Source organism: Hyla sarda, assembly GCF_029499605.1.
Source record: "Hyla sarda isolate aHylSar1 chromosome 1 unlocalized genomic scaffold, aHylSar1.hap1 SUPER_1_unloc_2, whole genome shotgun sequence".
In the NCBI taxonomy this organism is placed as follows: Eukaryota; Metazoa; Chordata; class Amphibia; order Anura; family Hylidae; genus Hyla; species Hyla sarda.
In genome coordinates this window covers 53,366-175,261 of record NW_026607581.1, presented here as the reverse complement: position 1 = coordinate 175,261, position 121,896 = coordinate 53,366, and the positions used below count along the sequence as shown (strand labels likewise).

The 121,896-nt window shown below is 46.4% G+C and overlaps 2 protein-coding genes across 2 annotated transcripts; one reads left to right on the top strand and one right to left on the bottom strand.

Moving 5' to 3' along the window:
- Window positions 1–229: 229 nt before the first annotated feature.
- On the bottom strand, window positions 230–34,934 carry LOC130298057 (oocyte zinc finger protein XlCOF22-like). The gene is made up of 6 exons (XM_056550948.1): window positions 34,793–34,934; window positions 34,189–34,368; window positions 30,941–31,067; window positions 30,793–30,857; window positions 30,452–30,626; window positions 230–1,720 (listed from the first exon to the last, which is right to left on the bottom strand). The coding sequence occupies exons 1-6, from the start codon at window positions 34,868–34,870 to the stop codon at window positions 474–476; spliced, it is 1,872 nt and encodes a 623-aa protein (XP_056406923.1). The 5' UTR covers window positions 34,871–34,934; the 3' UTR covers window positions 230–473.
- Window positions 34,935–38,304: 3,370 nt separating this feature from the next.
- On the top strand, window positions 38,305–108,539 carry LOC130298071 (oocyte zinc finger protein XlCOF7.1-like). Its single transcript, XM_056550967.1, has 7 exons — window positions 38,305–38,379; window positions 38,655–38,834; window positions 40,493–40,619; window positions 40,703–40,767; window positions 40,907–41,288; window positions 55,935–57,161; window positions 105,705–108,539. Exons 1-7 carry the CDS (start codon window positions 38,323–38,325, stop codon window positions 107,066–107,068), a joined length of 3,402 nt encoding a protein of 1,133 aa, XP_056406942.1. The 5' UTR covers window positions 38,305–38,322; the 3' UTR covers window positions 107,069–108,539.
- Window positions 108,540–121,896: the final 13,357 nt, after the last annotated feature.

Genomic DNA, 121,896 nt, shown 5'->3' with positions numbered 1-121,896 from the left:
CCCGGGGGACGCTGAGATATTGACGACTTCTCATATAAAAAAATGGATTTTATGATCTGAGACCGAAAATAGACGTCAAGACGGGAAACGCTCGTCTACGGTTTGTGATAAATAAAAGTATCTGCAGCGTCTTATGTTCAGAAGAGACGATCTTCAAGGGAGACGCGCGGATCCTGTCTGATGCCTTGAATTAAAGTCTCTATAATCATAATGAGAAGGGGGCGGGGACAACACTGACGCGTTACATTCCCTATATACAACGTCAGGGACAATATTACATTTATTATAAGTCCAGTGTGCGGAGATGAATATAAGAATAATAAATAATATAAAGAAAGAAAACGTTTATTGACAATTGGTGACAAGTTTGGAGATGCAGTATATGATATATGTATAAATGTCAGATATCCTATGTACATGGTGAATATATAGATGTGTTATCTGCATCATTTACTGCTCTGAATTGACTTCTCTCATGTGTGAGTTATTTTATGTCTAACAAGACTTGATTTCTGAGTAAAACATTTCCCACATTCTGCACATGGAAATGGCTTCTCCCCTGTGTGAGTTCGTTTATGTTCACCAAGAATGGATTTCTTAGCAAAACATTTTCCACACTCTGCACATGAGAATGGCTTCTCTCCAGTGTGAGTTCTTTGATGTTGAATAAAATGTGATCGCTGAGTAAAAGATTTCCCACATTCTAAGCATGAAAATGGCTTCTCTTCTGTGTGAGTTCTTTGATGTTGAACAAGATGTGATTGCTGAGTAAAACATTTCTCACATTCTAAGCATGAAAATGGCTTCTCTTCTGTGTGAGTTCTTTGATGTTGAATAAGGTGTGATTGCTGAGTAAAACATTTCACACATTCTGAACATGAAAATGGCTTGTCTCCTGTGTGAGCTCTTTGATGTTGAACAAGATTTGATTTTGCAGGAAAACATTTCCCACATTCTGAACATGAAAATGGCTTCTCTCCTGTGTGAGTTCTTTGATGTTGAATAAGATGTGATTTCCGAGTAAAACATTTCCTACATTCGGAGCATGAAAATGGCTTCTCTTCTGTGTGAGTTCTTTGATGTTGAATAAGATGTGATTTCTGAGTAAAACATTTCCCACATTCTGAGCATGAAAATGGTTTCTCTTCTGTGTGAGTTCTTTGATGTTGAATAAGATGTGATTTCCGAGAAAAACATTTCCCACATTCTGAGCATGAAATTGGCTTCTCTCCTGTGTGAGTTCTTTGATGTACAACAAGATCTGATTTAAAATTAAAAAATTTCCCACATTCTGAACATGAATATGGCTTATCCCCTGTGTGAGTTCTTTGATGTACAACAAGTTCTGATTTCTGAGTAAAACATTTCCCACATACTAAACATGAAAATGGCTTCTCTCCTGTGTGAGTTCTTTGATGTACAACAAGACGTGATTTATAAGGAAAACATTTCCCACATTCTGAGCATGAATATGGTTTCTTTCCTGTATGAGCTCGTTGATGTCCAACACCCCTTCTGTGACCTTTTTTTTGCTGAACATCCTGTGATGACTGAGAAGACAGGACCTGTATATAAGGATGAGATGACAGATCTTGGCTGTGAAGGGCTGAGGGTGTATCTGGGATAATGGAATGTTCTTCATATGTATCTTGTGTGATATCATCATCTGCTTTATAATCTGAAGATATAAGATTCTCCTCTGATCTCCTGGTACAAGAATCTGCAGAGAATAACACAAATTTTATTATCAGTATTAACCCTTAACATCCCAGGACATTTAAGCTTTTGTGTTTTCTTTTTCCCCCTCCTCTCCTCATAGCCATAACTCTTTTATTTTTCCATCTACACTGGGTTTAAGAGCTTGTTTTTTGTAGGACCGATCTTATATTGTATTAACTGTGCATTAAAATATCAGTCAGGTCCATACAATCACAGCGATATCTAATTTGCATAGTTTTGGTTACACTTTACTACTTTTTAAAAACAATTACAACAAAAAAGTAAAAATTATTGGACGGGTTTAAGGGGTTCTCCACCATAAGGTGATTTAGTACGTACCTGGCAGTAAGTAATAGACATGCTTAGGAAGGATCTGCGCTTGTCTTGGGGATAAATGGCTATGTTGTGAGATTACCATAACACTGTGGTTAGCTTTTTGTGAACTGGTATTTCCTGTTTGACTTTTCTTTTTTTGACTACAAATCCCACAATTCTATTTTCCTCCCTCCCACACATCAGCCATCCCACTCATTGAAACATAAATGAGCTGCATCCATTCCAAAGGCCTGTGGTTTTCAATCAGGGTGCCTAAAGCTGTGGCATTAGTTGCAGATTGATCTCTCTCCCACCAAGCGATCGCTCCACCCATTGAAGCAGACAGGCTCCCTGTCATCAGCTGACTAGTGAGTCAGGTCTCGGCCTCATTGCAACAGTAATTTTGTATGCTGTTAAAAATAAATATTGGGGTGAAAATCACAGAAGAATTGTAAGAAAACCGTCACACACAGGTACAGACACTATATTATGAACTACACTAACTTTACAGCCCCTGTAGCATAATCAAATAAAAAAGAATTCCTGGAATACACTTTTAATTTACATTTTTTTAAAACATCTTTTGAATTTTATTTTTATTATTTTTTATTTATATAATTATATATTATATTTATTTATAATTTTATTTTTAGTTTTTTTTTTTTAAATCAGATATTTTTTATTAATAGTTTAACTACTTTTAAACATACAACAACATTTCCCCAACAATAAACCCCCCACCCCCCGTACATACAAACAATCCGTCACTTCCCTCTGCAGGAGCAGGAATATACACAAGCAGTAAACTATAGGTTTCAATATACTCATATTCCACTAGGGAGACTCCCCCAATCCCAGCGCACACGACTCCAGCATGCAGCACCCCCAGGCAATCCAACACAGCCACCAGAAGAGGAGAAAAAGAAAAGGGCAGACAAGGAAGAGAGTGAAGTCACATACAGAGAGTCCCCAGACCATAAGCCAATCCCAAGATATACACAGGCCGAGGGGTCACAAGCAATTACGAACCAGTCCTCAGGGGGTCAAAATGGTGTACCCAGGGTCCCCAAATATTAGTAAATTTCCGTTCAACGTTACGTTTAATATATATCCCTTTCTCCAAGCGTACTATCTGCCATATTCTGTTAATAAGATCAGCTACACCCGGAGGAGCCGGTCTAATCCAATACTGCGCAATGAGTTTCCTGGCTTGGTACAGCACACGTAAGATCCCCACCTCTCTCATGGAAGGTTCCCTATCACATCCAATAAGACCAAGTAAGCATACCTTAGGTTCTCTAAGCAGAGTAACCCCATAAACATCCCTGACAAGGCGTAACACATCAGCCCAATAAGCATCTAAAACGGGGCACTCCCACATCATGTGAAGCAAGTGAGCCTCCAACTCCCCACACCTAGGGCAGGCAGAGTCGGACCGTACACCAACCTTATATAAGAACAGAGGGGTCTTATACACCCTATGTAGAAAGAACAGCTATGACAGCCTGTTAGCCTCCGACAGAGACAACGACGGGGTAAGCGACAAGACTATACACCATTCCTCATCACTCAGCCCACCAAGGTCTCTCTCCCACTTATGTCGGACCGTCAAAGGGAACTGTTCATGGTAAAAACTCAATAGCTCACCGTACAGCCAAGAAATAACTCCAGCAGATTCCCGTTTCACAATAATCGAGTCGAGGACCCTGTTAGTTTGCACCTCCATCAGCCGCAGACGATTTTGAGTTTCGTACACGTGACGGAGTTGCAGGTACCGATAAAACGAGGAGCACGGTAAAGCAAACTCCTCCTGCAATTCCACAAAAGATCGGTCTACCCCCTGTACAGCCAACTGCCCCACTTCACACAGTCCCTTCCTTTCCCAATAACCAGCATCCCCAAAAGAGTAGAAAACTGGCAAGCCCGGGTTACGCCACAGCGGTGTACACGATATGAAACTTGTAAGACCCAGTAATTTACGCGCGTGGCCCCAAAGCTTGCAAAGGAGTTGGGTAGTGGGAGAGGAATCCGGAGGCCTGGTCAAGGCTCCAATCTCCAGAATATGCAATGGCACCCTCCCTCCATGTCTGGCCATAAACAAACGACCCGTAGGACCTAGGAGAGGTAACTTCGCCCACCCTCTAATCTGATGTATCTGTGAGGCAAGGAAATACAGCCAGGGATTAGGTAATGCTAGCCCACCCAAAGTTTTTCCCCTTTGTAGCGTCTCAAGTTTGATCCTAGCAGTCGCCCCCCCCCCCACACCTACTGTCTGAAAAGCCGTTGTATCCTATGAAAGTAAGTCATGGCTATCCACACTGGCGAGTTCTGTATCACATATAATAATTGCGGCATGAGCACCATTTTTGTTAGATTAGTCCGGCCAACCACTGAAATCGGTAATTTACACCAGACAGCTACCTTCTGAGAACTCTTGTCCAGCAGGGGCGTCAGATTCCGGGGTATAAAATCGTGTAAAAAGGGTGTGATAATAATACCTAAGTATTTAAATTCCTTAACCACCTGAATATTGGAGACGGCTATCTGAGGGATACGGGGCAAGGGATCCAGGGGCATCAACACCGACTTATCCCAATTAATAAGCAGGCCGGAGTAGGTACCAAACTCGGTAATGATAGACATGGCAGGGGTCAGAGACCTAGTGGTATCACCCAAAAACAGCAACATATCATCTGCGTAGAGCGCCACTCTCTCATCAAGGGAGCCATAACGGAATCCAATGATATCAGGTGAGGACCTCAGGAGGCAAGCCAGTGGTTCTATAGCCAATGCAAAGAGTAAAGGCGACAGGGGGCACCCCTGCCGCGTACCTCTCCTCAACTCAAATGCTGGGGAAAGCCGCCCATTAACCCGAATACGGGCAGTCGGGCAATGATAAAGGAGTTTGACATAAGAAAGAAACCTAGGCCCGAACCCCATAGCCCCCAACACTCCCCACAGATAGTTCCATTCGACGCTATCAAATGCCTTGGCAGCGTCCAGTGAAAAAATCGATCTAGCCCCCGCACCCTCTTGTGTCATCTGTAAATTAAGATACACTCTTCTAATGTTATCCACCGTAGATTTACCTGGCATAAAGCCAGTCTGATCCCCATGAACTAGAGATAATACAACATTAACCAGTCTGTTAGCGAGTACCCGGGCCAACAACTTAACATCAGCACACAGTAATGAGATCGGTCTGTAAGAACCAGGGCACAGAGGGTCCTTGCCCGGTTTAGGTATAAGTACTACGATGGCCTCCATCATGGATCGAGGCAAAGCGCCCTCCAAAGCCGCCGAGTCGACCACTCGCAACAGCTGGGGCAGGAGGATCCCTGAGAATTTTTTGTATACCTCACTCGGAAGCCCATCTGGGCCCAGGGCCTTTTCATTAGCAGCATCTTTCAGAGCCAGTTCCAATTCCTCCAGAGAGATGGGCGAGTCCAGCTCGTCCCTCTGCTCCGGAGAAAGGGAAGGAAGTGATGCCCTGCTCACATACGCTCCCAAGGCCTCCCCAGTACAAGAAGTCTTAGTAGAGTAAGCCTCCTTATAAAAGTCTACCATCACACCTAAGATCTCCTCCTCCTCCGTGACCTCATTCCCCCGATCATCCTTCAAACAGCCAATATATGCAACCCCCTGCTGAGCCCGAGCAATAGAAGCCAGCAGTTTGCCCGTTCCCTCACCACACTCAAAGTAGCGCTGCTCACTAAAAAACCTCTTATGTTCGGCCGTCTCCTCTAAGTATTTAGTATAATCATCCTGCACCCTCAACCACTCCTCCCTCGATCCAGGGGTAGGGTGCAAAACATATCTAGCTTCAGCTTCTGTGACCAATAGTGTCAACTTTTCCCCCCTCTCTCTGGTGAAGGACTTGTGGACACTTATGTCCCGAATAAACAGACCGCAGAGGAATGCCTTTAGAGAGTCCCATACCACGGAGACCGAAGCCGAACCGTCATTAAGGGCAAGGAAGTCCCGGAGTTCCGCACCAACTAGTTCAGTAGTAGTCAGCAAATGTAACCAGAAGGGGTTCAGTCTCCACAGAGGGCGCACTCCACCAGCCCCCCCCCCCCCCCCCCGATAAATCAAGTCGTACACGGATCGATCCGATAACCCTCTGGCCATATACGTAATTTCACCAAGTAGTCCAGCCATGGCCCCATCCCCAACCGCCATGTCTATCCTAGATAAAGTGCCATGCGTGGCCGAGTAACAGGAGAACTGTCTAACACTAGGATTACGGAGGCGCCACAGATCGAATAGGTCTATTTCGGTCAACAGCTTGGCAAGACCAGTAGGCCTAGAAGGGGGAGGGGCCTGAGTACCCCAAAACTTATCTTTAGAAGCATCCAAGACCTGATTAAAATCGCCACACATAAGCACAGGGGCCACCGGGAATCCAGATACTATTGTTAGGATACGCCGTACTACATCACCACTATAAGGAGGAGGGATATATACACCAACTATAATAATCAGTCGATGAGACACCTCACACAATACACACACAAATCTACCATCCGGGTCAATGCTAGAGGAGACAGCCTTAAACGGAATAGATTTGTGGACCAGCAGACTAACCCCTCTAGCATGTGAGGAAAAGGTAGAATGGTAAGAATGACCGACCCATGCCCTATGAAGGGCCGAGGTGGTTTCAGCTGTCAGATGAGTTTCAGTGAGGCAGAGTATGGCAGGGTGAAACTGTCTCACCGAGTTAAATATTGCATAGCGTTTCGCCACATCTCCCAACCCCCTAACATTCCATCCTATAAAATTAAAGACCGCCATCAGAGACAACGGAGCAGAAAATGGCTATTATAACAACACTGAAATCAGGGGAGCCCACCCGTACATTCCCAGGAAACCTACAAATAGTACACATAGCAGCCCAAGAAGAGACGGAAAACATAACAAACAAACACCCCAAAACAAGGTACAAATACAACCACACAAATCGCCGCGTCACTCGGCACTCAGGGGCGCTAGTATACCCACACCACTCATAGTCAGTCGTACCAAGGAAACACTTCAGGAGAAAGTCAGTATAGTGAGAGCATACAGCAGGCATACAATCAGCCAACCGAACACAGGCGAGTATGCATGCGTACAGCTCCAGAAACGAAAACAAGGTATAGATATCTCATATAATAAGCATTAGTGCGCCACCCCCTCCAGAATCCAACCCCCTCCCCCCCCTTCAAAGGAAAAGTAGGAGAGGAGACCAGTCAGACATGAAGGCAACACTGAGGCCCCACACATGGAACTAAGAACAGAATAGAGAAAATAATCAAAAGGGGCCACAAACAGTAATGTGCAACATGTCTCACACGGTAACCTAAGCCACAATATGCAAAGAATTACAGGAGTCAATAACTTCAGGAAATCGCAAATATCAACATGACAATATCAGCATGAGCACAGAGAGGAACAGTTCAGTCCGGGTCTGGCCCCGGGGAGCCTCCACGGGCCCTCCGGCGCAGCTGGGACTCATGAGAATCCAACCATCTCACTGCAGCATCCACTCCTTCAAGAAAGTGGGTGGTACCCAAGGCAGCCACCCTCAACCTGGCAGGATACAGCATGGAGTATTGTATATCCAAGGCCCGCAGTCTCTTTTTGACATCCATGAAGGAGGCACGTTTCTTTTGCACCTCCGCCGAGAAATCAGGGAAGAAAGAGATGACGTGATTGTCCACAGTCACTGGTTGTTGCTCCCTTGCCAGCCGAAGTATCAGATCCCTGTCCCGGTAGTGAAGAAGTTTCACCAGCATAGAGCGGGGTGGGCCACCAGGGGGAAGCGGCCTCGTAGGGACACGGTGAGCTCTTTCCACTGCAAATAGAGGAGTCAGTTTATCTGCCCCAAATACATCCTTAAGCCATGTTTCCATATATTCCGTCGGAGAGCGTCCCTCACATTTTTCAGGCAGTCCCACTATGCGCACATTATTACGGCGCAGACGATTTTCCAGGTCATCTGCTTTAGCTTTAAGTAGGGCAATATCATGGCTGTGTCTAGTAGAGTCCCGAACCAATGGAACAACTGTATCCTCAATGTCGCTGATCCGGCCCTCCGCTGCAGAGGTACGGTCGGTCACCTTCTGTAGGTCGTGACGTATAAGTGAAATATCAGATTGTACAGTGCCCACCTGCATGGTCAGTTGAGTGAGAGTCACATTGCATCTTTGTATTTCCGCGAAAACAGCAGCCAAGGTAGGTTCCACCTGGGGTTTAGAAGTAACAACAGCAGCCGCTGCAGCAAGCTCAGGAGGAGTACTAGGTAGGGAGATACGTGGATCCTCATTAGAAGCCTCAAAAATGTCCTCACAGTCCCCCAAGGGGCCCACAGGGGGGGGCCATGTCAGCCATCGGAAGAGGGGCCACCACCTGGTCAGGCGAGTCAGGGGGTGAGTGCCTCAAAGCAAACCTCTCCAATTTGGCCGCCACCTCCTGTTGTAGTGTCAATGTATTTCTACCAGCGGACGACACACTTGTTCGCTGTTGAGAGGTGCCGGCCCCCTCTTTGTTTCTGCGCACCATAGCAAAGTGCAAATAATGTAGTAGGGAGACCGCTCAGGCAACACAGTAGAAGCTGCAACAACTGTAAGCACTCCGTCTCGCCACCAGCTACAGCTATCAGGGCACCCCTTAAAGGTGTAGTATCTTTCAGCACTCAGTTCAGCCAGCAGTAGCAAGAGCAAGAGTCAGAGTACCCCTATATATTATATTAGGGTACAACTCGCAGGTCATCCATCAGCAGGAACAGACAGGGTACCCCTTTAAGTTGCAGCCGTATTCAGCACTCAGTCCAGCCAGCAGTAGCAGGAGTCAGGGCACCCCCTTAAGTTGCAGCAACTGTCAGCACTCAGTCCAGCCAGCAGTAGCAGGAGTCAGGGCACCCCTTTAAGGTGCAGCAGCTGTCAGCACTCAGTCCAGCCAGCAGTAGTATGAATCAAGGCACCCCTTTAAGTTGCAGCAGCTGTCAGCACTCCGTCCAGCCAGCAGTATTATGAATCAGGGCACCCCTTTAAGTTGCAGCAGCTGTCAGCACTCAGTCCAGCCAGCAGTAGTAGGAGTCAGGGCACCCCTTCAAGATGCAGCAACTGTCAGCACTCAGTCCAGCCAGCAGTAGTAGGAGTCAGGGCACCCCTTTAAGTCACAGCAGCTGTCAGCACTCAGTCCAGCCAGCAGTAGTATGAATCAGGGTACCCCTTTAAGTTGCAGCAGCCGTCAGCACTCAGTCCAGCCAGCAGTAGTATGAGTCAGGGCACCCCTTTAAGTTACAGCAACTGTCAGCACTCAGTCCAGCCAGCAGTAGTAGTGGTCGGGGCACCTCTTTAAGTTGCAGCAACTGTCAGTACTCAGTCCAGCCAGCAGTAGTAGGGGTCGGGGCACCTCTTTAAGCTGCAGCAGCTGTCAGCACCCAGTTCAGGCAGCAGGAGGAGACAGAGTGCCCCCCTAAACTGTAGATATTTGCAGCACACAGTCCAGCCAACAAAAATATTAATCAGGGTTCCCCTTTAAGTTGCAGCAACCATCAGCGCTCAATCCAGCCAGCAGGCTATCACACAGTCCCAAGTATGATGCAAAGGGCAGAGGGGACCCCCAAGTCACAGCCGGCCCCCCCTTCAGCAATGCTCCCACAACCAGCAGCCCAGGGGACCTCCAGCTGTTGAGACTCCAAGTAAATTGGGCGCTCCTCTCACACAGGACACTGTCCACTGACAACCCACAGAAGGGCCGGGTACTCACTGAGGAGAATGCAGGGACCCCGGCAAGAGGCCCTGCAGGCTTGCAAGATGGCGGCCGGCACCGCTCGAGGCCGCTCTCCCTCCCGCACCACGAGAGTGTCCCTCCACTCCTTCAAGGTCCTCGCCGCTCTCCACAGCCCTCAAGGATGTCGGGGGGCCCAACAGACAGCGCAGGTCAGGGGTGTGGAAATTTTATAAAAAACTACTTGTCCACGGGACTAAAATGGAGCAAAATCTACTTGTCCCTCATGACGATCCACTTGTCCGGGCCAATTTTCGCTTTTACGCTCTGATTTTTTCCTCCTCGCCCTATAATAGCCATAACTACCTACTATAATGATACCTTTTAATTTTTCAATAACGTATTCTCTGAACCAAAAAATATATAAATATATATTAAGGGAAGTGAAATTGAAATAGTAAAAGATAATTTTGCAGATTCGGTGGTTTTCTTTTCTGCGCCATTTACCTTGTGGTTGAGGTAACATGTTAGTTTTTTACTTTAGGCGCCTGATTACAGCGATACCAGATTTGTATCGTTTACGTCATGTTTTACTAATTCTGAACTTTTTCTAATTTTTTTAATTGCCATTTTTTAACCCCTGTAGCATTATTTTTTTTTCGCATACCAGGCTGTATGAGGGCTCATTTTTTGCGCCATAATCTGTTTTTTGTATCGGTACCATTTTGGCATTGATCTGACTTTTTAATCGCTTTTTAACTTTTTTTTTCTGGGATATTATAAAAATTGCAAATCTGTGGTTTGGTATTTTATTACATTTACCGTACGGGATACATAATGTTATATTTTCATAGGTTGCACAATTACACACGAAGCGATACCAAATATGTTTATTTTTATTATTTTTGCATGTTTTTATATAGGAAAAGGGGGTGATTTGAACTTTTAACATGGAAGGGGTTAATGCAGCGGTCTTCAAACTGTGGCCCTCCAGATGTTGCAAAACTACAACTCCCAGCATGCCCGGACAGCCAACGGCTGTCCGGGCATGCTGGGAATTGTAGTTTTGTAACATCTGGAGGGGCACCGTTTGAAGACCACTGGGTGTCTTTCAAACTTTTATTAAAACTTTTTTTTTTTCTTTTACACTTTATTAGACTTATGAGGAATCATTCGATTCCTCAGACAGATGAATAGATTCTATTGAACTCTATTAATCTGTGAGCTCTGTGATCCATTGATAGAGCCTGGACCAGCCAGGATCTATCAATGACAGAACCGGGACAGCAGGGAACAGAGGTAAGTTCTCCGGCTACCTCCATAGTGGATCGCCCCCCTGCAATCGCGCTGCGGGGGGGAGGGGTGATCCACCCCCCTAGCCCACCAGGGAGCATTCACATGTCCCTTTAGACCAGTGGTTCTCAACCTTTTCGGTGACCGTACCCCCCAAGGCCTAAAAGTATGTCCACGGGTACCCCCGGGTACCCCCTCACTCGGAACTTGCGAGCGAGGGGTACCCGCAGACAAAAGGCGTGTTCTTACCTTTATACTAATGCATCCCATCTCCATCTTAATCCCCTTGTGCTATTATTCCCCCTCCGTCTTAGTCCCCCTGTCCCACAATTCCCACCTCCCTCTGATTCCCTTTTACCATTATTCCCCCTCCATCTTTATCCCCTTGTGTCATTATTATCCAATATGGAAAAAGGGGATTAAGATGGAGGAGGGGGAATAATGATACAGGGGGATTAATATGGAGGGGGGGGGGGGGGTTTGATAATTCCCCCCTCCCTCTGATCCCCTTTTGCCATATCGGATAATAATAGCACAAGGGGATTAAGATGGAGGGGGGGGGGGGGGGGGGGATAATCAACCCCCCCCCCCTCCTCCATATTAATCCCCTTGTGTCATTACTCCCCCCCTCCCTCTGATCCCCTTTTGCCATATCGGATAATAATAGCACAAGGGGATTAAGATGGAGGGGGGGGATAATCAACCCCCCCCCCCCTCCTCCATATTAATCCCCTTGTGTCATTATTCCCCCCTCCCTCTGATCCCCTTTTGTCATTTTCCCCCCTCCATATTAATCCCCTTGTGCCATTATTATCGCATATGGCAAAATGGGGATCAGAGGAAGGGGGGACTGGTGCAAGGGGATTAAGATGGAAGGGGAGAGGGGAGTAATAAAGCACAAGACATAAAATTTCAATGCCTTGTGCTTAATTACTCCCCCCCCTCCGCCATTATCCCTCTCCCCCTCCATCTTAATGTCCTGTGGTCCCGTTGCCTGCTGCTTCACGGGATGTTCCACAGGGCCGCAATGACGTGTGATGTCCCCCTGCGCTGTGCGGCAACTCCGCGCAACGTCAGGGGAGGCCACACGTCTCCCTGGCAACCACGCAGCTCACTTACAGTAGCCCCGGCCGCATCTCTGGCCGCGCTACTGTACAGTGAGCTGCCGCGGCGATGCGCTGACAAATACTGGCCAATGCATGGCCGGTATTTGTCAGCGTTTTCGCGTACCCCAGGTTGAGAACCCAGGCTTTAGACGCCGCTGTCAGCTTTGACAGCGGCGATCTAAAGGGTTAATAGCCAGCCGCGGTGATCGCCGCATGCTGGCTATTAGCGGCGGCCCCCGGCTACTGAGAACAGCCGGGGGCCGCAGAGTATGAAGCGGGCAGGAATCCCGAGCCCGCTCCATACATACTGCAGAGCGCCGCAAGCATCTCCCCGTGCAGACGTGCCTTCTCCCCTCAGCTCTCCGAAGCTACAGCTGGGGGGAGTGAAGCCAGAGGACGCAGGTCTGCACGGGGAGCAAGAAGCCACGCCCCCTCATCTACCCCCGCACGTCTGCAGAGCAGGGGAGAGAGAGACATACACAGCTTCTCATCTCCCCTACTCTGCTTCGGATCTGCAGTCTGTATGGAGCGGGCTCCCGACTCCTGCCCGCTCCATACAGACTGCAGATCCGCCGCACTTGTCAGGTCCGGCCCTGCTTGCCCGAAGCCGGGCTAAGGGCTGGACAAATTCACCTGCCCGGCGCCCAAAACTGCTAGTCCGGGGCGTCGGGCGATATAAACTCCACATCCCTGCAGGTATCCGAAGGCACCAGCGCCCACCTCCGCTCACCTCCGCTCAGGAGCCAGCAGCCGGAGACAAAGGGCCAGAAGGAGTCTCACAAGATGGCGCCCAGGATCCCACCGCGGCCCAGGAGAGGATCTCCGCCAGTGTCCACCGCAGGTCACCCGCTGCTCCCGCGCTCCGGTCCCCGGTCTCGTCCGCAAGGAGCCACCAGACCCGGTAAGAGGCCTCTCCAGCTCCCCAGGGAGCGCAGCGTCACCCAGATGACGGTCAAGAGGGGCAGCAGAGGCCGCAGGCCTTAGGGCCTAGATCGGCTCCCCTCAGCTGGGCTCCTTCTCTATGCCCCCTCTTCTCCAAATAGCTCCTCCACAAGGATCCCCCAGCAGCAGGGATCCTACAGGGCAAGGCAGCACACAGATAGAAGCAGGATGGGTGAGATATCTGCAGGATGAGTTACAGGATAACAGGAGCTCCCCTCACACACGTCTGCTCAGGCAGCCATCCAAGCCACGCCCCCCCCTTATTTTTAGTTTTTACACTTTGTGGTCTCTTTTGGACTTGTATGAGCAGTCATTGGATTGCTCATACAGATCAGTGCAGTATTTATTGCATTGATCCACTAGAGCCGACCATAGACAATCTGTATCAATAGCAAGGTCCCAGCAGTGACAGAGTCCTAGCATAGGCCTGAGGCTGCCATGACGATGGATGGGCCCTCATGTTTGCTTCGTGGGAAGCCAATCCTGACCACTGCACTACCAATGATTCTCACTAAGGCTGTATAAATGCTGATGTCAGTTTTGACTGTAGCATCTAAGTGGTTAATATCCAGCATCAGAGATTGCTCTGTGTCAGCTATTAGCAGCGGCCCTAACTGAAGAATGTGGCCAAGATCCGCCAGGTATAGAGGGGGCCCTCCCCATACACCCTTAACTGCCCCATGAGGTAAATAAAAATCATAAGTCATTAAGGGGTTAAAATTTTCATATATTTTTGTTAAATCTTGTCCAGAATATGCAGAACAATCATCATCCTACCTTGTGTTAATGATCACTGTGTATAGTCTCCTGTAATGTCTCCATGATAATCTTCTCCTCGCTGTGTATAGTCTCCTGTAATGTCTCCATGATAATCTTCTCCTCGCTGTGTATAGTCTCCTGTAATGTCTCCATGATAATCTTCTCCTCGCTGTGTATAGTCCCTGTAATGTCTCCATGATAATCTTCTCCTCGCTGTGTATAGTCTCCTGTAATGTCTCCATGATAATCTTCTCCTCGCTGTGTATAGTCTCCTGTAATGTCTCCATGATAATCTTCTCCTCGCTGTGTATAGTCCCTGTAATGTCTCCATGATAATCTTCTCCTCGCTGTGTATAGTCTCCTGTAATGTCTCCATGATAATCTTCTCCTCGCTGTGTATAGTCTCCTGTAATGTCTCCATGATAATCTTCTCCTCGCTGTGTATAGTCTCCTGTAATGTCTCCATGATAATCTTCTCCTCGCTGTGTATAGTCTCCTGTAATGTCTCCATGATAATCTTCTCCTCGCTGTGTATAGTCTCCTGTAATGTCTCCATGATAATCTTCTCCTCGCTGTGTATAGTCTCCTGTAATGTCTCCATGATAATCTTCTCCTCGCTGTGTATAGTCTCCTGTAATGTGTCCATGATAATCTTCTCCTCGCTGTGTATAGTCTCCTGTAATGTCTCCATGATAATCTTCTCCTCGCTGTGTATAGTCTCCTGTAATGTCTCCATGATAATCTTCTCCTCGCTGTGTATAGTCTCCTGTAATGTCTCCATGATAATCTTCTCCTTGCTGTGTATAGTCTCCTGTAATGTCTCCATGATAATCTTCTCCTTGCTGTGTATAGTCTCCTGTAATGTCTCCATGATAATCTTCTCCTCGCTGTGTATAGTCTCCTGTAATGTGTCCATGATAATCTTCTCCTCGCTGTGTATAATCCCTGTAATGTCTCCATGATAATCTTCTCCTCGCTGTGTATAATCCCTGTAATGTCTCCATGATAATCTTCTCCTCGCTGTGTATAGTCTCCTGTAATGTCTCCATGATAATCTTCTCCTCGCTGTGTATAGTCTCCTGTAATGTCTCCATGATAATCTTCCCCTCGCTGTGTATAGTCTCCTGTAATGTCTCCATGATAATCTTCTCCTCGCTGTGTATAGTCTCCTGTAATGTCTCCATGATAATCTTCTCCTCGCTGTGTATAGTCTCCTGTAATGTCTCCATGATAATCTTCTCCTCGCTGTGTATAGTCTCCTGTAATGTCTCCATGATAATCTTCTCCTCGCTGTGTATAGTCTCCTGTAATGTCTCCATGATAATCTTCTCCTCGCTGTGTATAGTCCCTGTAATGTCTCCATGATAATCTTCTCCTCGCTGTGTATAGTCTCCTGTAATGTCTCCATGATAATCTTCTCCTCGCTGTGTAAAGTCTCCTGTAATGTCTCCATGATAATCTTCTCCTCGATGTGTATAGTCTCCTGTAATGTCTCCATGATAATCTTCTCCTCGCTGTGTATAGTCTCCTGTAATGTCTCCATGATAATCTTCTCCTCGCTGTGTATAGTCCCTGTAATGTCTCCATGATAATCTTCTCCTCGCTGTGTATAGTCTCCTGTAATGTCTCCATGATAATCTTCTCCTCGCTGTGTATAGTCTCCTGTAATGTCTCCATGATAATCTTCTACTCTCTGTATATAGTCTCCTGTAATGTCTCCATGATAATCTTCTCCTCGCTGTGTATAGTCTCCTGTAATGTCTCCATGATAATCTTCTCCTCGCTGTGTATAGTCTCCTGTAATGTCTCCATGATAATCTTCTCCTCGCTGTGTATAGTCTCCTGTAATGTCTCCATGATAATCTTCTCCTCGCTGTGTATAGTCTCCTGTAATGTCTCCATGATAATCTTCTCCTCGCTGTGTATAGTCTCCTGTAATGTCTCCATGATAATCTTCTCCTCGCTGTGTATAGTCTCCTGTAATGTCTCCATGATAATCTTCTCCTCGCTGTGTATAGTCTCCTGTAATGTCTCCATGATAATCTTCTCCTCGCTGTGTATAGTCTCCTGTAATATCTCCATGATAATCTTCTCCTCGCTGTGTATAGTCTCCTGTAATGTCTCCATGATAATCTTCTCCTCGCTGTGTATAGTCTCCTGTAATGTCTCCATGATAATCTTCTCCTCGCTGTGTATAGTCTCCTGTAATGTCTCCATGATAATCTTCTCCTCGCTGTGTATAGTCTCCTGTAATGTCTCCATGATAATCTTCTCCTCGCTGTGTATAGTCTCCTGTAATGTCTCCATGATAATCATCTCCTCGCTGTGTATAGTCTCCTGTAATGTCTCCATGATAATCATCTCCTCGCTGTGTATAGTCTCCTGTAATGTCTCCATGATAATCTTCCCCTCGCTGTGTATAGTCTCCTGTAATGTCTCCATGATAATCTTCTCCTCGCTGTGTATAGTCTCCTGTAATGTCTCCATGATAATCTTCTCCTCGCTGTGTATAGTCCCTGTAATGTCTCCATGATAATCTTCTCCTCGCTGTGTATAGTCTCCTGTAATGTCTCCATGATAATCTTCTCCTCGCTGTGTATAGTCCTGTAATGTCTCCATGATAATCTTCTCCTCGCTGTGTATAGTCTCCTGTAATGTCTCCATGATAATCTTCTCCTCGCTGTGTATAGTCTCCTGTAATGTCCTCCATGATAATCTTCTCCTCGCTGTGTATAGTCTCCTGTAATGTCTCCATGATAATCTTCTCCTCGCTGTGTATAGTCTCCTGTAATGTCTCCATGATAATCTTCTCCTCGCTGTGTATAGTCTCCTGTAATGTCTCCATGATAATCTTCTCCTCGCTGTGTATAGTCTCCTGTAATGTCTCCATGATAATCTTCTCCTCGCTGTGTATAATCCCTGTAATGTCTCCATGATAATCTTCTCCTCGCTGTGTATAGTCTCCTGTAATGTGTCCATGATAATCTTCTCCTCGCTGTGTATAATCCCTGTAATGTCTCCATGATAATCTTCTCCTCGCTGTGTATAATCCCTGTAATGTCTCCATGATAATCTTCTCCTCGCTGTGTATAGTCTCCTGTAATGTCTCCATGATAATCTTCTCCTCGCTGTGTATAGTCTCCTGTAATGTCTCCATGATAATCTTCCCCTCGCTGTGTATAGTCTCCTGTAATGTCTCCATGATAATCTTCTCCTCGCTGTGTATAGGTCTCCTGTAATGTCTCCATGATAATCTTCTCCTCGCTGTGTATAGTCTCCTGTAATGTCTCCATGATAATCTTCTCCTCGCTGTGTATAGTCTCCTGTAATGTCTCCATGATAATCTTCTCCTCGCTGTGTATAGTCTCCTGTAATGTCTCCATGATAATCTTCTCCTCGCTGTGTATAGTCTCCTGTAATGTCTCCATGATAATCTTCTCCTCGCTGTGTATAGTCTCCTGTAATGTCTCCATGATAATCTTCTCCTCGCTGTGTATAGTCTCCTGTAATGTCTCCATGATAATCTTCTCCTTGCTGTGTATAGTCTCCTGTAATGTCTCCATGATAATCTTCTACTCGCTGTGTATAGTCTCCTGTAATGTCTCCATGATAATCTTCTCCTCGCTGTGTATAGTCTCCTGTAATGTCTCCATGATAATCTTCTCCTCGCTGTGTATAGTCCTGTAATGTCTCCATGATAATCTTCTCCTCGCTGTGTATAGTCTCCTGTAATGTCTCCATGATAATCTTCTCCTCGCTGTGTATAGTCTCCTGTAATGTCTCCATGATAATCTTCTCCTCGCTGTGTATAGTCTCCTGTAATGTCTCCATGATAATCTTCTCCTCGCTGTGTATAGTCTCCTGTAATGTCTCCATGATAATCTTCTCCTCGCTGTGTATAGTCTCCTGTAATGTCTCCATGATAATCTTCTCCTCGCTGTGTATAGTCCTGTAATGTCTCCATGATAATCTTCTCCTCGCTGTGTATAGTCTCCTGTAACGTCTCCATGATAATCTTCTCCTCGCTGTGTATAGTCTCCTGTAATGTCTCCATTATAATCTTCTCCTCGCTGTGTATAGTCTCCTGTAATGTCTCCATGATAATCTTCTCCTCGCTGTGTATAGTCTCCTGTAATGTCTCCATGATAATCTTCTCCTCGCTGTGTATATTCTCCTGTAATGTCTCCATGATAATCTTCTCCTCGCTGTGTATAGTCCAGTAATGTCTCCATGATAATCTTCCCCTCGCTGTGTATAGTCCTGTAATGTCTCCATGATAATCTTCTCCTCGCTGTGTATAGTCCTGTAATGTCTCCATGATAATCTTCTCCTCGCTGTGTATAGTCTCCTGTAATGTGTCCATGATAATCTTCTCCTCGCTGTGTATAGTCTCCTGTAATGTCTCCATGATAATCTTCTCCTCGCTGTGTATAGTCTCCTGTAATGTCTCCATGATAATCTTCCCCTCGCTGTGTATAGTCTCCTGTAATGTCTCCATGATAATCTTCTCCTCGCTGTGTATAGTCCCTGTAATGTCTCCATGATAATCTTCTCCTCGCTGTGTATAGTCTCCTGTAATGTCTCCATGATAATCTTCTCCTCGCTGTGTATAGTCCCTGTAATGTCTCCATGATAATCTTCTCCTCGCTGTGTATAGTCTCCTGTAATGTCTCCATGATAATCTTCTCCTCGCTGTGTATAGTCTCCTGTAATGTCTCCATGATAATCTTCTCCTCGCTGTGTATAGTCTCCTGTAATGTCTCCATGATAATCTTCTCCTCGCTGTGTATAGTCTCCTGTAATGTCTCCATGATAATCTTCTCCTCGCTGTGTATAGTCTCCTGTAATGTCTCCATGATAATCTTCTCCTCGCTGTGTATAGTCTCCTGTAATGTCTCCATGATAATCTTCTCCTCGCTGTGTATAGTCTCCTGTAATGTCTCCATGATAATCTTCTCCTCGCTGTGTATAGTCTCCTGTAATGTCTCCATGATAATCTTCTCCTTGCTGTGTATAGTCTCCTGTAATGTCTCCATGATAATCTTCTACTCGCTGTGTATAGTCTCCTGTAATGTCTCCATGATAATCTTCTCCTCGCTGTGTATAGTCTCCTGTAATGTCTCCATGATAATCTTCTCCTCGCTGTGTATAGTCCTGTAATGTCTCCATGATAATCTTCTCCTCGCTGTGTATAGTCTCCTGTAATGTCTCCATGATAATCTTCTCCTCGCTGTGTATAGTCTCCTGTAATGTCTCCATGATAATCTTCTCCTCGCTGTGTATAGTCTCCTGTAATGTCTCCATGATAATCTTCTCCTCGCTGTGTATAGTCTCCTGTAATGTCTCCATGATAATCTTCTCCTCGCTGTGTATAGTCCTGTAATGTCTCCATGATAATCTTCTCCTCGCTGTGTATAGTCTCCTGTAACGTCTCCATGATAATCTTCTCCTCGCTGTGTATAGTCTCCTGTAATGTCTCCATTATAATCTTCTCCTCGCTGTGTATAGTCTCCTGTAATGTCTCCATGATAATCTTCTCCTCGCTGTGTATAGTCTCCTGTAATGTCTCCATGATAATCTTCTCCTCGCTGTGTATATTCTCCTGTAATGTCTCCATGATAATCTTCTCCTCGCTGTGTATAGTCCAGTAATGTCTCCATGATAATCTTCTCCTCGCTGTGTATAGTCCTGTAATGTCTCCATGATAATCTTCTCCTCGCTGTGTATAGTCCTGTAATGTCTCCATGATAATCTTCTCCTCGCTGTGTATAGTCTCCTGTAATGTGTCCATGATAATCTTCTCCTCGCTGTGTATAGTCTCCTGTAATGTCTCCATGATAATCTTCTCCTCGCTGTGTATAGTCTCCTGTAATGTCTCCATGATAATCTTCCCCTCGCTGTGTATAGTCTCCTGTAATGTCTCCATGATAATCTTCTCCTCGCTGTGTATAGTCCCTGTAATGTCTCCATGATAATCTTCTCCTCGCTGTGTATAGTCTCCTGTAATGTCTCCATGATAATCTTCTCCTCGCTGTGTATAGTCCCTGTAATGTCTCCATGATAATCTTCTCCTCGCTGTGTATAGTCTCCTGTAATGTCTCCATGATAATCTTCTCCTCGCTGTGTATAGTCTCCTGTAATGTCTCCATGATAATCTTCTCCTCGCTGTGTATAGTCTCCTGTAATGTCTCCATGATAATCTTCTCCTCGCTGTGTATAGTCCAGTAATGTCTCCATGATAATCTCCTCCTCGCTGTGTATAGTCTCCTGTAATGTCTCCATGATAATCTTCTTCTCGCTGTGTATAGTCTCCTGTAATGTCTCCATGATAATCTTCTCCTCGCTGTGTATAGTCTCCTGTAATGTCTCCATGATAATCTTCTCCTCGCTGTGTATAGTCCAGTAATGTCTCCATGATAATCTTCTCCTCGCTGTGTATAGTCCAGTAATGTCTCCATGATAATCTTCCCCTCGCTGTGTATAGCTCCTCCATGTTCCCTGTCTCCTTCCCTCTGTCATTCTATCCTTGTTCCCATGTATGTGCCCATACCCTTGTATACACCATAGGTCTTCTTCATTACATTCACTATCATACCTACACCCCATTTATGTCTTCAGTGCATTCTCCCCACATCGGCCGCTCTCTCATCCCCTCCCCCATGTACAGATCACATGACCTATGCACTCATCACTTTTAACCATCTGATTCCATTGTATAATATAAAAGTCTTCCCATAAATCAATGCTCCATCTCTTGTCTCTTATTCTCCGCTAATATCTGCAGGGATCGGTCTCTGCTTCTTCTATCACAAAGCTGCTCTGATAGCAGGGACACCTTACAAGGGACAGGGACATTGTCTTTGACAGGTGTCCCTGCTCCCCAGCACAATTTCAATGTTGCAGAAATATGGAGAGGCTCTTGTCAGTCAGACCTGGGCTACCCAATATAGACATCTATACCCACAGTGTCGAAAATATACTGCTCAATTAAAGAAAAATATTAGGGCTCAAGGTCAAGGACATTGATAATAATAATAATTTTATTAGTAATTATATTATGCACAATAGATGTAAATAGGATGGAATAGCGGAGTCCGTGTCACACAGGGCCCTTGTGATAACACGGCATCAACTATATGTGGTAATAAAATTTTCAATTATATATCTAAAATATATAAATATATATTTAAACTGTGACCACCATAAAATATGTAAAATAAATAAATAACTTCCCAATCAAATATATTCAATTACAATTTCATAAGGAATTCAAAGTTCATAAAAATCAGCTCCAAAAGTCAATCAAGTGCCAAAAATGCTCCAATTAATAAAATGTCACTGTAGCAAATCACTTGTCAGTTGCAGGAAAAAGTCTTAAGTGTTATATCCAATAGCAGCTGCCAATCAAAGTGGTATAACCAATGGCAACCGTCGGTTCACTCCTATAAATACCAGTGCTCTGCAGCCAGCAATATTACAGCAATGGTCGGGCAACAGCAGATCCTGTACTGTATATGAAACTATCGGTAATAGATAAATTGTAGCCACCCCGGACCGCAAGTTCATATCCTTGCTCTGCGCTGCGATGTCCTCTGCTAGCGAAGTTCCGGCTCTCAGTGCTGTGAGAGAGTACCACTGTAGACTCGGCCGTCTCCTATATTGGTGATGCGGGTACAGGTGGGCTCCGGATAGTGGTGCCTGCAAGGAGGGTCCTCTGCAGGTGGTGGCGGTGTCCTCGTGGCAGCAAGGGCGCGCTTAAGGGTTGAATGCCAGGCTGATTGTCCTTTGACACAGGTAAGGGCTAAATGCCGACTGCCCTATAAAATATAGCGCAGCGATATAGCTGGATCTTATGAAGATCAATGGTGGTCACAGTATTGTATGTAGGGGGCTCTGGACGCGTTTCAGGACCTTCTCGGTCCTTTCTTCAGCAGAGACAAAGATATATATATATACACAATAGCAGCTGCTATTGGTTATAACACTTAAGACTTTTTCCTGCAATTGACAAGTGATTTGCTACAGTGACATTTTATTAATTGGAGCACTTTTGGCACTTGATCTATATGATCTATACGGAAAATAAGTGACTTTTGGAGCTGATTTTTATGAACTTTGAATTTCTTATGAAATTGTAATTGAATATATTTGATTGGGAAGTTATTTATTTATTTTACATATTTTATGATGGTCACAGTTTAAATATATATTCATATATTTTAGATATATAATTGAAAATTTTATTACCACATATAGTTGATGCCGTGTTATCACAAGGGCCCTGTGTGACACGGACTCCGCTATTCCATCCTATTTACATCTATTGTGCATAATATAATTACTAATAAAATTATTATTATTATCAATGTCCTTGACCTTGAGCCCTAATATTTTTCTTTAATTGAGCTGTATAATTTCAATGTTGCCCTACACTACTTAGATCCCATAACAACCCAGGAAATTACATTTTTGCATCTTCATTTCTTTCCTCCTCTCCTAAGAGCCATCACTAATTTTTCCCATCTCCAGACCCTTATGCTTGTTTTTTGCGGGACCAATCATGTTATGTGCCATAAAATTGAGTTGTTATCCTCATAGAACAGGTTGGTACGACCCCTATGTATAACATAGCGTTATCTTTTACTCTCTTTTTAATTTTTTAATTTAAACTTATTTTACTGAAAAGTGAGTAAAGAGACGTACAGTGTAAGTACAGACCATGGAAGTCTATGACAAAATTCCATTCAGCACAGCATGATGTATACAGAGTGAGGACAGCTGCATAACACAGTCACTGACTACAGACACAATACAACCTAAACCGGGAACCTTAACCACAATAGACATATATTTACGTCCATTCCCGGCTCCCATTATGTGAAGCGCGCTCAGGAGCTGACCGCGCTTCATACCCGATGAGTCTCTGTTTCTATAAGCAACCAGGACCTGCAGCTAATACCGGACATCGCTGATCAGGCTGGTGTTCGGCATTAACTCTTTAGACGATGCAATCAAAGTCGCGGCGTCTAAAACGGAAGAAGACACATGCTGGTTAGCTCAGTGGGCTGGTCGGGGACTCCCGCGATCAGACATCTTATCCCCTATCCTTTGGGTGGTCCATGTGGTCTGATGAGCACAGTTAAACAGATTTGTTAATTACTTTTATTTAAAAATCTTTATCCTTTCAGTACTTATTAGCTGCTGTATGTTCTTTTTGTTGTGTAGTTCTTTCCAGTCTGACCACAGTGCTCTCTGCTGACACTTCTGTATGTGTCAGGAACTTTCCTGAACAGAAGCAAATCCCCACAGCAAACCTCTCCTGCTCCAGACAGTTCCTGACATGGACAGAGGAGTCAGCAGAGAGCAGTGTGATCAGACTGAAAAGAACTATTCAACTTCCTGTGGAAGCACTGGAAGGATTAAGATTTTTAAATAGAAGTAATTTACAATTTTGAATAACTTTCTAGCACCAGTTGATAAAAAAAAAATTGTTTTCTATCGGAGTACCACTTTAACCCCTTAAGGACTCAGGGTTTTTCCGTTTTTGCACTTTCGTTTTTTCCTCCTTACCTTTTAAAAATCATAACCCTTTCAATTTTCCACCTAAAAATCCATATTATGGCTTATTTTTTGCGTCGCCAATTCTACTTTGCAGTGACATTAGTCATTTTACCCAAAAATGCACGGCGAAACGGAAAAAAAAATCATTGTGCGACAAAATCGAAAAAAAACGCCATTTTGTAACTTTTGGGGGCTTCCGTTTCTACGCAGTGCATATTTCGGTAAAAATTACACCTTATCATTATTCTGTAGGTCTATACGGTTAAAATGATACCCTACTTTTATAGGTTTGATTTTGTCGCACTTCTGGAAAAAATCATAACTACATGCAGGAAAATGTATACTGTTACGCCGAGCGCTCCGGGTCCCCGCTCCTCCCCGGAGCGCTCCTATTCGCAGCGCCCCGGTCAGACCTGCCGACCGGGTGCGCTGCGATAATGTTCCCAGCCGGGATGCGATTCGCGATGCGCATCCCGACCCGCTTACCAGACTCGTTCCCTGTCTGTGCTGTCCCGGCGCGCGCGGCCCCGCTACCTAGGGCGCGCGCGCGCCGGGTCTTTGCGATTTAAAGGGCCGGTGCGCCACTGATTGGCGCATGGGTTTTAATCAGTACCTTCACCTGTGCACTTCCCTATTTATACCTCACTTCCCCTGCACTCCCTTGCCGGATCTTGTTGCCATTGTGCCAGTGAAAGCGTTTCCTTGTGTGTTCCTAGACTGTGTTCCAGACCTCCTGCCGTTGCCTTGGACTACGATCCTTGCTGCCTGCCCTGACCTTCTGCTACGTCCGACCTTGCTCTTGTCTACTCCATTGTACCGTGCTTATCTCAGCAGTCAGAGAGGTTGAGCCGTTGCCGGTGGATACGACCTGGTTGCTACCGCCGCTGTAAGACCATCCCGCTTTGCGGCGGGCTCTGGTGAAAACCAGTAGCAACTTAGAACCGGTCCACCGACACGGTCCACGCCAATCCCTCTCTGGCACAGAGGATCCACCTCCAGCCTGCCGAATCGTGACAGTAGATCCGGCCATGGATCCCGCTGAGGTCCTGCTGCCAGTTGTCGCTGACCTCACCACGGTGGTCGCCCAGCAGTCGCAACAGATAGCGCAACAAGGCCACCAGCTGTCTCAACTGACCGTGATGCTACAGCAGCTTCAACAACCATCTCCTCCGCCAGCTCCTGCACCTCCTTCGCAGCGAGTGGCCGCATCCAGCCTCCGTTTATCTTTGCTGGACAAATTTGATGGGGACTCTAAATTTTGCCGTGGTTTTCTATCACAATGTTCCCTGCATTTGGAGATGATGTCGGACCAGTTTCCAACTGAAAGGTCAAAGGTGGCTTTCGTAGTCAGCCTTCTGTCTGGGAAAGCCCTGTCATGGGCCACACCGCTCTGGGACCGCAATGATCCTGTCACTGCCTCTGTACACTCTTTCTTCACGGAGATTCAAAGTGTCTTCGAGGAACCTGCCCGAGCCTCTTCTGCCGAGACTGCCCTGCTGAACCTGGTCCAGGGTAATTCTTCTGTTGGCGAGTACGCCATCCAATTCCGTACTCTCGCCTCCGAATTGTCCTGGAATAACGAGGCCCTCTGCGCGACCTTTAAAAAAGGCCTATCCAGTAACATCAAAGATGTGCTGGCCGCACGAGAAATCCCTGCTAACCTGCATGAACTTATTCATCTTGCCACCCGCATTGACATGCGTTTTTCCGAAAGGCGTCAGGAGCTCCGCCAGGATATGGACTTTGTTCGCACGAGGCGGTTTCTCTCCCCGGCTCCTCTCTCCTCTGGTCCATTGCAATCCGTTCCTGTGCCTTCCGCCGTGGAGGCTATGCAAGTTGACCGGTCTCGCTTGACACCTCAAGAGAGGACACGACGCCGCATGGAGAACCTTTGCCTGTACTGTGCCAGTACCGAACATTTCTTGAAGGATTGTCCTATCCGACCTCCACGTCAGGAAAGACGCACTCTGACTCCGCACAAGAGTGAGACTGCCCTTGATGTGAACTCTGCTTCTCCACGTCTTACTGTGCCTGTGCAGATTTCTTCTTCTACCTTCTCCTTCTCAGCTGTGGCCTTCTTGGATTCCGGATCTGGAGGAAATTTTATTTTGGCCTCTTTCATCAACAGGTTCAACATCCCGGTGACCAGTCTCGCCAGACCCCTCTACATCGCCTCTGTTAATAATGAAAGATTGGACTGTACTGTGCGTTACCGCACGGAACCCCTCTTAATGTGCATTGGACCCCATCACGAAAAGATTGAATTTCTGGTCCTCTCTAACTGCACTTCGGAAATTCTTCTTGGACTACCGTGGCTTCAACGCCATTCCCCAACCCTTGATTGGACCACCGGGGAGATCAAGAACGGGGGTACTACTTGCCACAAGAACTGTCTTAAGCCTGCTCCCTGTACGGTCAGTCTAGACCCTGTGGCTCCTCCGATACCTGGTCTCCCCAAGGCCTATCTGGACTATGCTGATGTTTTTTGCAAAAAACAAGCAGAGACTTTGCCTCCTCACAGGCCTTATGACTGTCCTATTGACCTCCTCCCAGGTACTACTCCACCCCGGGGCAGAATCTATCCTCTGTCTGCTCCGGAAACACAAGCTATGTCGGAGTACATCCAAGAGAATTTAAAAAAGGGGTTTATCCGCAAGTCTTCCTCCCCTGCCGGAGCTGGATTTTTCTTCGTTTCCAAAAAAGACGGCTCCTTATGTTCTTGCATTGATTACCGCGGACTTAATAAAATCACTGTAAAAAAACGCTATCCCCTACCTCTTATCTCGGAACTCTTTGACCGCCTACGAGGCGCCCACATCTTTACCAAGCTGGACTTAAGAGGTGCATATAATCTCATCCGCATCAGGGAAGGGGACGAGTGGAAGACCGCGTTTAACACCAGAGATGGACACTTTGAATATCTGGTTATGCCCTTTGGGCTTTGCAACGCCCCTGCCGTCTTCCAAGACTTTGTAAATGAAATTTTTCGTGATCTTCTATATACCTGTGTTGTGGTCTACCTAGACGATATTTTGATTTTTTCTGCTAACCTAGAAGAACACCGCCAGCATGTCCGCATGGTTCTTCAGAGACTCAATTATATGCCAAAATGGAAAAATATCTCTTTGAATGTCAATCTATTCCCTTCCTAGGATACTTAGTCTCTGGCCAGGGACTCCAAATGGACACAGATAAACTATCAGCCGTCTTAGATTGGCCACGCCCCTCCGGACTCAGTGCTATCCAAAGTTTTTTGGGGTTTGCCAATTATTACAGACAATTTATTCCGCATTTTTCCACTATTGTGGCCCCTATCGTGGCCCTAACCAAGAAAAACGCCAACCCTAAGTCCTGGCCTCCTCAAGCGGAAGATGCATTCAATCATCTCAAAACTGCCTTTTCTTCTGCTCCCGTACTCTCCAGACCTGAAAAAAAATTCTTCCGGACATGCTGTTACTTGTGGTTTCTTCTCTAGGACCTTCTCTCCGGCGGAGAAAAACTACTCCATTGGTGATCGAGAACTACTGGCCATAAAATTGGCGCTTGAAGAATGGAGGCACCTGCTGGAGGGATCCAAATATCCAGTTATTATATACACTGATCACAAGAATCTCTCTTATCTTCAGTCTGCCCAACGGCTGAACCCTCGCCAGGCTAGGTGGTCGTTGTTCTTTGCCCGGTTTAACTTTGAAATTCATTTTCGCCCTGCTGACAAAAACATTAGGGCTGACGCCCTCTCTCGTTCATCGGATGCCTCTGAAGTGGAAGCTTCCCCGCAACACATTATTCCTCCGGACTGTCTGATCTCCACTTCTCCAGCCTCCATCAGACAAACTCCTCCAGGAAAGACCTTCGTCTCTCCACGCCAGCGCCTCAGGATTCTCAAGTGGGAACACTCCTCACACCTCGCAGGCCATGCTGGCATCAAAAAATCCATCCAGCTCATCTCTCGATTCTATTGGTGGCCTACCCTGGAAGCTGATGTTGTTGATTTTGTGCGGGCTTGTACAGTCTATGCCCGGGACAAGACCCCTCGCCAGAAGCCTGCTGGTCTCCTCCATCCTCTGCCTGTTCCTGAGCGACCATGGTCTCAGATTGGTATGGACTTTATTACTGACTTACCTTTATCCCATGGCAACACAGTTATTTGGGTGGTCGTTGATCCATTCTCCAAGATGGCACATTTTATCCCTCTTCCAGGTCTTCCTTCTGCGCCTCAGTTGGCGAAACAATTTTTTATACAAATTTTTCGCCTTCACGGGCTTCCTACGCATATTGTCTTGGATAGAGGCGTTCAATTTGTGTCAAAATTCTGGAGGGCCCTCTGTAATCAACTTAAAATCAAATTAAACTTCTCGTCTTCTTATCATCCCCAATCCAATGGGCAAGTGGAAAGAATTAATCAGGTTCTGGGTGACTATTTGCGACATTTTGTTTCCTCGCGCCAGGATGACTGGGCAGATCTTCTACCATGGGCCGAATTCTCGTACAATTTCAGAGTCTCTGAGTCTTCCGCTAAATCCCCATTTTTTGTGGTGTACGGCGGTCACCCTCTTCCCCCCTTCCCACTCCCATGCCTTCTGGTTTGCCCGCTGTTGATGAGGTGACTCGGGACTTCTCCACCATCTGGAAAGAGACTCAAAATTCTCTCTTACAGGCCTCATCCCGGATGAAGAAACATGCCGATAGAAAAAGAAGAATTCCCCCCATTTTTTCTCCCGGAGACAAAGTATGGCTCTCCGCCAAGTATGTCCGCTTTCGTGTCCCCAGTTATAAACTGGGACCACGTTATCTTGGTCCTTTCAAAATCTAGTGCCAAATCAACCCTGTCTATTACAAACTCCTTCTTCCTCCTTCTCTCCGTATTCCCATGTCTCTCTCTCTCTCCTCTCTCTCTCTCTCTCTCTCTCTCTCTCTCTCTCCGCTTCTCTCCCAAGGTTGTTGCTCCCACTCCAGTTTCCGGGTCCTCTGACATCTTTTCGATGAAAGAAATTCTGGCATCCAAGATGGTCAGAGGTAAAAAAAAAATTCTTGTTGATTGGCAGAATTGCGGCCCAGAGGAGAGGTCATGGGAACCCGAGGACAACATCCTTGACAAGAACCTTATCCTCAAATTCTCAGGTTCCAAAAAGAGGGGGAGACCCAAAGGGGGGGGGGTACTGTTACGCCGAGCGCTCCTGGTCCCCGCTCCTCCCCGGAGCGCTCACAGCATTCTCCTATTCGCAGCGCCCCGGTCAGACCTGCCGACCGGGTGCGCTGCGATAATGTTCCCAGCCGGGATGCGATTCGCGATGCGGCACGCGCCCGCTCGCGATGCGCATCCCGACCCGCTTACCAGACTCGTTCCCCGTCTGTGCTGTCCCGGCGCGCGCGGCCCCGCTCCCTAGGGTGCGCGCGCGCCGGGTCTTTGCGATTTAAAGGGCCGGTGCGCCACTGATTGGCGCATGGGTTTTAATCAGTACCTTCACCTGTGCACTTCCCTATTTATACCTCACTTCCCCTGCACTCCCTTACCGGATCTTGTTGCCATAGTGCCAGTGAAAGCGTTTCCTTGTGTGTTCCTAGCCTGTGTTCCAGACCTCCTGCCGTTGCCCCTGACTACGATCCTTGCTGCCTGCCCTGACCTTCTGCTACGTCCGACCTTGCTCTTGTCTACTCCCTTGTACCGCGCTTATCTCAGCAGTCAGAGAGGTTGAGCCGTTGCCGGTGGATACGACCTGGTTGCTACCGCCGCTGTAAGACCATCCCGCTTTGCGGCGGGCTCTGGTGAAAACCAGTAGCAACTTAGAACCGGTCCACCGACACGGTCCACGCCAATCCCTCTCTGGCACAGAGGATCCACCTCCAGCCTGCCGAATCGTGACATATAAGTTTAAAAATGTAATCTTCTGACCCCTATAACTTTTTAATTTTTCCACGTACAGGGCGGTATGAGGGCTCATTTTTTGCGCTGTGATCTGAAGTTTTTATCGGCATGATTTTTGTTTTGATTGGTCTTTTTGATCACTTTTTATTCATTTTTTAATGGTATAAAAAGTGACCAAAATACGCTTTTTTGGACTTTGGAATTTTTTTGCGCGTACGCCATTGACCGTACGGTTTAATTAATGATATGTTTTTATAGTTTGGACATTTACGCACGCCGCGATACCACATATGTTTATTTATTTATTTTTTTACACTGTTTTATTTTTTTATGGGAAAAGGGGGGTGATTCAAACTTTTATTAGGGAAGGGGTTAAATGACCTTTATTAACACTTTTTTTTTACATTTTTTTTGCAGTGTTATAGGTCCCATAGGGACCTATAACACTGCACACACTGATCTACTATACTGATCATTGTTATCCCATAGGGACCTATAACACTGCACACACTGATCTCTTATACTGATCATTGTTATCCCATAGGGACCTATAACACTGCACACACTGATCTCTTATACTGATCATTATTATCCCATAGGGACCTATAACAATGCACAAACTGATCTCTTATACTGATCATTATTATCCCATAGGGACCTATAACACTGCACACACTGATCTCTTATACTGATCATTATTATCCCATAGGGACCTATAACACTGCACACACTGATCTTTTACACAGATCACAGGCGTGTATTAACACGCCTGTGATCAGTGTTATCGGCGCTTGACTGCTCCTGCCTGGATCTCAGGCACTGAGCAGTCATTCGCCGATCAGACACCGAGGAGCCGGGTCACTTTCACTTTCGAAGCGGCGGTCAGCTTTGACCGCCGCTTCTAAAGGGTTAATACCGCACATCGCCGCGATCGGCGATGTGTGGTATTAGCCGCGGGTCCCGGCCGTTGATGAGCGCCGGGACCGACGCGATATGATGCGGGATCGCGGCGCGATCCCACTTCATATCACGGGAGCTGGCGCAGGACGTAAATATACGTCCTGCATCGTTAAGGGGTTAAAAGAATCCATAAATAAAATATTACAGTCGGTGACTGGGCGGAATCGGAGACTGTTCCCTGCATATAGTGGTTACTACTCAACTGAGCGGTTACCTGTAGGAATGTCCTCCTTATACTGCTCATCACTGCTCACATCTGTCCCTTCTTCTTCTCTTAAGTCTGTAGTATTACTATAGATCAGATCTTTCCCTGTAGGAGTGTCCTCCTTATACTGATCATCATCGCTCACATCTGTCTCTGGAGCAATAATATTGTTCGGATCTTCACTCTGATTCATAAGATTTGGAAGAAATATAGTAAAAGTCATCAGACAGTAGGAGAAGTCACGTGGGATGTTATAGATGAGCAGGAGATGAGGAGTCATGGGGGGTGAGGGGACTGACCACAAGAGCTTCACAGCCCTTCTACAGATCATAGGGAATATCTCCACCTACCTGATCATCCTGTGGAAGAAGAGGACGGGGACACCTCTCTGGTGCTGTTCTCTTACTGGATCTGACTGCAGGGAACACATACAGAGACTGAATTCATTCTTTACATACAAATAATGAGAGGACGTGTGTATATAGTCATGTCTATTACCTGGTGATGTGAGGGGCTGCTGATCCTCCATCATGACCTGATCCTTGTACTGATCCTTGTGTCCTTCTACATACTCCCACTCCTCCATGGAGAAATAGACCGCCACGTCCTGACACCTTATAGGAACCTGACACATAATGATACAGTCATCACCCCGACCCCTCCAGTGGTGTTACTGTATAATGTCCCAGCATTCCCAGCAGTGTCACCTCTCCAGTCATCACCAGACCCCTCCATTACTGTATAATGTCCCAGCATTCCCAGCAGTGTCACCTCTCCAGTCATCACCAGACCCCTCCATTACTGTATAATGTCCCAGCATTCCCAGCAGTGTCCCCTCTCCAGTCATCACCAGACCCCTCCATTACTGTATAATGTCCCAGCATTCCCAGCAGTGTCCCCTCTCCAGTCATCACCAGACCCCTCCATTACTGTATAATGTCCCAGCAGTGTCACCTCTCCAGTCATCACCAGACCCCTCCATTACTGTATAATGTCCCAGCAGTGTCACCTCTCCAGTCATCACCAGACCCCTCCATTACTGTATAATGTCCCAGCAGTGTCACCTCTCCAGTCATCACCAGACCCCTCCATTACTGTATAATGTCCCAGCAGTGTCACCTCTCCAGTCATCACCAGACCCCTCCATTACTGTATAATGTCCCAGCAGTGTCACCTCTCCAGTCATCACCAGACCCCTCCATTACTATATAATGTCCCAGCAGTGTCACCTCTCCAGTCATCACCAGACCCCTCCATTACTGTATAATGTCCCAGCAGTGTCACCTCTCCAGTCATCACCAGACCCCTCCATTACTGTATAATGTCCCAGCAGTGTCACCTCTCCAGTCATCACCAGACCCCTCCATTACTGTATAATGTCCCAGCAGTGTCACCTCTCCAGTCATCACCAGACCCCTCCATTACTGTATAATGTCCCAGCAGTGTCACCTCTCCAGTCATCACCAGACCCCTCCATTACTGTATAATGTCCCAGCAGTGTCACCTCTCCAGTCATCACCAGACCCCTCCATTACTGTATAATGTCCCAGCATTCCCAGCAGTGTCCCCTCTCCAGTCATCACCAGACCCCTCCATTACTGTATAATGTCCCAGCATTCCCAGCAGTGTCACCTCTCCAGTCATCACCAGACCCCTCCATTACTGTATAATGTCCCAGCATTCCCAGCAGTGTCACCTCTCCAGTCATCACCAGACCCCTCCATTACTGTATAATGTCCCAGCAGTGTCACCTCTCCAGTCATCACCAGACCCCTCCATTACTATATAATGTCCCAGCAGTGTCACCTCTCCAGTCATCACCAGACCCCTCCATTACTGTATAATGTCCCAGCAGTGTCACCTCTCCAGTCATCACCTGATCCCTCCATTACTGTATAATGTCCCAGCAGTGTCACCTCTCCAGTCATCACCAGACCCCTCCATTACTGTATAATGTCCCAGCAGTGTCACCTCTCCAGTCATCACCAGACCCCTCTATTACTGTATAATGTCCCAGCATTCCCAGCAGTGTCACCTCTCCAGTCATCACCAGACCCCTCCATTACTGTATAATGTCCCAGCAGTGTCACCTCTCCAGTCATCACCAGACCCCTCCATTACTGTATAATGTCCCAGCAGTGTCACCTCTCCAGTCATCACCAGACCCCTCCATTACTGTATAATGTCCCAGCATTCCCATCAGTGTCACCTCTCCAGTCATCACCAGACCCCTCCATTACTGTATAATGTCCCAGCAGTGTCACCTCTCCAGTCATCACCAGACCCCTCCATTATTGTATAATGTCCCAGCAGTGTCACCTCTCCAGTCTTCACCAGACCCCTCCATTACTGTATAATGTCCCAGCAGTGTCACCTCTCCAGTCATCACCAGACCCCTCCATTACTGTATAATGTCCCAGCATTCCCAGCAGTGTCCCCTCTTCAGTCATCACCAGACCCCTCCATTACTGTATAATGTCCCAGCATTCCCAGCAGTGTCACCTCTCCAGTCATCACCAGACCCCTCCATTACTGTATAATGTCCCAGCATTCCCAGCAGTGTCACCTCTCCAGTCATCACCAGACCCCTCCATTACTGTATAATGTCCCAGCAGTGTCACCTCTCCAGTCATCACCAGACCCCTCCATTACTGTATATTGTCCAGCAGTGTCACCTCTCCAGTCATCACCAGACCCCTCCATTACTGTATAATGTCCTAGCAGTGTCACCTCTCCAGTCATCACCAGACCCCTCCATTACTGTATAATGTCCCAGCAGGGTCACCTCTCCAGTCATCACCAGACCCCTCCATTACTGTATAATGTCCCAGCAGTGTCACCTCTCCAGTCATCACCAGACCCCTCCATTACTGTATAATGTCCCAGCAGTGTCACCTCTCCAGTCATCACCAGACCCCTCCATTACTGTATAATGTCCCAGCATTCCCATCAGTGTCACCTCTCCAGTCATCACCAGACCCCTCCATTACTGTATAATGTCCCAGCAGTGTCACCTCTCCAGTCATCCCCAGACCCCTCCATTACTGTATAATGTCCCAGCATTCCAAGCAGTGTCACCTCTCCAGTCATCACCAGACCCCTCCATTACTGTATAATGTCCCAGCAGTGTCACCTCTTCAGTCATCACCAGACCCCTCCATTACTGTATAATGTCCCAGCATTCCCAGCAGTGTCACCTCTCCAGTCACCACCAGACCCCTCCATTACTGTATAATGTCCCAGCAGTGTCACCTCTCCAGTCATCACCAGACCCCTCCATTACTGTATAATGTCCCAGCAGTGTCACCTCTCCAGTCATCACCAGACACCTCCATTACTGTATAATGTCCCAGCAGTGTCACCTCTCCAGTCATCACCAGACCCCTCCATTACTGTATAATGTCCCAGCAGTGTCACCTCTCCAGTCATCACCAGACCCCTCCATTACTGTATAATGTCCCAGCAGTGTCACCTCTCCAGTCATCACCAGACCCCCCCTTTACTGTATAATGTCCCAGCAGTGTCACCTCTCCAGTCATCACCAGACCCCCCCTTTACTGTATAATGTCCCAGCAGTGTCACCTCTCCAGTCATCACCAGACCCTCCATTACTGTATAATGTCCCAGCAGTGTCACCTCTCCAGTCATCACCAGACCCCTCCATTACTGTATAATGTCCCAGCAGTGTCACCTCTCCAGTCATCACCAGACCCCTCCATTACTGTATAATGTCCCAGCAGGGTCACCTCTCCAGTCAGCAGCTCCATCATCTTGTTGATGAGTTCTAGGATCTTCTGTTCATCCATTTCCTCATGTATCAGGGAGTGAGGTGGGGGCCCCGGGATTGGGCTCAGGGTTCTTCCCCATCCTTCACACACAGGGGCCCGACAGCGCCCACTAGAGGACTTCTTCACTACTGTGTAATCCTGTGTATAGAGAGACACATTAATATCACTACATACATTCCCAGAATCCCTCACCACTCCAGTCATATCCATCTGTTATTACATAGATAAGAATTAGGTCATGTGACATAACTCCCAGAATCCCTCACCTCTCCAGTCATATCCATCTGTTATTACATAGATAAGAATGAGGTCATGTGACATCACTTCCAGAATCCCTCACCTCTCCAGTCATATCCATCTGTTATTACATAGATAAGAATGAGGTCATGTGACATCACTCCCAGAATCCCTCACCTCTCCAGTCATATCCATCTGTTATTACATAGATAAGAATTAGGTCATGTGACATCACTTCCAGAATCCCTCACCTCTCCAGTCATATCCATCTGTTATTACATAGATAAGAATGAGGTCATGTGACATCACTCCCAGAATCCCTCACCTCTCCAGTAAGTCGGAAGAGTATCTGTAGGGTGAGGTTTATGATCCTGTCGGCCATCTTGTTCCTGTCTCTCTCCATGGTTGACAGGTCATCCAGGAGAATTCTCTTATATAGAAGATATCAGCAGAGGATCCTGGATTGGAGAAACCTGAAGGGAAGAAGAGGAGACGATGATAAACCGCACCAGATTCTATGGAGAAATAAAATCCATTTCCTGGAGATAATCTGGGGAAACATCTGAGGAGACATTATAGGAGTTTTCAGATTTCTCTATAAAACAAAATCCATTGTCCGAGGGCTGTAAAATAAGAGACTAGAGCGCACTCCCCTCTCCCGTCCAGTGGTGGCGCTCTGGTCCTCCAGGTCTTCTGAGGTCGCTCTGCCTGCTCTGCTGAAGACGTTGTGAATCCATTTCTCCTAATCTCTGAGGCTGCGGTGTATTCAGAACGTCTTCATTAGAGCAGGGAGAAGAATAGAGGGATTCAATATGACATTGTCCAATGAAGAATAGTGAAATGTGTCCACTAGGGGGCACAATATACATCACAATTACATCAGGATTTTATGTGAATTGTGATATGTCCCCCCGGAAGAACCTGCTATTACCTGCAGCAGAGGCCGAGCATCATATACCGTTACACCCGCAGGGTCTGGGCCATCACCGGAGTCAGTGTTTCCCAAACAGGGTGCCTCCAGCTGTTACAGCATTTGGCTGTCAGGGCATGCTGGGAGTTGTAGTTTTACAACAGCTGGAGGCACGCTGGTTTGGAAACACTGTCTTAAGTAATAATAGGGGCGCAGGAGAAACTTAAAAAACCTGATGCTTACATAGTCCTGTATGGAAGAAGTGGCTGATACCCGGAGAAAAGAGACTGACCAGGTGACAGGATGGGCAGGTAAGTGACCTGATACCTTCACCATCCAGACATCCCCTGGGGGGCAGTATAGGCAGGAAATCAGGCAAACAACCGCTTGTCGGCACGGCGCTCCCTAGAAAAACAACCGTACAGCGCCATGTCTAAGCCACGCCCACCTACATTATTTTATTACAAAAATGGGATATAAACTTATTAGGGGAGGGGCTTCTATTACAAACCCTGAATAACGCTCTGCCATAGTGATCAGTGTTATCGGTGCTCGGCTTATACAGGCTGTGGAGGTGTCTGTATACTTAGAGCACCGATCTGAGCACAGAGCACGGTAAGGGGCCCTCCGGCCGTCATCTCAGCTGATCTAGACTCCGCCCCCCAACAACTGCATTTTACTAATTTAAGATCCTGCAATCGACTTTGATCATGGAATCTAAAGGGTTAATGGCGATGAGCGTCATTAGTGGTGAGTCCTGGCTGCTTATAGCTCCTGAGCTTACCTCAAAGTCCCATATGGGGCACAGAATGTAAATATACATCGTGTCCTTAAGGGTTAATAATAAACATCCCCAATAATCCTGATCTGATGGTGACCGCACACACATACCTGTATCTGTAGAGGAGCCGTGTGCTTACAGGACCTGCGATGATGTCACCGTCATGTGATCAGTCACGAGGAGGAGGAGTCACATGTTCAGGGGCTGCTGCTCTGAGAGATCTCCACACACAACACAACAGCAGTGACTGCCCCACCAGGACCTGCTCTGTATCTGCTACATGCTGGAAGTGTAGGACCTGTGATGATGTCACAATCATGTGACCAGTACTTTTGGGGTAAAGTTTAGCAGTATAGATGCGACTGAGGCTGAAGGACCTGTGGGGAGGATCATGTGACAGTAGTGGGCGGAGCTCAACAGTGCAGGATAGAAGAGATTGTAACATAGCTGTTGAGCCTAGAGCAGACTCCTCCTCCTCCATGTGACTGATCACATGACGGTGACATCATCACAGGTCCTGTAAGTACACGGCTCCTCTACAGATACAGGTATGTGTATGCGGTCTCCATCAGATCAGGATTATTGGGGATGTTTATTATTAACCCCTTAAGGACACAGTATATAATAACACTCTGCACCCTCTATGAGACTTTGAGGTGAGCTCAGGAGCTATAAGCAGCCAGCACTCACCACTAATGTTGGTCACCATCATTAACCCTCTAGATCACACAATCAAAGCTCTGTGGAAGCTCTGTGCCGGCCAGCACTCATTTACCTGATCTCCTGCCTATACTGCCCCCCAGGGGATGTCTGGATGGTGAAGGGCTGCAGGTCACCTCCCCGCCCATCCTGTCACCTTATCAGTCTTCTTCCTCCGGGTATCGGACAATTCTTTTGGAGGCTACGATCCTGAGCCGCCTCCAGATATTAATCTAAGATGGCCGCCACTGTGGTCCTGGTGGATCTCCCCACCTCCCTTCGTTACCTAAAACAATGTGTTCCATATGAAAAGGGTCTATAACGTGGGTACCTGGAGGGACAACATCCACGTCAGGATTCAAATTCCCGACATAGTGTCGTACCAACCCTGGAGACCAGATTGGCTTTCTGCCCCATTTCTGGACAATTCCATAACATTCCAGGACAATAATTCCCAGTGTGACGCGGATCCATTCACCTATGATCCCACCAACGCTTTATGTGAATCCGAATCCGAAAAGCGCAGAAATGTGTCATGTGACTGCGCCAATAACTAAGGAGGACAATGTGGTAAACGCTGTTATAATACAGGACAGATGTCAGCGCCGTTTACCCAATATGACCGTTATATCCAGTGATCAAGTCCTGATGAAAGTCATCGCCCGACCGTCTCCCGTAACTCCAGGATTATCATCGTGCTCTGTATCATGGTGAGATAGAGGATATTGAGGGGGAAGTGGAGACGCCTTCCGAAACTGGGAGATTGTCATTAACCCTGACTTGGCATTTCTTCTAGATCATAAGCCCAGCCGTACGGCCCCAATGGTCATCCGTAATGATGATGTCACTGTGGTATGCTGCGCTCTACTTTGAGGATTTCTGAAACAACTAATTGGTGCACAATTTATTGGTAAAGGAAATCGTCGACATCGATTACCAATAGTTATTTTAATCGAAAATGTCCATTAATCCCTCCTCATCACCCATGTGATCACCGTCCAACAGAGAAAGTGAGGTCCTGTTCCTGGAGCTCGGAAAAGGCAACAGGCCGGATCCTGTGTAGAATGCAGGAAAGAGAAAGCGAAAGTTCCTGTTCCCAGGAAAAAATATAGTTAAAAATCCAATACCCCCCCCCCCATAGACACGTCAGTAAGAACTAAACAGCATTGGATTCCTGTCTCCATATTCTGCCCATCCTCCATGACTCCGCCCCAGACTATGATGGATCCCCTGACTAGGTTTACAGCCTTCATGATTGTGACTATAATGTCTCCTCAGATGTTTCCCCAGATTATCTCCAGGAAATTGATTTTATTTCTCCATAGAATCTGGTGCGGTTTATCATCATCTCCTCTTCTTCCCTTCAGGTTTCTCCAATCCAGGATCCTCTGCTGATATCTTCTATCTTCTATATAAGAGAATTCTCCTGGATGACCCATCAACCATGGAGAGAGACAGGAACAAGATGGCCGACAGGATCATAAACCTCACCCTACAGATACTCTTCCGGCTTACTGGAGAGGTGAGGGATTCTGGGAGTGATGTCACATGACCTCATTCTTATCTATGTAATAACAGATGGATATGACTGGAGAGATGAGGGATTCTGGGAGTGATGTCACATGACCTCATTCTTATCTATGTAATAACAGATGGATATGACTGGAGAGGTGAGGGATTCTGGGAGTGATATCACATGACCTCATTCTTATCTATGTAATAACAGATGATATGACTGGAGAGGTGAGGGATTCTGGGAATGTATGTAGTGATATTAATGTGTCTCTCCATACACAGGATTACACAGTAGTGAAGAAGTCCTCTAGTGGGCGCTGTCGGGCCCCTGTGTGTGAAGGATGGGGAAGAACCCTGAGCCCAATCCTGGGGACCCCACCTCACTCCCTGATACATGAGGAAATGGATGAACAGAAGATCCTAGAACTCATCAACAAGATGATGGAGCTGCTGACTGGAGAGGTGACCCTGCTGGGACATTATACAGTAATGGAGGGGTCTGGTGATGACTGGAGAGGTGACACTGCTGGGACATTATACAGTAATGGAGGGGTCTGGTGATGACTGGAGAGGTGACACTGCTGGGACATTATACAGTAATGGAGGGGTCTGGTGATGACTGGAGAGGTGACACTGCTGGGACATTATACAGTAATGGAGGGGTCTGGTGATGACTGGAGAGGCGACACTGCTGGGACATTATACAGTAATGGAGGGGTCTGGTGATGACTGGAGAGGTGACCCTGCTGGGACATTATACAGTAATGGAGGGGTCTGGTGATGACTGGAGAGGTGACACTGCTGGGACATTATACAGTAATGGAGGAGTCTGGTGATGACTGGAGAGGTGACACTGCTGGGACATTATACAGTAGTGGTGGGGTCTGGTGATGACTGGAGAGGTGACACTGCTGGGACATTATACAGTAATGGAGGGGTCTGGTGATGACTGGAGAGGGGACACTGCTGGGAATGCTGGGACATTATACAGTAATGGAGGGGTCTGGTGATGACTGGAGAGGTGACACTGCTGGGACATTATACAGTAATGGAGGGGTCTGGTGATGACTCGAGAGGTGACACTGCTGGGACATTATACAGTAATGGAGGGGTCTGGTGATGACTGGAGAGGTGACACTGCTGGGACATTATACAGTAATGGAGGAGTCTGGTGATGACTGGAGAGGTGACACTGCTGGGACATTATACAGTAGTGGTGGGGTCTGGTGATGACTGGAGAGGTGACACTGCTGGGACATTATACAGTAATGGAGGGGTCTGGTGATGACTGGAGAGGTGACCCTGCTGGGACATTATACAGTAATGGAGGGGTCTGGTGATGACTGGAGAGGTGACACTGCTGGGACATTATACAGTAATGGAGGGGTCTGGTGATGACTGGAGAGGTGATACTGCTGGGACATTATACAGTAATGGAGGGGTCTGGTGATGACTGGAGAGGTGATACTGCTGGGACATTATACAGTAATGGAGGGGTCTGGTGATGACTGGAGAGGTGACACTGCTGGGACATTATACAGTAATGGAGGGGTCTGGTGATGACTGGAGAGGTGACACTGCTGGGAATGCTGGGACATTATACAGTAATGGAGGGGTCTGGTGATGACTGGAGAGGTGACACTGCAGGGACATTATACAGTAATGGAGGGGTCTGGTGATGACTGGAGAGGTGACACTGCTGGGACATTATACAGTAATGGAGGGGTCTGGTGATGACTGGAGAGGTGACACTGCTGGGAATGCTGGGACATTATACAGTAATAGAGGGGTCTGGTGATGACTGGAGAGGTGACACTGCAGGGACATTATACAGTAATGGAGGGGTCTGGTGATGACTGGAGAGGTGACACTGCTGGGACATTATACAGTAATGGAGGGGTCTGGTGATGACTGGAGAGGTGACACTGCTGGGACATTATACAGTAATGGAGGGGTCTGGTGATGACTGGAGAGGTGACACTGCTGGGAATGCTGGGACATTATACAGTAATGGAGGGGTCTGGTGATGACTGGAGAGGTGACACTGCTGGGAATGCTGGGACATTATACAGTAACACCACTGTAAGGGTCGGGGTGATGACTGTATCATTGTGTGTCAGGTTCCTATAAGGTGTCAGGACGTGGCGGTCTATTTCTCCATGGAGGAGTGGGAGTATGTAGAAGGACACAAGGATCAGTACAAGGATCAGGTCATGATGGAGGATCAGCAGCTCCTCACTTCACCAGGTAATAGACATGACTATATACACACGTCCTCTCATTATTTGTATGTAAAGAATGAATTCAGTCTCTGTTTTTGTTCCCTACAGTCAGATCCAGTAAGAGAACAGCACCAGTGAGGTGTCCCCGTCCTCTTCTTCCACAGGATGATCAGGTAGATGGAGATATTCCCCATGATCTGTAGAAGGGCTGTGAAGCTCTTGTGGTCAGTCCCCTCACCCTCCATGACTCCTCATCTTCTCCTACTATCTGATGACTTTTTTACAATATTTCTTCCATATCTTATGAATCAGGGTGAAGATCTGAACAATTTTAATGCTCCAGAGACAGATATGAGCGGTGATGAGCAGTATAAGGAGGACATTCCTACAGAGAAAGATCTGTTCTATATTAATGTTACAGACATAAAGGAAGAAGAAGAAGAGACAGATGTGAGCAGTGATGAGCAGTATAAGGAGGACATTTCTACAGAGAAAGATCTGATCTATATTAATGCTACAGACATAAAGGAAGAAGAAGAGACAGATGTGAGCAGTGATGAGCAGTATATGGAGGAAATTCCTACAGGGAAAAATCTGATCTATGTTAATGCTACAGACATAAAGGAAGAAGAAGAAACAGATTTGAGCAGTGATGAGCAGTATGAGAAGGACATTTCTACAAGTAACCGCCCAGGTGAGTAGTATCAGTCACACATTCTGCTCAGTCACTGACTGTAAAAATTTTATATGGAATTTTTTAATTCCAATGGAAATTAATTGTTTTAATCAACTGGTGCTCGAAATGTATTCAGTATTGTACATTACTTCTATTTAAAAATCTTAATCCTTCCAATACTTATTAGCTGCTGTATGCTCCAGAGGGAGTTGTGTAGTTCTTGTCAGTCTGACCACACTGCTCTCTGCTGACACTCTTTTTTATTATAAAAGTACAAAACTTTTACAAAAACACAAAACAAGCTTAACCAGCTATAACATAAATAAGAAATACACTGGTACCAAAACACAAAAACAAAACCCTGCCTAACCGGCCAGCCCAGCTTTACAAAAACCTAAAATATGCCAACCCACCTAACTGAACCAAACAACACACTCACACACATACCAAAAATGAACATAAAAATAGCACAACTTGGCTTATCAAAATATGAAAATAAAATTTAGCACTACCTGGCTACAACTCAAAAACATCCATACTAGGGAAACACAACGAGAAAACAAATCAGAAAATATAACAAGCACACCACTACAAAAAAAAATTATAAAAAAATATGTAAAAGCACACCTTGGCTTATCAAAATATAAACAAACATAAAATTTTGCACTACCTGGCTACAAAAAAAACAAACAAAAAAAAAACACATACACTATACCAAATAAACTGAAATAAACCACATAACAACATGACTGGTCTGACTGCCATAACTACTGTAATGCTATGATATATAACAAAAATAAATAAATAAAAATTATATATAAACAATATACATACAAAATCACATGAACATAATAATATAGTATTTAACTAAAAATAAATATATACACTACAGAAAACCTACAAAAACAATAGAACACCCTACCAAAATCCCTACACTAAAACTGTACCCTCTCCCACACCACCCTTCCTGCACATGGGTCAGAGTCCATACCGTTCATACACAAAGTCCTGTCCCTAACTGACCCATGTCAGGTCCCCAAAAGAAAAGCAAAACACCACCACCCACAAATACACCCTCCCCACCTAGCACTCCTCCCAACCAACTTACACACAAACTTATACATACTAACATATACACACTGAACCAAAACCACCTTAGGCCCAAGTTTGGTTGCCTGTAAGCCCTTCATACCATATCAACTTAAAACAAAACAAAAAGCTAGCGTGCACATGCATTAGCCCACCACCAGGATGAAGGATGGCAGACTTGATACAAGAAAATAATTTTTAACTTTTTCACTAACTCCCCCCTACAATTTTCCCTAATTCTATCCCTCTATTAAAACTGACCCTGCTCTCACCCTATCACTATCCCTATAACACTGCCCCTAACCAAAATAAAGTTACTCTACCTAAAAGGTCTAGTACCTAGGGCACATCAAAAGAAAAACCTCTCCACAGGAGAGAAGCCCTACTGGTACCAAGACTGCCATACTCCAAAGACCTGATCTTCCCAAGGTCACCAATGATGTTCCTACAGACCTCCACCTCGGAGAGGATTTTCTGCTGGGTCGACACTAAACACTGTGCATTCCACGTGTAGTACCTAACCACTAAGCTAACTAAGAATAAAGTGCCCCGATCTCGGCCACCCAGGGACCTGAATGCCCCATAAGCCCACTCCGGATAGGTAAGGCCGGCAAGTTGACTTCAGCCGATGGAAGCGCCCACCCGGTTGTAGACCCCTATATTAAAGGGACAGTGAAGCAGGAAGTGGTCCATGCTTTCCAGCGTGTCCCCACACTTCTCGGGGACATCCCCGATCATCAGAGTTCCTACACTTCAAATTGTCCCTCACATATAGCTTCCCCTGAAAGCAGCGCCAGGCCAAGTCCCAAAACTTCTGAGGGATCCTTTTCATGTTTAAAAGATACAACCCCACCCTCAGATCCCGACCTGGGCAGTCCCTGAGCGCCAGAGGCTTCTGGAAGTGGGTCAACAGAACCCGGTTGTCAAGGAACTGCCTTGACTGGGTCCTGATCTCCCACACTCCCAGACCCCACCGACATATCGCCTTCAGAGTCGGGGTAGCGTAAGCCGGAAGATATCCATGGGGCGTACGAAGGTCCTTCACTCGCCCTCCTCTCTCCCATTCCTGGAAGTAAGGCTGAAACCATTCCCTGCAGGAGAGTACCCACGGAGAAGCCCTCTCTGACCAGAGGTTCGAGATGTTAGCTTTCAAAAAGTGGTTCGTAAAGAACACCACCGGGTTTACCATAGATAAACCCCCTAGTCTCCTCTTGCGGTATGTAACCTCCCTCTTGACTAGGCTCATCCTGTTCCCCCATAACAGTTGGAAAAACAGGCTGTAGATCCTAGAATACTAAGCCTCTGGCAAGATACATACGCTGCCCAGATAGATAAACAAGGGGAGCAGGTACGATTTGATCAGGTGTACCCTTTCCCTGAGGGTCATAGACCAACCCTTCCACTGGTCCACCTTATGAGCGGCATCCTGGAGCTTACCATCCCAGTTTTTGGTGGGATAATCATCCTGGCCGAATGTGATGCCTAAAACTTTTGCTGATTCTTGGGGCCCTGGAAGGGTGTCCGGGAGATCAAACGTGGGATCCCCCCCTCCCAGCCAGAGACTCTCACACTTATCATGCTGGATCTTAGACCCGGATGCCTCCGAGTAGCGGTCCACCTCCATCATCACCATATCGACCTCCTCTCTTGAGGAGACGAAAATAGTGACATCGTTATCGTACGCCACCACTCTCTGTGTGACAGCCGGCTCTGCCAGACTCGTCCCGACTCCCGCCAATGGTCCACGATTCACCTTCCTAAGAGAGGGATCGATCGCGAACACATATAAGAGCGGGCCCAAAGGACAACCCTGACGGACTCCGGACCCCACCTCAAAAGAGCGGCCACACCAACCGTTCACCAGCGGGAAACTCTCTGCCCCTGCATACAAGATCTTAAGCCAATTAACAAAAAGTACTCGGTAAGCCATATCTCAGGAGGACGGACCAGAGGTACTCGTGGTTCACCTGATCAAATGCTTTGGCCTGATCCAAGGACAGCAAGTACCCCTTCCAGAGACCTGCACTACTCCGCTCCACTGCCTCCCTGACACTGAGGACAGCACTTAAGGTGCTTCGGCCCAGAACAGTGCAGTGCTGGGCCTCCGAAAGGAGCCGGGGTGCAAACTTCACCAACCGATTAAACAGTATCTTAGCCAGAAGCTTCCTGTCCGTATTGAGAAGAGCTATGGGCCTCCAATTCTCAATACGGCTGGGATCTTTACCCTTTGAGAGAAGAATCAGGGCTGACCTCCTCATTGACTTCGGCAGAGTGCCCGAGGAGAGACACTCATTGAATACCTCAGTCAAGAGGGGAGCTAAAGACTCCTTAAAGGTCCTGTACCACTCGGATGTTATGCCATCCAGAACTGGCGACTTCTTAGGGGCAAGCCCCTCGATCGCCGGTCTCACTTCCTCTTCCCTGATCTCTTCTGCCAAAACGCCAAGAGAGGGGTCTACCCCTCAGGAATGGTTTCAGCCAGGAAGACCGACATCTTGTCTCGATCTAGATCCTTCCTCCCCAAGAGGTGTGAGTAGAAGGATCTGACAACCTCCAAGATCCCTGATCTGGACCGATTCAGGGATCCTATACTATCAATCAGTCCTGAAATGATTTTACTACTCACTGACATCTTACAGTTTCTGTAAGGGTCAGCGAGCAGTACTTCCTGAAATCCCTCTCAAAAACCAAAGATGCGTGCCTATCGTACTGACACCTCATCAGCAAGGATTTCACTCTGGAGATATCCTCTTGGCTACCTCCAGTCGAAACAAGAAGCTCGAGTTTCCTCCTCAGTCCCTGATACAAGCGGTACCTGTTCAGGGACCTGAGGCTCGAGAGCTGGCGGAAGAACCCCGCAACCCGCTTCTTGAATATCTCCCACCACTCTAACTTACTACTACATAGGCCCAGTAAAGGTACCTGACTCTGAAGAAAATCCTCAAAGGACTGTCTTATCTCTGCTTCCTCCAGGAGGGACGAATTCAGCTTCCAATAACCTTTACCCATCCTGGGGGTGTCTGAAACATTCAGGGAAAACAAAATCATACAGTGATCAGAGAATTCCACCTCAACCACGGACACTGCGGAAGAGACGGCTTCCTCCTTTAAATAAAACCTGTCTATCCTAGACCTGCGACTACCTCGATGATAGGTGAAACCCGCGTGGCCTGAGGGGCTCCGGATGTGGGCGTCCTCTAGGCGAGTTTCTCTAGCTATGCTAATCAGTGCCACACTATCGCAAGTCAGTGGACCATTGGAGCCTCTCCTATCTTGGCACCTCGTGACAGTATTGAAATCCCCTCCAAAGATCACTTGCCGACTCGTAAAAAGAAAGGACTTAATCCTCATAGTTACATAGTTAGTATGGTTGAAAAAAGACATACGTCTATCAAGTCCAACCAGGGAATTGAAGGGAAGGGTGTAAGGGGATAAGGGGAAGGGATGTAGTTTTATAATTCTGCATAAGCATTAACCCCTTAACAACGCAGGACGTATATTTACGTCCTGCGCCGGCTCCCGCGATATGAAGCGGGATCGCGCCACGATCCCGCATCATATCGCGTCGGTCCCGGCACTCATCAACGGCCGGGACCCGCGGCTAATACCACACATCGCCGATCGTGGCGATGTGCGGTATTAACCCTTTAAAAGCGGCGGTCAAAGCTGACCGCCGCTTCTAAAGTGAAAGTGACCCGGCTGCTCAGTCGGGCTGTTCGGGACCGCCGCGGTGAAATCGCGGCGTCCCGAACAGATTACAGGACATCGGGAGGGTCCTTACCTGCCTCCTCGGTGTCCGATCGGCGAATGACTGCTCCGTGCCTGAGATCCAGGCAGGAGCAGTCAAGCGCCAATAACACTGATCACAGGCGTGTTAATACACGCCTGTGATCTGTGCAAGAGATCAGTGTGTGCAGTGTTATAGGTCCCTATGGGGCCTATAACACTGCAAAAAAAAAGTGTTAATAAAGGTCATTTAACCCCTTCCCTAATAAAAGTTTGAATCACCCCCCTTTTCCCATAAAAAAATAAAACTGTGTAAAAAAAATAAATAAACATATGTGGTATCGCCGCGTGCGTAAATGTCCAAACTATAAAAATATATAATTAATTAAACCGCACGGTCAATGGCGTACGCGCAAAAAAATTCCAAAGTCAAAAAAGCGCATTTTTGGTCACTTTTTATACCATTAAAAAATGAATAAAAAGTGATCATAAAGTCCGATCAAAACAAAAATCATACTGGTAAAAACTTCAGATCACGGCGCAAAAAATGAGCCCTCATACCGCCCTGTACGTGGAAAAATAAAAAAGTTATAGGGGTCAGAAGATTACATTTTTAAACGTATACATTTTCCTGCATGTAGTTATGATTTTTTCCAGAAGTGCGACAAAATCAAACCTATATAAGTAGGGGATCATTTTAACCGTATGGACCTACAGAATAATAAGGTGTAATTTTTACCGAAATATGCACTGCGTAGAAACGGAAGCTCCCAAAAGTTACAAAATGGCGTTTTTTCTTCCATTTTGTCGCACAATGATTTTTTTTTTTCTGTTTCGCCGTGCATTTTTGGGTAAAATGACTAATGTCACTGCAAAGTAGAATTGGCGACGCAAAAAATAAGCCATAATATGGATTTTTAGGTGGAAAATTGAAAGGGTTATGATTTTTAAAATGTAAGGAGGAAAAAACAAAAGTGTAAAAACTGAAAAACCCTGAGTCCTTAAGGGGTTAATGTTATTTTGTTCCAGGAATGTATCTAACCCTGGAATAAGATCTTTACGGCCCCGCTTAGTTTGTGGGGCGTAGATGTTAATGAGCCGGAGCTCTTGTCCCTTCATGAAGACATCTAAGATCAGGCACCTCCCCATTTCTAATTCAATAACCCGTCGGCATTCAACAGGAGCGGTAAAAAGGACCGCCACCCCACTATACGGCTCAGCCGCAAGAGACCAGTGGGAGGGACCGCGCCTCCACTCTCTTCTGGCTTTTACCAGAGAGGCTAGATCTGACAACCTGGTCTCTTGTAAAAAAAAAATGTCGGCTTCAACACGGCCGAGAAAATCAAAGGCTGCAAATCTAGCCGTATCAGACTTTATGCTGGCACAATTAATAGATGCCAGCGTCAATGGGGTGATTGCCGCCATACAGGGTGATTAAATTAGACGGCCACACCCTTTACTTTTTCTTTCCTTTCTTTTTGGTCCCCTCATCCCCCGAAGAAGATGAGAGGGCAGGACCACTCTTTGATCTTTTTTTGGACTCGGATAGATCCATATTGTCCCCGTCTCCCTCCAGCCCCGGTCTAGGAAGGTGCCTCAATAGGACAGGGCCCAGTTCCCCCCAGAGGCTCTTTCTTCCTAGGCACCCCGCCCTCACCCTCCCCCCTCCAAGGAGGGGGAGGAGATTGTATCGAGGACGAGGTACCGGTTTGACAGGTCAATCAGAGGGGGGGGGGGGCAGTCAGGCTTCCGTTTTGGACCTGGCCCGTAGTACGAGGAACAGAGGACTCGGACCTCTTCTTTCTCCCTTTCCTTTTGCCCTTATCTTTCTTTTTAGGCCTCTCCCCACTATCCTCATCCCCACTTTCATAGTGGGAGGAATCAGAAGGGTCGGCCATATTGCCATCCTCTTTGCGCAGCCTCCTGATCTCATCTAGAACATTCTCCTCCAGGGCTTCAGCAGTTACAGGGCCAGCTTCAGGAGCAGGGGCTGAAGCTATCCCTACCACCTGGGCACTCTCCAGCTCCCTACTCCTTCTACGATTTTCCTCCAGCCTTAGTTTGGCAGGGCCCTTTTTCCTCCTTACAAACCCTGTTGCGCCTCCATCCCTGCCCGTACCCTCCCCAGCCGAGGCAACTTCACAGCTCTCCTCAGCCGGAGCGGCCGCTGCACGGGCGAAGGCGCTAGGACAAGGGTGTCCGAGGACACCACACAGGTGGCACCGGATCTGCTGACAGGATGCGGCCAGATGACCCACCCCACCACACAAAGCGCAGACCTGCACAGTACAGGCTGCGCTAAAGTGGGTGGGGCTGCCACGCCTGTGACAGACCTTAGGCTGCCCCTGGTAGAAGACCTGAATCCTATCACGTCCAAGGAAGGCGGCTGACGGAATGTGGGCAACCGTAGTGCCTGAACGCTTGAGTTTGACGGAAAACGTCCAGGCCTCAGACCAGATCCCGTGCTCATCAAAGTTTTTCTTGGGCATGTCTGTCACATCCCCATACCGACCGAGCCAGGTCATGATGTCATAACAAGAAAGTTACTCGTTACGGGTCAAAACGGTCACCTTCTTGACAGTGTTCTAACGGGAAATCGCCTTTACGGCGAAATCCCGCCAGGCGGGCTCGTTCTTTGCCACTTCGTAGTTTGACCAGAAGAGTTCAAGACCCTCTGGCCGAACGAAACTGACGTCAAACTCAGACGAACCGTAGGGGTGAATCAGGGCAAAGATGTCACTCGCCCTGAATTCCATCTGAAGGAGGAGCTCAACCACTTTAGCGTGAGGTGGACAGGCATCCTCGCACCTCCAAATCAGACAGACCACATTCCTACGATTATTGTCCTGCCCGGGTGTCGGGAGGGACCAGACCACCTCCCCATTCCGCTCTCGGAAAGCCCCCAAACCATGCCTCTCTATCCAGAAAGACAGGTCGACCTCACCCCTCCCCTCTACCTGGATCTAACTGTCACCCCTGCGTAGAGCCTCCAGGAGGCGCTGTTGTAAATGGCCCCCAGGGCCGGACTGAGAAGGGGACCCCCCCTGAACCCCCGGCAGTGACATTGGCATAGCTCCTAGGAGCAGTCACTACCGGGGGGGCAGGCAGACCAGACCCAGAACCAGATTCAGAGCCACCTATACCACCATTCACACCACTACTCTCATCCACACCAGACTTCCCATTCATACCACTACCACTCCCACCAACATTCACTCCGCTGACACTCCCACATACACTCCTCTCTTCCACAACACTACTGCACTCAGCATTCACACACCCTGCACTCTTGACCTGACTAATAGATTCTGGGCTGGCTGGGCGTTGTAGTATCGCTGGCTTCAGAATAGTCTTTTTCTCTGGCTTAGGTGCTGCTGCTGGGGTCGACACCGATGGCTCCTCCTCCATGGCTGGTGTTATTATCCGAGTCTGAGGCTGCCCCACCGGGCGCACCCCAGCTCCTCCCACAATGCCAGCACCTGCTTTGCCCGACCGCACGGGCTCTGCGGATTATTCTGGCACCCGCACACTGCCCCCCCCCCCTCACAGAGGAGTGCCCCGCAGTACCTGCAGAACACACTATACTCGGAGGACCGCCCCCCGAGCACATGGACCTATCACTCTCTGCCACCGGCACCCGGACACTCCCCCCCCCTCCCCCCTCACAGAGGAGTGCCCCCTGCAGTGCCAGTAGTGCCCACAGCACTCGGGGAACCACCCCCCGAGCACACGGCGGCATAGCTCGCCACTGACACTTGGACACGCCCCCCGCAACCCTGGGGCGGTCCTATAGTGTCAGAGCTGCCCACCATGAGCCCATCCTGCCCCTCCCTACCGGCAGGATGGGTGGGCTTCACTTCTATTGCGTCCACAGCCTTTACTGATGCCATGCTGTACCCCCCCATGCTGGCTCTGTTCCACCACAGAAAAGGGGTCTGGCAGTCTGGGGGTCCCAGCAGCCTGAACCAGCTTTGCAGCTGGCCCAGACTGCTGGAAAGAAACAAAGACATACTGCACAGTTTCCTGGATCTTATGTTTCTTTGCCTTATGCTTCACTGCCACATCCTCACATGGGTCATCTCCAAAAGTGAAATGCTGGAGGTGGGCTGGGGACTCCTGCATTACGATCGCCCTCAGCAATCCCCCAGCCTCACTCTCCACATCCTCCTCTTCGCTTTCACTAAGCGGAAGCGCCACCTGTGCCGGCTCAATATAGCTGTCCTGGATGGTGACACAGGGAGTAGAAACATGCACAGTATCCTCCTCTACCATCTGTACATTTTCCTCCACCTTCTCCTCCTCCTCCTTTACTCCATCACCACCATCCTCACTGCCACTACTCTCCCCATCATCCACCTTACCTGGGGATTTCATGGCGGCAAACCTGTCTTTGTTCTCCAGCTTCTCCCTGAAGAGACCGCTCCCCTCCAGGATCTCTGCTCTCCTCTCCTCCAGCTTTGTTATCTTTGCTTTCAGGGCTGTGATTTTCCTTTTAAACTCTGGCCTGTTTCTCTTGGACCCAGAGTTTGCCAGACTCTGAGTCACACACAGGTCCTCTCTTGCCGACCTCAACTCCTTACCGGACCGTTCATACTCGGAAAATCGTGCAATCATTCGGGAACAGTATGTGGAGCTGGAATCTTTGGGCCCTCTCTCAGCCCACAACTCCGCACTTTTTCTCCTCGCATTTCTTCCACCAGATCTCTGGCTGGCACCCGTTGCCAGAGGAGCAGAGCCTGCATTGCTGCAGACTCTGCTGAATCTTCTGCCTCCGGATGGAACAATGGCTGTAGCAGTTTTCTCTCCAACCCCGCCAGCCTTGAAGAACGGGGAATGGAGGCCTCAGGCTCCATGCAGGAAAGCTCTCCCAGGGAGCCTGCCACACCCCTGGGAAAGGCTTGATGGAAAACGCTGCTTCCCTGGAAGTCTGGAGCTCAAAAGAGACACACCCGACAGCTTCTCACACTGAACGGTTATGGACTGCTGTGTTCACAGGAATTGGTCTCTGCTGACACCTCTGTCCATGTCCGAAACTGGTCAGTGCAGGAGAGGTTCACTATGAGGGTTTTCTCCTACTCTGGACAGTTTCTGACAAATAAAAGTAAATAAAAGTAATTTAGAAACCTGTTAAACTTTTGGGGACCCGGTGATATAAAATAAAAAAAAAATTGTGGTTCCACCGGAGTACCCCTTTAAGCTCTGTGTCCTGTCAGTCTTTTCTGCTGTATATTCCTTTATTCAGTCAGAATATAAACTATAAATGATGAGAATGTGAGACGGTTGAGAATATAATAAAGGTGATTTGTTCTGATCATCTCCATCTGGTTTTGTGGTTCCTGACATTACACAAGGGCCATGAATCCGGATGATGCAGACAATCCACCAGCACCAAACATTTTCACTATAATGGATCTGCAAGATCAGAGGATTGAGCAATTGGCACTTGTAATGCAGACGCTTTAGAATCGTACGTCTCCCCTAGAGCCTCCTGTGCCTCAACCGGCAGCCACCTACCCTCCTGCTCCGGGAACTATTTCTGCTGCCATAGAAGCCATTGCCTCCTGTGGGTTTACTGGATCTGCCCCGCTTCCCCAGCATTATGGGGGCGATCCTAATGAATGTAGAGGCTCCCTGAACCAAGTGGGCATTTATCTGGAAATGGTCCCGCAGTCCTGTCCTAATGATAGAAGTAAGGTAGGATTCCTGATCTCCCTCCTTACTGATAACGCTCTATCCCGGGTGAATCCTCTTTGGAGACTAATAAACGTATTATCTACGACTACAGAGACATTTCATCTCCCTGTCCGTTCTCCCTCTGCGGCAGAGCAGCTCATGTCCATGTAACAGGGGACGAGAACTGTGGCCAAGAATTCAATAGAGTTCTGTATTGTAGCAGCAGAAGTGTGCTGGGATAAGGAAGCGCTGGTGGACACGTTCTCTCCTGGACTCTCCGATATTATACAAGATGAGATTGTGGCCTCCTGGATCATCTGAAAGGGTGAAACCAATGCAGCTCAGGACCACCCCCCTTTCCGTGGAGGAGAAGGATTATAGTAGGGGGGAGGGGATGTGTCTTTATTGTGGCCCTTTGCTCGGATCATGCCAAACCTGGTGAGGAAACACTTGGGGTCCTGCTAGGGACAGATATTGGGTGGGCTTTCTTCATCCCCAGAGTTCCACAAAGACAAAGCTATGATTAGGATTATCCTATCATGGTATATTTCCTCTGTGGTCACGCAGGTCCCCGTGGTCTCCAGTGCCGATGGGTATTTTAACCCCTTAAGGACATTTTTTTTTTTTTTTTTCAGTTTTTGCACTTTTTCGTTTTTTCCTCCTTACATTTTAAAAATCATAACCCTTTTAATTTTGCACCTAAAAATCCATATGAGGGCTTATTTTTTGCGCAACCAATTCTACTTTTGTAATGACATCAGTCATTTTACCCAAAAATCGACGGCGAAACGGAAAAAATTTAATCATTGTGCGACAAAATGGAAGAAAAAACGCCATATTGTAACTTTTGGGGGCTTCCGTTTCTATGCAGTAAATTTTTCGGTAAAAATGACGACTTCTCTTTATTCTGTAGGTCCAGATGGTTAAAATGATCCCCTACTTATATAGGTTTGATTTTGTCGTACTTCTGAAAAAATCATAACTACATGCAGGAAACTTTATATTTTTAAAATTGTCATCTTCTGACCCCAGTAACTTTTTTTTATTTTTCCACGTACAGGGCAGTATGAGGGCTTATTTTTTGCGCCGTGATCTGAAGTTTTTATCGGTACCATTTTTGTTTTGATTGGACTTTTTGATCGCTTGTTATTCATTTTTTCATGATATAAAAAGTGACCAAAAATACACTATTTTGGACTTTGGAATTTTCTTTTGCGTACGCCATTGACCGTGCAATTTAATTAATGATATATTTTTATATTTCCGACATTTATGTACGCGGCGATACCACATGTTTATTTTTATTTACACTGTTTTTGTTTTTTTATTATGGGAAAAGGGGGGTGATTCAAACTTTTATTAGGGAAGGGGTTAAATCATTATTAACTTATTTTTTCACCTTTTTATTGCAGTGTTATAGCTCCCATAGGGGACTATAACACTGCACACACCGATCTCTTATACTGATCATTGTTATCCCATAGGAGACTAGAACACTGCACACACTGATCTCTTATACTGATCATTGTTATCCCATAGGAGACTATAACACTGCACACACTGATCTCTTATACTGATCATTATTATCCCATAGGGGAATATAACATGCAGAACATTGATTCAATACACTGATCAATGCCTTTGTATTGCAATGCATTGATTAGTGTTATCCGTGGTTGATTGCTCAAGCCTTGATTTCAATCAATGGCTAATCGGACACGCAGGAGGCAGGTAAGGCACCCTCCTACTGTGTTCTAGCTGATTGGGACATCGCAATTTTACCGCGATGGTCCCGATAAGCCCGACTGAGCAGCCGGGAAGCTTTCACTTTAGACGCAGCGATCATGCAGCCGTAACCATGCAGGTATGATACGAGCTCAGCTCCTGAGCTCGCTTCATAACCCCCCCCGTTCCGCAGCGCCATTTACACACTGCATTTTGTGGCAAGGGGTTAGGGATGATGTGTTTGTAGCCAAAAACTCTATTCCACTACAGCTTTGGGTCCTCTGGCCATGGAAGTGATTTATAGAAGACCCTTACAGCCCCCTCACCTTATCCATGAGACAGTTCCCTTGTCTGTGGTGTTGGGGGCACTTTACCAGGAGACCCTCTAGTTCCAGGTGATTATCTCTCGGCATTATCCTGTTGTGCTGGGTTCTCTTTGTTTCCAGAGACATAATCCCCGTTTGGACTGGGTCACAGCTGAGGTTTGTCTTGGTCCCCTCAGTTTGCTTCTACCTGTATATATAGATCGGTTTGGTTGGTTTGTGTCTCCTCGGTCTGTCCTATAATTGTACACGACAAAGATCTTCTCTTCCTAAAGTATACCAGGAGTACAGCAATGTGTTTGATAAGATGTAGGCGGGGGGGCACTACCTCCCCACAGACCCCATGATTGTACCATTGAGCCTCAACCAGGTGCTATACCTCCAAAGGGCCGAGTCTACCCTCTGTTTGTGGCAGAGAACCAAACCATAGAGGAGAATGTTACAGATGGACTGTCCCAGGGGTTCATCCAAAATCTAATTGAGGCCCCTGGGATTGGTGAGTTGGGGCCCCTGGGATTGGTGAGTTGAGGCCCCTGGGATTGGTGAGTTGAGGCCCCTGGGATTGGTGAGTTGAGGCCCCTGGGATTGGTGAGTTGAGGCCCCTGGGATTGGTGAGTTGAGGCCCCTGGGATTGGTGAGTTGAGGCCCTGTATCAATCGCAGGGGCCTCAATCACATTACAGTCTTATCCAAAGTAACTTATAGATAATCTGACCCCTTGTTCTCCACACTAAAGCCAATATACGGGGTTATAGTGGGGTAAACAGCTTTGCAAAGAGGGGTCACTTACTCAGAGCTGTTTAGTATATGCAGAGTTCCGGCGCTATAATCTTTAGCTCCCAGCTCTATCTGTATACTGCTGCTGTCTTTATGGGATCAGTTTATATAGAAGTTAAACACCTCCCCATCAGCTCTATCTGTATGCTGCTGCTGCTATCTGTATGGGATTTGGATATATAGTAGCTATACATCTCCCCTCCAGCTCTATCTGTATGGGATCAGGATATATAGTAGCTATACATCTCCCCTGCAGCTTTATCTATATACTGCTGCTGCTATCTGTATGGGATTAGGATAAATAGTAGCTATACATCTCCCCTCCAGCTCTATCTGTATACTGCTGCTATCTCTATGGGATAAGGATAAATAGTAGTTATACACCTCCCCTAAGGCTGTGTTCATACATTGCATATTTTCCATGATTTTCCAAATTTGCGTTAAAAATTATGCTATTCCAATAGTTGCGCAAATTGCAGAAAAAACATGTAACCATGGAAACGTGTGAACTAATCTAAAGACTTCAAATCTACAGAAAACAACTAAATTGTGAATATAGGTAAAGTTTTGCAATATTTCTCCAAAATACACTCACCTTGAATAAGAAAGTGTCCTGATAAGTTCCATAAGGTATGGGGGGGCCGATGTGGTTCTCCCTCGGTTTTCACCTCTTTTCTGTCCTCCACACTCTTGGCGCCTCCTTTTAACCCTTTCCTCTTCTGTCTTTCTCCTTCCTTTCTTCCCCCACGATCAGACATTTTATCCTTTGGATAGTGGATAAGATGTCTGTGGGCGGAGTACCCCTTTAAGGTTCCCGGTTTAGGTTGTATTGTGTCTGTAGTCAGTGACTGTGTTATGCAGCTGTCCTCACTCTGTATACATCATGCTGTGCTGAATGGGATTTTGTCATAGACTTCCATGGTCTGTACTTACACTGTACGGCTCTTTACTCACTTTTTAGTAAAATAAGTTTAAATAAGAAAAAAGGAGTAAAAGATAACACTATGTTATACATACCGATCGTACCAACCTGATCTATGAGGAGAACAAGTCAATTTTACTGCACATAACATGATTGCTAGGACTCTGTCACTGCCGGGACTCTGCTATTCATACAGCCTGTCTATGGTCGGATATTCCTGTGATCGTATGGACCGGACTTATATTTTAATGCACAGTTAATACAATTGTTAATTCGGTCCCACAAAAAACAGCTCTCAAACCCAGTGTAGATGGAAAAATAAGAGTTATGGCTATGAGGAGAGGAGGAAAGAATGAAAACACAAAAGCTTACATTTCCTGGGTCATTAAGGGGTTAATACTGATACTAAAATCTGTTTTATTCTCTGCAGATTCTTGTACCAGGAGATCAGAGGAGAATCTTATATCTTCAGATTATAAAGCAGATGATGATATCACACAAGATACATATGAAGAACATTCCATTATCCCAGATACACCCTCAGCCCTTCACAGCCAAGATCTGTCATCTCATCCTTATATACAGGTCCTGTCTTCTCAGTCATCACAGGATGTTCAGCAAAATAAAGGTCACAGAAGGAATGATGGACATCAAAGAGATCACACAGGAGAGAAACCATATTCATGCTCAGAATGTGGGAAATGTTTTACTAAGAATTCACATCTTGTAGTACATCAGAGAACTCACACAGGAGAGAAGCCATTTTCATGTTTAGAATGTAGAAAGTGTTTTATTGATAAATCAAGTCTTCTTAGACATCAAAGAACTCACACAGGGGAGAAGCCATTTTCATGTTTTCAATGTGGGAAATGTTTTACTTGGAAATCAAGTCTTGTTCAACATACAAGAACTCATACAGGGGAGAAGCCATTTTCATGTTCAGAATGTGGAAAATGTTTTACTGACAAATCAAGTCTTGTTCAACATCAAAGAATTCACACAGGGGAGAAGCCATTTTCATGTTCAGAATGTCGGAAATGTTTTGCTTCGAAATCAGATGTTAATCGACATCAAAGAACTCACACAGCGGAGAAACCATTTTCATGTTCAGAATGTGGGAAATGTTTTCCTGGGAAAACAAATCTTTTTAAACATGAAAGAACTCACAGGACGGAGAAGCTATTTTCATGTTCAGAATGTGAGAAATGTTTTACTAATAAATCAGGTCTTGTTGTACATCAAAAAACTCACACAGGGGCAAAGACATTTTCATGTCCAGAATGTGGGAAATATTTTCCTTTTAAATCAGATGTTACTCGACATCAAAGAACTCACACAGGGGAGAGACCATATTCATGTTCAGAATGTAGAAAGTGTTTTCCTGACAAATCAAGTCTTCTTAGACATCAAAGAGCTCACACAGGGGAGAAGCCATTTTCATGTTTTCAATGTGGGAAATGTTTTACTTGGAAATCAAGTCTTGTTCAACATACAAGAACTCACACAGGGGAGAAGCCATTTTCATGTTCAGAATGTGGAAAATGTTTTACTGACAAATCAAGTCTTGTTCAACATCAAAGAATTCACACAGGGGAGAAGCCATTTTCATGTTCAGAATGTCGGAAATGTTTTGCTTCGAAATCAGATGTTAATCGACATCAAAGAACTCACACAGCGGAGAAACCATTTTCATGTTCAGAATGTGGGAAATGTTTTCCTGGGAAAACAAATCTTTTTAAACATGAAAGAACTCACAGGACGGAAAAGCTATTTTCATGTTGAGAATGTGAGAAATGTTTTACTAATAAATCAGGTCTTGTTGTACATCAAAAAACTAACACAGGGGCAAAGACATTTTCATGTCCAGAATGTGGGAAATGTTTTCCTTTTAAATCAGATGTTACTCGACATCAGAGAACTCACACAGGGGAGAGACCATATTCATGTTCAGAATGTAGAAAGTGTTTTCCTGACAAATCAAGTCTTCTTAGACATCAAAGAACTCACACAGGGGAGAAGCCATTTTCATGTTTAGAATGTGGTAAATGTTTTACTCAGAAATCAGACGTTGTTGTACATCAAAGAACTCACAAAGGAAAGAAGCCAATTCAGAGCAATAAATGATGCACATAACACATCTATATATTATCCATGTACATAGGATATCTGACATTTATACATATATCGTATACTGCATCTCCAAACTTGTTACCAATTGTTAAAGGGGTACACCGGTGGAAAACTTTTTTTTTTTTTAAATTAACTGGTGCCAGAAAGTTAAACAGATTTGTAAATTACTTTTTATTAAAAAAATTTTAATCCTTCCAGTACATATTAGCTGCTGAATACTACAGAGGAAATTATTTTCTTTTTGGAACACAGAGCTCTCTGTTGACATCACAACCACAGTGCTCTCTGCTGACACCTCTGTCCATTTTATGAACTGTCCAGAGTAGGAGAAAATCACCATAGCAAACATATGCTGCTCTGGACAGTTCCTAAAATGGACAGAGATGTCAGCAGAGAGCACTGTGCTCGTGATGTCAGCAGAGAGCTCTGTGTTCCAAAAAGAAAATAATTTTCTCTGTAGTATTCAGCAGCTAATAACTACTGGAAGGATTACAATTTTTTAATTTAAGTTATTTGCAAATCTGTTTAACTTTCTGGCACTAGTTGATTTGAAAAAAAAAAGTTTTCCACCGGAGTACCCCTTTAATAAAAGTTTTCTTTCTTATATGATTTATTATTCTTATATTCATCTCCGCACACTGGACTTATAATAAATGTAATATTGTCCCTGACGTTGTATATAGGGAATGTAACGCGTCAGTGTTGTCCCCGCCCCCTTCTCATTATGATTATAGAGACTTTAATTCAAGGCATCAGACAGGATCCGCGCGTCTCCCTTGAAGATCGTCTCTTCTGAACATAAGACGCTGCAGATACTTTTATTTATCACAAACCCTAGACCAGCGTTTCCCGTCTTGATGCCTATTTTCGGTCTCAGATCATAAAATCCATTTTTCTATATGAGAAGTCGTCAATATGTCAGCGTCCCCCGGGTTCAGTAAACATGGGTGTAATTCTTTTCCTTTTCTTTGTCCTCCCCGGGGTATAAAATCCCTAGAGATCTGATCACATCTGGTACAAGATCTCTTTACTTCACACTTTGCGCCATTATTACACGGATTGAAGACCCAGTTACACGCTCGTAAATTCCCATATATGTCGTGGATTGGAAGGAAAAAGGTTCTTAAATCTTATATTTACCAATAATATTTTATATTTTTACAGTCCGTCCCTATCATAGTACGGAATTGTTATTTTTCTTCTATCCGATGGTTATTTAGTAATTTTGTTATGATTCAGAAGAGACCACGTGTCCCGTATAGACGCTCACCCTGAAGACATTAGACGGCGGTTTTGTGTTTCCGGATTTACACACTTATTATAAAGCTTTTCCTTCGTCTGGATTATTAGAGCTCGTTCGCTCTTCTTTTTCTCATCCTCCCCTTTATATTCCTCCTCATGTGGATATGGAATTCTCCTCAGTCCCTCCTTCTATAGGGCCCATTTTGTGGCCCCCGCACTCCTCCTTGGCCTCTCTAGTTCTTTCCTCTTTTATATATAACTTTGTCGGTATTACGAGACTGCTCTACGACTGATTCTGATTTCCCTTCTCCCCTAACCCCACTTTCTTTACTCCCTATGGTTATTACTAAACACATTTTCCCTCTTCCCCTTTGTGGGAACGTTTACATTCTTTTACGTTACGAGATTTATATTCTTCTACTAAGACTTTGGCCATAGAGGAATCTCATGCTTTCTGGGGTTTTATAAGTAAATTTATCTTTACTCTCCAATGTTATAAGCGTTATTGTCACGATGCCGGCTGGCGGGTAGTGGATCCTCTGTGCCAGAGAGGGATTGGCGTGGACCGTGCTAGTGGATCGGTTCTAAGTCACTACTGGTTTTCACCAGAGCCCGCCGCAAAGCGGGATGGTCTTGCTGCGGCGGTAGTGACCAGGTCGTATCCACTAGCAACGGCTCAACCTCTCTGGCTGCTGAAGATAGGCGCGGTACAAGGGAGTAGACAGAAGCAAGGTCGGACGTAGCAGAAGGTCGGGGCAGGCAGCAAGGATCGTAGTCAGGGGCAACGGCAGGAGGTCTGGAACACAGGCTAGAAACATACAAGGAACGCTTTCACTGGCACAATGGCAACAAGATCCGGCAGGGAAGTGCAGGGGAAGTGAGGTGATATAGGGAAGTGCACAGGTGAAGACACTAATTGGAATCACTGCGCCAATCAGCGGCGCAGTGGCCCTTTAAATCGCAAGCGCCGGGACAGGACCGAGGGAGAGCGAGTCAGGTACGGGAGCCGGGGTGCGCATCGCGAGCGGGCGCTACCCGCATCGCGAATCGCATCCCGGCTGGAAGCAGAATCGCAGCGCCCCGGGTCAGTGGATCTGACCGGAGCGCTGCAGCGGAGAGAGTGTAGCGAGCGCTCCGGGGAGGAGCGGGGACCCGGAGCGCTCGGCGTAACAGTACCCCCCCCCTTGGGTCTCCCCCTCTTTTTAGGGCCTGAGAACCTGAGGAGCAGACTTTTATCTAGGATGTTGTCCTCAGGTTCCCAGGATCTCTCTTCAGGACCACAACCCTCCCAGTCCACTAGAAAAAAAGTTTTCCCTCTGACCTTTTTAGAGGCTAAGATCTCTTTGACAGAGAAGATGTCCGAGGAGCCGGAAACAGGAGTGGGAGGAACAGATTTGGGAGAAAAACGGTTGAGGATGAGTGGTTTAAGAAGAGAGACGTGAAAGGCATTAGGGATACGAAGAGAAGGAGGAAGAAGAAGTTTGTAAGAGACAGGATTAATTTGACACAAAATTTTGAAAGGACCAAGATAGCGTGGTCCCAACTTGTAGCTAGGGACACGGAAGCGGACATATTTAGCGGAGAGCCATACCTTGTCTCCAGGGGAAAAAACGGGAGGAGCTCTTCTTTTCTTATCCGCGAACCTCTTCATGCGTGATGAAGCCTGTAGGAGAGAATTTTGGGTCTCTCTCCATATAATGGAAAGGTCACGAGAAATTTCATCCACAGCGGGCAGACCAGAGGGCAAGGGGGTAGGGAGGGGGGGAAGAGGGTGACGGCCGTACACCACGAAAAATGGGGATTTGGAGGAAGATTCAGAGACTCTGAAGTTATACGAGAATTCGGCCCATGGAAGGAGATCTGCCCAGTCATCCTGGCGGGAGGAAACAAAATGTCGCAAATAATCACCCAAGACTTGGTTAATTCTTTCTACTTGTCCATTGGACTGGGGATGATATGCAGAAGAAAAATTTAATTTAATCTTGAGTTGTTTACAGAGAGCCCTCCAGAATTTAGACACGAATTGGACGCCTCTATCCGAGACGATCTGCGTAGGCAATCCGTGAAGACGAAAAATGTGTACAAAAAATTGTTTAGCCAACTGAGGCGCTGAAGGAAGACCAGGAAGAGGGATGAAATGTGCCATTTTGGAGAATCGATCAACGACCACCCAAATAACAGTGTTGCCACGGGAAGGGGGTAAATCAGTAATAAAATCCATACCAATCAGAGACCAAGGCTGTTCGGGGACAGGCAGGGGATGAAGAAAACCAGCGGGCTTCTGGCGAGGAGTCTTATCCCGGGCACAGATAGTGCAGGCTCGCACAAAGTCCACAACATCCGTCTCCAGAGTCGGCCACCAATAGAAGCGGGAGATGAGTTGCACAGATTTCTTGATGCCCACATGACCAGCGAGATGGGAGGAGTGACCCCATTTGAGGATTCCGAGGCGTTGGCGTGGAGAAACAAAGGTCTTTCCTGGAGGAGTTTGCCTGATGGAGGCTGGAGAAGTGGAGATCAGGCAGTCAGGTGGAATGATGTGTTGCGGAGAGAGTTCAACTTCTGAGGCATCCGAGGAACGAGAAAGAGCATCGGCCCTAATGTTCTTATCGGCAGGACGAAAGTGAATCTCAAAATTAAATCGGGCAAAGAACAGAGACCACCGGGCCTGGCGAGGATTCAGCCGTTGGGCAGACTGGAGGTAGGAGAGGTTCTTGTGGTCGGTGTAAATAATAACTGGAAATCTTGATCCCTCCAGCAGATGCCTCCATTCCTCAAGTGCTAATTTAATGGCTAGAAGCTCTCGATCCCCGATGGAGTAGTTCCTCTCCGCCGGAGAGAAGGTCCTAGAAAAAAAACCACAAGTGACAGCATGCCCGGAAGAATTTTTTTGTAAAAGAACAGCTCCAGCTCCCACTGAGGAGGCATCAACCTCCAATAGGAAGGGTTTGGAAGGGTCAGGTCTGGAGAGCACGGGAGCCGAAGAAAAGGCAGACTTGAGTCGTTTAAAGGCGTCTTCCGCTTGAGGAGGCCACGACTTGGGATCGGCATTTTTTTTGGTTAAAGCCACGATAGGAGCCACAACGGTAGAAAAATGTGGAATAAATTGCCTGTAATAATTGGCGAACCCCAAAAAGCGTTGGATAGCACGGAGTCCGGAGGGGCGTGGCCAATCTAAGACGGCAGAGAGTTTGTCTGGATCCATTTGTAGTCCCTGGCCAGAGACCAAATATCCTAGAAAAGGAAGAGATTGGCATTCAAACAGACATTTCTCAATTTTGGCATAGAGTTGATTGTCACGAAGTCTTTGAAGAACCATACGGACATGCTGGCGGTGTTCTTCTAGATTGGCAGAAAAAATTAGGATATCGTCCAGATATACAACAACACAGGAGTATAGCAGATCACGAAAAATTTCATTGACAAAGTCTTGGAAGACAGCAGGGGCGTTGCACAGGCCAAAGGGCATGACCAGATACTCAAAGTGTCCATCTCTGGTGTTAAACGCCGTTTTCCACTCATCCCCCTCTCTGATGCGGATGAGGTTATAGGCGCCTCTTAAGTCCAATTTAGTAAAGATGTGGGCACCTTGGAGGCGATCAAAGAGTTCAGAGATGAGGGGTAGGGGGTAGCGGTTCTTAACCGTGATTTTATTAAGACCGCGGTAGTCAATGCAAGGACGTAGGGAGCCATCTTTTTTGGACACAAAGAAAAATCCAGCTCCGGCAGGAGAGGAGGATTTACGGATAAAGCCCTTTTTTAAATTTTCCTGGACATACTCAGACATGGCAAGAGTCTCTGGGGCAGAGAGAGGATAAATTCTGCCCCGGGGTGGAGTAGTACCCGGGAGGAGGTCGATAGGGCAATCATAAGGCCTGTGAGGAGGTAGAGTCTCAGCTTGTTTTTTGCAGAAAACATCCGCGAAGTCCATATAGGCCTTAGGGAGACCGGTTACTGAGGGAACCACAGAGTCACGGCAAGGGTTACTGGGAACCGGTCTTAGACAGTCCTTGGAACAAGAGGGCCCCCAACTCTTGATCTCCCCAGTGGACCAATCCAGGGTTGGGGAATGAAGTTGAAGCCAGGGAAGTCCAAGGAGAATTTCCGAGGTGCAATTGGGGAGGACCAAAAGTTCAATCCTCTCGTGATGAGATCCGATGCTCATTAGAAGGGGCTCCGTGCGGAAGCGTATGGTACAGTCCAATCTTTCATTGTTTACACAATTGATGTAAAGGGGTCTGGCGAGACTGGTCACTGGAATGTTGAACCTGTTGACGAGAGAGGCCAAAATAAAATTTCCTGCAGATCCAGAGTCCAAGAAGGCCACGGTAGAGAAGGAGAAGGCAGAGGCAGACATCCGCACAGGCACAGTAAGACGTGGAGAAGCAGAGTAGACATCAAGGACTGTCTCACCTTTGTGCGGAGTCAGCGTACGTCTTTCCAGGCGGGGAGGACGGATAGGACAATCCCTCAGGAAGTGTTCGGTACTAGCACAGTACAGGCAGAGGTTCTCCATGCGGCGTCGTGTCCTCTCTTGAGGTGTCAGGCGAGACCGGTCGACCTGCATAGCCTCCACGGCGGGAGGCACAGGAACAGATTGCAGGGGACCAGAGGAGAGAGGAGCCGAGGAGAAGAAACGCCTCGTGCGAACAGAGTCCATATCTTGGCGGAGCTCCTGACGCCTTTCGGAAAAACGCATGTCAATGCGAGTGGCTAGGTGAATAAGTTCATGTAGATTAGCAGGAATTTCTCGTGCGGCCAGAACATCTTTAATGTTGCTGGATAGGCCTTTTTTAAAGGTCGCGCAGAGGGCCTCATTATTCCAGGACAATTCTGAAGCAAGAGTACGGAATTGTACGGCATACTCGCCAACGGAAGAATTACCCTGGACCAGGTTCAACAGGGCAGTCTCAGCAGAAGAGGCTCGGGCAGGTTCCTCAAAGACACTTCGGATTTCCGAGAAGAAGGAGTGTACAGAGGCAGTGACGGGGTCATTGCGGTCCCAGAGCGGTGTGGCCCATGACAGGGCTTTTCCGGACAGAAGGCTGACTACGAAAGCCACCTTAGACCTTTCAGTGGGAAACAGGTCCGACATCATCTCCAGATGCAGGGAACATTGGGAAAGAAAGCCACGGCAAAACTTAGAGTCCCCATCAAATTTATCCGGCAAGGATAGGCGTAGCCCAGGAGCGGCCACTCGCTGCGGAGGAGGTGCAGGAGCTGGCGGAGGAGATGACTGCTGAAGCTGTGGTAGTAACTGTTGTAGCATAACGGTCAGTTGAGACAGCTGTTGGCCTTGTTGCGCTATCTGTTGTGACTGCTGGGCGACCACCGTGGTGAGGTCAGCGACAACTGGCAGAGGAACTTCAGCGGGATCCATGGCCGGATCTACTGTCACGATGCCGGCTGGCGGGTAGTGGATCCTCTGTGCCAGAGAGGGATTGGCGTGGACCGTGCTAGTGGATCGGTTCTAAGTCACTACTGGTTTTCACCAGAGCCCGCCGCAAAGCGGGATGGTCTTGCTGCGGCGGTAGTGACCAGGTCGTATCCACTAGCAACGGCTCAACCTCTCTGGCTGCTGAAGATAGGCGCGGTACAAGGGAGTAGACAGAAGCAAGGTCGGACGTAGCAGAAGGTCGGGGCAGGCAGCAAGGATCGTAGTCAGGGGCAACGGCAGGAGGTCTGGAACACAGGCTAGGAACATACAAGGAACGCTTTCACTGGCACAATGGCAACAAGATCCGGCAGGGAAGTGCAGGGGAAGTGAGGTGATATAGGGAAGTGCACAGGTGAAGACACTAATTGGAATCACTGCGCCAATCAGCGGCGCAGTGGCCCTTTAAATCGCAAAGACCCGGCGCGCGCGCGCCGGGACAGGACCGAGGGAGAGCAAGTCAGGTACGGGAGCCGGGGTGCGCATCGCGAGCGGGCGCTACCCGCATCGCGAATCGCATCCCGGCTGGAAGCAGAATCGCAGCGCCCCGGGTCAGTGGATCTGACCGGAGCGCTGCAGCGGAGAGAGTGTAGCGAGCGCTCCGGGGAGGAGCGGGGACCCGGAGCGCTCGGCGTAACAGTTATACTAACATACGTCCCTGAAATTGGTTAGAGAGATTGTATTTATTCCCTAAATAATAATACTATCTAAGCTTTATTCTTATCTGATTTCTTCTGCTCCTAATAGTAACCAAAATGCATCTTATATGAGAAGAGGAGCTGAATATCCAACTCTCTGAAGAACAGTGCGGATTTATCTCTAGCGCTCACGTGGCTCCTCCCCCTGTATTCGTATACAGGAGAGTTCATATAAGTTATATTGTCGGGGGTATGGGACTCCTCCTCTCCTTTTGTCACATGGTATTCCAGAATCTTCTCAATGTTGGAGGTGTGGGTTTAAGTCGTGGACTCTTTTACATATACAGAGGTCTTGCTTGAAAATTTTATCTCTCTGGCGGGAAGATATTTCGATTACCGTATATACTTGTGTATAAGCACATTTTTTCATGGTGAAAATTCCCCCCTCGGCTTAAACTCGAGTGAAAAAAAAAATTTGCACTGACATCAGTCCAGGCATACAGATGGTGGTGGTCTGGGTCGGCCATCTTCACCGGGAGGCCCCCCTTCTTTGCTTCGGGCCGGCCCTGGACTCATCCATGGTAGGGACTGTCTGCACAGGGACCGTCTGCATACCGGTGGGAAAAGTGAGCTGATCGTGTCCGTCCATCTGGCCCCTGACTAGTGATGCTGGGGTAGGGTCGCCGCCACGCAGGGATTCCCCTGATGTCACGGACCTGTCCCTTTCCCGGCTGCCAGGCAACAGGAAAAGACCTGCCGCCGCCGAGAGCTACAACTGGGGAGGTGATTAGACGATAAGAGAGGGGGATGGGTGTTTGTTGCAGTGGGTAATGATAGGCTTATACTCGAATTAATAGGTTTTCCCCAGGTTTTTGTGGTAAAATTAGGGGCTTCGGCTTATACTCCAGTATATACAGTATTTTCTTGGTTACAACAAAAAGAGATTCATTTTACTCTGGAAATGGTTCTTCTTGCGGTTACTTCTTCGGATTTCTGTCCTATGTCGACTTGCTGAATCACACACCTACTATTGGTGACTAGACGCTTATTCCGATATACTAGAGATCTTCTACCCCCTCCAACCATCGGTGCAAAAAAGGTTCCCAGTTCAAAATTTGAGAAACCTTTTTCATGGCAAAAGTTCTTAAGAAATTCCTTGGAGACTTGTTTTCCTTAGATTACTTTTAGAACCTTTTCATTAAGTAATTATGTTTTATGCTAGACGTCAGGTTTATCTATTTCTTTTCCTATCTATTTCTATCGTTCTTTATTTTTTTTCTAAAGTTCTAAAGAGTTTATTATTTAGAGTTTGTAATTTCTGTATTATTGCGGCAATATGAATATTATTGTGGTGTAACGATGATTTGTTACTATCACGCAATGCAAATTTATTTAGGAAAATTTGGGTTAATCTTAAAAGAATTTGTCATATAAAAAATAATCTTCGTTTTACACCGGTGTGGTTTAACCCTAGGTTGAAGGAATTTAATGAATTTCAAGATACTGGTTCTTGGATTAAGGTCGGGGTAAGATTAATTGAACACATTTTTGTGAAAGGGAAAACTTGCACTTTTGAAAAATTAAAGGGGTATTCCAGGCCAAAACTTTTTTTATATATATCAACTGGCTCCGGAAAGATAAACAGATTTGTAAATTACTTCTATTAAAAAATCTTAATCCTGCCAATAGTTATTAGCTTCTGAAGTTGAGTTGCTGTTTTCTGTCTAACTGCTCTCTGATGACTCACGCCCCGGGAGCTGTTCAGTTCCTTTGAGGATATTCTCCCATCATGCACAGCTCCCGGGACGTGACATCATCATTGAGCAGTTAGACAGAAAACTTCAGAAGCTAATAACTATTGGAAGGATTAAGATTTTTTAATAGAAGTAATTTACAAATCTGTTTAACTTTCCGGAGCCAGTTGATATATATAAAAAAGGTTTTGCCTGGAATACCCCTTTAAAGTAAGATGTAATATCGGTGAATCCTATAGATTCAGATATTATCAAATATATCACACGTATAAATGCCCTGTAGATAAAACACTTTCAGGTTGATTCACATCATATTATAGAATTTTTGGGGAATTGGTTCTATAAAAAAAGATATGACCCAAATATACAAAAAATTATTGGTGGAAATAAACAAAGAGGATTTACATAGGGGGACATGTATCAAAGATTTTACCCCTGTTTTGTGTGTATTATTTTGCGCAAAATTTTGCGCAAGCCCTTTTTTTTGCGCATTTTTTTGCGCACATTTTGGTAGAGCATGTCCTCGAGATGTGGCTGAATCAGGGTACCTTGGAGTGACATCTATAGTACACATGGATTTATTACCTGCGTTCTTTTCCTTTGCACCAAAAATTTTGAGGCAAGTGCGTCTTTTTCCCCATAAATATAAACAACTTTAACTGCACGTAGCGAAATCCTTTCTATTTCTGAAGGAAAGTTCTACTAAGGAACCACCAGAATGTTTTTACTTTCCGATCTCAATTCCTCATTTGGTTTGCTTTATATTTTTACTCCTTGGTTATTCCAAAGCACTTTTTAAAATAATTTGCATATAGAATATTTGTTTCCAGTTCAGTTATTCATTAGATCACTTGTATATTGTTATTTTATGATCCAACAATTTAATACATTTACATAGGAAATGTTTGATAACTTATCATTGAAGAAGATCCGTCACATTAAAATAGCTTTGTAATCCACTTAACACTGTAGATCATTCTCCTTTTATTTTTACAATTTACTGCTTTCCGTTATACTTTTCCCCAGCGCCCGGTAAGATGGTGGCTATCACTGATATCCAGCCATCTTACCATATTACCACGGGGGGGTTTCATCCCCCCCCCCCCAGGCGATCGCTGCTATCAGCTAGTCAAATCTGACTAGCTGATAGCAGCGTTTCGCTATCAGAATACTTAGCAGCGCGGTGTGTGAGTCGGGATCACGGGGATCGGAACACACACCGCTCTGCTAAGTGTCCCTTACCCGTCCCCCAGCGTCACTTACCCGGCCATGCGGTGTCATGAGCGGTCCCGGTGCGAGCGGCGTCCTCCAGGCGGTCCCGGGGGTGGTGCTTCCCCGCGGTGAGTTTGCAGCAGCAGGGCAGCATCTTCATTGGCAGCAGCGATCTCACTGCTGCCTCTGGGAGTTTCAAAACTGCAACTCCCAGCATGCCCAGACAGCCTTTGGCTTTCTGGGCATGCTGGGAGTTGTAGTTTTGCAACATCTGGAGGGCCACAGTTTGGAGACCACTGTATAATGGTCTCCAATCTGTGCTCTTCCAGATGTTCCAAAATTACAAATCTCAGCATGCCCACTCTGTCGAGGCATGCTGGGAGTTGTAGTTCTGTAACATCTGGAAGACCACAGATTGGAGACCATTATACAGTGGTCTACAAACTGTGGACCTCCAGCTGTTGCAAAACTACAACTCCCAGCATGCCCAGACTGCCCAAGCATGCTGGGAGTTGTAGTTTGTCAACATCTGACCCTTCAGATATTGCCGAAATACAACTTCCAGCATGTCTGGCCATGCTGGGAATTATAGTTTTGCAACAGCTGGAGGCACACTAGTTGGGAAACATTGTTCGTTTCCTAACTCTTTTTCCCAACCCGTGTGCCTACTGTTTCCAAAATGGAGCCTCCAGCTGTTGCAAAACAACAACTCCCAGTATTGCCGGACAGCCATTGACTGTCCAGGCATGTTGAGAGTTTTGCAACAGCTGGAGGCACCCTGTTTGGGAAACACTGGCATAGAATACCCCTATGTCCACCCCTATGCAAAGCCCTAATTTAGGCCTCAAATGCACATGGCGGTCTCTCACTTTGGAGCCCTGTCGTATTTCAAGGCAACATTTTAGGGTCACATATGGGGTATCGCCGTACTCGGGAGAAATTGCCTTACAGATTTTGGGGGGCTTTTTCTCCTTTTACCCATTATGAAAAGGAACAGTTGGAGTCTACACCAGTATGTTAGTGCATAAAAATAAAATTATTTATACTGACATGCAGGTGTTGCCGCATACTTTACATTTTCACAAGAGGTAAATGGGGGAAAAAAAAAAAAACATTTTTTGGGACACAATTTAGCCAGAGTACGGAGATACCCCATATGTGGGCGCAAAGTGCTCTGCGGGCCCACACAACAAGGCCCATAAGGTAGAGTGCACCATGTACATTTGAGGTGATTTGCACAGGGGGGTCACAGATGTTAAATGAAGAATAAGGACATTGGTATAATTGATGTGTTATAATTGGGTGCAAAAAGTGGTATTATTGTGAGATTAAAACTCTACATAATGAAGAAAAAAAATTCTAAAACTAATAACGAGGACAAAACTTACTGTTTAGGTGCAGAAAAGCTGCAGACAAAGCTCCTACTAAATAGAGCTGCGGTGTAAATTTATGCTCTGAAGAGAATTCTAAATTTAAACGCAATTCAAGAAAGTAGCTGCGCAAGAATGATAAATTTAACGCAGCTGCGCAAAATTTACACAACAGGCAGAGGGGTAAAAAACTTCTATTATACACTGGAAATGATACATGTCCCCCATAGAGTAGAAGGGAGGTGGATGAAACAATTTCAGTGTAAAAATTAAGATTTTTGGGGTCCTGTGTTTAAGAATGTTAATAGGGTTTCAATTAATAGGGATCACAGATTTATCCAGTGGAACATTTTGTGGAAAACTCCCCTGGCTCCGGATGATTTGGGGAGATTTGGGTATAGGCTTGACGCAGAATGCCCAAGATGCCAGCTAAATGAGGCGGATTACACCCATATTATTTGGGCGTGCAGAAAAATTCAGAAATATAGGGAAAGGATATATCAAGAACTTAAAAAGAGATTGGGGATAGATATAGCATTTACATTTGAGGTAGCTATTTTGGGAGATAATACGGAAATAAATAAGAATTCAGAACTTTGCTTGAAATTCCTCTTTTATGCTCGATTATTAATTGTAAGATTGTGGCTTTCAGAGGTGGTCCCAGATATAAGGACTTGGATAAATCTAATAAATAAAGAGATATGAGTTACTGGCAAACAAAGGATCCGCTAGGGAAGGGAAAAGACTGGTGGAGACATGGGAGAAATGGACAAATTAAAACAGCATTAAAAGTTTATTAAAATAATTTTTTCCCCCTTTTCTTCTCTTCACTTCGGTCTCTCTTTATGTGAATGTAATTATTGTTATATATGATGTGATAAAAATACATTTAAATTAAAAAACAATGATTTGTTGTTTTTTTAAATCTTTTGTTAACAATAAAAGAGACATTAGGGGGGAAAATAAGTTTTCCTTTTATAACGTAGTCACCGATCCAGCGATGTCATCTCTATAATTTTACATGGGAGGAAAAGAGTCTCATATATGGCTACAAGGTAACAGGACATGAGCAGATTAGACATATAAAATCACTTCTATCTTCTGGCTTCTAGGACATTCTGATCCTATAGGTGTTAGATTAGTGGGGTCTCCTACTCTACACAGGGTCCTTCCTTAGGTTATAGAGGGAAGAACAAGTTGTATTCGGATGAAGTGCGGAGAAGAATTAACCAGGTGGCTCTATGGTTGGTTCCCAGCTCTCTGAGGGGATGAAGCCAGCTGTGCTCTCTCCGTTCCAGGGAAGGACTTGTTAGACGTCATTTGTTAATTTAAAGGGGTATTTTTTATATCAACTGGCTCCAGAAAGTTAAACAGATTTGTAAATTACTTCAATTAAAAAATCTTAATCCTTCCAATAATTATCCGCTGCTAAAGTTGAGTTGTTCTTTCTGTCTGGCAACAGTGCTCTCTGCTGACATCTCTGCTTGTCTCGGGAACTGCACAGAGTAGAAGAGGTTTGCTATGGGGATTTGCTTCTACTCTGGACAGTTCCCTAGACACGTGTCATCAGAGAGCACTTAGATAGAAAAGAACAACTCAACTTCAGTAGCTCATAAGTACTGAAAGGATTAAGATTTTTTAATAGAAGTAATTTACAAATCTGTTTAACTTTCTGGAGCCAGTTGAAATATATATAAAAAAAGTTTTTTCCTGGATAACCCCTTTAACCTGTTCAGGACTTAGGGCATATGCATAGAGCCCTGCATCCCGAGTCCTTAAGGATGACATGCAATTTACTCCTATTCCGGGCTGATTGGGTCTCTGGTGACCTGATCTCCCGGAAAATAGGGATGATCGGAGCCGTCAGTGACAGCCCCGATCATCCTGAGGGATAGGAATGAGGTTGCAGTGCTGCGATCTCCTCCTATCCCCTGCCATTAGTCAGAAATGAATTCTGACCAATGGCAATGCACGACAGGGGGTTGCCAAGGAAACCCCCGCTCTGCCCACCCCTGGATGTCGGGCAGAACTGGGGGAGAAGATGGCGGTGGGTACGTGAAGAGAAGATGCCGTTGGGACCGCCGATCATCGGTGGAGACTGCGGAGATCAGCGGTGCAGGTAGGGAGGCGACGGTAGGGGGGAAAAGAAAGGTGTCAGTAAAGCGATCTTTACTGCTGCCCTTCTAGTGGTTGCCAAACTGCAACTCCCAGCATGCCCAGACAGCCAAAGGCATGCTGGGAGTTGTAGTTTTGCAACATCTGGCGGGTCACAGTTTGGAGACCACTATTACAGTGGTGCCCAAATGGTGGCCCTCCAGATGTTGCCAAACTACAACTCTCAGCATGCCTAGACTGCCCAGGCATGCTGGGAGTTGTAGTTCTGTAACATCTCTCCCTTCAGATTTTGCGATTTTCATGAATTGAAAATTTGGAAAATTGCTGCTCTATGAAGCCCTCTAATGTCTTCAAAAAGTAAAAATATGTCCATTTAATGATGTCAACATATAGTAGACATATTGTATTTGTGAATCAATATATAATTTATTTGGAATATCCATTTTCCTTACAAGTAGAGAGTTTCAAAGTTAGAAAAATGCTAAAAAAAATTTAATTTTCATGAAATTTGGGGATTTTTTACCAAGAAAGGATGCAAGTAACGACAAAAATCGACCACCAAAATAAAGTAGAATATGTCACAAAAAAACAATCTCAGAATCAGAATAATCGGTAAAAGCATCTTAGAGTTATTAATGCTTAAAGTGACAGTGGTCAGAATTACAAAAAAGGGCTCAGTCCTTAAGGTGAAAATGAGCTGCGTCCTTAAGGGGTTAAGTCATGTGATCCGTTTATCATGTGATATTTGTATAGTTATATGTTAGGACCTGCGAGTCATGTGATGTACCCATGATTGAATGGTCACAGGTAACTAAGTAACTTGCCACCAATGAGCATTAGTCTAGCCCACACTATATAAAGGGCTGTATTCTGATCCTTCTTCCTGTTTGTTCCTGTGTTAGTTCCGGGATCATCAGATAAGACAAGCACAGATTTATCTCTTATCTCTACTCATCTCAGATAGGCCTCAAGCCATCTCACAGCAGCCACTTATAACTCCGGGACTACTTCCAAGCCAAAGTAACAGTAGCACAGTGGTTCACTCAAGTGTATGCTCAGTCCTGACAAGTGTGCGAGGTTACCTGCAAACCAGATACCTCAGAACCGTAAAGACTGTTAATGGTTGTTATTGCTGCACAAGCTACAAGTAAAGAGTTAACGTTCTGCAGAACTTCAGCCGTGGACATTCTATTACTTCCATCACCGTTTCTGGGCAGATTAGCGGCAGTGAACCAACTGGAAAAACCTGCACCCTGGCGTCACGATACAAGTAAGGGGTTGATACCAACTCGCCCCCACACAGGGTTAATACCACCAGACCCTGCAGCTAGCTTGTATCACCCGACTACCACACTACTGCCCCCCTAATGATCTGCACTACTGCCCCCCTAATGATCTGCACTACTGTCCCCCTAATGATCTGCACTACTGCCCCCCTAATGATCTGCACTACTGTCCCCCTAATAATCTGCACTACTGCCCCCCTAATGATCTGCACTACTGCCCCCCTAATGATCTGCACTACTGTCCCCCTAATGATCTGCACTACTGCCCCCTAATGATCTGCACTACTGCCCCCTAATGATCTGCATTACTGCCCCCCTAATGATCTGCACTACTGCCCCCCTAATGATCTGCACCACTGCCCCCTAATGATCTGCACTACTGTCCCCCTAATGATCTGCACTACTGCCCTCTAATGATCTGCACTACTGCCCCCTAACGATCTGCACCACTGCCCCCTAATGATCTGCACTACTGCCCCCTAATGATCTGCACTACTGCCCTAATGATCTTTGACACTGCCCCCCTAATGACCTGCACTACTGCCCTAATGATCTGCACCACTGCCCCCCTAATGATCTGCACTACTGCCCCCTAATGATCTTTGACACTGCCCTCTAATGATCTGCACCACTGCCCCCTAATGATCTGCACTACTGCCCTAATGATCTTTGACACTGCCCTAATAATCTGCACTACTTCCCTCTAATGATCTTGGACACTGCCCCCTAATGATCTGCACCACTGCCCCCTAATGATCTATGACACTGCCCTCTAATGATCTGCACCACTGCCCCCTAATGATCTGCACTACTGCCCTAATGATCTTTGACACTGCCCTAATGATCTGCACTACTTCCCTCTAATGATCTTGGACACTGCCCCCTAATGATCTGCACCACTGCCCTCTAATGATCTGCACCACTGCCCCCTAATGATCTGCACCACTGCCCCCTAATGATCTGCACCACTGCCCCCTAATGATCTGCACTACTGCCCTAATGAACAGTTTAGATGTTTTCAGAATACTTTACCCAGTTTCCCTGCTTGTCTTTCCATTAACCTGTAGACCTGACCTCTTGGTTCCACTCAACACCCACCAGCAATCTACTTTTGTTACTATTGCTTATTTTTACATGTATATATGGATTTGCTCTATTCTTGACTTTATTTTTGGTATGAACTTTTGCTAATAAGCAGAGGTGGCTCTCCTATTAGGCGAGCTGGGCTGCTGCCTAAGGCCTCGCGCTGGAGAGGGGGGGGGGCCTAAAGGGGGCTGCTGCTGCTGCTACTTCCTAAATGGGGCTTCTGCTACTACTGTCTAAAAGGAGCTGCTAATACTACTGCCTAAAGGGGGCTGCTGCTGTTACCACTTTCTAAAGGGAGCTGCTGCTACTATTGTCAAAGAAGGCTACTACTACTGTCTAAAGGGGGGGGGGGTACTGTTTATTTTACCTAAAGGGGGCTGCTTCTATCTCCTAAATGGGGCTTCTGCTACTAGAGTCTAAAAAGAGCTGCTAATATTACTGCCTAAAGGGGGCTGCTGCTGCTGCTGCTACCACTTTCTAAAGGGGGGGGGGGGGGGTACTATTTATTTTACCTAAAATGGGCTGCTGATTTTCCTACCTAAAGGGGGCTGCTTCTACTATATGCTGGGGGCTGCTACTACTATATAGGGCGACCTACCTACAGGTGACACCTACTTACTTGAGATACCTGTGTAATGCAGAAACCATGTAAGGAGAATCTATCTACCCTTCCCCAAACCCACGTATCTACCCCCTCTACTATGTGGGACACTCGTGTTATTATTACTGTATAGAGCGCTAAAGGTGCAGGAAAAATCTAAAATGTTTGTCTGGCAGGTTCTGTGGAGTTGTGGCTGAAAGAAATCATCATGACGGTCTGGGCTGTATAGAGAAGGAAAGTGATGAGAGAAGAGGTCACCTAATGTAACTGTATGTAATCAGTACTGTTATATGGTGTGTAGAGCCGGGGTCACTACTGTCTGTGTATAGCGGTGTTATAATGTGTAGTCATGGTGTGGTACAATCATTTGTCCCTTGTATAGTGGTGTTATTGGTGATACTGTGTATAGCGGGTTTTATCTAGTATCAGTATGGTAGTATTATCCTGTCACTATATCGTGGTCATTAGGGCTGCAGATAACCATTATTTTAATAATCGATTAGTTGCCGATTATTTCGTCGATTAATCGGAAAAATGTCAAAATGCCAAAAAAAGGGGTTCAGCTGATTCTACTTGATAAATCATGTACAAAGGCCATATTAAAAGTTTGTAGCATGTGATTTCACCAAACAGCAGAATTTTTTTGTTTTTTTATGTTTATGCCGGTTGCTGTCACTATTAATGATCCTGTACAAAAACCAGCGTAAATTTGATACTGCCGCATGGGTAACTGTCTGAACTATTAAAATAACATGTTAATGATTTACTAACATTTAATTTTAATAGTTCAGACAGTTCGCCACGCGGCAGTATCAGATATGTAAAAAAATATTTTTTACTTTTTTGTATAGCAATAGGAAAAGGGGGAGCTAATTTTTATTGGGGGAGCGGTTTATTTCCATTTTATTTTTTTTACTTTACACTTTTTATATAGCACTCCTATACACATGTGGGTATGTGCAGACTGCAGAGCATTGCACCCGACCCATGTCTGTTGTACAGACTCTGTAGTACAAACACTAGGGTGCAAATGCTCTGCAGCCCCCCATGTGTATAGCAGTGTATATGTACTACAAACACACTGCTTTACCCATGGGTGTATGTGCAGAGCATTACATCCTAGTGTCTGTAGTACAGACACTAGGATGCAATGCTCTGCACATACTACCATGTGTGCAGTGTGTATGTAGTAAGTTTACACACGCAGCTCTGCTACATACGCAGCTCTGCTACATACACACACACTCACACACTCAGTTCTGCTACATACACAAAGTCACAAACTCAACTCTGCTGCATACACACACTCAGCTCTGCTACATGCACACACTCACACACTCAGCTTTGCTACTTACACACACTCAGCTCTGCTGCATACACACACTCACATATTCAGCTCTGCTACATACACACACACTCAGCTCTGCCACACACACAATCACACATAACTCTGCTGCATACACACACTCAGCTCTGCTACATACACACATTAACACACTTAGCTCTGCTATATACACATTCACACACTCTGATCTGCTACATACACATATTCACACACTCTGCTCTGCTACATACACACATTCACACACTCTGCTCTGCTACATACACACATTCACACACTCTACTCTGCTACATACACACACACACACTCAGTTCTGCTACATACACACAATATCGCACTCAACTCTGCTGCATACACACTCAGCTCTGCTACATACACACATTCACACACTTAGCTATGCTATATACACATTCACACACTCTGCTCTGCTACATACACACATTCACACACTCTGCTCTGCTACATACACACATTCACACACTCTACTCTGCTACATACACACACACTCAGTTATGCTACATACACACAATATCGCACTCAACTCTGCTGCACACACACTCAACTCAATTTTCACAAAGTCTAGAGCCGCTCATAGAACTCTAGGCTTAAATGTATTATGATCGTGTCATCAATGTTGTTGAATGTTTTGATTCTATGATTTTCACTTTTACCTTTTTCATGTATATTTAGTCCACAATATGGTAGGTTTCTTAGGTTTATATATATTTATTATAAGACACACACTAGCACTTAAACTCTACTAAAATGAAATGAAGTCCTGTCAATACGTCAATACGTACGCACTCCGGTGGTGCCGTGCGCATGCGCGGTTGAAGACAAGATGGCGCAGACCATTACATGTCACGCTTACAGCGCGCACAGCTGTACCAGGTATTTAATTCTTATAGAACTTGTTTGATTGGTCGATATCATATATATAAACTTCCGTTTACCCTCCATATGACACTCCCTGAGGAAGCGAGTGAGCGAAACGACGTAGGGGTAGGCTCCCGACCTTTGTAAGTATAGCTGGGTGTCAGTTGGCTAGGTGCATGGACAGTCTTATATGTTTAATAAAACTTTTTTCAGGGACAACCGATGCTCCAACTTTTACCGAGGTGGTTTGTTTCCCCTCAGATATGTATGGGCAACATCCTTGTCTCCCTGTATTCATACTGCCGATAGCACTGGGCAAATGACACTATACTAGCTATACTTCTTTATATGTCCTTCTTGTTTACATTAGTGTACTGGGTTTACTTAGGCACCTCTAGGTGTATTCTTTATATATATACATGTACTGTGGCTTGCTTTTAAGTCCACTTTTCATTGAGTATTGTATACCTATATCTATGTGCCATTCCATGTGCCTATTGGACATTATTTAATATCTGTGTTCGGAGTCGTTTTCTTTCTAACTGCTGCTGATTTTTTATCATGTTTTATCTTATCTGATTATAATAAAGATTTATATTTACTCATAATATTGTGTCAGTTTGGTGCATCTATATAGGTTTCCTATATTTATTATAAGTCACACACTAGCACTTAAACTCAACTAAAATGAAATGAAGTCCTGTGCTTCTTAATTGAGCCATTGACAGTCAGCACTGTAATTGCGGTGGTGGTCTTACTTTTCCTTTGTGGGAAATTTGGTTATGATACCGTTCTGTAGACACGTTATGAGATGTCCCCTTATTGCCGTGTGGTCATATGTCACCTCTGGGTCTCCGTCCTTTGCCAGCAACTCATAAGCAAAAGCGATGGCAAACACTCCACAGTCGTAGTTATTACTCTGCTGGTCCACGTCCAGAAAGTGCAGATGATTAAGGGGCTCGTGTACCACTCCACTGTATAGGTTTGTTATCTGGTCACGTATGGAAGGTGACAGATTGTGGGTTCTTATGCTGTCGGCCACCATGATCTTGCCATCTCTATAGCAGGTGGTTAGCCAATGCATTCTTTTCCAGTCGTTATGGATCTGAACGGCATCTTTTGTTACCTCGTACCCGGGAAAGAGGACAGCGGCCACAGGCTGGAGGCCATCGGAGTCGGGGAATTGCCTTTGGAGGAGATCTTGAGCCATGTTGATGATCTCATCGTCCAGCATGCCGTCATAGCCTTGACTTTGCAGCACTGACATTTGGTCAGGAGACAGGTCCTTGGTGTTCTGTGGTGTGTAGATATTGGGCTCATCCTGGGATGGACCTTCATCTTCACCACTTTGATCACACTTGCCTTCTGTCCTGGGTTTCTTGGCTGGTGGTGCGGTGTCAGGCTCCTCCGAGGCCGCAGCCTTTCTCTTCTCTTCTTCTAAGTTGTCATCATCAGAAGATTGGTTTTTATTGGTTGGTTTCTCTACAACAACTTCTTCTAAGTCGTCATGTTGTGTAGATTTATATTTCTTAATACAGATGTAGAATATGACCCCGATCACTAACAGGGTAAATAATCCACTGGGTATAGCAATAATATAAAGCTCCATGATCGCTCCCAATCACAGTCTGAGGCTGAAGCTGGTTACACAGAACCTTTCATCAGTATGTCCAGCATTGTGACATCATCCAGGACTATTTTCTTTGGTGCATTTTACTTTTCCATTCACAGGACTTGTTTTTTTGCACAACTGATTGTACTTTGTAATGACACCTTCTATTTTACTATAAAATGTCCAGCGACACCAAGAAAATGTCATTTGTGGAGTAGGAATTAAAGAGAAAAAAAAAATGTGCAACTTTTGGGGTTTTTTGTTTTTCCACAGTGCAGTTCATGGTAAACCTGGCATGTTCTCTTTATTTTGTCATTTAATATGATTTCAGCGATACTCATATTTACATTTGGTTTATACTATCACACTTCTCTTAGAAAAGTAAAACCTTTTTTTCCCCAAAATAAATCTTCTTCCAATTCCCCTATTCTGCCCCTTATGACTTTCGCCATCTTCCATGTACAGGGCTGTTTGTGGGGCGGGTTGCGCTGTCATCTACAGGTTTTAATGGCGCCATTTACCATTTTTCTTTAGAATGGACTCATTGGGAGAGATTCATCAAATCCGGTGCAGAGGAAGAGTGAAGCAGCCGCCCACAGCAACCAGTCAGACCGCATATCCCATCTTTATAAAGGCCTATGAAAAATGAAAGTAGCGATCTGATTGGTCTTCATGGGCGACTTATCCCCTCCTCCTCCACACGGGTCCGATAAACCTCTCCCATTACAGATTATTTATACACCATATTTATTGTATTATAATGTAAGTCAATGGTAAAAAGATCCTGTAGTAATGTGAAGCGCAGAATCTGTTTTAGCATCTAACATTACGTTTTTGTCCTTTCCAAGAGTATAAACGTAATCACAAACACAGTTGTGGTCAGGACTTTGAACCGTGCATGGGCTTACCTGTTACCTCCTGCCAAGGCCACCTGCAAGAAACTAGATTTACCAAGACCTAACACAAAACTCTACTTATAACATAGAACAGCAGTTGAGGTGTGCCTGAAAACCGCGTCGAGGGTCCGCCTATAGAGGGCATTCCCTTATGTATGGTGATGAAGAAAAGGGTGAGGAGGGTGGGTTTCGCCAACCCAGCATACGCCCAGAGGGAGGGGCCGATGGATGTTAAATAGCCAAAGCCCCTCCCACAAATTCAGCCTGATAGGCTTCCCACTTGTGGTCAGGACTTTGAACCGTGCATGGGCTTACCTGTTACCTCCTGCCAAGGCCACCTGCAAGAAACTAGATTTACCAAGACCTAACACAAAACTCTACTTATAACATAGAACAGCGGTTGAGGTGTGCCTGAAAACCGCGTCGAGGGTCCGCCTATAGAGGGCAAAAATACACCACCAGTTAGGGTAAATTAAGTATCATTTATTTATAATGCCAAAAATTGAAATGCCTCTGCCATTTCCCTTGAGGGATCTGGGACATAAGTGGTATATGCATCAGACCGCCACCTCCCCAACTTCTGGATGACATGTACAGGCACCTTGTGCCTGGAGGCCGCCGATGCTGCTCCTATGCGGAATGAGTGACCTGAGAACTCTCTGTGGTTGTGTCCTAAATTGCCAAGCAGCGTGCGGACATGCGATGTGAAAAGAGAAGTGGTAAGAGCACCCCCACCGAAAGGCAACAGTGGCGACTCCGGAGGCTTATCATGGAGGAACTCAACCAGTTGTGCCAACACCACCACCGGGCACCAGTTGTTACCTGAAGGAAAATACTTAACCACCGCCCCCCACCTGCAAGTTTTTGTGACGGACAGTGAAACTTCGAACCAAGAACCCTGCCACCTTAAATGAGCCTTCTGTGGATGTGTCGCTCCCCGCCTGACACATGAAAATTCACCCGGCCGTAGAAGGCTAGATAAATGGCAGATTTGATTATCAGACTGCGCTCAAAGCCAAACGGGTTATTGGCTAATGCGTCAGACATGGCTCGGAACAGCTCGCCGCTGATCGGTTTCCTTAGAGGTGGCGCTGTGGAGCTACGAGCCACCACCCCTCTGAGCGCAGCCTTGACAGCCTGAGATGATAGGATAGACAGCCTGTCTGGGTGGGATAAAGAAATGAAATGCTGAATGCCCGAAAGGTAAGATTTAATAGTGCTATGAGACAGGTGCAGAGAAGAGTGGCAGAAACCGATGAAAGATAGAATGATAGTGGTGTCGTAAGAAAAGGGGATGCTATGTTGAGACAGATATGACCTAAAGGTGTCGTGTGCTGCATGATAGGCCTTTCTGATATTGGGGGCTAAGGCGTCCGACATTAACTCCCGGGCCACCTGTGTGTAGTAATTCAGTCCAAGATTAATTGTGCCAGGCAAGGGGGTTGTGTTCCTACTGCGTCTGCTTGTGGAGCCACCTGTGAAAAGAGATGGAAATTAGCCCTGGACAGAGCATCTGCGGCCGTGTTGTCTACCCCTGGTATGTGTCTGGCTACAAAATTGAAGTTGTGTTGTAAGGACACCCAGACTAACCTGCGCATGAAAGACATGACAGTAGCATGCCTGGAACTGCCCTTATTGACTATGGCAACTGTCGCCTGATTGTCACACTGAAACTCCACCGTCTTCCCTGACCACTTGTCGCCCCATGTCACTGCAGCTGCTACAATGGGGAAAACCTCAAAAAGTGCCGAAGTGCTGCTGAAGCCTGCCAGAGCCAATACCTGATTGGACCATTGGCCCGCCATCCACCTGCCGCCCCACACTGCACCATAACCGGTGGAAGATGACGCATCGGTGCAGATCTTGGGGGACAACTCGGAGGCTGGCGGGACAAACATAGCCGTCCCATTCCATTGTGCCATGTACCTATCCCACATGTTTAGGTCAGCCAGGGCTTGGCAATCTAACCAAACCCTACTGTGTTGTTGAGGGACACCATGCAGCAAAGACAATATTCTGGATACGAACGCTCTGCCCTGCGGAATTGCTCGCATAGCAAATGCCATCATTCCCAGCAAGCTCTGCAACTCACCCTTGGTCGTGACCTGGGAGACCGTTTACTTGTGGATAGTGTCTCTGATACGGTTGAGTTTGTCAGTGGGCAAGCTGACTTGCATTGCGACTGAATCTAGGATTACTCCCAAAAAGGTGAGACACTTAGTTGGACTGACCGTTTTCTTGGGAGACACAAGGCACCCCAATATCAGTGAACAGTTTCAGCAATCTGACCAACTGGTCCGGCTCTTCCCTCGGGCGACTGAGCAGAAGAAAGTCATCCAAATAATGGATGACCTGGCTGCATCCAGAGACATTAACCAGCAGCCAGTGCAATGCCTGGGCCAGTTGGTCAAACAGCCACGGGCTGCTCTTGCATCCGAAAGTCAACTTGGAAGCAAAATAATATGCACCCTGCCATTTGAGGCCAAACCATTGCCACTGGTCCCTGTGCAATGGCAGCAACTTGAAGGCATCTGTGATATCCGCCTTCGCCATCCAAGTCCCTGGGCCGAGCGCCAAGATGACCTGAATAGCCTGGTCTATGGAAGAATAGTGCATACTAAACTCCTCGGATGAAATGAGAGAGTTGATACTGGGGACAAGTGACCCATGAGGAGCCGACAAGTCAAATATCAGTCTCTTTTTCCCATTGAACTTGCCTGTTACCACCCCTACCGGACTGACCCTCCAAGACCTGAATGGAGAAACTAACAAGGGGCCAATCATATAACCATTCATTAGCTCAGCATTTATTAATTCAGTGACAACAGCGGGATCGTTTACGGCAGACAGCAGATTGTCACATTCAAATGTGGCCTGCGGCAGTGTGACCATGCCGGCGTGGAAGCCTATGTCAAAACTATTGATCAACCACTGGACCCAATCTGGGTCCGGGTGATCTGCGAGCAGAGCAGCCAGGACTGGGGTACGTACCCCGCCTAGTCATGCTGGCCCTTTCTGCCTACATGCAGAGCCCGGATGTGCCCTGAAGCAGTAGAAGCAGACGTGTAATAACCTGCAATTGCTGAAGTTGCACGAAGACATGTTATAGTTGTTGCAAATTTGTGAGCCTCCGAGATAGCGTACTGGACGGCCCAACTTATCCATGGAAGGTGCGGACCTGCTGAAACTGTCCGTGGAAGTGGACGGTCTGGCGGCGCCCTGCTCGCCCTGTTGAGCCAGCCCTACACACCACGCCGTAGTATGTGTGATTGATTGACAGGCGGCACATGCGGGGAATTTGAGATTTGCGAAGTGGCTGTAGAACATCTGTGAATCTTCAATGCTCCAGTCCGTGAGGTACCCATCTTGGCTGAAGGCCGCCGCTGCCATGGCTGAGAAACTTCTATGATAATCGTAGAAATGGGTACCACCGTATTTGTATGCGTATTCAGTAACCCTCAGCAAATACAGGTCAAGCTCCTCTCTGCGCTCCGGCCTGGCTGAGCATATCACCTCCCTGTATTTGCTGAAGGCAATCACAAACTCGTGGATATTTAGCTTCCATTTCAGCCTGGTGTCCTTGCTCTTAAGGACAACAGATAAGTCAGCGCACGCTACCGTTCTAGTGTCCTCAACGTCGAAGGCAGATAGCAACAGGGCCGCCAAATTGATGTCCTTCCCTTCCAGTATGTCCTTTCTCAGGGCCGCTGGGACAAAATGGACTGGTGACACCCTTGGTGGCCCAGAGCGCCTACCTGGGTTGCCTACCGGAACAGGGGCAGACATCTGTGTAGGCGTTGGCGCCTGCAATGCTGCTGGAGCTGGGGGCCCCTGAATGCCCCTTCTCTCCAGAGAATCCAGCCTGCCCAACATGGAAGTCATCATTGCATGCAGTTCAGAGAGGGTGGACTGGCCCGAGGTCCCCTCCTGACTGTCGCCAGCCCCCTGATCCGCCATGAGGAGTTTGTATAACTCTGCTTTGCGGGCAGTTGCTGGAAATGGAATTGCCCTCTTGCGCAACTCCTCCATCAACTTCGGGATCGTCCAAGCCCTGTAAGCTGCAGAGGAGGGCGTCCCTCGCACGGAGCTTCTAGCTGGTGTATCAGGGATGGACATCGGGTCCTCTATGTCTGACACGTGAGACATGACCTGTTCGGGCCGTAACGGGTGCCGGGGAAAAAAACGGTAATCATGAGTGACCTGATATGAGAAACGTGTACCCCCCTTGCTGAGTACTGACTGGCCTTACCACCACTGTAACACAACAGTAAGACGCCTGAAACGAACAACAAATCGACTGTAACCCTGCGGACAACCGAATACATACTTAATGTTAGCTTACAGCTGCAGGTGACTGCCCGTGCAATGTGGCCGAACCCAAGAGTGCTGACCGTAGTGCCAGTGCGACCCGGAGTACCACCTGAATAGTTTGAAACGAGGCCTGACCGTGAGTCTGACCGAGAACGTGTGCATGACGCGTATAGTCATGAATAACTAAACCGTGAACACCTCCTGACTGCGAGTCAAGATTACAGTGTGCACCGTTTCTGACTAACTAGCGATGGCTCTGAAGACGTGTCAGCAACCACCGCAGGCAAGTGGTCACCCTTGAAGAAGAGTCAAGATCGCAGTGACCACTACCCGTGTAAACGAAATGCTCTGTATGCGTGACAGTAGCAATGACGCCATAAAACCCTATCTGACATGTCGAGTCAGATATACAGTGATTCAGGGCCTATGTGTAACAGCAGCAGTGCGTAACATTAACTAATGTAACAGGAGTATTAAGCATTTGACTGAAATGACGTGAACTAGCGTCTGCTAGCGAAAGTGATGACCACCGTGAAACGTGAATAAATAACATGAACAACCGCCATACGGTTGGTACTGACCGTAGCCAAGTTTGCAATGACCAGGAACGTAACGACCACCTAACTGTATACAGCCCACCTAATCTGCAAGAGAAACTAACAGTGTACTAACCATATGGTTTACGCGCCACCTACCACCTCTGATCCATACATGCTGGCACCCCCTAGCCCCCCCCCTATGCCTGAAACTACCCCAACCCCACTAATTACTTGACTACCCCAAGCTTCTGACCCGGTACCCCGATATGCATGAACACCCCCCCCCCCTAAACCGAAGCCACAGTAATATGGATTATAGTATTATTAACTTACAAGCTGCCCCTTGTCTGCGAAACTGTGGCCTGACACCAGTGCACCATAAGCCAGCCCCTTATTACTGCATGGTACCAATACACTCTATAAGCCTAACACATTTCCTCACACACACATTTATTTTTTTTAGCGCCACCTGCTGACCATCCGTGGAGCTATGCCGCCGGCTCACTGGCATGCTGTGACTCCGCCCGTTCAGAGCCCCGTGTTACACGTGAGACGCCGGCACAGGGAGACCCACGTGGGTAGCGTCTGCCCGCGCCTGCCATGCCGCCAGCTGCCGCTGGATCCAGAGGCCGTGTTCACTGCGGCCAGCCCGGGCACGCGCTGCACCGTCGGACTGGCGCCTACATAACGCGCTGGGTGCCGGAGCCTGCCCGCCAAACGAGGGGAGCAATTGCAACAGACCAGGGTCCCAGTAAAAGAAACCTGCCGGTCACCCGGCACTTACCTGCACCACCACACACCTGACCCAGCGTACGCAACGAAAGAACCCCCGCAATTTTGCCAACCCAGCATACGCCCATAGGGAGGGGCCGATGGATGTTAAATAGCCAAAGCCCCTCCCACAAATTCAGCCTGATAGGCTTCCCACTTATCAAAACCTGTCCAGAGGAAAAGTTGCCCAGTTGCCCATAGCAACCAATCAGATGGCTTCTTTCACTTTGCAGAGGCCTTGGTAACAATGAAAGAAGCGATCTGATTGGTTGCTATGGGCAACTGGGCACCTTTTCCTCTTGAAGGGTTTTGATAAATCTCCCCAGTGTGACTCTCGCCCCCTACTGGACACATTACACAACTAAGAACCATGCCGGCTGCTTCACAATACCAATATCTTCCCACTATGTTTTATCACCATTTCTGGGATAGAAAAGGCCCCCAAAAAGGCTCAAAAATCTGTCCCAAAAGGAGCAAATATTTCCTGTAGAATCCCTATAAATGTAATGGGGAAATGGCTTTTTGTGCACAGTTTAATGTTCCAGCCATTATTGTTACAGAAAATGGTGGGGATTATAGCCTAAAGCTTGGACCTGTATGCCAGGAAAGTTTAACTTGTTACATCCCGGCCTGCGTGACTTGCTGCACCACTTAAGCAGGACTAGGTCTGTGCATCGGTATACGGTAGTGTTTCCCAAACAGGGTGCCTCCAGCTGTTGCAAAACACCCAGCATGCCTGGACAATTTTATGAGATGTTTTTCTATTTTAGAAACTACTCTCAGCTCCCAGCATGTACTGACAGACCATGCATGCTGAGAGTTGTACTTGTGAACACAGCTGTAGGCACACGGGTTGGGAAACACTAAGTTAGGATCTGTTTTCTAACTCAGTGTTTCCCAACCTGTGTACCTCCAGCTAGTGCAGAACTACAACTCCCAGCATGCCTGGACTGTCTGGGCATGCTGAGAGTTGTAGTTTTACAACATCTGCACAGTGGTCCCCAATCTGTGGCCCTCCAGATGTTCCAAAACTACAACTCCCAGCATGCCCAGACAGCCAAAGGCTGTCTGGGCATGCTGGGAGTTGTAGTTTTGTAACTTCTAGCAGGCCACATTGAACATCACTCACCAAAGATGATCTTCACTGTCGCCCGCAGTTTCCTCCGCCGACACCGCCGCGCTTCAGAAGTGCTGCCCGCCACTGCCGGTAAGACCCACGAACCCCCGAGCCACTCCACACACACCCCCCCTCCATCCCGCTCTGCCCGGACTTCCATTAGTGGGCAGAGCGGGGGATCTTAACTTTCACCCTCCCACCATTGGTCGGTCAGTCCTGACTAATGGCAGGAGATAGGAGGAGGTAGCACCCCTGCCACTTCCCTCCTGTCCTTCAGGGTGGTCAGTGGTGTCTCCCCCTTATTTTCTGGGCGATCGGGTCACCAGAAACCAGATTATCCTGGAAAAAATGTGATTCACCAGTCAGAATTTACAGGCGAATCACAGCGATTGCCATTATGGGGGAGGGGGTCTCGGGACCCCCTAGGTGATGTGCCGGGATGGCTGCTAATAGATATCATCTGTCATTCTGCTCTGATTACTGACCGACAAGCGGCGGTGATCGGAAATAGGGAGGGCGTCAGGTGCTCCCTCCGCTGAGCAGCGATAATATTGATCAATGCTATGCTATGGCATAGCACTGATCAGTGTAGGAAATCATATAACATTGAAAAATAAAGTGTTAATAAATGTGATTTAACCCCTTCCCTAATAAAAGTCTGAATCACCCCCCTTTTCCCATAAAAAAATATGTAAATAAAAATAAATATAAACATATGTAGTGTCGCCACATGCGTAAATGTCCGAACTATAAGAATATATAGTTAATTAAACCACACGGTCAATGGCGTACACGTAAAAAAATTCCAAATTCCAAAATAGCGTATTTTTGGTCACTTTTTGTACCATAAAAAAATAAGTCAAAAGAGATCAAAAAGTCTGATTAAAACAAAAAATGTTACCGATAAAAAGTTCAGATCACGGCGCAGAAAATGAGCCTCATACCGCCCCATATGTGGTAAAATAAAACAGTTATAGGGGTCAGAAGATGACATTTTAAAACATATTTATTTTCCAGCATGTAGTTATGATTTTTCCAGAAGTGCGACAAAATCAAACCTATATAAGTAGGGGATCATTTTAACCGTATGGACCTACAGAATAAAGAGAAGGTGTCATTTTTACCAAAAAGTGCACTGCATAGAAACAGAAGCCCCCAAAAGTTACAAAATGGTGGGTTTATTTTTTAATTTTGTCACACAATGATTATTATTTTTTTGTTTCGTTGTAGATTTTTGGGTAAAATGACTAATATCACTGCAAAGTATAATTGGTGGTGCAAAAAGTAAGCATCATATAGATTTTTAGGTGGAAATTGAAAGGGTTATGATTTTTAAAAGGTAAGGAGGAAAAAACAAAAATGCAAAAAGAGTCTTTAAGGGGTTAAACATTTAAATTATTTTTTTACAGACATGATTAGATTTAGACACAAAACTGGAAGAAGAGCAGAGGGAGCAGTCAGGATTTGGGAGGAATGCAGGTGATTATTCTTGAACAGTGCGGTGCATACACTTCATACAGCGGGACGCCAAGAGCCCGGGATCAAACAGGTTAACAGCTGCTGTCACACTGATCAAGCAGTGCTCCGTCAGACCCCCCACCTGGGCGCAGGTAAAATACACCTCCCCCACCCACGTCACAGAAAAAGCTGGTTAGGAAAGAATCGTGTAAAAGGGAGGTATAAATGTGTCAGCTGTAATTGGCGCAGTTATTGCTGTATTGTACCCCTGGGGGGTATAGAGGTGTCCTGTAGGGACTTTATATGCTGTCCTACCAAAACCTTGTCTATGCCATTGGCTGCAGATTTTACATTGGGTGCACTACTCACCCTTTATATATTAGATTTCGGGAGCATGTTAACCCCTTCAGAACAGGGAAAGGCTCCCGAGACTAATACAGCAGGTAAGAGAAGCGCATGATAATGACCCAAAAACATTACAATTTGTAGGATTGCAGAGAATGACTGCAGCGAGTGGAATAGACGTCCGGAACAGTCATGGATACTTAAGACTAATGTCCTGGGAAATCCCGGTGTGAACGACAGATTGGAAATGATGCATCATCTGGATTTTGGTGAAGACGAGTGATCAGACGCACACGATTTGTTATTAATTCACTCTGTGTTAGGACGAAGTGTAACCCCCTCTTCTGTGACGTGGGTGGGGGAGATGTATTTTACCTGCGCCCAGGTGGGGGGTCTGACGGAGCACTGCTTGATCAGTGTGACAGCAGCTGTTAACCTGTTTGATCCCGGGCTCTTGGCGTCCCGCTGTATGAAGTGTATGCACCGCACTGTTCTAGAATAAAGACATCACCTGCATTCCCCCCAAATCCTGACTGCTCCCTCTGTTCTGCTTCCAGTTTTGTCACATGATTTGTACTTTTACTCTTAAGAGGTTGTAGCAGGGAAGATGGCTTTAATGGCGGTACCGCTATTGTGACCCTTCCGCTGTTGTAAGAGTACGTACCGGGGAAACCAGTCTTCTCATATGGCAGTTACCGACCTCTGTCTCTTCCTGCATCGTGTGTATGATTAGACTTAGAATCGTCCTCCTCTGACCCCTATAACTCTTATTTGTCCGTATACAGGAATGTACGAGCCGGATGTGCTGGGATCTGTACTATTTTATTACCACTATAGTTTTCCTGGGGCTTATTGATCATTTATGATAATATTTTGTGGTTTATGAAGGGACCAAAAATCAGCAATTCTGGACTTTGGTATTTTTTATGTTTACGCCATTGACCGTGCGGTTTCATTAAAGAGAACGTCTCATTAACTTGTTACATGTTATAATCCTCCCAGGTCACTGCCCCATCATGATAAACCACCCCCGGCCTTTATTTTTATTATTTTTTATTTTTCAACCTTGATATTACTCTGTATTTTCTGCTCAGTCAGATTCACAGACTGGGAAGGGGCGTTCCCCAGCAGGCGTGACATCATCTGAAGCCATACAGGGGAGAACTTCCTCCCTCACTCTGCTACACACAGCCCAGAACAGTTAAGTGTGAGATAAGCTATGATTGAATAAGGCTGCAACCCCCCTCCCCACTCCAGGCTGCACTTCTTGTGTATGGACTTCTGCCAGGCCAGCAGGAGCCCAAAGTCTGTGTATGAGATGGGAAAAATGTGCTCTGGACAAGTAGAGAGACACCTAATGGCAGCTTTATTAAACACAAATAAAACATAAAAAAACAAAGATTTAAAGAAAGATTTTTTATTTACCATAAGGAATGCAATAGCAAAAATTTGTTTTATTGAGAGTGACCATAAAAAATTCAACTAGAGAAAAAAAACAGACATGGTGACGTCTACAACATGTAGAGATCTCGACTTCTCAGCAAAATGTATTAAAATAACAGGAGATTATTATACCGCTAGACACCTCACCGCCACCTGTATATAACCACCATATACAGCTCTACTGTGTACACATACAGCTCAGCTACATGTACATTACACATATACAGCTCTACTGTGTACACATACAGCTCAGCTACATGTACATTACACATATACAGCTCTACTGTGTACACATACAGCTCAGCTACATGTACATTACACATATACAGCTCTACTGTGTACACATACAGCTCAGCTACATGCACATTACACATATACAGCTCTACTGTGTACACATACAGCTCAGCTACATGCACATTACACATATACAGCTCTACTGTGTACACATACAGCTCAGCTACATGCACATTACACATATACAGCTCTACTGTGTACACATACAGCTCAGCTACATGCACATTACATATATACAGCTCTACTGTGTACACATACAGCTCAGCTACATGTACATTACACATATACAGCTCTACTGTGTACATATACAGCTCAGCTACATGTACATTACACATATACAGCTCTACTGTGTACACATACAGCTCAGCTACATGCACATTACACATATACAGCTCTACTGTGTACACATACAGCTCACCTACATGTACATTACACATATACAGCTCTACTGTGTACACATACAGCTCACCTACATGTACATTACACATATACAGCTCTACTGTGTACACATACAGCTCAGCTACATGTACATTACATATATACAGCTCTACTGTGTACACATACAGCTCAGCTACATGTACATTACACATATACAGCTCTACTGTGTACACATACAGCTCAGCTACATGCACATTACACATATACAGCTCTACTGTGTACACATACAGCTCAGCTACATGCACATTACACATATACAGCTCTACTGTGTACACATACAGCTCAGCTACATGTACATTACACATATACAGCTCTACTGTGTACACATACAGCTCAGCTACATGCACATTACACATATACAGCTCTACTGTGTACACATACAGCTCAGCTACATGCACATTACACATATACAGCTCTACTGTGTACACATACAGCTCAGCTACATGTACATTACACATATACAGCTCTACTGTGTACACATACAGCTCAGCTACATGTACATTACACATATACAGCTCTACTGTGTACACATACAGCTCAGCTACATGCACATTACACATATACAGCTCTACTGTGTACACATACAGCTCAGCTACATGCACATTACACATATACAGCTCTACTGTGTACACATACAGCTCAGCTACATGCACATTACACATATACAGCTCTACTGTGTACATATACAGCTCAGCTACATGTACATTACACATATACAGCTCTACTGTGTACACATACAGCTCAGCTACATGCACATTACACATATACAGCTCTACTGTGTACACGTACAACTCAGCTACATGTACATTACACACAGCTCTACTGTGCACACATACAGCTCAGCTACATGTACATTACACACATACAGCTCTACTGTGTACACATACAGCTCAGCTACATGCACATTACACATATACAGCTCTACTGTGTACATATACAGCTCAGCTACATGTACATTACACATATACAGCTCTACTGTGTACACATACAGCTCAGCTACATGCACATTACACATATACAGCTCTACTGTGTACACGTACAACTCAGCTACATGTACATTACACACAGCTCTACTGTGCACACATACAGCTCAGCTACATGTACATTACACACATACAGCTCTACTGTGTACACATACAGCTCAGCTACATGTACATTACACACAGCTCTACTGTGCACACATACAGCTCAGCTACATGTACATTACACATACAGCTCTACTGTGTACACATACAGCTCAGCTACATGTACATTACACATATACAGCTCTACTGTGTACACATACAGCTCAGCTACATGTACATCACACATATACAGCACTACTGTGTACACATACAGCTCAGCTACATGTACATTACACATATACAGCTCTACTGTGTACACATACAGCTCAGCTACATGTACATTACACATATACAGCTCTACTGTGTACACATACAGTTCAGCTACATGTACATTACACACATACAGCTCAGCTACATGTACATTACACATATACAGCACTACTGTGTACACATACAGCTCAGCTACATGTACATTACACATATACAGCTCTACTGTGTACACATACAGCTCAGCTACATGTACATTACACATATACAGCTCTACTGTGTACACATACAGCTCAGCTACATGTACATTACACACATACAGCTCTACTGTGTACACATACAGCTCAGCTACATGTACATTACACACAGCTCTACTGTGCACACATACAGCTCAGCTACATGTACATTACACATATACAGCTCTACTGTGTACACATACAGCTCAGCTACATGTACATTACACATATACAGCTCTACTGTGTACACGTACAACTCAGCTACATGCACATTACACATATACAGCTCTACTGTGTACACATACAGCTCAGCTACATGCACATTACACATATACAGCTCTACTGTGTACACATACAGCTCAGCTACATGCACATTACACACAGCTCTACTGTGTACACATACAGCTCAGCTACATGTACATTACACATATACAACTCTGTGTACACATACAGCTCAGCTACATGTACATTACACATATACAGCTCTACTGTGTACACATACTGCTCAGCTACATGTACATTACACATATACAGCTCTACTGTGTACACATACAGCTCAGCTACATGTACATTACACATATACAGCTCTACTGTGTACACATACAGCTCAGCTACATGCACATTACACATATACAGCTCTACTGTGTACACATACAGCTCAGCTACATGCACATTACACATATACAGCTCTACTGTGTACACATACAGCTCAGATACATGTACATTACACATATACAGCACTACTGTGTACACATACAGCTCAGCTACATGCACATTACACATATACAGCTCTACTGTGTACACATACAGCTCAGCTACATGTACATTACACATATACAGCTCTACTGTGTACACATACAGCTCAGATACATGTACATTACACATACAGCTCTACTGTGTACACATACAGCTCAGCTACATGTACATCACACATATACAGCACTACTGTGTACACATACAGCTCAGCTACATGTACATTACACATATACAGCTCTACTGTGTACACATACAGCTCAGCTACATGTACATTACACATATACAGCTCTACTGTGTACACATACAGCTCAGCTACATGCACATTACACATATACAGCTCTACTGTGTACACATACAGCTCAGCTACATGTACATTACACATATACAGCTCTACTGTGTACACATACAGCTCAGCTACATGTACATTACACATATACAGCTCTACTGTGTACACATAGAGTTCAGCTACATGTACATTACACACATACAGCTCAGCTACATGTACATTACACATATACAGCACTACTGTGTACACATACAGCTCAGCTACATGTACATTACACATATACAGCTCTACTGTGTACACATACAGCTCAGCTACATGTACATTACACATATACAGCTCTACTGTGTACACATACAGCTCAGCTACATGTACATTACACACATACAGCTCTACTGTGTACACATACAGCTCAGCTACATGTACATTACACACAGCTCTACTGTGCACACATACAGCTCAGCTACATGTACATTACACATATACAGCTCTACTGTGTACACATACAGCTCAGCTACATGTACATTACACATATACAGCTCTACTGTGTACACGTACAACTCAGCTACATGCACATTACACATATACAGCTCTACTGTGTACACATACAGCTCAGCTACATGCACATTACACATATACAGCTCTACTGTGTACACATACAGCTCAGCTACATGCACATTACACACAGCTCTACTGTGTACACATACAGCTCAGCTACATGTACATTACACATATACAACTCTGTGTACACATACAGCTCAGCTACATGTACATTACACATTTACAGCTCTACTGTGTACACATACAGCTCAGCTACATGCACATTACACATATACAGCTCTACTGTGTACACATACAGCTCAGCTACATGCACATTACACATATACAGCTCTACTGTGTACACATACAGCTCAGCTACATGTACATTACACATATACAGCTCTACTGTGTACACATACGGCTCAGCTACATGTACATTACACACATACAGCTCAGCTACATGTACATTACACATATACAGCTCTACTGTGTACACATACAGCTCAGCTACATGTACATTACACATATACAGCTCTACTGTGTACACATACAGCTCAGCTACATGTACATTACACATATACAGCTCTACTGTGTACACATACAGCTCAGCTACATGTACATTACACATCTACAGCTCTACTGTGTACACATACAGCTCAGCTACATGTACATTACACATATACAGCTCTACTGTGTACACATACAGCTCAGCTACATGCACATTACACATATACAGCTCTACTGTGTACACATACAGCTCAGCTACATGTACATTACACATATACAGCTCTACTGTACACATACAGCTCAGCTACATGCACATTACACATATACAGCTCTACTGTGTACACATACAGCTCAGCTACATGCACATTACACATATACAGCTCTACTGTGTACACATACAGCTCAGCTACATGTACATTACACATATACAGCTCTACTGTGTACACATACAGCTCAGCTACATGCACATTACACATACACAGCTCTACTGTGTACACATACAGCTCAGCTACATGTACAATACACACATACAGCTCTACTGTGTACACATACAGCTCAGCTACATGTACGTTACACATACACAGCTCTACTGTGTACACATACAGCTCAGCTACATGTACATTACACACATACAGCTCTACTGTGTACACATACAGCTCAGCTACATGTACATTACACATATACAGCTCTACTGTGTACACATACAGCTCAGCTACATGTACATTACACATATACAGCTCTACTGTGTACACATACAGCTCCGCTACATGCACATTACACATATACAGCTCTACTGTGTACACATACAGCTCCGCTACATGCACATTACACATATACAGCTCTACTGTGTACACATACAGCTCAGCTACATGTACATTACACATATACAGCTCTACTGTACACATACAGCTCAGCTACATGTACATTACACATATACAGCTCTACTGTGTACACATACAGCTCAGCTACATGTACATTACACATATACAGCTCTACTGTGTACACATACAGCTCAGCTACATGTACATTACACATATACAGCTCTACTGTGTACACATACAGCTCAGCTACATGTACATTACACATATACAGCTCTACTGTGTACACATACAGCTCGGCTACATGTACATTACACATATACAGCACTACTGTGTACACATACAGCTCGGCTACATGTACATTACACATATACAGCACTACTGTGTACACATACAGCTCGGCTACATGCACATTACACATATACAGCTCTACTGTGTACACATACAGCTCGGCTACATGTACATTACACATATACAGCACTACTGTGTACACATACAGCTCAGCTACATGCACATTACACATATACAGCTCTACTGTGTACACATACAGCTCAGCTACATGCACATTACACATATACAGCTCTACTGTGTACACATACAGCTCAGCTACATGCACATTACACATATACAGCTCTACTGTGTACACATACAGCTCAGCTACATGTACATTACACATATACAGCTCTACTGTGTACACATACAGCTCAGCTACATGTACATTACACATATACAGCTCTACTGTGTACACATACAGCTCAGCTACATGTACATTACACATATACAGCTCTACTGTGTACACATACAGCTCAGCTACATGTACATTACACATATACAGCTCTACTGTGTACACATACAGCTCAGCTACATGTACATTACACATATACAGCTCTACTGTGTACACATACAGCTCAGCTACATGCACATTACACATATACAACTCTACTGTGTACACATACAGCTCACCTACATGTACATTACACATATACAGCTCTACTGTGTACACATACAGCTCAGCTACATGTACATTACACACATACAGCTCTACTGTGTACACATACAGCTCAGCTCCATGTACATTACATATATACAGCTCTACTGTGTACACATACAGCTCAGCTACATGTACATTACACACATACAGCTCTACTGTGTACACATACAGCTCAGCTCCATGTACATTACATATATACAGCTCTACTGTGTACACATACAGCTCAGCTCCATGTACATTACATATATACAGCTCTACTGTGTACACATACAGCTCAGCTACATGCACATTACACATATACAGCTCTACTGTGTACACATACAGCTCAGCTACATGCACATTACACATATACAGCTCTACTGTGTACACATACAGCTCAGCTACATGCACATTACACATATACAGCTCTACTGTGTACACATACAGCTCAGCTACATGCACATTGCACATATACAGCTCTACTGTGTACACATACAGCTCAGCTACATGTACATTACACATATACAGCTCTACTGTGTACACATACAGCTCAGCTACATGTACATTACACACATACAGCTCTACTGTGTACACATACAGCTCAGCTCCATGTACATTACATATATACAGCTCTACTGTGTACACATACAGCTCAGCTACATGTACATTACACACATACAGCTCTACTGTGTACACATACAGCTCAGCTCCATGTACATTACATATATACAGCTCTACTGTGTACACATACAGCTCAGCTCCATGTACATTACATATATACAGCTCTACTGTGTACACATACAGCTCAGCTACATGCACATTACACATATACAGCTCTACTGTGTACACATACAGCTCAGCTACATGCACATTACACATATACAGCTCTACTGTGTACACATACAGCTCAGCTACATGTACATTACACATATACAGCTCTACTGTGTACACATACGGCTCAGCTACATGTACATTACACACATACAGCTCAGCTACATGTACATTACACATATACAGCTCTACTGTGTACACATACAGCTCAGCTACATGTACATTACACATATACAGCTCTACTGTGTACACATACAGCTCAGCTACATGTACATTACACATATACAGCTCTACTGTGTACACATACAGCTCAGCTACATGTACATTACACATCTACAGCTCTACTGTGTACACATACAGCTCAGCTACATGTACATTACACATATACAGCTCTACTGTGTACACATACAGCTCAGCTACATGCACATTACACATATACAGCTCTACTGTGTACACATACAGCTCAGCTACATGTACATTACACATATACAGCTCTACTGTACACATACAGCTCAGCTACATGCACATTACACATATACAGCTCTACTGTGTACACATACAGCTCAGCTACATGCACATTACACATATACAGCTCTACTGTGTACACATACAGCTCAGCTACATGTACATTACACATATACAGCTCTACTGTGTACACATACAGCTCAGCTACATGCACATTACACATATACAGCTCTACTGTGTACACATACAGCTCAGCTACATGTACATTACACACATACAGCTCTACTGTGTACACATACAGCTCAGCTACATGCACATTACACATATACAGCTCTACTGTGTACACATACAGCTCAGCTACATGTACATTACACATATACAGCTCTACTGTGTACACATACAGCTCAGCTACATGTACATTACACATATACAGCTCTACTGTGTACACATACAGCTCAGCTACATGTACATTACACATTTACAGCTCTACTGTGTACACATACAGCTCAGCTACATGCACATTACACATATACAGCTCTACTGTGTACACATACAGCTCAGCTACATGCACATTACACATATACAGCTCTACTGTGTACACATACAGCTCAGCTACATGTACATTACACATATACAGCTCTACTGTGTACACATACGGCTCAGCTACATGTACATTACACACATACAGCTCAGCTACATGTACATTACACATATACAGCTCTACTGTGTACACATACAGCTCAGCTACATGTACATTACACATATACAGCTCTACTGTGTACACATACAGCTCAGCTACATGTACATTACACATATACAGCTCTACTGTGTACACATACAGCTCAGCTACATGTACATTACACATCTACAGCTCTACTGTGTACACATACAGCTCAGCTACATGTACATTACACATATACAGCTCTACTGTGTACACATACAGCTCAGCTACATGCACATTACACATATACAGCTCTACTGTGTACACATACAGCTCAGCTACATGTACATTACACATATACAGCTCTACTGTACACATACAGCTCAGCTACATGCACATTACACATATACAGCTCTACTGTGTACACATACAGCTCAGCTACATGCACATTACACATATACAGCTCTACTGTGTACACATACAGCTCAGCTACATGTACATTACACATATACAGCTCTACTGTGTACACATACAGCTCAGCTACATGCACATTACACATACAGCTCTACTGTGTACACATACAGCTCAGCTACATGTACATTACACATACACAGCTCTACTGTGTACACATACAGCTCAGCTACATGTACATTACACACATACAGCTCTACTGTGTACACATACAGCTCAGCTACATGTACATTACACATATACAGCTCTACTGTGTACACATACAGCTCAGCTACATGTACATTACACATATACAGCTCTACTGTGTACACATACAGCTCCGCTACATGCACATTACACATATACAGCTCTACTGTGTACACATACAGCTCCGCTACATGCACATTACACATATACAGCTCTACTGTGTACACATACAGCTCAGCTACATGTACATTACACATATACAGCTCTACTGTACACATACAGCTCAGCTACATGTACATTACACATATACAGCTCTACTGTGTACACATACAGCTCAGCTACATGTACATTACACATATACAGCTCTACTGTGTACACATACAGCTCAGCTACATGTACATTACATATATACAGCTCTACTGTGTACACATACAGCTCAGCTACATGTACATTACACATATACAGCTCTACTGTGTACACATACAGCTCGGCTACATGTACATTACACATATACAGCACTACTGTGTACACATACAGCTCGGCTACATGTACATTACACATATACAGCACTACTGTGTACACATACAGCTCGGCTACATGCACATTACACATATACAGCTCTACTGTGTACACATACAGCTCGGCTACATGTACATTACACATATACAGCACTACTGTGTACACATACAGCTCAGCTACATGCACATTACACATATACAGCTCTACTGTGTACACATACAGCTCAGCTACATGCACATTACACATATACAGCTCTACTGTGTACACATACAGCTCAGCTACATGCACATTACACATATACAGCTCTACTGTGTACACATACAGCTCAGCTACATGTACATTACACATATACAGCTCTACTGTATACACATACAGCTCAGCTACATGTACATTACACATATACAGCTCTACTGTGTACACATACAGCTCAGCTACATGTACATTACACATATACAGCTCTACTGTGTACACATACAGCTCAGCTACATGTACATTACACATATACAGCTCTACTGTACACATACAGCTCAGCTACATGTACATTACACATATACAGCTCTACTGTGTACACATACAGCTCAGCTACATGCACATTACACATATACAGCTCTACTGTGTACACATACAGCTCAGCTACATGCACATTACACATATACAGCTCTACTGTGTACACATACAGCTCAGCTACATGCACATTACACATATACAGCTCTACTGTGTACACATACAGCTCAGCTACATGCACATTACACACAGCTCTGCTGCAGACATATATAACACACACATACACAGCTCTGCACCACGCACATCACACACACACAGCTCTGCTGCATACACATAACTTCAGCTCATCCAGCAGCGATCACAACCAGCACAGCAGAGTCCTGCATACACTGAGCAGATGAGCCTAGAGCAGCAGCCCCTGATCATGTGACTCCTCCTCCTCCATGTGACTGATCACATGACGGTGACATCATCGCAGGTCCTGTAAGCACACGGCTCCTGTACAGTCTGCAGGTGGAGGCATATACAGTTGTGGTGACATCAGGAGCGCTGGGGGAGGGGACATTACTATTAACCCCTTCAGGTCCACAAGGTTTTATGACTTAATGAAGAAGATCACAAGATCCAGAACTTTCTGTGTATTTGTCTCTTTCTTTCTCTGTTGTTGTTTCTATTAGCAGCCGCCATTTCTCATCGTCTCCTCTTCTTCCCTTCAGGTTTCTCCAATCCAGGATCCTCTGCTGATATCTTCTATATAAGAGAATTCTCCTGGATGACCCATCAACCATGGAGAGAGACAGGAACAAAATGGCCGACAGGATCATAAACCTCACCCTACAGATACTCTTCCGGCTTACTGGAGAGGTGAGGGATTCTGGGAGTGATGTCACATGACCTCATTCTTATCTATGTAATAACAGATGGATATGACTGGAGAGGTGAGGGATTCTGGGAGTGATGTCACATGACCTCATTCTTATCTATGTAATAACAGATGGATATGACTGGAGAGGTGAGGGATTCTGGGAGTGATGTCACATGACCTCCTTCTTATCTATGTAATAACAGATGGATATGACTGGAGAGGTGAGGGATTCTGGGAGTGATGTCACATGACCTCATTCTTATCTATGTAATAACAGATGGATATGACTGGAGAGGTGAGGGATTCTGGGAATGTATGTAGTGATATTAATGTGTCTCTCCATACACAGGATTATACAGTAATGAAGAAGTCCTCTAGTGGGCGCTGTGGGGCCCCTGTGTGTGAAGGATGGGGAAGAACCCTGAGCCCAATCCCGGGGCCCCCACCTCACTCCCTGATACATGAGGAAATGGATGAACAGAAGATCCGAGAACTTATCAACAAGATGATGGAGCTGCTGACTGGAGAGGTGACCCTGCTGGGACATTATACAGTAATGGAGGGGTCTGGTGATGACTGGAGAGGTGACCCTGCTGGGACATTATACAGTAATGGAGGGGTCTGGTGATGACTGGAGAGGTGACACTGCTGGGAATGCTGGGACATTATACAGTAATGGAGGGGTCTGGTGATGACTGGAGAGGTGACACTGCTGGGACATTATACAGTAATGGAGGGGTCTGGTGATGACTGGAGAGGTGACACTGCTGGGACATTATACAGTAATGGAGGGGTCTGGTGATGACTGGAGAGGTGACACTGCTGGGACATTATACAGTAATGGAGGGGTCTGGTGATGACTGGAGAGGTGACACTGCTGGGACATTATACAGTAATGGAGGGGTGTGGTGATGACTGGAGAGGTGACACTGCTGGGACATTATACAGTAATGGAGGGGTCTGGTGATGACTGGAGAGGTGACACTGCTGGGAATGCTGGGATATTATACAGTTATGGAGGGGTCTGGTGATGACTGGAGAGGTGACACTGCTGGGACATTATACAGTAATGGAGGGGTCTGGTGATGACTGGAGAGGTGACACTGCTGGGAATGCTGGGACATTATACAGTAATGGAGGGGTCTGGTGATGACTGGAGAGGTGACCCTGCTGGGATATTATACAGTAATGGAGGGGTCTGGTGATGACTGGAGAGGTGACACTGCAGGGACATTATACAGTAATGGGGGGTCTGGTGATGACTGGAGAGGTGACACTGCTGGGACATTATACAGTAATGGAGGGGTCTGGTGATGACTGGAGAGGTGACACTGCTGGGACATTATACAGTAATGGAGGGGTCTGGTGATGACTGGAGAGGTGACACTGCTGGGAATGCTGGGACATTATACAGTAATGGAGGGGTCTGGTGATGACTGGAGAGGTGACACTGCTGGGACATTATACAGTAATGGAGGGGTCTGGTGATGACTGGAGAGGTGACACTGCTGGGACATTATACAGTAATGGAGGGGTCTGGTGATGACTGGAGAGGTGACACTGCTGGGACATTATACAGTAATGGAGGGGTCTGGTGATGACTGGAGAGGTGACACTGCTGGGACATTATACAGTAATGGAGGGGTCTGGTGATGACTGGAGAGGTGACACTGCTGGGACATTATACAGTAATAGAGGGGTCTGGTGATGACTGGAGAGGTGACACTGCTGGGACATTATACAGTAATGGAGGGGTCTAGTGATGACTGGAGAGGTGACACTGCTGGGACATTATACAGTAATGGAGGGGTCTGGTGATGACTGGAGAGGTGACACTGCTGGGACATTATACAGTAATGGAGGGGTCTGGTGATGACTGGAGAGGTGACACTGCTGGGAATGCTGGGACATTATACAGTAATGGAGGGGTCTGGTGATGGCTGGAGAGGTGACACTGCTGGGACATTATACAGTAATGGAGGAGTCTGGTGATGACTGGAGAGGTGACACTGCTGGGACATTATACAGTAATGGAGGGGTCTGGTGATGACTGTAGAGGTGACACTGCTGGGACATTATACAGTAATGAAGGGGTCTGGTGATGACTGGAGAGGTGACACTGCTGGGACATTATACAGTAATGGAGGGGTCTGGTGATGACTGGAGAGTAGACACTGCTGGGACATTATACAGTAATGGAGGGGTCTGGTGATGGCTGGAGAGGTGACACTGCTGGGACATTATACAGTAATGGAGGGGTCTGGTGATGACTGGAGAGGTGACACTGCTGGGACATTATACAGTAATGGAGGGGTCTGGTGATGAATGAAGAGGTGACACTGCTGGGAATGCTGGGACATTATACAGTAATGGAGGGGTCTGGTGATGACTGGAGAGGTGACACTTCTGGGAATGCTGGGACATTATACAGTAATGGAGGGGTCTGGTGATGACTGGAGAGGTGACACTGCTGGGACATTATACAGTAATGGAGGGGTCTGGTGATGACTGGAGAGGTGACACTTCTGGGAATGCTGGGACATTATACAGTAATGGAGGGGTCTGGTGATGACTGGAGAGGTGACACTTCTGGGAATGCTGGGACATTATACAGTAATGGAGGGGTCTGGTGATGACTGGAGAGGTGACACTGCTGGGACATTATACAGTAATGGAGGGGTCTGGTGATGACTGGAGAGGTGACCCTGCTGGGACATTATACAGTAATGGAGGGGTCTGGTGATGACTGGAGAGGTGACACTGCTGGGAATGCTGGGACATTATACAGTAATGGAGGGGTCTGGTGATGACTGGAGAGGTGACACTGCTGGGACATTATACAGTAATGGAGGGGTCTGGTGATGACTGGAGAGGTGACACTGCTGGGAATGCTGGGACATTATACAGTAATGGAGGGGTCTGGTGATGACTGGAGAGGTGACACTGCTGGGAATGCTGGGACATTATACAGTAATGGAGGGGTCTGGTGATGACTGGAGAGGTGACACTGCTGGGAATGCTGGGACATTATACAGTAATGGAGGGGTCTGGTGATGACTGGAGAGGTGACACTGCTGGGAATGCTGGGACATTATACAGTAACACCACTGGAGGGGTCGGGGTGATGACTGTATCATTGTGTGTCAGGTTCCTATAAGGTGTCAGGACGTGGCGGTCTATTTCACCATGGAGGAGTGGGAGTATGTAGAAGGACACAAGGATCAGTACAAGGATCAGGTCATGATGGAGGATCAGCAGCCCCTCACATCACCAGGTAATAGACATGACTATATACACATGTCCTCTCATTATTTGTATGTAAAGAATGAATTCAGTCTCTGTATGTGTTCCCTACAGTCAGATCCAGTAAGAGAACAGCACCAGAGAGGTGTCCCTGTCCTCTTGATGAACAGAATATGGAAGACATTACTACAGGGAAAGATCTGATCTATATTAATGCTACAGACATAAAGGAAGAAGAAGAGACAGATGTGAGCAGTGATGAGCAGTATAAGGATGACATTCCTATAGGAAAAGATCTGATCTATATGAATGCTACAGACATAAAGAAAGAAGAAGAGACAGATGTGAGCAGTGATGAGCAGTATAAGGAGGACATTCCTACAAGTAACCGCCCAGGTGAGCAGTAACCACTAAATACAGAGAAGAGTCACAGATTCTATTCAGTCACCGGCTGCAATTATATTTTCGGGAAGTATTTGTGTAACTAGAATCTTTGGGACTCCAGGGCAAATACTATCCCCCTTCCCCCCTATATTGACTCTATAGCAGTCGACTTGATCCCATCACCACTCTATAGTGACTGAATAATACCGCCATACTGTTTATGAATCAAACACATTATATACAGACTAATATTCCCCCATACAGCAGTAGATACCAGCTCTCTGGAGTCGCTATCTTTCCTTTTTCATCCTGAGGATAGAGGATAAGTGTCTGATCATGGGGGTCCGACCGCCCGGACCCCCCCTTGTGATCTCTTGCCCAGCACCCCAGATCTCTCCAGGCACAGGTGACCTCCGCTCCGTGCAGGGATTACTGTCAACCACTGCACCAAGAGGTGCCTGACATGTCTTTCCATGAATCTCTATAGGAGAGCCGGAGATACACAAACAGGATGCCAGGCAGGAGATCGCGGGGGTCTCAGTGGTTGGACCCCCCAATTCGGTGATCAAACATATATTCCCTATTCACATTAGGGGATAAGTACTCATGTACTAGAATTTTCCTTTGAAAGGGTACTCCGGTGCTCCAGCATTCTGATCTTTTTGTTCGGAACGCTCAGAGCCAGGGGCAGTGATCATGAAGTTGTGGCCACGCCCCTTCGTGCCACCACATCACTTCCCCCTCTCACATACATGAATAGAGGGGGTGCAACATCACAAGGGGGGGGGGTTGGCCGTGATGTCACAACCACTGGAATCTGGCTTTTGTTTAGAACACCCTGTGCTGGAGGAGATCCTGGGGGCCCCACGATCAGACCTCTTATCCCCCATCCTTATGATAAAGAATAAGATGTCTAGGGGCGGAGTACCCCTTTAAATCCCTTTATTCTTTCCCTCTGATACGGAAATGTTCCGGTTCGGGTCACCTGTGTGGGTCCAAATGGAGGTATAGGTGCGGCTGGTGAGCCGTGAGCCAAAATCATTAAAAATAAAGGTTCCCCTTTTAACTTGGTTCCAGGAAAATTTCACTAACTTTATTGGGACATAAGTCTTTCTATACACATTAATAGACAAAAGACAAAAATGTGATACTGTCTGCCTAGACAGGATAGGGGATAGGTTATAGATCACAGGGGTCCTGAACGGGGCCCATGCTGTTGTTCCGACCCCCACATGATGCTGCGGCTGATAAACCCCCTTTATGTATCTCTTTGGGATACATGGAGGGGGAGTGTCGGCCGCCGCTCCATGCAGGGGTTGGTCCACCCCCTTCAAGCAGACTGCCAGGGCCCCATTCAGGAGATCGCAGGGAGTCCCAAGGGTTGGACCCCCGTGATCTATAACGTATCCCCTATCCTTTGCCTGAATTCTCTGGCTGACATGAGGATTATAAAGGGGGCGGTTTGGATGACTGCTCCATTATAACCTGCGGGGTCAGGTGGATTGGGGGGCACGGTCATTTGGTCCCTGGCCGGGCCCCATAGCAGTGATTTTCCCTGAGGCTGTGTCCACATGATTGTCAAAGACGGGTGTCCCTGCTCCTTGTAAGGCAGTGGTGTCAAACTGTGGCCCTCCAGATGTTCCAAAACTTCAACTCCCGGGCATGCTGGGAGTTGAAGTTTTGCAACATCTGGAGGGCCGCAGTTTGAAGACCACTGCACTAAGGGATACCATGAGAGGGAAGCCTTAATTTACCTTTCGAGGAAAGTGTGCATCCTCTGGAGGAGGCAGACAGACCTTTGGTGTCCAGGCATGCTGGGAGTATAAGTTTTGCCGTATGTGTAGGGCCACAGTTTGACACCACTGTTGTATGGCTGCTCCGCTATCATAGTAACTATCTTTCTTCAGTTTTGCAGTAAATCTTACTTAAAATGAAGAATGGATTTACAAAGTACTATTGCTTAGAAATGCAAAAATGTCCTGGGTTGTTAAGGGGTTAATACTGATAATAAAATCTGTGTTATTCTCTGCAGATTCTTGTAGCAGGAGATCAGAGGAGAATCTTATATCTTCAGATTATAAAGTAGATGATGATATCACACAAGATACATATGAAGAACATTCCATTATCCCAGATACACCCTCAGCCCTTCACAGCCAAGATCTGTCATCTCATCCTTATATACAGGTCCTGTCTTCTCATTCATCACAGAAAGGTCACAGAAGGGGTGTTGGACATCAACGAGCTCATACAGGAAAGAAATCATATTCATGTTCAGAATGTGGGAAATGTTATACTTCTAAATTCGATCTTGTTGTACATCAAAGAACTCACAGAGGAGAGAAGCCATTTTCATGCTCAGAATGTGGGAAATGTTTTACTTCTAATTCAGGTCTTGTTCAACATCAAAGAACTCACACAGAAGAGAAGCCGTTTTCATGTTCAGAATGTGGAAAGTGTTTTACCCATAAATCAAATCTTGTTAGACATAAGAGAAGTCACACAGGAGAGAAGCCATTTTCATGTCCAGAATGTGAAAAATATTTTATTTCTAAAACGTGGCTTGTTCAGCATCAGAGAACTCACACTGGGGAGAAACTGTTTTCTTGTTCAGAATGTGGGAAATGTTTTACTAAGAAATCAAATCTTGTTCAACATGAAATAACACACACACGGGAGAAGCCATTTTCATGTGCAGAGTGTGGGAAATGTTTTACTCGGAAAACAGACCTTTTTAGACATCAAATAACTCACACAGGAGAGAAACCATTTTCATGCTCAGAATGTGGGAAATGTTTTTATCAGAAATCAGCTCTTGTTCATCATCAAAGAACTCACACAGGGGAGAAGCCATTTTCATGTTTTACTCAGAAATCAGATCTTGTTAAACATAAAAGAACTTACATGGTAGAGAAGCCATTTTCATGTGCAGAATGTGGGAAATGTTTTACTAAGAAATCAGGTCTTGTTGTACATAAAAAAACTCACACAGGGGAGAAGCCATTTTCATGCTCAGAATGTGGGAAATGTTTTACTTTTAAATCACTTCTTCTTTTACATCAAAGAACTCACACAGGAGAGAAGCCATTTGCATGTTCACAATGTGGAAAATGTTTCACTCAGAAATCGCATCTTGCTGGGCATCAAAGAACTCACACAGAAGAGAAGCCATTTTCATGTTCAGAATGTGGAAAATATTTTACTTCTAAAATGTGGCTTGTACAGCATCAGAGAATTCACACAGGGGAGAAACTGTTTTCATGTTCAGAATGTGGGAAATGTTTTACTTCTAAATCACATCTTGTTGAACATCAGAGAACTCACACAGGTGAGAAGCCATTTCCATGTTCAGAATGTGGAAAATGTTTTAGTAAGAAATCAAATCTTGTTCAACATGAAAAAACTCACACAGGAGAGAAACCATTTTCATGCTCAGAATGTGGGAAATGCTTTAATCGGAAATCAGATCTTGTTAATCATCAAAGAACTCACACAGGGGAAAAGCCATTTTCATGTGCAGAATGTGGGAAATGTTTTACTCAGAAATCAGATCTTGTTAAACATCAAAGAACTCACACAGGGGAGAAGCCCTTTTCATGTGCAAAATGTGGGAAATGTTTTACTGATAAATCAAGTCTTATTCAACATCAAAGAACTCACACATGGGAGAAGTTCAGAATGTAGAAAATGTTTTACTCAGCAATCACATCTTGTTCAACATCAAATAACTCACACAGGAGAGAAGCCAATTCAGAGCAATAAATGATGCAGATAACACATCTTTATATTAACCATGTACATAGAATAGTTGACACATACATACTTATATATATTTATACAATATATGCTTTGTCTCCAAACTTGTTATCAATTTTTAAGAAGTTCTCTATATTATATTATTTATTATTCTTATATTCATCTCCGCACACTGGACTTATAATAAATGTAATATTGTGCTGTTACACAGTTAATATTCTCATTAATGTAGATGCAATTTACATAGTTTATTCTGTGATTTATTTACTCTATGGGTAGGTATTTGCTGCCACCTTCTGGCCTATTTTGGTAATGCTCTTGTTCCTCCTGTGAGCATGATTCATCATTTCCTTGTATGTAAACTCCGCCCCTGCTCTTCCTGTACTTCCTGTGTCATGGCTGCTTGCATTTGCCTCATGTAACAGGGACTCTTGTACTCCACATGATAAGCTAAGGAAAGCATCATCTTTTGACCGCATAATACTGAAATCTATTCATTCTGCTGTATTCCTGTTTTGTGATGTTCAGAATAAACCAGTTTTTGGATGGAACCAGTATTGGCGAGTTCAGCTATCTGAGGAGGATTGTCCGCAGTGTATCTGCTTATACAGGCCGGGCACAGAGGTCTCACAAGGGTTAGATCACTATCACAACAATCCCAGAATAGTCAAAAGATGCATAGAATTCCTGCAGCCGCTGTGTATATGTGAGAACCTTATCTACAATGCAGCTCAGTCCCATCCCCCATCTTGTGAAGCACATGGTGGCTGAAGCTCACTGCACGTCATATGATCTGTTCTAACTGCACTTCATGTGAACATTGAAGCTGTTTCTCTACACTGAACTGTGTTACCTGTCTAAGCTGTCGTCTAAGCTGCTGTGTGGTTTCTTTAAGAGACAGTACCATTTTTTGCAAAACAATATAAAATGTCTAGCCAAGGCTCTGAACACTCTTTTATGGCAGAAACAACACAGATACATCATGCCTCTGAACCAGAAGGTGCACAGGGAACAGATCCGGCCGATTTTACAGAACAAAGTGTAAAAGCCAAACGTATAATAAAACCGACACAGAAACTCAGGGAAAACTATGAAGCCACTAGAGATGAGTTCTCCAGTAATCTGTCAGACCTCTGGGACAGAACCTCACACTGCATGTCAGTTTTGGCAAACTTTACTGATCAACCGGCTGAATTAAGAGACTCTGTAAATCGCCTATGTGCCGCATATGAACGCTACAAGTGGTTGTCTGTAAAATACTCAGCCTTCTTGCAGGACTCTAATATAGAGGATTCTTCAGCAGAACTGACCAGGACCAATGCACTAAACCAACAAAGGGATCTTGAAGTGCAAAATGCTAAGCTTAAGGCAGAACTCCGCATTACTCATCTGCTGGAGACCAGATCTCACAGATCCACCTCAACCAAGCGCACTGCACCTTCTTCTAAGTGATAAGCTTATTGAGGCCCACGCTGATGCCGAAGCTAAAAAGGTGTAAAGCTCTTTTATCAGAAAGCAAGCAGAGGAAGAAGCACGCAAGGCAGCTCGCCACGCTGAGATGGTAGCGAAGCAAGCAGAGGAAGAAGCACGCAAGGCAGCTCGCCACGCTGAGATGGTAGCGAAGCAAGCAGAGGAAGAAGCACGCAAGGCAGAGGCAGATTCCCAAATAAAGATTCTGCAAATGGAAGGTGAGAAAGCAGCTTCCCTGGCAAGGCTAAAGGTCCTTGAACAAGCAATGGGACAAAGCACTAATCTGGACTGTCTTATCCCAGCAGAACTGGAAGATCCAGTTGAACGCACCAGTGAATATATACTAAAGCATAACATTTGCAAAGATACTGAGTCATCTCCTGTACCTCCTACAAACAACACTGTTCTGACTCTCAACACGGAGACCTCTCAACACAATGGGGGAGATTTATCAAAGTTGTCTATGTCTCGCATCAATATAGACCAAACTACAGAGTGTTAGTCTGGTCTATTGTGCACCGAATTTATCAAATGGCGCACAGCTCTTGATAAATTCTGTGCACAGACTGCATGATCTATGCTTTAGTCTATATTTAAACCTGCTCCAACATGGTCTGACATTTCGGCGTACTTTCAACCTATGCGACTTGTCGCTGAAAAGTCGCACTTGATAAATTCAGCAGCAATGCATTTTTCAATGCCTTTCAGTCTAAAATAGACTTGCATGCATCATGTTCTAAAAATCCTCTAGAGCAAAAGTCGCAGAAAAGTCGCACAGATTTAGACTGCGACTTTCTGTGCGACAAATTTAGACAAGAAAAACCAGTCTAAATCCTTTGATAAATCTCCCCCAATATGCCTGAGCCTCTTCCAGTCTACAATACAGGTACATCTATGCAGCCAACCACATCTTCTCCTGCAAACAACAATGTGACTTTCGGGGACAAGCTGCATCTGAAGCCACTGCCAGCACAAGCCTTAGAGCAGTGTTTCCCAACCTTTTTCGGGTCGGGGCACACCTCGGAAATTTTTTTTTCCACGGGGCACCGCTACCGAGGTTGACGAGCAAGGAAAAAAAAAAAAGGAAAAAACGGTAAAAAACACAATGCACTATATCTATTTATCAGTGGGTATGTAGTTTAAAGTGCTGCTTTATACAGCATCTCACCAATGACGTCTTCTCTAATTTGCATCGTTGCCTTCTCTTCTCAATGTGGTCTGGGCCATCATCACGATTTCTTCCACACACAATTCTTCACCGTTAAACCTGCAAAACAAACCTATTAGGCGCCAAACTTTTTTTTCTTTTTTTTTACATGAGTGACAGAGGGGTGTAGAAGAGTGGACATGGGTGACAGAGGGGTGTAGAGGGGTGGACATGGGTGACAGAGGGATTAAGAGGGGTGTAGAGGAGTGTACAGAGGGGTGTAGAGAAGCGTACATGGGTGACAGTGGTGTAGAGGAGCATACATGGGTGACAGGGGTGTAGAGGAGCATACATGGGTGACAGGGGTGTAGAGGAGCATACATGGGTGTCAGGGGTGTAGAGGAGCGTACATGGGTGAGAGGAGTGTACAGAGGGGTTTAGAGGAGTGTACATGAGTGACAGATGGGTGTACATGGGTGACAGAGAGGTGCAGAGGAGTGTACATGGGTGACAGATGGGTGTACATGGGTGACAGAGGGGTGTAGAGGAGTGTACATGGGTGACAAAGGGGTGTAGAGGAGTGTACATGGGTGATAGATGGGTGTACATGGGTGACAGAGGGGTGTAGAGGAGTGTACATGGGTGACAGGGGTGTAGAGGAGTGTACATGGGTGGCAGAGGGGTGTAGAGGAGTGTACATGGGTGATAGATGGGTGTACATGGGTGACAGAGGGGTGTAGAGGAGTGTACATGGGTGACAGAGGGGTGTAGAGGAGTGTACATGGGTGGCAGAGGGGTACAGAGGAGTGTACATGGGTGGCAGAGGGGGTACAGAGGAGTGTACATGGGTGGCATAGGGGTACAGAGGAGTGTACATGGGTGACAGAGGGGTGTAGAGGAGTGTACATGGGTGACAGAGGGGTGTAGAGGAGTGTACATGGGTGACAGAGGGGTTTAGAGGAGTGTACATGGGTGACAGAGGGGTTTAGAGGAGTGTACATGGGTGACAGAGGGGTAGAGAGGAGTGTACATGGGTGACAGAGGGGTAGAGAGGAGTGCACATGGGTGACAGAGGGGTATTGAGGAGTGTACATGGGTGACAGAGGGGTGTACATGTGTGATAGATGGGTGTACATGGGTGACAGAGGGGTGTAGAGGAGTGTACATGGGTGACAGAGGGGTGTAGAGGAGTGTACATGGGTGATAGATGGGTGTACATGGGTGACAGAGGGGTGTAGAGGAGTGTACATGGGTGACAGAGGGGTGTAGAGGAGTGTACATGGCTGACAGGGGTATAGAGGAGTGTACATGGGTGACAGAGGGGTGTAGAGGAGTGTACAGAGGGGTGTAGAGAAGCGTACATGGGTGACAGTGGTGTAGAGGAGCATACATGGGTGACGGGTGTAGAGGAGCATACATGGGTGACAGGGGTGTAGAGGAGCATACATGGGTGTCAGGGGTGTAGAGGAGCGTACATGGGTGACAGGGGTGTAGAGGAGTGTACAGAGGGGTTTAGAGGAGTGTACATGAGTGACAGATGGGTGTACATGGGTGACAGAGAGGTGTAGAGGAGTGTACATGGGTGACAGATGGGTGTACATGGGTGACAGAGGGGTGTAGAGGAGTGTACATGGGTGACAGATGGGTGTACATGGGTGACAGAGGGGTGTAGAGGAGTGTACATGGGTGACAGATGGGTGTAAAGGAGTGTACATGGGTGACAGATGGTGTACATGGGTGACAGAAGGGTGTAGAGGAGTGTACATTGGTGACAGATGGGTGTACATGGGTGAAAGAGGGGTGTAGAGGAGTGTACATGGGTGACAGATGGGTGTACATGGGTGACAGAGGGGTGTAGAGGAGTGTACATGAGTGACAGAGAAGTATAGAGGAGTGTACATGGGTGACAGAGGGGTGCAGAAGAGTGTACATGGGTGACAGGGGTGTAGAGGAGTGTACATGGGTGACAGGGGTGTAGAGGAGTGTACATGGGAGAAAGGGGTGTAGAGGAATGTACAAAGGGGTGTATAGGAGCATACATGGGTGACAGGGATGTAGAGGAGTGTACATGGGTGACAAAGGGGTGTAGAGAAGTGTACATGGGTGACAAAGGGGTGTAGAGAAGTGTACATGGGTGACAGAGGGGTGTAGAGAAGTGTACATGGGTGACAGGGGTGTAGAGGAGTTTAAATGGGTGACAGGGGTGTAGAGGAGTGTACATGGGTGACAGGGGTGTAGAGGAGTGTACATGGGTGAAAGGGGTGTAGAGGAATGTACAAAGGGGTGTATAGGAGCGTACATGGGTGACAAAGGGGTGTAGAGGAGTGTACATGGGTGACAAAGGGGTGTAGAGAAGTGTACATGGGTGACAAAGGGGTTGGATAGAAGTGTACATGGGTGACAGAGGGGTGTAGAGAAGTGTACATGGGTGACAGGGGTGTAGAGGAGTGTACATGGGTGACAGAGGGGTAGAGAGGAGTGTACATGGGTGACAGAGGGGTTGAGAGGAGTGTACATAGGTGACAGAGGGGTAGAGAGGAGTGTACATGGGTGACAGAGGAGTGTACATGTGTGATAGATGGGTGTACATGGGTGACAGAGGGGTGTAGAGGAGTGTACATGGGTGACAAAGGGGTGTAGAGAAGTGTACATGGGTGACAGAGGGGTGTAGAGGAGTGTACATGGGTGACAGAGGGGTGTAGAGGAGTGTACATGGGTGACAAAGGGGTGTAGAGAAGTGTACATGGGTGACAGAGGGGTGTAGAGGAGTGTACATGAGTGATAGATGGGTGTACATGGGTGACAGAGGGGTGTAGAGGAGTGTACATGGGTGACAAAGGGGTGTAGAGAAGTGTACATGGGTGACAGAGGGGTGTAGAGGAGTGTACATGGGTGATAGATGGGTGTACATGGGTGACAGAGGGGTGTAGAGGAGTGTACATGGGTGACAGAGGGGTGTTGAGGAGTGTACATGGGTGACAGAGGGGTGTTGAGGAGTGTACATGGGTGACAGAGGGGTGTTGAGGAGTGTACTTGGGCGACAGGGGTGTAGAGGAGTGTACATGGGTGACAGAGGGGTGTAGAGGAGTGTACATGGGTGGCAGAGGGGTACAGAGGAGTGTACATGGGTGACAGAGGGGTATAGAGGAGTGTACATGGGTGACAGAGGGTTGTAGAGAAGTGTACATGGGTGACAGAGGGTTGTAGAGAAGTGTACATGGGTGACAGAGGGGTGTAGAGGAGTGTACAGAGGGGTGTAGAGAGGTGTACAAGGGTGATAGATGGGTGTAGAAGAGTGAACATCGGTGACGGGGGCATAGGGGTGACAGAGAGGTGGACATGGGTGACAGGAGGGTGGACAGGGGAGACAGGGGGTCAGAGGGGTGGACAAGGGGGTAAAAGAGGGACAGGAGTGACAGGTGTGGACTGGGGTAACAAAGGTACAGATGGGTGAACAGGAGGGTGGACATGGGTGACAGAGTAGACTACGGGGGTAGACAGGGGGGTAAACATGAGTGACAGGGATGGACAGGGGAGTGGACAAGGCAGACATGGGTGACAGGAGGGTGGACATGGGTGACGGGGATGATAGGTGGGGGGACATGTGTGAGTGACGGTGGACATGAGTGATGGGAGGTGGACATGGGTGACAGGGAGGGTGGACATGGGTGACAGGGAGGGTGGACATGGGTAACAGGGGGGCTGGACATGAGTGACAGGGGGGCTGGACATGGGTGACTGGGGGGGTGGACATGGGTGACAGAGGGGGGTGGACATGGGTGACGGGGGGGGGGATTACATGGGTGACGGAGGGAATTACATGGGTGACAGGGGGGGATTACATGGGTGACAGGGGGGGTGGACATGGGTGATAGAGATGGACAGGGAGGTGGACAAGGCGGACATGGGTGACAGGGAGGGTGGACATGGGTGACAGGGAGGGTGGACATGGGTGACAGGGGATTACATGGGTGACAGGGAGGGATTACATGGGTGACAGGGAGGAATTACATTGGTGACAGGGAGGGATTACATGGGTGACAAGGGGGGGTGGACATGGATGATAGAGATGGACAGGGAGGTGGACCAGGCGGACATGGCTGACAGGGGGGGTGGACATGGGTGACTGGGGGGGGGTGGACATGGGTGACTGGGGGGGTGGACATGGGTGATAGGGGGGGGGATTACATGGGTGATAGAGATGGACAGGGAGGTGGACATGGGTGACAGGGGGGGTGGACATGGGTGACTGAGGGGGTGGACATGGGTGACTGAGGGGGTAGACATGGGTGACGGGGAGGGATTACATGGGTGACGGGGAGGGATTACATGGGTGACAGGGAGGGATTACATGGGTGACAGGGAGGGATTACATGGGTGACAGGGGGGTGGACATGGGTGATAGAGATGGACAGGGAGGTGGACCAGGCGGACATGGCTGACAGGGGGGTGGACATGGGTGACAGGGGGGGGTGGACATGGGTGACTGGGGGGTGGACATGGGTGACTGGGGGGGGGTGGACATGGGTGACTAGGGGGGTGGACATGGGTGACGGGGGGATTACATGGGTGACAGGGGGGGGTGGACATGGGTGATAGAGATGGACAGGGAGGTAGACAAGGCAGACATGGCTGACAGGGGGGGTGGACAAGAGTGACGGGGGGGGGGGGTAGAGGGTGTACCTGGGTGACGGTGGGGGGGGGGGGGGTTTAGACAGGGTTGAGAAGGTGAACAGAGGGGTGGAAAGGGTACGGTACCTTAAGCAAGCCGGCCCGCGCAGCTTGCAGTTTCACAGGAGGCACTGGAGTCCGGAGCAGGTGCAGCTCGTTCCGCCCCAGGGCACCATTTCCGGCTCACTGCGCCGCAAGGGAGAGGGGGGCGGAGGGGGACGCAGGAGATGGAGAGTGAAGGAGGGGGACACAGGGAACAGAGGGGGAAGGAGGGGAACACGGGTCACGCGGCAGACGCAGGGGACGGAGGGAAACACAGGAGATGCAGGGGGACGCTGTGTGCGCAGTGCGCACGCAGACTTCTCTCCCAGCCCCCCCCCCCCTGCGCCGTCAGGCCGGGACATTTAAAAAAAAAAATAATAGTAAAAAATAAAAAAAATCACAGCAAAATCCCGCGGCACCACGGGCAGTGCTGAACAGCACACACGGTTGGGAATCACTGCCTTAGAGACTAAACCAAAGTTAAACGCTCATGCAACATCATTCTACCCTGGTGAACCTCACCCTACATCACCAGAGAACTTTCACAACCAAGGGGTTCCACAAGTTACTTTGGTACCAAAGAGTGAGAAATCAGATTTGAATGACTTTGCCAGATATATGGTGCGCCGTGAGCTCATTAACACAAGCCTCTCAAGGTGTGCAGAGAGCTACAGGGCCTGGAGAGCAACATTCAAGGCTGCTATTGCTGATCTCAACCTTACTGCTAAGGAAGAACTTGATTTGATCATAAAATGGTTGGGACCAGAATCTTCTGATTGTGTTAAAGACTGAGAACAGTACATGTTGATCACCCAGATACAGGTCTTTCTGCTGCATGGGCAAGACTTGAGCAAACTTATGGTAGCTCTGAAGCCATAGAAAGCGCTCTATTCAAGAGACTGCAAAACTTTCCAAAAATAGCAAACAAAGACCATTGCAAGCTGCAAGATCTAAGTGACTGTCACGATTCGGCTGGCTGGAGGTGGATCCTCTGTGCCAGAGAGGGATTGGCGTGGACCGTGTTGGTGGACCGGTTCTAAGTTGCTACTGGTATTCACCAGAGCCCGCCGCAAAGCGGGATGGTCTTGCAGCGGCGGTAGCAACCAGGTCGTATCCACCAGCAACGGCTCAACCTCTCTGACTGCTGAAGATAGGCGCGGTACAAGGGAGTAGACAAGAGCAAGGTCGGACGTAGCAGAAGGTCAGGGCAGGTAGCAAGGATCGTAGTCAGGGGCAACGGCAGGAGGTCTGGAACACAGGCTAGGAACACACAAGGAAACGCTTTCACTGGCACAATGGCAACAAGATCCGGCGAGGGAGTGCAGGGGAAGTGAGGTATAAGTAGGGAGTGCACAGGTGAACACACTGATTAAGCCTGCTGCGCTAATCAGTGGCCCTTTAAATTGCAGAGACCCGGCGCGCGCGCGCCCTAAGTAGCGGGGCCGCGCACGCCGGGACAAGACAGACGGGGAACGAGTCAGGTACGGGAGCCGGGATGCGCATCGCGAGCGGGCGCCTCCCACATCGCGAATCGCATCCCGGCTGAGAGGGATATTGCAGCGCACCCGGTCAGCAGGTCTGACCGGGGCGCTGCAAATGCGAGGATGCTGCGAGCGCTCCGGGGAGGAGCGGGGACCCGGAGCGCTCGGCGTAACAGTACCCCCCCCTTGGGTCTCCCCCTCTTCTTGGAGCCTGAGAACCTGAGGATAAGACTTTTGTCTAGAATGTTGTCCTCAGGTTCCCAGGATCTCTCTTCTGGGCCACAGCCTTCCCAATCCACCCAAAAAAATTTTTTCTTTCTGACAGTCTTGGAGGCCAGAATCTCCTTCACGGAGAAGACGTCAGAAGAACCGGAAACAGGAGTGGGGGAAACAAGTTTGGGAGAGAAGCGGTTAATGACGAGTGGTTTAAGGAGAGAGACATGGAAGGCATTGGGAATACGAAGAGAAGGAGGAAGAAGGAGTTTGTAAGAGACAGGATTAATCTGGCACAAGACTTTGAAAGGGCCAAGATAGCGTGGTCCCAGTTTGTAACTGGGGACACGAAAGCGGACATATTTAGCGGAGAGCCATACCTTGTCTCCGGGAGCAAAAATGGGGGGAGTTCTTCTTTTCTTATCGGCAAATCTTTTCATGCGTGATGAAGCCTGTAAGAGAGAATTTTGGGTCTCTTTCCATATGGTGGAAAGATCACGAGTCACTTCATCCACAGCGGGCAAACCAGAGGGCAAGGGAGTAGGGAGGGGAGGAAGAGGGTGACGGCCGTACACCACGAAAAATGGGGATTTAGCAGAAGATTCGGAGACTCTGAAGTTGTATGAGAATTCGGCCCATGGTAGAAGATCTGCCCAGTCATCCTGGCGGGAGGAAACAAAATGGCGTAAATAGTCACCCAGGACCTGATTAATTCTTTCTACTTGCCCATTGGATTGGGGATGATAAGAAGAAGAGAAGTTTAATTTGATCTTGAGCTGTTTACAGAGGGCCCTCCAGAATTTAGACACGAATTGGACGCCTCTATCCGAGACGATATGCGTGGGCAAACCGTGAAGGCGAAAAATGTGTACAAAAAATTGCTTTGCCAACTGAGGCGCTGAAGGAAGACCAGGAAGAGGAATAAAATGTGCCATCTTGGAAAATCGATCAACGACCACCCAAACAACTGTGTTGCCACGGGATGAGGGTAAGTCCGTAATAAAGTCCATACCAATCTGTGACCAAGGCTGTTCGGGGACAGGCAGAGGATGAAGGAGGCCAGCAGGCTTCTGGCGAGGAGTCTTATCCCGGGCACAGACAGTACAGGCCCGCACAAAATCAACAACATCAGTCTCCAGAGTCGGCCACCAATAAAAACGAGAGATGAGTTGCAAGGATTTTTTGATGCCCGCATGGCCTGCGAGGTGGGAGGAGTGTCCCCATTTGAGAATCCCGAGACGCTGGCGTGGAGAAACGAAGGTCTTCCCTGGAGGAGTTTGCCTGATGGAGGCTGGAGAAGTGGAGATCAGACAGTCAGGAGGAATGATGTGTTGCGGAGAGACCTCTACTTCAGAGGCATCAGAAGAACGAGAGAGGGCATCGGCCCTAATGTTCTTGTCAGCAGGGCGATAATGAATTTCAAAGTCAAAACGGGCAAAGAATAACGACCACCTGGCCTGGCGAGGGTTCTGTCGTTGGGCAGACTGGAGATAGGAGAGATTCTTGTGATCAGTGTATATGATAACTGGAAATTTTGATCCCTCCAGCAGGTGCCTCCATTCCTCAAGCGCCAATTTAATGGCCAGTAGTTCTCGATCCCCGATGGAGTAATTTCTCTCCGCCGGGGAGAAGGTCCTAGAAAAAAAAACCACAAGTCACAGCATGCCCGGAAGAATTTTTTTGTAGAAGGACAGCTCCAGCTCCCACTGAGGAGGCATCTACCTCCAATAGGAAGGGTTTAGCTGGGTCAGGTCTGGAGAGCACGGGAGCAGAAGAAAAGGCAGACTTGAGATGTTTAAATGCGTCTTCCGCTTGGGGAGACCAGGACTTAGGATTGGCATTTTTCTTGGTTAAAGCCACGATAGGAGCCACAATAGTGGAAAAGTGTGGAATAAACTGTCTGTAATAATTGGCGAACCCCAAAAAACGTTGGATAGCACGGAGTCCGGAGGGGCGTGGCCAATCTAAGACGGCAGAGAGTTTATCTGGGTCCATTTGTAGTCCCTGGCCAGAGACCAAGTATCCTAGGAAAGGAAGAGATTGACATTCAAAGAGACATTTCTCCATTTTGGCATAAAGTTGATTGTCCCGAAGTCTCTGAAGAACCATGCGGACATGCTGGCGGTGTTCTACTAAGTTGGCAGAAAAAATCAGAATATCGTCCAGATAAACCACAACACAGGAATATAGGAGATCACGAAAAATTTCATTAACAAAGTCTTGGAAGACGGCAGGGGCGTTGCAAAGGCCAAAGGGCATGACCAGATACTCAAAGTGTCCATCTCTGGTGTTAAATGCAGTCTTCCATTCGTCCCCCTCCCTGATGCGGATGAGATTATAAGCACCTCTTAAGTCCAGTTTGGTAAAGATGTGGGCACCTTGTAAGCAATCAAAGAGTTCCGAGATAAGAGGTAAGGGGTAGCGGTTTTTTACCGTGATTTTATTAAGTCCGCGGTAATCAATGCAAGGACGTAGGGAGCCATCTTTTTTGGACACAAAAAAAAATCCAGCTCCGGCAGGGGAGGAGGACTTGCGGATAAACCCCTTTTTTAAATTCTCCTGGATGTACTCCGACATGGCAAGAGTCTCTGGAGCAGACAGAGGATAGATTCTGCCCCAGGGTGGAGTAGTACCCGGGAGGAGGTCAATAGGACAGTCATAAGGCCTGTGAGGAGGTAAAGTCTCAGCTTGCTTTTTGCAAAAAACGTCAGCATAGTCCATATAAGCCTTAGGAAGACCGGATACAGGGGGAACCACAGGGTCACGGCAAGGAGTACTGGGAACCGGTTTAAGACAGTCCTTGTGACAAGAAGTACCCCAGTTCTTGATTTCTCCTGTGGACCAATCAAGGGTTGGGGAATGGCGTTGAAGCCACGGTAATCCAAGAAGAATTTCAGAAGTGCAGTTGGAGAGGACCAAAAATTCAATTTTTTCGTGATGAGGTCCGATGCACATTAGGAGAGGTTCCGTGCGGTAACGCACGGTACAGTCCAATCTTTCGTTGTTAACAGAATTGATGTAGAGGGGTCTGGCGAGACTGGTCACCGGAATGTTGAACCTGTTGATGAGAGAGGCCAAAATAAAATTTCCTGCAGATCGGGAATCCAAGAAGGCCATAGCAGAGAAGGAGAAGGTAGAGGAAGATATCCGCACAGGCACAGTAAGGCGTGGAGAAGCAGAGTTGACATCAAGAACTGTCTCACCTTTGTGCGGAGTCAGCATACGTCTTTCCAGGCGGGGAGGACGGATAGGACAATCTTTCAAGAAGTGTTCGGTACCGGCACAGTACAGGCATAGATTCTCCATGCGGCGTCGTGTCATCTCTTGAGGTGTCAAGCGAGACCAGTCAACTTGCATAGCCTCCACGGCGGGAGGCACAGGAACGGATTGCAGAGGACCAGAGGAGAGAGGAGCCGAGGAGAGAAACCGCCTTGTGCGAACAAAGTCCATATCCTGGCGGAGCTCCTGACGCCTTTCGGAAAAATGCATGTCAATGCGGGTGGCAAGATGAATAAGTTCATGCAGGTTAGCAGGAATTTCTCGTGCGGCCAGCACATCTTTAATGTTGCTGGATAGGCCTTTTTTAAAGGTCGCGCAGAGGGCCTCATTATTCCAGGATAATTCGGAGGCAAGAGTACGGAATTGGATGGCGTACTCGCCAACAGAAGAATTACCCTGGACCAGGTTTAGCAGGGCAGTCTCAGCAGAAGAGGCTCGGGCAGGTTCCTCAAAGACACTTCGGATCTCCGTGAAGAAGGAGTGTACAGAGGCAGTGACAGGGTCATTGCGGTCCCAGAGCGGTGTGGCCCATGACAGAGCTTTCCCAGACAGAAGGCTGACTACGAAAGCCACCTTAGACCTTTCAGTAGGAAATTGGTCCGACATCATCTCCAAGTGCAGGGAACATTGCGAAAGAAAACCACGGCAAAACTTAGAGTCCCCATCAAATTTATCCGGCAAGGATAATCGTAGGCCAAAAGCGGCCACTCGCTGCGGAGGAGGTGCAGGAGCTGGCGGAGGAGATGGTTGCTGGAGCTGAGGTAATAGCTGCTGTAGCATCACGGTCAGTTGAGACAGCTGGTGGCCTTGTTGCGCTATCTTTTGCGACTGCTGGGCGACCACCGTGGTGAGGTCGGCGACAACTGGCAGTGGGACTTCAGCGGGATCCATGGCCGGATCTACTGTCTCGATTCGGCTGGCTGGAGGTGGATCCTCTGTGCCAGAGAGGGATTGGCGTGGACCGTGTTGGTGGACCGGTTCTAAGTTGCTACTGGTATTCACCAGAGCCCGCCGCAAAGCGGGATGGTCTTGCAGCAGCGGTAGCAACCAGGTCGTATCCAATAGCAACAGCTCAACCTCTCTGACTGCTGAAGATAGGCGCGGTACAAGGGAGTAGACAAGAGAAAGGTCGGACGTAGCAGAAGGTCAGGGAAGGCAGCAAGGATCATAGTCAGGGGCAACGGCAGGAGGTCTGGAACACAGGCTAGGAACACACAAGGAAACGCTTTCACTGGCACAATGGCAACAAGATCCGGCGAGGGAGTGCAGGGGAAGTGAGGTATAAGTAGGGAGTGCACAGGAAAACACACTGATTAAGCATGCTGCGCCAATCAGTGGCAAAGTGGTCCTTTAAATTGCAGAGACCCGGCGCGCGCGCGCCCTAAGGAGCGGGGCCGTGCGCGCCGGGACAAGACAGACGGGGAACGAGTCAGGTACGGGAGCCGGGATGCGCATCGTGAGCGGGCGCCTCCCGCATCGCGAATCGCATCCCGGCTGAGAGGGATATTGCAGCACACCCGGTCAGCAGGTCTGACCGGGGCGCTGCAAATGCGAGGATGCCGCGAGCGCTCCGGGTCCCCGCTCCTCCCCGGAGCGCTCGCAGCATCCTCGCATTTGCGGCGTAACAGTGACCTCCTCATGGAGTTAGAGTTGGCAAAGAGAGATCCACGTCTACCTGGACTAAGCTTCCTGGACACCGCTCATGGTGTCAACCCAGTGGTGTCTAAACTGCCATACAGCCTACAAGAGAAATGGGCACAACAGGGATCAAAGTATAAAAGAGACTATAATGTATCTTTTCCTCCATTCTCATACTTTTGCAGGTTCATTACTGATCAAGCTTGGATGAGAAATGACCCCAGCTTCAGCTTCTGTGAACCCAACATGCCTGCTTCATCCTCATCCTCGTATGATAACACAGCACCTAAACGTAGAGACTTTAATAAAGCAATATCTGTCAAGAGGACAGACATCTCACCCTCCGTCACCTCACCTAGTGATGAGTGCGTGGTTGACAAAGATAAAGACCCTAATCGCCAGTGTCCTATTCACAAGAAGCCTCACCCTCTTAAGAAATGTCGTGGACTTAGGGCAAAGACTCTACAAGAGCGCAGGGAGATTCTCCAGAAACTTGGAATATGCTTCAAGTGCTGTGCTTCTTATAGCCATCTTGCTAAAGACTGTAAAGCCCTCATCAAGTGCACAGAATGCAGCAGCGACAAACATGTTACAGCTATGCATCCTACTCCACTTCCAGACAAGTTACAGCATCCACCTACCTCCTCACCTGCCTCAAGTCATGGCGGGGAGCAACAAAGTCATGCTCCAGCCAAGGATAATGTTCTCTCTTCATGCACAGAAGTCTGTGGAGAAGGCTTGGATCACAAATGCTGCGCCAAGGTATGCCTAGTCAATATATACCCAAAGGACCATCCTCAGAAAGCTACTAAGAT

Excerpts from the sequence above, each read along its gene's own strand:
- LOC130298057 (XM_056550948.1), bottom strand. The coding sequence starts at position 34,870 with ATGGAGAGAGACAGGAACAAGATGGCCGACAGGATCATAAACCTCACC. Across the intron at positions 34,369-34,792 it reads TCTTCCGACTTACTGGAGAG|GATTACACAGTAGTGAAGAA; the intron begins GTGAGGGATTCT and ends CTCTATACACAG. Across the intron at positions 30,627-30,792 it reads TTCTTCCACAGGATGATCAG|AGTGAAGATCCGAACAATAT; the intron begins GTAGGTGGAGAT and ends CTTATGAATCAG.
- LOC130298071 (XM_056550967.1), top strand. The coding sequence starts at position 38,323 with ATGGCCGACAGGATCATAAACCTCACCCTACAGATACTCTTCCGGCTT. Across the intron at positions 40,768-40,906 it reads TTCTTCCACAGGATGATCAG|GGTGAAGATCTGAACAATTT; the intron begins GTAGATGGAGAT and ends CTTATGAATCAG. Across the intron at positions 57,162-105,704 it reads GAAATCAGATGTTAATCGAC|ATCAAAGAACTCACAGAGGA; the intron begins ATCAAAGAACTC and ends ATCTTGTTGTAC.